General features: G+C 39.8%; 11 protein-coding genes and 1 non-coding gene across 15 annotated transcripts; 8 read left to right on the top strand and 4 right to left on the bottom strand.

Annotated features, from left to right (window-relative positions):
* Positions 1-20,318: 20,318 nt before the first annotated feature.
* On the bottom strand, positions 20,319-22,022 carry LOC122006592 (U-box domain-containing protein 4-like). The gene is made up of 2 exons (XM_042562148.1): positions 20,701-22,022; positions 20,319-20,546 (listed from the first exon to the last, which is right to left on the bottom strand). The coding sequence occupies exons 1-2, from the start codon at positions 21,709-21,711 to the stop codon at positions 20,487-20,489; spliced, it is 1,071 nt and encodes a 356-aa protein (XP_042418082.1). The 5' UTR covers positions 21,712-22,022; the 3' UTR covers positions 20,319-20,486.
* A 21,484-nt stretch (positions 22,023-43,506) lies between these two features.
* LOC122003997 (probable carboxylesterase 17) lies at positions 43,507-44,922 on the bottom strand. Its single transcript, XM_042558946.1, has 2 exons — positions 44,298-44,922; positions 43,507-44,224 (listed from the first exon to the last, which is right to left on the bottom strand). The coding sequence occupies exons 1-2, from the start codon at positions 44,864-44,866 to the stop codon at positions 43,768-43,770; spliced, it is 1,026 nt and encodes a 341-aa protein (XP_042414880.1). The 5' UTR covers positions 44,867-44,922; the 3' UTR covers positions 43,507-43,767.
* Positions 44,923-56,909: 11,987 nt separating this feature from the next.
* Positions 56,910-57,570, top strand: LOC122003996 (glutaredoxin-C5-like). Its single transcript, XM_042558944.1, has one exon. It carries the CDS (start codon positions 56,943-56,945, stop codon positions 57,315-57,317), a length of 375 nt encoding a protein of 124 aa, XP_042414878.1. The 5' UTR covers positions 56,910-56,942; the 3' UTR covers positions 57,318-57,570.
* Positions 57,571-58,575: 1,005 nt separating this feature from the next.
* Positions 58,576-70,617, top strand: LOC122006589 (ethylene-responsive transcription factor ERF113-like). 4 transcript variants are annotated; one of them, XM_042562146.1, is made up of 5 exons: positions 58,577-58,879; positions 60,570-60,677; positions 60,759-60,809; positions 68,913-69,215; positions 69,644-70,615. In XM_042562146.1, the coding sequence occupies exons 4-5, from the start codon at positions 69,065-69,067 to the stop codon at positions 70,375-70,377; spliced, it is 885 nt and encodes a 294-aa protein (XP_042418080.1). In that variant the 5' UTR covers positions 58,577-58,879; positions 60,570-60,677; positions 60,759-60,809; positions 68,913-69,064; the 3' UTR covers positions 70,378-70,615. The 4 variants fall into 4 exon arrangements, with proteins under 4 accessions (XP_042418077.1, XP_042418080.1, XP_042418079.1 ...); XM_042562143.1 differs by lacking the exons at positions 60,570-60,677; positions 60,759-60,809 and having other exon boundaries at positions 58,576-58,879; positions 68,927-69,215; positions 69,644-70,617; XM_042562145.1 differs by lacking the exons at positions 60,570-60,677; positions 60,759-60,809.
* A 4,452-nt stretch (positions 70,618-75,069) lies between these two features.
* On the top strand, positions 75,070-75,150 carry TRNAL-AAG. The gene has a single exon. It is a non-coding gene; the product is annotated as a tRNA-Leu (tRNA).
* Positions 75,151-75,687: 537 nt separating this feature from the next.
* LOC122006591 (OVARIAN TUMOR DOMAIN-containing deubiquitinating enzyme 12-like) lies at positions 75,688-84,902 on the top strand. The gene is made up of 10 exons (XM_042562147.1): positions 75,688-75,867; positions 78,601-78,771; positions 78,963-79,036; positions 81,695-81,749; positions 81,835-81,909; positions 82,256-82,329; positions 82,569-82,617; positions 83,476-83,560; positions 84,524-84,580; positions 84,665-84,902. Exons 2-10 carry the CDS (start codon positions 78,607-78,609, stop codon positions 84,709-84,711), a joined length of 681 nt encoding a protein of 226 aa, XP_042418081.1. The 5' UTR covers positions 75,688-75,867; positions 78,601-78,606; the 3' UTR covers positions 84,712-84,902.
* Positions 84,903-85,504: 602 nt separating this feature from the next.
* LOC122006588 (nascent polypeptide-associated complex subunit beta-like) lies at positions 85,505-89,000 on the top strand. Its single transcript, XM_042562142.1, has 6 exons — positions 85,505-85,615; positions 86,633-86,700; positions 86,870-87,018; positions 87,093-87,149; positions 87,288-87,326; positions 88,606-89,000. Exons 2-6 carry the CDS (start codon positions 86,633-86,635, stop codon positions 88,758-88,760), a joined length of 468 nt encoding a protein of 155 aa, XP_042418076.1. The 5' UTR covers positions 85,505-85,615; the 3' UTR covers positions 88,761-89,000.
* Positions 89,001-89,344: 344 nt separating this feature from the next.
* Positions 89,345-92,639, bottom strand: LOC122006587 (RNA-binding protein Y14A-like). Its single transcript, XM_042562141.1, has 4 exons — positions 92,306-92,639; positions 90,836-90,972; positions 89,880-90,025; positions 89,345-89,635 (listed from the first exon to the last, which is right to left on the bottom strand). Exons 1-4 carry the CDS (start codon positions 92,574-92,576, stop codon positions 89,587-89,589), a joined length of 603 nt encoding a protein of 200 aa, XP_042418075.1. The 5' UTR covers positions 92,577-92,639; the 3' UTR covers positions 89,345-89,586.
* Positions 92,640-93,119: 480 nt separating this feature from the next.
* On the top strand, positions 93,120-108,796 carry LOC122006584 (DUF21 domain-containing protein At4g14240-like). Its single transcript, XM_042562139.1, has 13 exons — positions 93,120-93,508; positions 94,534-94,610; positions 100,541-100,624; positions 100,702-100,815; positions 105,050-105,136; positions 105,211-105,282; positions 105,955-106,022; positions 106,781-106,868; positions 106,970-107,043; positions 107,110-107,488; positions 107,777-107,823; positions 107,905-107,986; positions 108,441-108,796. The coding sequence occupies exons 1-13, from the start codon at positions 93,247-93,249 to the stop codon at positions 108,561-108,563; spliced, it is 1,557 nt and encodes a 518-aa protein (XP_042418073.1). The 5' UTR covers positions 93,120-93,246; the 3' UTR covers positions 108,564-108,796.
* Positions 108,797-108,887: 91 nt separating this feature from the next.
* On the bottom strand, positions 108,888-113,855 carry LOC122006586 (diphosphomevalonate decarboxylase MVD2, peroxisomal-like). Its single transcript, XM_042562140.1, has 10 exons — positions 113,563-113,855; positions 113,264-113,462; positions 113,127-113,190; positions 112,855-112,918; positions 112,687-112,767; positions 111,996-112,082; positions 111,577-111,734; positions 111,378-111,426; positions 109,461-109,585; positions 108,888-109,396 (listed from the first exon to the last, which is right to left on the bottom strand). Exons 1-10 carry the CDS (start codon positions 113,776-113,778, stop codon positions 109,177-109,179), a joined length of 1,263 nt encoding a protein of 420 aa, XP_042418074.1. The 5' UTR covers positions 113,779-113,855; the 3' UTR covers positions 108,888-109,176.
* Positions 113,856-116,891: 3,036 nt separating this feature from the next.
* On the top strand, positions 116,892-123,150 carry LOC122006583 (BTB/POZ and MATH domain-containing protein 1-like). The gene is made up of 4 exons (XM_042562138.1): positions 116,892-117,463; positions 118,177-118,525; positions 122,381-122,657; positions 122,753-123,150. The coding sequence occupies exons 1-4, from the start codon at positions 117,018-117,020 to the stop codon at positions 122,917-122,919; spliced, it is 1,239 nt and encodes a 412-aa protein (XP_042418072.1). The 5' UTR covers positions 116,892-117,017; the 3' UTR covers positions 122,920-123,150.
* A 610-nt stretch (positions 123,151-123,760) lies between these two features.
* LOC122006582 (probable protein phosphatase 2C 35) lies at positions 123,761-129,429 on the top strand. The gene is made up of 4 exons (XM_042562137.1): positions 123,761-124,933; positions 128,262-128,393; positions 128,479-128,704; positions 128,790-129,429. Exons 1-4 carry the CDS (start codon positions 123,944-123,946, stop codon positions 128,804-128,806), a joined length of 1,365 nt encoding a protein of 454 aa, XP_042418071.1. The 5' UTR covers positions 123,761-123,943; the 3' UTR covers positions 128,807-129,429.
* The last annotated feature ends 12,600 nt before the right edge of the window (positions 129,430-142,029 follow it).

Here is a 142,029-nt window from a genome sequence, read left to right as displayed (position 1 = left end):
GGCTAGGTCATACTCCTAGTCTGACAACGGGGTGTCCGGTTGTCCCATTGAAGGCGCAATGGGACTGTTGCAGTATGGCGTCAGGTAAGCTCTCTGACAGGTGCATACCGGGGTATGGGCCGCAGACACGTATGCACCTCGGTGGACGTGCATTAGTTCTTTCACCGCTCTATATAAGGAACCTCTTACTTCGCCGGAGGTACGCACGCTAGGAGTTTTGGAGCCCCTTTCTCTCTATTGAGTTTTGCCTGACTTGAGCGTCGGAGGGTCGCTGCCGGGAACCCCTTCCCGGCCCGACTTCTGTGCAGGATCGCCGGAGCTTCGGAGGCCTGCGCCATCGACTAGGAAAGCACCACGTGCCCAGCGTCCTTTGGTTCGGCGATTCGGACAGGATCAATTTGGCGCCGTCTGTGGGAAAGCTCCTGCATCCGATCGGAAACAATGGACGAGGCTGGACGACAACACACGGTGACGCTTTCGAACGAGGAACTCGACGCTCTGATCGAGATAAGGGCCGCCAAGCTCGTGGAGCAAAAACAGAAAGCCACAGCTGAGCGGCCGGAGCAGCAAGCAACATCAATGTTTGGTGGTCGAGCGGAAGCGCCACCAGCCATCGTTGCATTTCATCGAGCCCTTTTCCGCACCCCTGAAGCCATACCAGCTCACAGAGATAGGGGATCTTCTTCGGATGAAATGCCTAGACGAGATGACAGAAAGGGGAAAGCCCCCCGAGCGGACGCATCTCCCGAGCGGATCAATCGCCAATTATCAGAGGCTATTCTACGAGACCCCCTGCCCAAGCATTACGTGCCTCCGACGATCGGCGAGTATAATGGGACAACCGACCCAGATGATCATTTGGGTAAATTTGACAACACGGCAACCCTACATCAATACACAGATGGGGTGAAGTGTCGGGTTTTCCTCACCACCCTCTCCGGGTCGGCTCAACGGTGGTTTCGGAGGCTGCCGGACGGATCCATCACGAGCTTCAAGGATTTCCGAATGGCCTTCCTCCACCATTTTACGAGCAGCCGACGCTACCAGAAAACGAGCGTGAGTCTGTTCACCATTAAGCAAGAAGCCCGTGAATCGCTTCGAGGTTACATCCAGCGGTTCAACTAAGTGGCGATGGAAATTCCAACGACCACCTCGGAAACTATGATGAATGCCTTCACACAAGGCCTAATAGATGGAGATTTCTTCCGATCGCTCATCCGAAAGCCGCCCCGGGATTATGATCACATGCTACACCGGGCTAACGAGTACATCAACGTGGAAGAAGTGCAAGCGGCCAGGAAAAAAGAAATTCCAGCCGAGCGGCCACCTCCGGCCGAGCGGAAACAACATGCCGCTCATCAGCCGCCCAGAGGACCGAGGGCCGAAGCAATCAGAGCCCCCCACGTCCGATCCCACGTGCAAGAGGTAGCTGCCGCTCGGCCAAAGCCAAAGAAGAAATGAACCCCGATGTTCTGCTCCTTCCACCGGACGGATACGCACAATACAAGGGATTGTCGAAGTTTTCCCTTCGTGGCTCATCCCGTGCCCCGGAATGCCGGACGACGGTCTCCCTCAGTCGACAGGCGGCAGAGAACTCATAACGCCGAACGGACACGAACCGATAGGCCACAGCAACAGGCTCCCGATCGGCATCGTTCTCCAAGGCAGGAGAATCGCCGAGCGTCCAGAGAACGGTCCCGACCATCCGCTCGGGAAGAGGAAAATAGAAGCAATACTTCCCGAGGTGAGATCAACGTTATTGCTGGCGGGCCGACCGAAGGGACTCCGATCGAGCTAGAAAGGCAAGCGTCCGGCAGCTCTAAATTCATGCAGTCGCCTGCAGCCAAGAACGGGCGAATGGACCGAAAATCAGTTTCGGGCCAGGGGACTTGGAAGGAGTTGAAGTACCCCACGACGATGCCCTGCTCATCAAAGCGGTAATAGCCAATTACACAATTCATCGCGTATTTGTTGACACAGGAAGCTCAGTCAACATCTTATTCAAGAAGGCCTTCGATCAGTTGCAAATTGATCGAGCCGAGCTGTTACCCATGACAACTCCGCTCTACGGGTTTACGGGTAACGAAGTTCAGCCGGTCGGACAGATCCGGCTGGCTACCTCGTTGGGAGAAGAGCCGCTCAGGAGGAATAGGACAACAAACTTTGTGGTGGTCGACTCTCCCTCATCCTACAACGTCATTCTGGGACGACCGGCGCTCAGCGAATTCCGAGCGGTCATCTCAACCTTCCATCAGAAGATCAAGTTCCCCGTGGAAGACAAAGTGGGAGAAGTATGGGGAGATCAGCTAGCAGCTCGGCGATGTTACATCGAGATGGTCCAAGCAGAAGCCAATTCCGCTCGGAAGACGCCCCGGATCGAGATAAACGCCATCACTGAAAAGCCATCCTCTTTAATTTATGAAGAGAAAGAGGAAGTGCAGATTCACCCAACCCGATCGGAGGCCACGACTTTTATTGCATCCGATCTGGAGGAGAAGCAGAAAGAGGAGCTGACCCAATGCCTCCGAAGAAATCATGATGTCTTCGTATGGGCGACGCATGAGCTGCCTGGAATTTCGCCTAGCATAGCGCAGCATGAGCTACATGTCCGATCGGACGCACGGCCGGTGAAGCAAAGAAAAAGGGACTTCAGCGCCGAGCAGAATTCCATCATCCGAGCGGAGGTGGAAAAACTTCTGGAGGCCGGCCATATACGTGAGGTGCAGTTCCCGAACTGGTTGGCCAACGTAGTATTGGTCTCCAAGCCAGGCAACAAGTGGAGAGTATGCATAGATTTTCGGGATCTCAACAAAGCTTGCTCGAAAGATTTTTATCCTCTGCCCCGGATAGATCAGCTGGTGGACTCTACGGCCGGCTGCGAATTAATCTGTATGCTTGACGCCTACCAGGGCTATCACCAAGTGTCGCTCGCCCGTGAAGATCAAGAAAAAGTCAGCTTCGTGACGGCCGACGGCACTTATTGCTACAATGTGATGCAGTTCGGACTGAAGAATGCGGGGGCCACATATCAGCGTTTGATGAATAAAGTATTCAGTGAGCAGATCGGGCGGAATCTAGAAGTTTATGTGGACGACATTCTCATTAAGTCCGTCCGAGCGGCTAATCTCTTCAACGACCTGGAAGAAACCTTTCGAACGCTACGCAAATATGGAGTCAAGTTTAATCCCCAGAAGTGCCTGTTCGGAGCAAAAGGAGGGCGTTTCTTGGGGTACATAGTGACCGAACGAGGCATCGAAGCAAATTCCAGCAAGGTGAAAGCTCTGCAAGATATGCCGCCTCCAAGAAATACAAGGGAAGTGCAGCGTTTGACCGGTCGGATAACCGCTCTGTCCCGATTCATCTCCAAAACCGCCGACCGAAGCTTGCCTTTTTTCAAGATCTTACGCAAGGCTACAAAGTTTCACTGGGATGAAGAATGCGATCGGGCGTTCGAAGACTTGAAGGACTATCTGAACTCTCTCCTAGTATTAGCCAAGCCGACTGCTGGTGAGCCACTTTATATGTACTTATCTTCAACCGAGCATGCAATCGGCTCGGCTTTAGTGAGGACGAGCGGAGAGGAGCCCGTGTATTTCCTTAGTCATATTTTAAAAGATGCTGAATCTCGCTACACTGGGCTCGAGAAGCTGGCTTTTGCTCTGATCCTCGCCGCTCGACGCCTCCGTCCATACTTCCTGGCACATAGTATCATCGTCAAGACCAATAGCCCGCTCGGACGTGTGTTACTGAATCCAGAAGCATCCGGGCGGCTCATCAAATGGACGACCGAGTTAAGTGAATTTGACATCCAATACCAGCCCCGCTCGGCGATCAAAGCGCAATCCTTAGCCGATTTTGTGACTGAGGTGCAAAGGCCGGAGCCGGAAGCTATGTGGAGAATATATGTGGATGGGTCGTCCACTCGGCTCAGAAGCGGGATTGGAATATTGTTGCTCTCCCCTCAAGAAGAAAAGATGCACTTATCCGTCCGGCTGGATTATAAGGCTACCAACAATGAAGCAGAGTATGAGGCCCTCATAGCTAGCTTGCAGGCTGCCCGGCATGTGGGAGGCCACGGTAACTTCATTCGATTCAGCTTGGCCAGCTCGTGACCTAGCGGTACATTCGAAATCAATAGTGTTCGGCTCAAGCTTTTACGCTGAAGCCTTGAGAAGCTCAAAGCGATTTTAGAAGTTATTGTCGGAAGATACCCGAGGTGAAATCAAGCGGTGATGAGTTAGCCAAACTCGCGAGCTCAATAACGCCCGGTCGTCATTCAGACCAATTGAAAAAGTACTGTTGGTGGCGCACGTCGACCGGATGGAAGGCCTCACATTTCCAAGCGACTGGCGGATGCCCATCATAGAGTTCCTCCGCTCGGGCGCCACACCATCCAATGAGTATGAAGCCCAGCTGCTAAGGAGGAGAGTCGGTCGGTTCACACTCATCGGCGATCAGCTTTATAAAAAGGCTTTCTCACGCCCGTTGTTGAAATGCGTGAGCTCGGAGGACTCGGCTTACATCCTCGAAGAAGAACATCAAGGATCGTGCGGAGGACATCGGGCGGACGAGCACTAGCTAAGAAGATCCTGCTAGCTGGATACTTTTGGCCGACTTTACAAGCAGATGCCGCTCGGACAGTGTCGACGTGCCTTTCATGCCAAAAGTACCATAACTTCAACCACCGACCGACAGAAGAAATGAAGGCATCAACAGTTTCCTGTCCGTTCGATCAATGGGGAATGGATATTGTTGGTCCATTCCCGATGGCGACCGGGCAGCGGAAATTTTTGCTAGTGGCAGTTAATTATTTCTCCAAGTGGGTGGAGGCCGAGCCGCTAGCCAAGATCACCGAACAAATGGTCAAAAAATTTATCTGGCAACACATCATCTGCCGGTTCGGCATCCCTCGCCGATTGGTCTCAGACAATGGGCGGCAATTCACAGGGAAGATGCTAGAGGATTGGTGCAAAAGCTACGGCATCGAGCAACACTTCACGTCCGTGGCTTATCCCCAAAGCAACGGTCAAGTCGAAGTGGCCAATCGGGAAATTCTTCGTATTTTGCGCGCTCGGCTCGACCATTTGGGAGGAAGTTGGCCAGATGAAGTGCCGGGCGTCTTATGGGCCATCCGAACGGCTCCAAAGGAAGGGACGGGCGTCACACCTTTCCACTTGGTGTATGGCGGCGAAGCAGTCATTCCTGTTGAAGTCTGAGTCGAATCCGCTAGGATCCAAAGCTATGATGAGGGCAACGCCGAGCGGAGGAACACAGAGCTGGATCTGGTCGAAGAGGAAAGAGCCAAGGCGTCTGTCCGGCTGATGGGGTACCGGCAACGGATGAAGCAAAATTACAATCGCCGTGTAATCCCTAGATCATTCCAGGTCGGCGATCTTGTCTGGAAGAAAGTCAAGCCGGTCGGCGACGTCGGCAAATTGGAGGCACCGTGGGCGGGCCCGTTCAAAGTTATTGAAAAGCTCCGCTCGGGCGCATATTATTGGAGGATGAAGTCGGGCGGCAGCTGGATCGACCGTAGAGTGCAAATCATCTCCAGCCTTATCGAGCTGGATGAAAGGTGCATGAATGTAATTCATTTTTGTGTATATACTAGTCGCCTGCGTCCTCGTAATGCAGGAAGCAAAAAGATGAAAACGCATTGAGCATTATCCGCCGAACGGCTTACTGCGTGAGGACCCCGTGCCGTTCGGCCGGGGCGTATAAATATATAAGCCAAATGCTCGAAGGAGAAGACCCCGCGCCGTTCGGCAGGGGGAATTGTACTCGAACCAAAGGCTCAATATCGAAGGCCCCGGGCCGTTAGGCCGGAGGTATATTGTACGAGTCGCACGCTCGATAGCGAAGACCCCTCGCCCCTCGGCAGGGCGTATATAATAAGTTAAAAGTTAGCCGTAAAGACCGTCGAGCTCCGACGTTAAATATCGAGAGACGAGTCGGCGTCTATAAACATCCGAGCGAAGACACGTCGGCACAAGCTCCGCAAATGTCGGGAATGATGCAGGTTAGGTCGTGGAAACTCGTCAGACGCGTTAAATCTCCGTGGGACCTTCCCGGCATCTATAAGCGTCGAGCGAAGACCGTCTAGCTCGGCGTTAAATATCGAGAGACGAGCCGGCGTCTATAAACGTCCGAGTGGACCGCCGAGCTCCGACGTTAAATATCGAGAGACGAGCCGGCGTCTATAAGCCCGAGGAAGACCGCCGAGCTCCGGCGTAAATATCGAGGCGAGCCGGCGTCTATAAACGCCCGAAGCGAAGACCGCCGAGCTCGGCGTTAAATATCGAGAGGCGAGCCGACGTTTATAAACGTCCGAGCGGAAGACCGCCGAGCTCAGACGTTAAATATCGAGAGACGAGCCGCGTCTATAAACGCCCGGCGGAAGACCGTCGAGCTCCGACGTTAAATATCGAGAGACGTGCCGGCGTCTATAAACGTCGGCGAAGACCGTCGAGCTCCGGCGTTAAAGAGACGAGCCGGCGTCTATAAACGTCCGAGCGGCTCGCATTGCAAGAATCTAGTGCAAACCCCTTTGAGATAAGGCGCAAAGCTAGAGATGGTTAATTAGAATTAAAAATGTGAGCAAGTGAACGAATGACGTTCGAGCGCCGAGCGGCTACCTAGTTGCATGGCGAAAGATGTTATTGAAGGCAAGCGGCTTGAGTCCACGTTAGAGTGTAAAGCCGAGCGGAGGAGTTATAAAGAACACTTAAAATGTGACGAAAGAAAAATTTCTTGCCAAAGCAGAAGTTGAAGGAACAGAAAAGATTATCTATTATGCACTGGGAGAACCAAAAAAGTTACTACAAAAATAAGTTGGGCCGAACGGCTGGAATACAAAAAAGTTCAAAAAACGCATATCACGCGTCAAAATCAAAAAGAGTGTCTGGGATGGCGCCCATCACTGTCGCGAGGTCCTCGGGGGGGATGGCCAGCTCGGCCGGTAGGTGGCCCTTGGTCTTCAGATAATCCACCGCCGCCTTGATTGCTTCTTCGAAAGTGAGGGATATCTTGTCGGTAAACTTCTCTCCGAAATCTTCCGAGCGGAGATACGCCTTCCTCACTTCGTCAGAACGGGCCGACTCCCCCTCTTTATATTCTTTGAGCGCGGCGTGGGCAGCGTCGCTGACGGCTTGGAGATCCTTCAAGTCTCCATCAAATCTTTGGAGATCGGCCGAGCGGCTCTCCTTCTCGGTAGCCAGCAGAGCATCCAGATCCTTGATGCGTTGCTCCAGCCCTCGGATCTCCACCTTCATTCGGTCCATATCATCGATGGCCTGGAGCTTCCGGGTGGTCGCCGTCTTGATCTCCTTATCTCGTTGCTTGATCATCACCTCAAGCCGAATGACCTTGCTCGCCAGATCGGAAGCCCTTTTCCGTTCGGCATCCAGTAGTTTTTTGGCCTTCTCCAGAGCGGACGTCGACTGCCCGGTACCCCCCGCAGCTTTTTGTTTTTTCAACTCGTCCTCCAGTTCGGCCAATCGATCGCTAATGGCGATCTGCTCCACCCAGTTCTGCTAGCAAATGTGGACAGGTTAAAAACACAATTCAAATACACAAACTAAGAAACAGAGCATACCCCGGTGGCCTGTTGTAGGTTGCTGTCGCCGAGCTGCCCGGGAGTCATCTTGGCTGTTCGACGCCGAGCGTCCACCCAAGCTTGGGCAAGAGGGCCCGTCAAGGTGATCTGCTGCTCAGGGACCATTGGCCGATCAGCAGCAGCCATGTACGCCTCCGAAGGAAGGCGCAGAACGGTTTTAATTAAATTCTGGCCGCTCGGCTCGCTCTGAGAAGTGTCGGCCTTACCGGACGACCCACCGGTGGACGAGGAGGGAAGCTCGCCCAAGCGCCTGATACGTCGCAGAGTTCTTGTAGGACTGGACGGCGGCACCTCGGAGCTTGCCCTCGGAGAGCCATGTGGAGTCGGGGTACTCTCCAGGGAAACTGTCCCGGACAACACCGGAGCATCCGCGCCCCGCTCGGGCTGTGGTTCATCAAATGGAGTTGAGGCAAATGCGGATTCCGGTCGTCGGCGTTTCCGCGTGCGTAACGGCACATCCTCGGCCGAACGGCCCTCCACCTCGGCTTCGGTAGAAGGTTCTATGTCGCCCATGGCCTCATCGTGAGAGGCAGGGGCGTCTAAGGCTTCGGGGACAGTTGGAGTCCCCTCACCTTCTTCGCCGGCCGGATCAGCTGGAGCCGCCAAGCCCCGCTCGGCGACCTCTTTGTTCTTCACCGTCTCGATCTAAGCGGCTTTCAATTTGAGCTTCTCGGTCGCCTTAGCACGCCACATGACTTCAGCTGCAGAAGCAAGAAATAAATCAGTTAGAACAAAATAAACGGGAGGATAAGGGAACTTACTCATGCTGCAGGGCAGATCGGCTGGGGTAGAAGACAAGCCGAATATGTGCATTACTCCCGGAAGGAGCAGCTTGTCAATATGATAGCGCTGACCAACTAGCCGTTCGGCTGCATGAAGGTAGGCCGCGTCGCCTCTAAATTTGTCGAGCTCCGGTTGCGCCGACAGCGCCGTCTGCCACTTGGTACGAAAAGTTGGCCGCTCGGGAAGTATATAGAAAAAATGCTCCTTCCAGTGTTTGTTGGAGCTCGGCATGTTATCGAAGAGGACGAAACCTATCCTAGACTGGAAAACAAATGTGCCCCACTCGGCTTGCTTGGGATAAAAAAAGTAGTGGAAAATTTTTGGATCTAAGGGGATGCCGTTCAGTTTGAACAAAACTATCACTCCGCTCAGCAGCCTAATAGAGTTGGGAACTACCTGGCCGAGCGGAATGCGGAAGTAATTGCAGACTCGTAAGAAAAATTTGTGGGGTGGAAAACGCAGTCCGGCCAGAAATTGGTCTCGGAAGAAAAGAACTGTGCCGGACGGCGGTTCATGAGGCCGATCGGCCGGTGTGGCTAACACTATTTGGTGGTCGGTCGGCAGGTCATAGGTTCGAGTAAGGCGCAAGGCGTCCTCCTCGTCAAACCGACTTTCCATGGCCGAGTACCAAAGACCCGGAGCACCGCCGGTCGACTGCGAAGTACTGGTCATGATCGAAAGACAAGAATGCGGGATAAAAGGGGAAGGTTCAAGCGAGGAATGGATGGAAACCGACTGAAGGAGACGATTAACAGAAAGAAGAAAACGTTGGGAGCGAGAAAAAAGGTCTTACGAGCAAGGAAGACGATCTGAAGACGCTGTAGGGTCGCCGAAAAGCCGAAACGCAAAGTCGCCGGAGAAGAAAATGAGCAGAGGGGCGCCGGAGGAGAAGGAAGCAACAATACGGCGATATCGGAGTCGCGGGCTTTATATCGCCGCCCGGGAGCAACCTCCGCCGTCCGATCCAGGTCGCCGATATCGAGGGTGTCATCCAGCCGTTCATTTCAAACGGCGGCTGTCCCATCGGAAGTGACGCCACCGCCATACGCTGACAAACGCACGATCGCCACGTGTCAGCGGGATACTGGCCGCATTTAATGAGCTCCCCTTACCGTGCGCAGCGCACGTGATGGATAGTAGGGGAAAGCATTGGACATGGATTCCAAGAAAACACAAGGCACGGACAAGATGCCGCCGAACGGACGAGCATCCTTATGCCTGACCGAGCGGCCCAATGCAGCGATCATTGCTCAGTCAAATCGGCAGTCCAGTCAGTCGGACTTCGCCTCCTTCGACTAGACTCGAGGGGAAGGCAAGTGATCCGGTGGTAAGAGCCCGGGACCCCCTAACGAGGAGTCAACGCCACGTGGAGGTCAAATGGCCAAGTAGCCCGCCGGAGAAGGGTGAGCCGACCGGACTTGGAAGAAATGGATAAGACCGATCGGCCGACCAAGGGACATTCGGTAGTAAAAGGTGCCCCGACCGGGTCGGGGTTCCGACGCTCTGTCGAAACAGTAGTTAAGAGCCGAGCGGAAGAACCAGGAGAAAATGACACTGCTAACAGTCTCTACATAGCGCCTACTGGAAATTTCCCCAGCACACCAATGTCAACGGCAGGCCGGACGCAAGGTAAGTGCCGTCCGGCCAGCGCGTAAAAGGAGGAGGGGCCGGCCGGACGGACTCCCTGTCCAGCCGTTCGGACGCCACGGATTATGAGCAGTAAAGAAGGGGGAACATCTTCTGACAGCCGTCAAGTCATATGGCTAGGCCATACTCCTAGTCTGACAACGGGGTGTCCGGTTGTCCCATCGAAGGCGCAATGGGACTGTTGCAGTATGGCGTCAGGTAAGCTCTCTGACAAGTGCATACCGGGGTATGGGCCGCAGACACGTATGCACCTCGATGGACGTGCATTAGTTCTTTCACCGCTCTATATAAGGAACCTCTTACTTCGCCGGAGGTACGCACGCTAGGAGTCTTGGAGCCCCTTTCTCTCTATTGAGCTTAGCCTGACTTGAGCGTCGGAGGGTCGCTGCCGGGAACCCCTTCCCGGCCCGACTTCTGTGCAGGATCGCCGGAGCTTCGGAGGCCTGCGTCATCGACTAGGAAAGCACCACGTGCCCAGCGTCCTTTGGTTCGGCGATTCGGACAGGATCATTTATTTTTTCCATCATGACACTGTTAGGATGTTTGGAGTTTATATTAGGGGGAGATAGATTCAAGCTTTATGAAATGATACGATACCAGGCCCACGTTGGGTCTGATATGCACTCATATCAGGCCCACGTTGGGCCTGATATTGAAGCATATCAGGCCCAACGGAGGCTGATTATATTTTATTTTTTTTTACTGCACCTATGGAGCTATAAATAATGATTTGGTAGCAGATTTGGAGTTCTCGCAACTCCAGAATACTACTCGAACTGAAATGGGTCGAATCAGAGGTGTCTAGGTCCATCAGTGAGTTTTGATCAAAACCCACTGATGGCCCTCCCCTACTTGGATTTACCTGAAATCACATTCCTTGTGAAGCTATGAATAGGGAGAAGGTATATCTGGTGTCAAAACGTATTTATACCCCATTTATAAGAAGGTATATCTCTGTGCCAGTTGGCACGGAACAGTGCACAACTTTTATGAAGGGGACTTTTAAAATTGATGTTATTTATTTTTTCCATCAAGACACTGTTAGAATATTTGGAGTTTATATTAGGGGAGATAGATTAAAGCTTTAAGAAACGATACGATAACAGGCCCACGTTGGGCCTGATAAGCACTCATATCAAGCCCACGTTGGGCCTGATATTGAAGCATATCAGGCCCAACGGAGGCAGATTATATTTTATTTTTTTCTCTGCACCTATGGAGCTTTAAATAACGATTTGGCAGCAGATTTGTAGTCCTCGCAACTCCAGATTACCACTACAACTGAAATGGGTCGAATCAGAGGTGTCTAGGTCCATCAGTGGGTTTTGCCCAAAACCCACTGATGGCCCTCCCCTACTTGGATTACCTGAAATCACGTTCCCTATGAAGTTATGAATGGGGAGAAGGTATATCTGGTGTCAAAACTTATTTATACCCCATTTATAAGAAGGTATTGCTCCGTGCCAGTTGGCACGGAACAGTGCACAGCTTTTATGAAGGGGACTTTTAAAATTGATGTTATTTATTTTTTCCATCAGGACACTGTTAGAATGTTTGGAGTTTATATTAGGGGGAGATAGATTCAAGCTTTATGAAACGATACAATACTAGGCCCACGTTGAGCCTGATATTGAAGCATATCAGGCCCAACGGAGGCTGATTATATTTTATTTTTTTCCCTGTGCCTATGGAGCTTTAAATAACGATATAGCAGCAGATTTGGAGTCCTCGCAACTCCATAATACCACACGAACTGGAATGGGTCGAATAAGAGGTGTCTAGGTCCATCAGTGGGTTTTGACCAAAACCAATTGATGGCCCTCCCCTACTTGGATTTACCTGAAATCACGTTTCCTGTGAAGCTATGAATGGGGAGAAGGTATATCTGGTGTCAAAACATATTTATACCACATTTATAAGAAGGTATTGCTCCGTTCCAGCTTGCACGGAACATGTAACGACCCAAAATTCCTCATTATGAGTCCTAATGGTACTTAAAAATATTTAGAAATGCTTTAGAAATATTCTAGAGATTTTTAGAAACTTTTAGAGTATTTTTATGTAATTTTTGGAGTTCGTTTGGTATTTTTACTAAACGAAAGAAGTTTCAAAAAAAAAATGTCCGAGCCGAGATTCGAACCCACGAACTCCAGCCCGACCCAAACCTTAAGTGAATCCGGCTAGCTAAGTGCCCAAGCGGGCATTGCTGGTTAAAAGGAGAATAAAATTTATTTAAGCAGTAGTTAGGAAATAGAAAATAAATGGGAATAAAAGGTTTGGATGAGGAATCGAACCCGCGACCTCTGACCCGGTCAGAGGTTTCAGCGAAACGCGGCTAGCCAAGTGTTCAGGCGGGCATTGCTGATTAAAGGAGGAGTGAAAATTATTTAAGTGATAGTTAATAAACAGAAAATAAATTGGAATAAAAGGGTTGCGGCCGAGATTCGAACCCGCGACCTCCGACCCAAACCCAACCTTAAGCGAATATGGCTGACCAAGTGCCCAAGCATGCGGTTTTGTTTAGAAAAGGTAGCAAAATTTATTTAAGAAGTTAACAGAATATTGGAGATTATAAAAGGGATAAGTTAGGAGAGGGTTTTATTTCCCGTGACCTAGAAACCTTTCTCCTCTCCTTTCTTCTACGCGCGGTGACGGCGATTTCTCGGGCGGAAACAAGCCAGAGCTAGGCTTCTCTCCGGCGGCCGGCGAAGGGCAAATCCCGAGAGTTCTTCACCTCCTTAAGATCCTCTCGTCGAAGAGAAGCCGTGGACACGAAGAAGAGCCAAAATCTCAAGCTCTCCGAAAACCCTAGAAGCCTAATTCGGATTGTAAGACCAAGAAACCAAGGTAAGTGCTACTCATCTGCGGTAAGGGTAGTTTCGAGCTTTGATTTAGTGTTTCTTTTAGTTTTCGGAATATGCTGTAAAGGATTGTGGTTGCTTGGGAATTTAGAGTAGATCCAAGATTTATTTTCCCCTTGTAATTAGAAATTCGGATTTTTATGTGAGCTTATAGTGCAAATTTTTAATTAAGCCTATAGTGCAGATTTTAATTAAGCTTATAGTGCAGATTTTTATGTAGACTTATAGTGCAGATTTTAATTAAGCTTATAGTGCAGATTTTAATTAAGTTTATAGTGCAGATTTTAATTAAGCTTATAGTGCAGACTTTTAATTAAGCTTATAGTGCAGATTTTAATTAAGCTTATAATGCAGATTTTTATGTAAGCTTATAGTGCAGATTTTAATTAAGCTTGTAGTGCAGATTTTAATTAAGCTTATAGTGCAGATTTTTATGTAAGTTTATAGTGCAGATTTTAATTAAGCTTATAGTGCAGATTTTGATTAAGTTTATAGTGCAGATTTTTTGTGGAACTTGTAGTGCAGATTTTTGATGGAATTTATAGTGCAGATTTTAATTAAGCCTATAGTGCAGATTTTAATTAAGCTTATAGTGCAGATTTTTATGAAGCTTATAGTGCATATTTTAATTAAGCTTATAGTGTAGATTTTAATTAAGTTTATAGTGCAGATTTTTGGTGAACTTTATAGTGCAGATTTTTTATGGAACTTGTAGTGCAGATTTTTGGTGGAACTTATAGTGCAGTTTTTTAAAAAAAGATTATTGTGCAGTTTGGTTAAGTATTATAATGCAGAATTTATGTTTGCATAGTATGCAGAAATAGTGTAGCATAGAATGCAGAATCTTGATTAGTATAGTATGCAAAATTTTGATTAGCATAGTATGTAGATTTTTGTTTATGCATTTCAAAGTTAGAATTTGTTTAAACATTTCAGTTTTTAAAGGAGCATTCTTTTATTAGAGGTATTAACAAGTATAAGAAAGATAAAGAAAAGAAAGAAAAAGGTCAAGGCCTTAAGTAGATCCCAAAGTCAAGACTTTAGGGATTTTGGCACATAAAGTGCTTATTAAAATGTCAAGACATTTAAAGAAGAAGTAATTAAGATATTTTACTTTGAAGAGGCTAGTACCCGACTTCCGAGATTGTCGTTAAACAAATCTAGGTGTCCAATTCCGAGGTCTTGGCCCTGGTAGACCAAGGTCTGCTCTTTTAGGATTGGTGGCTCGCTACCCCAACCTATTAGGGAATGTGCATAAGATGGTACTACGCCTGGGCCCAAGAGAAGTTGATTATTATTTTGAAGTATTAAAGTATAAGTTTTTTTTAAACAAAAGAAACAAGCTTCACATAAGTTTAAAATTCAACAAGTTTAGTTTTCCTATATGCTGACATGTTATTTAGATTTGCTTACATGTTTAGTATTTCAGTATACTATGTTTCTTTTGCTATTAGATGAGCATGAGTGGTATTTCTTTCTGAGCATTCAGTTTTAGATTTCTTCCAGCAACATGCATATTCGAGTTTTTTGAGTTAGATAGCGCTTACTAAGCAATTTTGCTTATAGTTGCATTTCCTCTTACTGCAGATAAAGGAAAGGAAAAGTTATAGTAAAGGAAGGCGACAAGGAGGTGCGGATGGATGTGTGATGCCTGGACTATAGAAGCCTTAGGATTTAGCATAAGAATTTATTAAGATTATGTTGTATTTAGACTATTGGAATTGTTCATTCATGTTGATGATATTATTCATAGAATGATTTTATGTGTTTAGATGAGTCATTTTAGTCTTCCGCTGCTAGTTAATTGTATGTTTTGAGTTCTCCGAGAGTTTTAGGAATTACTATCAACATGTGAACAAGGTTAGTTAAGATAAGTTAGTAGTCCAGTAGCGCTCCACCCTCACAGTCCAGTAGTGAGGAGGGTGGGGTGTTACAGAACAGTGCACAACTTTTATAAAGGGGACTTTTAAAATTGATGTTATTTATTTTTTCCATTAGGACACTGTTAGAATGTTTGGAATTTATATTAGGGGGAGATAGATTCAAGCTTTAAGAAACGATACGATACCAGGCCCACGTTGGGCCTAATATGCACTCATATCAAGCCCACATTGGGCCTGATATTGAAGCATATCAGGCCCAACGGAGGCAGATTATATTTTATTTTTTTACCTGCACCTATGGAGCTTTAAATAACGATTTGGCAGTAGATTTGGAGTCCTCGCAACTCCAGATTACCACTAGAACTGAAATTGGTCGAATCAGAGGTGTCTAGATCCATCAGTGGGTTTTGACCAAAACCCACTGATGGCCCTCCCCTACTTGGATTTACCTGAAATCACGTTCCCTGTGAAGCTATGAATGGCGAGAAGGTATATCTGGTGTCAAAACGTATTTATACCCCATTATAAGAAGGTATTGCTCCGTGCCAGTTGGCACGGAACAGTGCACAGCTTTTATGAAGGGGACTTTTAAAATTGATGTTATTTATTTTTTCCATCAGGGCACTGTTAGAATGTTTGGAGTTTATATTAGGGGGAGATAGATTCAAACTTTATGAAACGATACGATACCAGGGCCACGTTGGGCCTGATATGCACTCGTATCAGGTCCACGTTGGGCCTGATATTGAAGCATATCAGACCCAACGGAGGCTGATTATATTTTATTTTTTTCCCTGCACCTATGAATCTTTAAATAACGATTTGGCAGCAGATTTGGAGTCCTCGCAACTCCAGAATACCACTTGAACTGGAATGAGTCAAATCAGAGGTGTCTAGGTCCATCAGTGGGTTTTGACCAAAACCCACTGATGACCCTCCCCTACTTGGATTTACCTGAAATCACGTTCTCTGTGAAGCTATGAATGGGGAGAAGGTATATCTGGTGTCAAAACGTATTTATACCTCATTTATAAGAAGGTATTGCTCCGTGCCAGTTGACACGGAACCTAGTGACATTGTGCTCTTGAAACCGACTGTTGGTCTGAGCCTATTTGATATTTTAAACAATCACAACCGTTACCATGTTTTTAGTTTTGAGAAGATAGAAATGGTGTGTAGTATAACTTATATACATTATGTCTCTTTCCACTGATAAGCACCAACATCACAATTTGTATATTGTGACTTATATTTGACTAATCACTATACAATATTATTAATATTCCAGTGACAGTTTATAATCTTCTCATATACTACATACCACTGTATTATACAACAAAGACTACATACAAAGATATTAAACTACCTACACAACGTAATAAGTTCATTTACATTCTATACAAGTTTTTGCCTTACAAGACTGGATATTTAATCCACTGTTTTAAAATACTTATCCCTCAAAATTGATACCATTACATCAATTCTAATCTTTTTCATGTCTCCTTGTTTGAAGTCCATCTTCATATCATATAGGAGACATCGAATGTATTGCATCACAAAGAAGCCACAGTCAACGCTGTAAACAACAACATTTTTATGGTCAATATTTTTTTATCAATAATTTATATTCACACTCTGTGCTCGATTTACCTTGCTTGTTGTTGTGGACATTCTATTGTGCGAGAGACCCATTTATCGAACGGATAATGTCTTTCCAAGTTTGGATGAATAGCAACAACGTGCTCACGACTATATAATTTAAAATATGATACCTGAAGATTGAAGAGGAAATTTCCATTTTCCATCAACTAACATTTATATTAAAATACAACCGTACACATTATTGTTAGATGCTCACCGCTGCTTCAAATTCATATTTGTATTTACTTCCACTTGCTAGAGAATTGTACTGATTGAACGTCATTTATTTGGTATCCACCAGCAGCAAGTGGAAGTGTGCATTATCACTGCACAAAGGTATAAATATATACCTTACCTCTTCATCTCCTCTATCCGTCTTTATCAGGTGTTGGAAGGCAAACTTACTTGACGATTTCATTAATGACTACAAATATGCAAAGCCATACATACATACCAAATAATAAAAAGAATTCTAAATTTTACTATACTCAAATCAGTTCCTTACTGTGAAGAATGTTGAACAATATATTGACTTGTTGTATGTGGTTCCAGACAGGAATGCCCCCCTAAATAGAATTTTACAATACGTGTTGATTACATCCCCTCTTGTAAACATCTCTCCATTCACAACAGATAAAAGGGAATACAAATTTAAACAAAAGGGTGGTTCCTCCCAAATTATATCATTTGTAAACCTACAAAGTAAACAAAACAGAGATTATTTTTACAAAGTTAATTTTGATAACCTTAGCTCAAACGATACGAGAAGCATATAATAGTCTTGACTAATGTAATTTACATATTTTATTTCCTCCAAGGTTTTTAACAAGTATGCCACCTCTTTGTCTTGTTTTTTTTTCTTGGAAGACTTAAATTGCTTCTTCACATACTATGCACACAAACAAAAAAGTCAATTAGATAATCCATTAAATCTAACAAATTACAATGAAATTTGCAGATATCGTCTTACAGCAATTACTTGTTTCATCATTTTGTCATATTTGGCAAACATATCTACATCCTTCTCTGCCTCTTCATTAGATTTGTCTTCCATCAATTGTACAATATTAATTTCTTCTTCCATTTCATCCAAATCAATTTTTCCTTTCCCCTTGCCCACAACAACATATTCTTTGACAACTTTTTTTCCTTCTCCTAGACTTGTATCTTTCTCCGCATGCTCACTTATTTGTATATTTCTACGCTGCCTCTTAGGTAAAGTTTTGAGCCACAATGGACTATCAATTGGAGTGCCCCTGTAATCATAGCGACTTCTGTCACGTCCTCTCCTACTTCTTGTAGTAACACCTACAGGTTCAATTTGAGGATCGTCTACAGGCTCGCTATATTGAGATTCCATGCCTTTATTTTCAACTATTTTAAATAATTCTTTCACCCTCTCCTTCAATTGCATGTTCTCCATTGTTAGCTCTTTAATTCTGTTTGCTTGAATAATGCAATTACAACACTCCTTATTAATCTGCCTTCCTACTTCAGTGACTTCAATTTGTGATGCCTCAATTGCAGGTGGACTATAAGCAACGCTAGCAAGGTTCTCAACCAATGATTTTTCATCTTGGTTAGGGATTAGGTCAATCACAACCTGTAAGAATATTAAACCACATGTTAAAACAAGAATTTTTAACCAAACTATAGTCAAAGTATTCAAAATTTACCTCTTCAGATGAGACTTTGTCAATCAATTCTCTCACCTTATTAATATGTGAAGGAATATTCCTCCACTTATTTATTTTTTCTCCTTTAATTTTGTATGGTTTTTGGATTGGAACATGCTCCAAAAACCATGCCTGATTCACCATCACAAGGGTTAACTATTTTAAAAATGTCCGCAAAATATTAAAAAATTTCACATAAATTATACACTTACTACCAAAAGACCAGCAAATCCCTTTAGGTAAGGGAGGTTTGTGTTAGACTGTTTTGTCTCAGTTGATGAAAATATGTCCCCAATCTTAGGTAATTATGGAGCCATAAATTCATGGATTGCTTCAACCCAATTGAATCTATCAAGATTCTCAAAATCATCTACTATATCTATAAGACTTAATGGGACCTTATATGTACTAGAAGAAAATAAGACACAAACAAATATATACAAAATATAGAATTTGTAAAATAATAAAACATCATCTTCGCCTTCAACGCGATTGCCATAAAATTTAAGCAACTCCTCAATTCTTGATCTAGTAAATTCTTTTTTGTTTGAGAAGTAAGTTAGAAAGAGGTCATTGGATGCTTTAGCTGAATTGATCGGAATTGAAGCTCCAAGGTCTGCAATACCAAACAGCAATGAAACGTCTCCTCTTGTGAAGCCAACCGGAACACCTGACCAAGTTAAATTATTATTAGACTTCTACCAACACATACAAAAGTATTAGGAACACCGTCGACATGATACGATGCCATATCAGGCCCAGGTTTAACAAAACATTAAATTTTACCATACAACTACTTTGTGATTAAAATACAAAATTATAAATTGTACCTGAGAATCTAAAGGTTTGACTACTTGAATCCCAATTTTGAAATATATTTACCAAAATCCCACGGATGTATTGCATATCTTCTATGTCCAAAAAAATACGAAAGGGTGTCTGTTTGATCAGCACTATGTGTCGGTCATGTAAAATAACAGACCCTTCATGCGTTCCTTTCTTCGTGGATGGTTGAAAAAAACTTTTAATGTGACCGAGGATACTGTTCCAATGCAGTTTCTGTCCAACATCAACTGAACCCTATACTTTATAAAAATAAAAAAAAATTAAAATCATACTATTTCAGCTTCTCAAGATCACAGAGTTTGTAAAATAATAACCTTTACAGCTAATTGATGTGGAAAGGATGATGATGCACCCGATCGATGTCTTTGCGCCATTATGATACTAGCTGATTGGTGTAAACCTTAGAATCCTTCATTGTTGACGTGCGAACAGTCCTGGTTTTTAATTGAACTGAAATGCTTGATGCCGCTTGAGAAACACTCGAGCTCACTAAACTAGGGTTTCACAAGAGGGAGTTGCACTCGCATGTCACGAAGAGAGAGGTACACTAATGATCGAATTTATTTTTTTTAAATCAAAGTAATTCAAAAATGTGGTTCGGATGCCTGGGAAATGATGACAGATTAGAGGAGATTGGCGGGAGGGTTATATTCGGTATTACACATCATTTACCTGTGCCTTTTGGTAAATACCAAACGGTGATGCGTCTTTTGATAAATACATTAAACCTAATACGTCTTTTGATAAATTGTCTAATTATTAGATTTAGAGTGGCCTTCTAGTTCTACAGTTAGTTGGGCTCGGTAATTATGGGCTTTGCTTGGTTGAGCTATGCTAAGCTAGTCTAGGGCCTCTAAGTTTTTTTTAAAGAATATATATATATATATATAACCATATTTATAATATATATTTATATATTATATTTTTATAAAAAAAAATTATTATTATTTATATATTTAAGTATTGAGGTTAAGTAAATCTATTAATTGCTAGATGCTATACACGAGCTAGCGAATTCGTTAATTTCATAAACTATATTTTAGATTAATTAAATATATCGATTATCGGGATGAATAATTTGAAGGTCGTCGGGCCCACTCCACGACCCAACCTCGACAGCATGGTACCTCGCTCAGCGCCTCGGCAGATCTTGTCCCCTCCCAGATTCCGTTTTCCATTCTAAACGAAAAAATTATCTGTAATCCTCCAAACACCAAGAAATTAAAATTCTCATTAATGGTTAATGGCGAGAACTTTTTACAGCTTACACACAACCAGCCAGTTGGGAAAAAAAACAACATTTTTTTTTGTAGTTTATCTTCCTCCATGCCGTCATTCTCCATCAAACAACCCAAGCCGTGAATCAGAAAACCAACAATCCCACATTTTCTCGAGTTATTTTTTTAATTTTTTTTAACCATATCGAAATGAAAAGGAAAAGAAAAAAAGAAAAAAATAGCAAAAAGTTTCTTCGATGTACACGATATTTACAAACCCTTCACAGTCCCATGTGTCTGATTCCGCCACGTGTCGACTAACGGTGTGAGTCGCTAGCCGCCCTGGGTTGCCTCAGTAACTCAATCAACTCCTCCGCCTGTGTTTTTTTTTTTAATTAGGAAAATAATTTGAATTAATTGGCTACACGAGAGTAAAAAAAATTAAAAAAAATACGTGAATTTTAATGACGCCGGCAACGTCGCCGTGAGATGAGGGGGGAGCACCGCCTCACCCAGGTGAGGTGAGATTACCTTCTCTTTCGCCTTCTTGGTGCCGAATTGGGAGAGGGCGACGAGGGGCGGGATGGCGCCCTCGTTGACGGCCATCTTCCGGTGGATGGCGCTGCCCTTGCAGATCTCGAGGAGGGATCGGGCGGCGATCTCCTTCTGCCGCGGGGTGCCGGTCTCCACCATCTCTACCAGCACTGGCACGCCGTACTCCTCCACAGCCGCCGCCCGGCCCTCCGGTATCTCGACCACAGCGTGCAGCACGTAGGCTGCCTTGTCCACCATGCCGGAGTCCGGGTCGGCCATCAGGTCCAGCAGCGGCCTCACGATTCCGGCCTCGACGGCACGGATCTTGTTATCGCGGGAGGAGAGCAGAGCGAAGAGGGCGGTGGCGGCGTCCTTCTTCGCGCGGGGGCCGCCGGACTCCAGCAGGGAGACGAGGGGCGGGATCGCGCCGGAGCGGCCGATGGCGACGCGGAGCTCGTCGAGCTGCGCGAGGCGGAGGAGGGCGCACGCGGCGTTCTCCCGGGCGGTGGCCGTGCCGGTGCAGAGGGCGCGGACGAGGGGGCGGATAGCGCCAGCCGCCGCGATCGGGGCCTTGTTCTCATCGCAAAGCGATAGGTTGAGGATCGCGGTCACGCCGTGCTCCTGCAACAGGGGATCCGGGTGGGACAGCAGCGCGACGAGCGGTCCGACGGCGCCGGCGGCGGCGATGCGCAACCGGTTCTCCGGGCTGTGCTTGGCGAGGAGGCGAAGCTCCATGGCGGAGCGGCGCTGCGACTCGACAGGGGCGGAGGGGGACTCGAGATCGGAGATGAGTCCGCGGACCATCTCCTCGGAGTAATCGGCGGCGCCGGCGAGGAGAATCCTCTGAAGTCCGCCGGAGGAAGCGGAAGAAGAGGAGGTAGGCGATCCAGAGTAAAGGATCTCGCCGGAGCAGTCGCTGTTGCACTCACTGAAAGCACCGGAGGACTCTCCTCCGTCGCTGTAGCTCCGCCCCATGTACCGAAAGGCCGACGGGCTCTCCATCTGCATCTCGAACACCTTCGATTCAATTCAATTCAATTCGATCCGTTCTCGTCTCCTCGCAGCTCTGATTTGCAGGGGAAAGGCGACGGATGCGCTGCTTTCGAAAGGGCACAGACGCGAGCCAGTGGAGCCATTAATGAAAAGGCAGCGCACGTGCCATGCACGTGGATAACGTGGGCATGACCGTACGCCGGAGAGAAGGGCAGTGGTGCCTGGGCCACCTGGGAAGACGGCCAACGCGTGCGTGTGGAGTTGGTCTGCGGTTGCCGATGGAGTGAGGAGACATCAACCGTGCAGCCGGCAATCCTTTGGTATGCCATCATCATCAACCTCCTATTTTACTCCTCCCTGTTCCTTACTGTAAATTTACACTATTTTTTTTTTAAAAAAAAAAGATTTTGAATTTTCAGTTATTTTGAATTCTTTTGCATGTTTCTTTCTGATCCATTACTTCTTCTTTCATAACTCAAGAGTTGTTGTTTTTTCCTCCAATTTTTGGATCACAAAGATCTAATTCTCTGTCTGTAGCCCCTTTGTGTTCTCTTTATGTTGCAACAAAGTTATCAAAAAGCAAAGAGCCGACTACTACCAAAGTTTTCTCGTCGTCCAGGCCTTTAATAATGGTCGTAGCCTTTTCCCTACGAATAATTTTAATATGTCCCCTGTACCTCATGCAGGGGGAAGCAGAGGGCCAGCATTATAGTTTGCAGCATGTCATATGCACTTCACATGCCCATCTGATTAGCTTGTGTACTATAGTTGTACCTCCTCACTAGTCACTGCAGTATTTCTTAGCTCAATCCCACCTCCATGCAACTTATTGATACATACATAAACTTTGGAAGTGATGGTTGTCAGCTTTGGCCTTTTGTTCTATAGTAGACATTAGTTATCTGGCTCGGCAAGTATTTTGCTGTTTCATTGCACAAATCAATGCCTTGCTCCTAAGGCCTTCGAGGATAGAGATTGATGTAGATGAAGTGCATCTGAGACGAAAAGTAGATGAGAGCACTTTCTTGTTTCCATTCTGGAGCTGAAAGTTCAATAACTACTACTGCGTTTACACAAATAATATTCTGTTGGAGTCCATTTGGAATCTCACTAAGCAATATAAAACTAAATTTTGCCGGGCAGTCCATAATTTAAAGAGATTCTTCCAATTTAAAACTTGTAGCTAAGAGATGATGTTTCTAAATTGGCTTAAATTATTGTTGAGCTTTCAGTTTGATTATTAAAGAAGAGTGATTTAGATCATGATCCTGGTGGTTCAATTTCTCCTTATTTCTATGGGTTATTGGGGTTATTGGATTGTTGTTGTGCAGTAAAGATAACTTTGGCATATGGTGTAGGAGAAGGAATATGATCCCGTCCGGAGGCTGAGTCGGACGGAGGCTGGTCGAGGTGGCCCGGTTGTTGACGGAAAGTCGTAGGTGATTCAGCTCCCGCGGAAAGCTGACGCTGCTGCAGGCTCCTGCACACACTCAGACAATCTCCCCCTTCACGTTTTTTCCCCAGAAAGAACAGAGAGAAGAAGAAGAAAAAAAACAGTTCTGGAAAAAAGTGACGAGGGAGTGTGTGCGCGTACCTGCGTCCGAGGGATCTCTCCCCTTTTATGCCTCCTCCTCTTAGAACCTGCCATCCTGTCAGAAAACGTTAGACGCTGGGCTTTGTCGCCTAGTTCCGGACACCTGTCGTGCTGCTATTTGTCGTGAAAGCATCTTTCTGTTTAGGAACCTCCGCCTTCGCACATGGGTTTTGTCTTGTAGTGAGGGACAGCTGGCAGGCTACTACTCTTTCGCCTTCGCTCGCATTGTTGATATGTAATGATTCTCCTCGACGGACCGTTGAGATTCCCGCATTACTTAGCTCCTCCGATCCATCAGGACTGCACCGCACTGGTTTGCATTTCCTCAAATCGCACTGCACTCAAGTCGTTTATACACTGCACTGATCCCGACTTGCATCCCGCTTTGTATTTCCGCCTCCACCGCAGCTCAGAGCTCGAGTTGCCTCGCTAGCTCGCCGATCCTGACCCGCCTCTGCGCTTTGTATTTCCTGGCCCTCCACCGCAGGCCTGTAGCTCGAGTTGCCTCTGCTTAGCTCTGCCGATCCCGACCCGCCTCTGCGCTTTGTATTTCCTGGCCCTCCACCGCAGGCTTGTCGTCTCTCTTCGTTCTCCTACTGCTTCGCCCCTTCGATCAACAAGCCTTTCAGGCCTCTAGCTCTCCCCTATGCTCAACTCTGACTGCCTCGTCAGCTTGACTATTTGACCGCCAAGTCGCTTTGACTATTGACTGCCACATCCTCCTGACTTTTGACCGCCATATGGCCTTGACTTTTCTAACCCTTTCCTCATGGGCCCCTCCATTACCAACTGTATCACAAGCCTCCCCCATAAGTCTAGTCGAAGGAGGACGACAGTCTGACTGACTAGACCTCCGCACATCTCTATGACCTCAGCATATCTCTGGGACCTCAGCATATCTCTGTGCTTCTACCTCAGCACATCTCTGTGCTTCTACCTCAGCACATCTCTGCGTCGCCTAGGCTTTCACATCAACCTTTGTGTCGCGTCGCCTGGGATACCATGCCTCCTTAATTGCATCGCCAATCGCTTGGGGCGCCGTCCCCATGCAATTGCTTTGACTCGGGCACCCACCTCCTTTATAAAAAGCCTCATGGTCACTCCTTTACTCTATCCTTCTCCATTCCTGCTCTCCTACTTGCTTTCTTTCTCCCCCCAAGATGCATTCTCCTTCCTCTGACGAAGTTAATCAACCACCCTCCCAAATGCAGATAAATCAGCTCACCTTGCTACTTGTCGCGAGAGAACGCGAACTGGAGCGCGTGTCCCAGGATCGGGATCGCCAGAATCGTCTGGCGAAGCACTGCGTGCATGCGGAAAAGGCGAGGAAAGAGGAATGCCAGGCTAGACTGCAGCGCCAACTTAGCCTCCAAGAACGCTTGACTCAAGAGCATGAGGCGGAGTTATCCCTTATTCGCACGTGCCTTGACGTCAAGCAAGACACGATCACCCAGCAACAGGCGGTCATCGACTCCTTACGTGTAGAGATGGAACGGGCTCAGAACGCCCCTGAGTCTCCCGACGAGTCTTCACGTGGAAGTGCTCATTCTCCATGGCCAATCCCTTCCACGAGTTAAAGCTGGTCTGGGGGATAGTTGTCTCAGTGGCTCCTTTGCCATACGGCGTTCCTGCTTGTGGCCTTGGTTGTATCACCTTCTTATTGGACTGTGCTGCGGTGCTTGTACATCTGTCTCCTTTCGACATGGTCTTTCCTGCTCAATTTTCATCTAGCAAGTATTTTTTAGAAACTGGCCCGTATGTAAGAGTCAAGAATCGCTTCATGATTCCTTTTCATGTATGAATTTTGGATAATAAAACCGACATAGTGCTTAAGACTTAAAACTGTAATGAACGCGCAAAACCTGATTTCGTAGTTGATACTGACGCTCTAGGAGTAGGGTAGATGGCGTCCCGCATCCTTTGCCCTGCGTATTTGCTGCATATTTGCAATTTGCGTAAAGTAAAGCCAGATGTAGCTGAGCGGATTATTGAAAACGCTCCGCTCAAGGTGAGGCACATCCCTCAGAAAGGTAGTCAGGTGTAGGCACCGAGCTCGCTTATGATTTTCGCAGAGGAGTTGATTTTTGATCCCCGCGTGGGGGCCGACCTGAAAGGTCGTTGGGCATGAGGACAGAGCTCACTTTCGATTCTCGCATGGGAGCCGACCTGAAAGGTCGTTGGACGTGAGAGCAGAGCTCACTTATAACTCGCACTGCGGCGAGAGTCTGGCACTACCGACCTGTAAGAGCGCTAGCATGGAGCACTTATATCATATTGGTTTCCTCAGTCCCTGGGAGGGTTTCCTCACTTAATGTCAAGAGAAAGTTTACTCGTAGCTTTGCCGCTCGGCCTTACACTTTAAGACTTGGTCACAGACCCAGCCCTTTAATGAGTCTGTCGATCGGCTCACTTATAACTTAGTCGAATGATGCGAGGGTCCAAGACACTTGGTGTGAGAGCTAAGCTCACTTATAACTCGACCAATGAGCTCGAGAGGTTGGATGCATGAGATCGAGCTCACTTATAACTCGACCGATTGGTTTAAGAGTCTGAAAGCGTGGAGCATGGGCTCACTTATAACTCAACCAATTAGCTCGAGAGTTAGGAAGCATGAGATCGAGCTCACTTATAACTCGGTCGATTGGTTTAAGAGTCTGAAAGCGTGAGAGCATGCTCACTTTTAACTTGGCTGATTGGCTTGAGAGTCTAGATACTTAACGCAACAACAAGATCGCTTATAATTTGGCTGATCTACTCGAGAGTCTGGAAGTGTAAGAACACGCTCACTTATAATTCATCTAATCAGCTCAAAAGTCTAGATACTTAGCGCGAGAACAAGTTTGCTTATAACTCGGCCGCACAACATGAGAGTTTGGAACACTTGGCGCGAGATCTAAGCTCTCTTATAACTCAGCTAGTTAGCTCAAGAGTTTGGAAGTGTGAGAGTAAACTTACTTATAACTTGGTCGATCGGCTTAAGAGTCTGAAAGCTGAGAGGAACCTCACTTATAACTTGACCGATTGGCTCGAGAGTCTGGATACTTAGTGCAAGAGCAAGCTCACTTATAACTCAGTTGAACTGTGCAAGAGTCTAGAAGCGTGAGAGCAAGCTCACTTATAACTCGGCCAATTAGCTCGAGAGTCTGGAAGCGTGAGAGCAAACTCACTTATAACTCGGTCGATGGACTCGAGAGTCTAGATACTTAGCGTGAGAACAAGCTTACTTATAACTCGATCGGACAATGCGAGAGTCTGGGACACTTGGCATGAGAGCTAAGCTCGCTTATAACTCAGCCGAATGGCATAAGAGTCCGGGGCACTTTGCATGTGAGCAGTGCTCACTTATAACTCGATGGGCTATCCCAAACGTAGGTCATGAGATCGAGCTCACTTATAACTCGTGACCGAGGCGAGAGTCCGGGACCACCGACCAAAGGCCGTGGCGTGAGCAGTGGCTCACTTATAATTCTCGCATGGGAGCCGACCTGAAAGATCGTTGGGCGTGAGATCAGAGTTCACTTATAACTCGCACTAAGGCGAGAGTCTGGGACTACCGACCTAAAAGGCCGTTGGGTGTGAGCACAGGGCTCACTTATAATTCTCGCATGGGAGCCGACCTGAAAGGTCGTTGGGCGTGAGAGCAGAGCTGACTTATAGCTCGCACTGAGGCGAGAGTCTGGAACTACCGACCTAATAGGTCGTTAGGTTTGAGCACAGGGCTCACTTATAATTCTCGGATGGGAGCCGACCTGAAAGGTCGTTGGGCGTGAGAGCAGAGCTCACTTATAACTCGCACTGAGGCGAGAGTCTGGGACTACCGAACTAAAAGGTCGTTGGGAGTGAGCACAGAGCTCACTTATAACTCGCACTGAGGCGAGAGTCTGGGACTACTGACCTAAACGGCCGTTGGGCGTGAGTACAGAGCTCACTTATAATTCTCGCATGGGAGCCGACCTGAAAGGTCGTTGGGCGTGAGAGCAGAGCTCACTTATAACTCGCACTGAGGCGAGAGTCTGGGCTACTCCGGTCCGAGACCGGTGGCGATGGCGCTGGTCCGAGACCAGTAATGATACTCCGGTCCGAGACCGGTGGCGATAACTCAACCCCGAACATGGGAGATAAGAAATCCGATAAGCTGGTTTGAGACCAGTGACTATCGCTCAACCCCGAGCGGGGGAAATATGAAATCCAATAAGCTGGTCTGAGACCAGTGAAAACCACTCAACCCCGAACGGGGAAGGATAAGCTTTGAAGCTAGTAAAAGCGGCGCATGTAGCAGCATGAGGAAATAAAGCTTATGTCATACCTGACAGCGGTGTGGTGCCAACCGACTGCGGATCTGTCTCGATCCCTCAGCTCCCGAATACCCGTGGAGCGAGGGGAGAAGATAAAGGGCACGAAACCGATATAAGAGAGCAGAGCCCATAGCCCTAGAAGGAAGCAGAGCACCGTGGATGAAGAGAGCAACACCTGTAGATGCAAGAGGCTGCACAACAACTGAAGGATGCAGAGCATATAATAATAATAGCGTGAAGTGCATATAGCAATAAGAGAATGTTGAGCCTCATGTCGAAGGGTGCAGAGCCTGTAGCAATAAGAGGATGCAGAGCCTCATGGTGAAGGGTGCAGAGCCTGTAGCAATAAGAGGATGCAGAGCCTCATGGTGAAGGGTGCAGAGCCTGTAGCACACATGATCGAGGAACTGGGCCCCTGGCCCCTGATCGGAGAGTAAGGTCCCTAGCCTGTTATCAAAGAGCGAGGCCCCTAGATCCTGATCGAGAAGTGGTACTGCAAGTCTATGATCGGGGAGCTGTGTCCCAAGTGTATGAGTGGGGAGCTGTGCCCCTAGAGTATGAGCGCGGAGCTGGGCCCCTAGTGTTCGATCAGAAATTGAAGGCTCTAGTCTTTGATCAAGGAACTAGGCTCTTACTCTTTTATCAGGGAAATATAGCAGTTCCTATAATCGTAAAAAGAGAGCAGAACTTGTAATCGTACCTGATCGGGAAGCCATGCCAACCGGCTAAGGGTTGGTCTCGGTCCCTTAACTCCCGAATACCCGTGGAGTCAGGGAAAAAAACATAACGGAAAAACTAACCTGTCTGCCAGCTGAAGCTCCACTCGATCCCTCGACTCCCGAATACCGGTGGAGTGAGGATGGAAAATAATATGTGCATCGAGATCCTCTGGGATTATGATAATAGCAGAGAACCTCCCGACGTCGTCCATCTTCACGTTCCAGAACAGGCTGTTGTGTTCCCACAGACGGTGCCAAATTTGATCCCGTCCGGAGGCTGAGTCGGACGGAGGCTGGTCGAGGTGGCCCGGTTGTTGACGGAAAGTCGTAGGTGATTCAGCTCCCGCGGAAGGCTGACGTTGCTGCAGGCTCCTGCACACACTCAGACAATCTCCCCCTTCACATTAGAGACCGAAACCCAGGGAAAATGTCCCCGGATCAGGCCCTCCGACGCTCAAGTCAAGTCCTTTTCCCCAGAAAGAACAGAGAGAAGAAGAAGAAAAAAACAGTTCTGGAAAAAAGTGACGAGGGAGTGTGTGTGCGCGTACCTGCGTCCGAGGGATCTCTCCCCTTTTATGCCTCCTCCTCTTAGAACCTGCCATCCTGTCAGAAAACGTTAGACGCTGGGCTTTGTCGCCTAGTTCCGGACACCTGTCGTGCTGCTATTTGTCGTGAAAGCATCTTTCTGTTTAGGAACCTCCGCCTTCGCACATGGGTTTTGTCTTGTAGTGAGGGACAGCTGACAGACTACTACTGGTTATGAGAGCATCTTTTCGTTTTAGGAACCTCCGCCTTCGCCCGCATTGTTGATATGTAATGATTCTCCTTGACGGACCGTTGAGATTCCCCGCACCCGTACTACTTAGCTCCTCCGATCCATTGCGTCCTGCACCGGCTTGCACCCGTGGTTTGCATTTCCGGGCCTCCAAATCGCAGACCTGCAGCCCTAGCTGTCTAGACATAGCTACGCTAATCTCGACCTGCATCCTGCGCTTTGTATTTCCTGGCCCTCCACCGCAGGCCTGTAGCTCGAGTTGCCTCTGCTTAGCTCTGCCGATCCCGACCCGCCTCTGCGCTTTGTATTTCTTGGCCCTCCACCGCAGACCTATAGCTCGAGTTGCCTCTGCTTAGCTCTGCCGATCCCGACCCGCCTCTGCGTTTTGTATTTCCTAGCCCTCCACCGCAGACCTGTCGTCTCTATTCGTTCTCCTACTGCTTCGCCCCTTCGATCAACAAGCTTGTCAGGTCTCTGGCTCTCCCCTATGCTCAACTATAACTGCCTCGTCAGCTTGACTATTTGACCGCCAAGTCGCTTTGACTATTGACTGCCACATCCTCCTGACTTTTGACCGTCATATGACCTTGACTTTTCTAACCCTTTCCTCATAGGTCCCTCCATTACCAACCGTATCAGAATATATAAAAAATATCTATTCTTATGAACTAAATACATCATTCGCATGCAATGAAAATGATTGAAATGATGGTTGATGCCGTTTAGATTGGGGATCAGATATCCTCCACAGACCTTGAACTTTCAAGATTGTTTACTCTTCTATTGCCTTCCGACTAATTCATTTACCCTCACTGTCAATGTCAAAGTCGTGGGTCTTGCTTACTCTTTCTTCTGTCTTCCTCTTCCTCCTACTCCTATTCCCTGTCCTTATAAAAGGCATACTGTTTCTTCCACCTGCTGAAACATAGATGACATGGATTTGAAATCTGCAGATATTTAATTATCACATATCAATTCCCATCAAAGTCAGACTCATCACTCTGTTCATGGTAAATCTCAGTGAAGCCGAGTAACTGTCATGATGGTCATGGATTATTGTCTTCTTCCTTGGGAGATAATAAAAATAGTTTGTGTTTACCAAATTAATCCAGGGTTAAGTTGATGGACCATCAATGGATCCTGTCACTGTCCTCTAATTCATGCTCAAGTACTTATTATTGTTGTTCCTGATGACTTCGATGTGCTTTTACATTTATATATACATAGTAGTTTGAGGAGCTGATCTTTCTTACCTGCCGTCTCAACTTATTGTTGCTAAATTCGTGTACCTAAATGGAGCTATCAAGCAATAAATAGATAGCTCAGTTCTTCAATCAGTCTTATTATGTCTGATTCAGCCCCGTGTTATCGGCTCCAATAAACTAGATCAACCAAACAGATCATATATTTATTGAAGAAGATATTGACACTTATTCGGTCATTTTCAATAATGTCTTCTGAATTAGAGAATGAATGAGAAAGGAAAAGGAAATATTCAAGTTCGTCTACAATTCTTTTTCTGAAGTTTATGCAAAGTAAGCACTAATTTAACAACCAACAGGAAGCTTATTTAAATGATTTAGATAAATAAATGAATGAATTAACTTCTTGACATATGAACTTCTTTTGGTTCTAATTATCTTCAATTTATCTTTTATCTTCCACACCAAGTTGGATCTTGAATTTGTTGAAAAGATTAACTCTAAGTGGTTTAGCAATATATCAATGACTTGTTCATAAGTCATCACATATACTAGCTCCGTGTTTTTGTATTTTGTACGCTTCAAATTTGAATGAAAGTGTACATTAATAAACTTGCTTCTCTGATAGAGAAGAAGGGGTCGGGGTCTACTTTCCTTTGCTGCTCAGCCACCATCCTTTAATTGTGGTGAGATTTTGTTCATCTTGAGATTTCTCATAAACATGTTGACATCTAAGTAAAGCTTTTAGTTGAATGCTTCTGATCCTGTCCGAACGCTGAGTCGATGGACGTTGGGCACGTGGCGCTCTTCCAACTAATGACGTGGATCTCTGACCGACCGTATGGATCTCCGACGAATCTGCAAAGAAGTCGGGTCGGGAAGGGGTTCCCGGCGACGACCCTCCGACGCTCAAGTCAAGCAAGAGGAAGACGAGGAAGTGACTTCGAAGATGTGAGATCGCGTACCTCCGTCGAAATCTAAGGGCTCTTATATAGAGATGTGGGGAGGCGTATGCACACCTACCGAGGCGTACACGTGTCTTTTACCATACCTTAGTATGAGCTTGTCATAGAAGCATGCCTGACACCATACTACTACAGTCCGAGCACCTCTCTGATGGGACGGTAGAACCTTCTGTCGTAAGATTCTGCGCATGGCTTGGTCGTTGAACATGCCTGTTGTCAGAAGATGTCTCCCAATGCCCCCTTGTCCTTGTCTCCTTTTTCCCCGAGCCGAGCGTCCGTCCGCTAGGCAGGCATCGGTCCGACCGGGCGTAGGTAGCGGTCCGACCGGGTGCTCGGCTGAGACTGTTCCTTCACAGCATTGATGCTTTACGCCTTGGCCGAGCGGGCTACCCGCTTGGCCCAGCGACCTTGTTCACCATGAGCGTCGGAAACCCGACTCCCTGTCGGGTTGTCTTTGATTCCGCTCGGACCCGTTCGGCCGGTCGATCCACCCCTTCTCCGATCGGCTGGCCTTCATGCTGACCCTTTTGACTTTTGACCTCCACGTGGCGTTGACTCCCCTCCAGAGGGGGTCCCCCGACCTTACTATCGGATCACTTGTCTCCCCTTCAAGTCTAGTCGAAGGAGGCGATTTGTCCGACTGACTGGACCGCCAGTCACGCCGAGCGGCGTCTGTGAAACTATCCCCCGCTCGGCCCCCATGGGGATAGCTATGACCTCAGTCAACGTCGACATTCCTCGGATCATTTCGAAATTTGCGCCAATCTTTGACATTAAGACCGGGCATGCGCTCTGCGCCTCGTGAAGGCGCTCATTAAATGCTCTCCCGTGGTCGAATGCCACGTGGCGCTGCTGCCGTCATCATACGGCGGCGGCGTCGCGGGCGACGAGACCGAGGCAGTTTGAAATGGACGGCCCGATGCGTGCTTCGGTTCCCTTAACCTGCATCGGACGGTGGAGGCCGCTTGGGCTCAACCCTATAAAGCCTTCGCCTTCTCCCCCTCCTCACCGCATTTGTGTTTTCGCGTGTCCCGTAACCTCCTTTGGTGCTTCAGTGCTTCGGCAGCTTCGGTTCTCCTCTTTCCGACGATTCCGTGTTCCTCGTCGATCTTCATTCTTCTCTGTAAGGTTCTTTTTCTTTTCTATCTTTGGTTCTTGTGTTTTCTTTGCGTTTCTTTCTCGAGTTTTGGTCCTCTGGGCACAGTTTCGTTTGTCATCCTCTTCCTTCTATCATCTGCATTTCTTCTCGCCTTTTGTGATTTCGCCCGTTCGGACAATGGCCAGTTCCTCTCAGCCTCAAGACCAAGCCCTCGACCCGTGGTATACCACCATGGAGTCGCGCTTCGATCGGCGCGACGTCGATATTCTGATGGACAATTTTGACATCCCCTCTGATTTTGAACTTATCTTACCCTCCCCCTCCGCTCGGCCACACAAACCGCCGCGCGGAGCTTTCTGTGTTTTCCGCGACCAGTTCATAGTCGGTCTGCGCTTTCCAATCCATCCCTTCATCGTAGAAGTTTGTAATTTTTTCGGCATTCCGCTCGGAAGCTTAGTCCCTAACACCTTCCGTCTTCTATGCAGCGTTGTTGTCTTGTTCAAAATCCACAACATTCCCCTCCGACCGGAGGTCTTTTATTATTTTTATTACCCTAAACAGTCCGAGCTGGGTACTTACATGTTCCAGGCTCGGCCCGGTTTAGTCTTCTTTAATAAACTACGCTCTTCCAATAAACATTGGAAAGAATATTACTTCTATCTGCGTCTTCCCGAACGGGCCGCTTTCCGAACCCAGTGGCAGGTCAAACCGCCAATCTCCCTTGAGCTTAAGAGGTTCAAGACCCGATCGGATTATCTTCACACTGCCAACATGCTAGCCGGTCTGAAGTTTGACATCAACAAGTTCTTACCTGAAGGGGTGATGTACATATTTGGCCTGAGTTCGATCAGGACCCCCCTCCCGAGCGGTTTCGGTAAGAATTTTACTTGTGCATTCGCTTTGATTGCTAACTGATTTTCTCCTTTTTCCTTTGCAGCGGACATCGTCATGGAGTCCGTGGTGGCCGGCATTTCGAAGAGGAAAGCGGCGGCGCTCGAGGCCGCAACTGCCAAAGAGATGGAGCAACTGGGCATCACCCCGGTCGGCTCTAACGAAGGAGAGAGCGAAATGAATGTGGGGGAGTCGGCCGCTCAGGCTTCTCTCCCGGAGCCGGCGGTTGGCATAACTTCTAGCCGAGGGCCTTCCGCCCGGGAGGAAGGCTCCGCTCAGGAGGAAGAGCGCCCTCTTCGACAAAAGAGGCGCTGAGCGGAGACACCCCTTCGATCGGCCACTTCCTCGGTCCAGCCGCCCGAGCGGACCACCGCCGATTCTCGCGGCAAAGCCCCAGCGGTTGAGGCGATCTCGTCCGATCGGACCCCATCTAAACTGGATGCGTCTGCGGACTCTCTCGAGGCCATTCCTGTCAGTGCCCTTCCGTCCGCTCCCCGTCAAGTCCAACGTTCGGCCATTTTGTCCCAGTTCTCTGCGGCGGCCTCCGATCCTTCCCCAGCTTCCGCCCAGACGACTCCCGGTCGGCACCGTACCATCAGGGTTTCCCTGCATCTCCCCACCGAAGAGTTGATGCCCAAGTCCGATCGGCCAACCGCGCCCGAGCACATGATCACCATGAAGGGGCCCCTAGCCGAAATGTGGGCCGACGCTCGGGCACGCGTCGCAATGATTCCACTTAGCAATCTGGCCAACAGCCACATGCAACAGGCCACTGGGGTAAGTGTGTTTTCTCAAGTCCTTTACGCATTCTTTCCGATCGGCCATTAACAATCTTGCTTATGCCAGAGATGGGTGGAGGAGATCGCTGTCTCCAATCGCCTGACCATGGTGGATGAGGAGCTAAAGAGGCTAAGGAGTTCGGGCGGCGCGCCTTCTCAGGGTCCTTCCTACGCCGAGCTGCAGAAAGAGCTCAAGAAGACCTAAGCTCTGTTGGCGACTGAGCAAAAGAAGATGGCCGACCAGGCCCATACTTTGTCCGAACTCGAACGACAGGTCAAATCACTGGACCGCAAAATAAGCCTGGCCACCGAGCGGAAGAAAACGGCTATCTCCGATCTGGAGAAGAAAAATGTCGAGGCTCGGGGCCTGGAGCAACGAGTTAAGGAGCTGATGGATCAGCTGGTCGGCGAGAAGGCGGCCTGATCGGACGAGGTGATGAAGCTGGAAGCTGCCTTGCAAGAACACCAGGCCGCCGTCGACGCCTCCCGAGCGGCCCTCAAAGAATACCAGGAGGCTGAGCCGGGCCGGGTCACCGCCCTGAGGCTAAATTGCATCCGTTCGGTCGAATTCTCAGAAAAAGTATGCGAGCGGATGTATAATGCTTTTTAGCTTGCCATCACAGCCACAACGGACTACCTGAAGTCCAAGGCTCAGCTTCCCGACTCCACAACTATCCCGGCGAAGACTATGTGGCGCTTCTCTCCTCCATCCCGAAGGCCGTTTATGATTTTCTCGAGTAGTGCTCCTTGTAACCCTTTCGATCAGCCATAAGGGCCTAAATTGTAATGAAGATATGTCGTATTTTCAGCAACTTAATCTTTTTCTTGTGTCTTCTGATCGACTTGCAAATTACTGCTGTTCACGTCTCCCTCTTCTTTCTTCTTCGTTAATCGTTTCACGAAGTATTCTACATAACCGGGCCGCTCGTCTGAACGCCCCCCACTTCTTTAAATGGGATTCCCGATAAATGTTCACGAAGTACCTTTGGTTACTTGGCCGATCGGCCAAACGACTTACAAGCCGACCACTTTATTATTTTCGTCCGGCCGGAGAGTTTATAGTTGTCGGTACGACTCTAGCGTTTAACGTCGCCGCTCGACGGTCTTCAGGCCGTGGGGTTTATAGTCGCCGGTACGACTCTCGATATTTAACGTCGGAGCTCGACGGTTCTTCCGACCGGAGGGTTTATAGTCGCCGGTGCGACTCTCGATATTTAACGTCGGAGCTTGACGGTTCTTCCAACCGGAGGGTTTATAGTCGCCGGTGCGACTTTCGATATTTAACGTCGGAGCTCGACGGTCTTCCGACCGGAGGGTTTATAGTCGCCGGTTCGACTCTCGATATTTAACGTCGGAGCTCGACGGTCTTCCGGCCGGAGGGTTTATAGTCGCCGGTCCGACTCTCGATATTTAACGTCGGAGTTCGACGGTCTTCCGACCGGAGGGTTTATAGTCGCCAACGCGACTCTCGATATTTAACGTCGGAGCTCGACGGTCTTCCGGCCGGAGGGTTTATAGTCGCCCGCGCGACTCTCGATATTTAACATCGGAGCTCGACGGTTCTTCCGACCGGAGGGTTTATAGTCGCCGGCGCGACTCTCGATATTTAACGTCGGAGCTCGACGGTCTTCCGACCGGAAGGTTTATAGTCGTCAGTTCGACTCTCGATATTTAACGTCGGAGCTCGACGGTTCTTCCGACCGGAGGGTTTATAGTCGCCGGCGCGACTCTCGATATTTAAGGTCGGAGCTCAATGGTCTCCCGACTGGAGGATTTATAGTCGCCGGCGCGACTCTCGATATTTAACGTCGGAGCTCGACAGTCTTCCGGCCGGAGAGTTTATAGTCGCCAGTTCGACTCTCGATATTTAACGTCGGAGCTTGACGGTCTTCCGGCCGGAGGGTTTATAGTCGCCGGTTCGACTCTCGATATTTAACGTCGGAGCTCGACGGTCTTCCGACCGGAGGGTTTATAGTCGCCGGTTCGACTCTCGATATTTAACGTCGGAGCTCGACGGTCTTCCGGCCGGAGGGTTTATAGTCGCCGGTTCGACTCTCGATATTTAACGTCGGAGCTCGACGGTCTTCCGGCCGGAGGGTTTATAGTCGCCGGTTCGACTCTTGATATTTAACGTCGGAGCTCGACGGTCTTCCGACCGGAGGGTTTATAGTCGCCAGTTCAACTCTCGATATTTAACGTCAGAGCTCGACGGTCTTCCGGCCGGAGGGTTTATAGTCGCCGGCGCGACTCTCGATATTTAACGTCGGAGCTCGACGGTCTTCCAGCCGGAGGGTTTATAGTCGCCAATTCGACTCTCGATATTTAACGTCAGAGCTCGACGGTCTTCCGACCGGAGGGTTTATAGTCGCCGATTCGACTCTCGATATTTAACGTCGGAGCTCGACGGTCTTCCGGCGGGAGGGTTTATAGTCGCCGGTTCGACTCTCGATATTTAACGTCGGAGCTCGATGGTCTTCCGGCCGGAGGGTTTATAGTCGCCGGTGCGACTCTCGATATTTAACGTCGGAGCTCGACGGTTTTCCGATTCGGCTGACGATGCCCTATACTTGCGCTAATTTTTCGATTTTTTACTCCTTCATTTCAAGTATACAGCCGAACGGAAAAGATACAACATACATTACATTGGCGCACCTTTCACCCCGCCCGGTAAGGCTGGAGGTAGTTCGCGCTCCATGGTCGATCCAGTTGCCGTCCGTCTTCATCCTCCAGATAATAGGCACCCGAGCGGAGCTTTTCGATGACTTTGAAGGGGCCCGCCCAAGGAGCCTCCAGCTTGCCAACGTCCCCGACCGGCTTTACTTTCTTCCACACTAGGTCGCCGACCTGGAATGCTCTAGGGATCACGCGCCGGTTGTAGTTTTGCTTCATTCTCTGCCGGTACGCCATCAGCCGGACGGACGGCTTGGCTCGCTCTTCGTCGATCAAGTCCAACTCCATCTCCCTCCGCTCGGGATTGTCATCATCATAGTTCTGGATCCGGACTGACTCTACGCCAACTTCAACTGGGATAACTGCTTCGCCGCCGTACACTAAATGGAACGGCGTGACGCTCGTTCCCTGCTTTGGAGTCGTGCGGATAGCCCATAGGACGCTCGGCAGCTCGTCCACCCAGCTTCCTCCCATATGGTCGAGCCGAGCCCGAAGAATGCGAAGAATCTCCCGATTGGCTACTTCGGCTTGACCATTGCTCTGGGGATACGCCACGGAATTAAAGTGTTGTTCGATGCCATAACTTTTGCACCATTCTTCGAGCTGCTTCCCGACGAACTGTCGTCCGTTATCAGATATGAGCCGGCGAGGAATGTCGAACCGACAGATTATATGCTGCCAGATAAACCTTTTGACCATCTGCTCGGTGATCTTGGCCAGTGGCTCAACCTCCACCCATTTGGAAAAGTAGTTGACCGCCACTAGAAGAAACTTCCGCTGACCGGTAGCCATAGGGAACAGACCCACGATATCCATTCCCCACTGATCGAACGGACAGGACACAGTAGATGCTTTCATCTCCTCCGCCGGTCGGTGGGAGACGTTGTGGTACTTCTGGCATGAGAGGCACGTCGCGACGGTCCGAGCGGCGTCTGCTTGCAAGGTTGGCCAGAAGTACTCGGCCAGCAGGATCTTCCTAGCCAGCGATCGTCCGCCCGGATGTCCTCCGCACGATCCTTGGTGCACTTCGTGGAGGATGTACTCTGCGTCCTCCGAGCTCACACATTTCAAAAGTGGGCGGGAGAAAGCCTTCTTGTAGAGTTGGTCTTCAACGAGTGTGAACCGCCCGGCTCTCCTCCTCAATAGCTGGGCTTCCTCCCGATCGGACGATGTAGCACTTGAGCGCAGAAACTCTATGATGGCTGTCCTCCAATCGCTCGGCTTGCGCCTTCTATTTCTGTTGCTCCACGAGCTTAGCTGCTCTTGCCTCGATTAGAGCGTCGAGCTCCTCCTGGGAGAGCATCACGGTGTGCTGTCGTCCAGCTTCGTCCATCTCTTCCGCTCGGATGCAGGTGCGTTCCCACAGACGGCACCAATTTGATCATGTCTGAACGCTGAGTCGATGGACGCTGGGCACGTGGCGCTCTTCCAACTGATGATGTGGATCTCTGACCGGCCGTATGGATCTCCGGCGAACCTGCAAAGAAGTCGGGCCGGGAAGGGGTTCCCGGCGATGACCCTCCGACGCTCAAGTCAGGCAAGAGGAAGACGAGGAAGTGGCTTCGAAGATGTGAGATCGCGTACCTCCGTCGAAGTCTGAGGGCTCTTATATAGAGCTGTGGGGAGGCGTATGCACACCTACCGAGGCGTACACGTGTCCTTTACCATAACTTAGTATGAGCTTGTCAGAGAAGCATGTCTGACACCATACTGCTACAGTTCGAGCACCTCTCTGATGGGACGGTAGAACCTTCTGTCGTAAGATTCTGCGCATGACTTGGTCGTTGAACATGCCTGTTGTCAGAAGATGTCTCCCAATGTCCCCTTGTCCTTGTCTCCTTTTTCCCCGAGCCGAGCGTCCGTCCGCTCGGCAGGCATCGGTCCGACCGGGCGTAGGTAGCGGTTCGACCGGGTGCTCGGCTGAGACTGTTCCTTCACAGCATTGATGCTTTACGCCTTGGCCGAGCGGGCTACCCGCTCGGCCCGGCGACCCTGTTCACCATGAGCGTCGGAAGCCTGACTCCCTGTTGGGTTGTCTTTGATCCCGTTCGGACCCGACTCCCCTCCAGAGGGGGTCCCCGACCTTACTGCCGGATCAGCTTCAATTCTCATAGTTGTTGGCGAGCCGATGGTTAGAAAATACAGTTGTGACCATTCGGGCTCTTAAACTATACTAGAAATGATAGAGAATGGAAGAGTAGTGGATACTCACAATTAGATTAGTAAAACATTACTATTACTCAAATATTTCTTCGAACACATTCTGCCACTCTCTGCTCTAATACCTGTGCATTAAGTTGTGTGTTTATTCCCTTAGAGCATTAATTTTCTATTTGAATATGCTACTCATCTCTTTAAAATTAATCAGCATTGAAAATCTGATAGTAGGTTTTGTAGAGATTTATAAACACCAATCCATTAGAAACTAAATTATTGTTACTTAATGTTGTAAAACATTAATTCAAAGACAACAGAGCTATCATCTCCACCTTTTTTTTAAAACCAACATTTATGTGTGCGTGTTTTTTATTTTAGTTTCATGTTTCTGGCTCTAGGAAGGAAGAAAGACGTGAAACATGATGTGATCTAAATGATATTGCTGGCAATTGGGCCATCAGATAGGAATATGACCGGTGTGTTTCTACAGGAAGTTTAATTAGTTAGAGGGTAACAGTTTGATTACAATAGGATAAAAGGTCAATTTCTGATGTGTATATATCCTCGGGGAAAAAAATTCTTCTCGCCCTTTCATCACTTGGTAATCTGTTATAAGTTGATTCCATGATTTACTTTTCGAAACATAACTTAGGGACGAACTGTGAATAATTTACTATAAAAGAAATATGACAGTGCAATATAAAAGTATAAGATATCTTATTGTGATGTTTGTCATATTGTGGAAGAGCAAAATATATGACTTTGATTTCTTGTCGGCGATATTTCAGATTCTTTCTACTGGAATATGTAATGCATATGCATGCCAATGTTTTGATTTCTTTCTGATCAGGTCAATATTCACATTTGCTCTTCAGCTTTTATGCCTGCAGAACGATATTGAGAATCGAACTCCTGCAATGGCGGATGGCCTTTTGTCTTCTAAGAGTTACATTCTCAAAGGCTAATGACTTGAAGATCTCCATATTGTGACTATTCTCGACCGAGAAAGATATTGACACACGTCTGACGATGATGGGAGGAAGAAGACCTCATTACTCTCGTGTGGCAATAGCTCGAGGAAGAGGTGGAGTTGGTGTAATTTTAAGTTTCCTTTTAGACGTGCATCATGTGTTAAGGGGTCGACATCCGAGCTAAGTATTATGTTCCCCAACCAATAATTATCCATCGTTTTTATTTTGTTTTTTCAACTTTTTACCTAACAATATAGGAAAGCTTCTGAAATATCTAAATCATATACTTTAGTTTTAAAATGATCAAATTATGGATTCAATTTCATTTTTCCCATGTAACTGTTCTTGTTCTCGACTGTTACAATTATAACAGCCAAATCAATTAATTTTATAGCTTTAAAAAAATTGACCGATTAAAAAATTACTGCTTTTCATATAGTGGCTCATATTAATGTGTGAGGGTATTTATATAATCAAGGAAATTAAATGAATACATTAGAATTGATCACATATCATTCCGAGCTGTCTAAATTTATCTAGCTGATGGATATAGTATTGGATATATGTGAATGGAGAAAGATGGAAGAGACATGAAGGTCCATTGTGAATGAAACTTTTAGTCCTATATTAGCAGTTTGAAGGTATATTGGTTGGTTTATATTAATTCACATGCATTGATGATATGAACTTACACGTAGGTGCGCAGGGGGTGTAAATCTAGGGCCCAGAGTACATTGAACCATGTTGCCTCGAGTGCGACATGCACGTGCCGAATATCGAACCGATCAGGGTAAAATTTGCTCAACTGGAACCATCAACATTTTACCATATAAAACAATCATTAACATTGCGTCTGAGCTCCTATATATTTAAGGAGGTTACATACTCAAAAAGTTGAAGCTCTCTACCTACACTCCCTTTTTTTTCATCTCTTGCTAGGCGGTGTGCCCGTGATAATAGTCGGGTACCTCTCAGTTCATCATGACGATCATTGTTTGGTGGAGATCACGATTCATCGTTGTATCCTGGGAAATAGACAACCTGAGAAAATTTTCGCTCGACCACTAACTTGGTCGGCCTTTGCATTCGCTCGGCCGCTAACTCAGTCGGCTACATACTCGTTTGGCCGCTCGGTTACTTGGTTTGCGATTCGCCCGTCCGACTGCTCAGTTCGCTCGGCCGCTCACCCACTTGGCCACTTCGCTCGACCATTCGCTCGCTTGCCCGGCTACTCGCTCGGTCAATCCGCCCAATCGATCACTTGCCCAGCCGCTCACTCGGTCAGTTTGCTCAGCTATTCGTTCACTCGCTCAGCCGCTCGATCAGTTCGTACGGTTGGCCACTTTTCCCGACCACTTGCTCGACCTCTGCTCGGCTGCACACCCATCCAACCATTCGCTCGTTCAATCGCTTTGCCTGATCTACTACACAGTGCAGTGGCTATACTGCCCGCTCGGTCGATCTACCCGCTCAGCCTCTCTGTCTGCTAAAAATATGTATTCGTCGTTGAGTTCTGACATGAAATCAATTTTGATAAACCTAGAGAGCTCGGAATGTCATGAAATCAATTCTTATTTATTCGTCTAATTTTTTTAATTATATAAATACCTTCAAATATCAATTTGAGATAAGCTAATGGGTTTTTAAACATAAATCAATTATTTTTTTTAAAAAAAATTGTAAACTTAATCAATTCAACTGTTACAAATATAGTAATGGGAATTGTAATGGGGGAAAATAAAATTAGATATGTGATTTAATAATTTTAAAACTAGCTACATTTTAACATTCCATAAGTTTTCCTATATAGTTAGGTAAAAACGGTTGTTTTCTCAATCTTTTGATCTCGCTTGAACCAAGCCCGTGTCGTCCGACCATGTTGCTCAGTGTGTGGGCCTGTAGTTGGTGTGATAGATAAGAAGGGTGCTTGGTGGCGAGAGAGTAGCCTTTCAAGTGGCAAAAGGCGAAATCGCTCGTCCTGAGCGCCCCCGTCGTACCCGACCCAAGGTCATCACGAGGGAGGTAAATCACAGCATCCTGAGCGAGTATGTGGCAGGTGGGGTGAGTTGCACAGGGACCGGAGATTTACGCCCCGATTACCCTGAGTTTCGACCCCGCGACCTCATGTGGTAAACATCCCACCACATACCAACTCGAATGACCTGTGGGATCGAGAGAGTAGCCTTTCAAGCATATTGGAATGGAAGTCGACCGACAACTATTTCGATAGAGAAGGTAAATTTGGCATGGGAAAATGACCAATGAGTGTCTTTGACAAAGAACAAGGATACCTTGTGGAGGCCTACTGATGGGATGTGGTTCCTGAGCAATTGAAGAAGAGAATATTTTATACGTAATCAGAGACACTATTCAATCCTATTTAAAGGAATGACATTTGAAGGGATCCAAAAGCCCCGCCGAGTAATGTGGCTAAGTCCGCTAAGTAATATGGCTAAGTTCAGTCGGGTAATACGGCTATGTCCCACTAAGAAATATGGCTAAGATTGCATATGGTTAAGCTTAACCGAGCAATACGGCTAAGTCCTACCGAGCAACATAGCTGCCAAGTAACATGGCTAAGTCTAGCCAAGCAATACGGCTAAGTCCCACTGAAGAATATGGCTAAATTCCGCCTAGTAATACAAATAAATTCATTGAGCTAAGTTCGCCTAGCAATATAATCAAGTTTCACTAAATAATATAGCTAAAAAATATAACTAAGTCCCACCGACCATCGGAGATATTCTCTATCGAATATAAAAGTTCCAAAATTTTTAATTAAGAATATATGATGATTAATGAATGTAAAAGTGAGTAGTGAGTGTCAGTTTCCTTGATTCCTTCTTCTCCATACATGACAATCAATAAATGGAAAAGTGAGTAGTAAGTATAAGATATGATTCCCTTGATTCCTTTCTCCCTATACATGATGATCAATGAATGGAGAAGTGAGTAGTGAGTGTATTCCCTTGATTTCTTCCTCCTTATATGTGGCGATTAATAAATGAAGCAATAACAGATTGTTAGAAGCCTAGTCTTCACTAACTCACACTAGAAGAAGTGAAAGAGCATGAAACATTAGAAATACTTTTCTAACTATGTAAAAAGAAAAGTATGTAAAATCAGATGAAATAAGTGTGCATTGGTTCTCTAATTCCTATAAACGGAGGCAACTTTTCTCCGCCGCCTTCTCTTTGATCGGTAACGACTTGAACATCAAAGCAACTGTGCCTGGGAGCGATTTCAAGCCTTAACTTGTGTTATATCTCATGGTGTTGATTTTTTCCAGTTGAGAAGCCGATCCAAAGCCCGAGAAGACAGGGAAAAAAAAAAGACCATCACCTACCTTTCTAGTGAGATCATGAAAATCCAGTATAGATTGGGACATTCGTTTGATTGCCGAAGGATTGGGTCGCCCGAGTATGGGTAATAAACAGAAGATTTGCAGAGGAATGATACACACTCCTGATTAAAATCTGCAACATGCTCCAATGGAGTTTTTATGGTCAGTGGACAAGGAACTTGAGGTGTGTTGAGTGATTGCTTCCCTGCAACTGCAACCCTTTCCTGTTCTTGTTCTGTTGCGATGTTTTGGTAAATAATCCTCTTTCTTTCACATCCAAACTTGTGCATCACGAGAAACATCAATTATTTTTATAAGGAAAAGAAAAAAAAAACTTATTTGTCGAAATCACAAGCCAATTCAATCCCTCAAGTTAAATCAAGACAGTGGCCTTGTTCTTCAGAAATGCAAATGCCCTGTTTCTCCCACCACATGAACCCAGCCGATTGCGTGAGGCTCAAGAATTGTGACTGCGACGCCAAAAACATACCACAGAATCGAAATGAAGCCAAACGTATCGATCTACACAAACAATTAGAAAAGAAAAAGATAGAGATAAAAAAAAAAAAAAGAGTTATCAATCAAGAAGCCATTTTGATGTCTTCTGTTCTTCAGTTTGATCTGCCGTTGATGAAATCCTTGATGTGTGCCAACATCTCGGTGGTCCGCGCTTGTGACGAAGGGTAATTATGGAGGATTTGGAAGGCATGCCCGACTCCGGCCATCGTTACTTGCTCAACTCTGACGCCGGCGCTGCTCATCGCCTCGCAGAACTCCCGGCTCCGGTCCTTCAGAATGTCCAACTCCGAGTCGCACACCAGCAGAGCGGGAAGCCTCGAGGCCTCCGCCGCCGGAAGCTTCGCCGCGAGGGGGTTGCACCACCGGTGGTCCCGGTCCGCCCCCGCCGGCAGGGCCATCCGCCAGTAGCAATCCGACGTCGCCAGGCTCAGCGCCGACTTCGAGGATTGCGGCTGGTTCGTCTCCGACCATGTCCGCGCCGCGCCGCGGAAGAACGGCTGGATTAGAATCGCTCCCCGGAGAGGCGCTGCCGCCTCGGACCTGGCATCGCTGGATCAAAAATGTTGTAAAAATCGCATCTTGAGAGAATTTACTTCCGAAAATTTTGATTTAGTTTGCTTACTATTTTAGTGCCGCGTGGTAGGCGATGGCGGCGCCGGCGCTGTCGCCGGCGAGGAACACGCGGCTGAAATCGCAGAGGCGGCGCCACCGCGCGAGCTCGCCCGAAGCGCGATGGGTCGCCCACTGCAATACGCCGAGGCCGTCCTCGTACGCCGCGGGGAGCGGATGCTCCGGCGCGAGGCGGTAGTCGACGGACAGCACAGCGCAGTTGGCGCGCGCGGCCAAGCGGGCGGCGAACTCGTGGTAGCATCTCCAGGCGACGGAGCCGACGCAGAAGCCGCCGCCGTGGAAGTAGACAAGCAGGGGCAGGGCTTGGAGCTTGGGGAGGAGGTAGAGGCGGGCGGTGAGACCTCCGGCGACGATCAATTCCTCACAGACGACTTCGGGGTCGGGAGTGGAGGCGGGAGGGACGCTGGCGACGGCGGGGAGGCGCTCCACGTGGCCGTCCCTGTAGAGCCTGATGAGTCCGCGGACCTCTTCCGTGGCAGGGCCATGGCCGTCGCCGGTGACTGGTTGGTGTTGTGGGTTGATGTCGTCGTCACGCAGCTGTGCACAAGGAGAAGCCCCCATCGACTGTCTGATTCCGGCACTCGGCGGCGGCGGCGTCGCGGATTGACGGAATGGCAATGAACGATTTTTGTGTCAAATTTTATGTCTCATTTTCTGGACGAGAAAATGAGATATAAAATACAATCAAATTGCTTTTAGATTCAATTTTTTTTTTTTAAAAAAAAATACCTTTAAAATATAATTTTAAAATCATACCATTTTAATTTAATGGAGTATTGACTCAACAAATATATAGCATGAGTTTTATTAAAGTCTGCTCGGCCAGTTGAATAAATTATTTGACTGTTCTAGAGTTGCAAATTAAGAACAGAAATTTAATTTATTGAGGTATTTTAACAATTTTTAAAATTGACAATCAATCAATCATAAAACGCATGGACAAAATAATATTGTCTTAAATATAATGATTAATCTAAAAAAAATGTGTGACTAATTTTAAAAAATATATCATTAATTAGTAACTACTAGTTAAAGAGTCAACAAGAAAGACAAATGAAAAAATATCTTAAACGTTCATTTTTTTTCAAAAACAGTTTAAACTATAATTTCTATGTACTATAATTATTTGAATATTAAAAATTACTACAATAGTTTTAAAATTAGATTCCAAAAGCTTAAGTAATTAAACAATTAGATTTATTTAAATATTTTGATTAACTAATTTATGGTTCAAATATATATTAAAAATATATATATAAAATCAGATAACACCAAATCTAGGATGATGGTTCCATATAAATTTATATTCGTAGATAAATTAGGAAACACTCTCAATATTTCATAATTACACGTCCTATTGAATTCGATATGCATACAAAATTTAATAGGAAGGAGAAAATCGGAATAAATAATGTACAATTTAAAGTTAAAGTATAGTGTGTGATTTATTAAATATATGTATCATAATTGATTTTAAAAATAGATAGTTCATAATTGTAAATATTTCTTATGTAATTTAAATTATACTTATCATAAATAGTGGATGGACCGGAATTAATTATATTAATAAAAAGTAGACAAAAAATAAGGATAAAATAATATATCAAATGAAAATAAACTTTTAGATAAAATACATTAAATATTTTAAATTTGGCAATATTAAATTAACTAATTTCCCAATGTTGTATGAATTCTGAATAGATTAATAATTCAATAAAAACACTTAAATGACAATTAAATGGTAATGAGTTATATCTCGGGAGATGATATTGTCAAATTAATAGCTATTTACTACAACTGTAAAAATGCTTATAATCGATCGTTTAGCTTGAAAAATAAATAATTTAATCATAAACATTAGTAAAGAAATATTAATTTAGTATTTATTTAATCATAAATATTATAGATGAATAACTTTTAACAAATAAGAAAAATAAAAAATAAAGACATTAAGGATAAGGATAGAGTTAATTGGTGAATAATTTTAAACTAAAATTTTGTTAAAATTAATGTCGAGTCAAAATATCATCATAATTATAGGATAACTAAGAGAAGACGAGAAGTCGGCAATATTTTTAAATTATAAATAAGTTAAAATTATTATAGAATAAAAATACATATTTTTATTGATATGACAACAACGTTTTCCTATTTTAGGATTTCATATATACTATGCTGTCTGACTTCTATGTCTGATATTTTCCTATTTTAGGGTTTCACGTATACTATGCTTTCCATACCCGATTGGGGCGAAAAATATTATACTACAGGGTAAAGAAAGTAAAAAAAACAAAGTAATTTTACTATTTTATTAGAAATCTGGACCCTTTAATAATATGTTTATAAAGCTCAAAATTAAATTACTTGATGTAATTTTTTTTATACTAAAAATAAATTTAAAATTTATTAATAATTTTCGTTGTACTGTCATAATTTTTTAATCTCACATCTTAGGATTGACAATATCATAAATGAAAAGATTTTATAAATACCTTGGACTGATAATAATAATAATAATACTTGCTAAAGGTTCTAAATCTTAATCTTGAAAAAAAATTAATTTAATTTATAAATTAAGTAACTAAAATAAACATAGATATAAATAAAAAAAATGTTGATATTTCAATCTATTCTAATCTATTCCTTTTTGTTTATTATGTTTAATTTTTATTGATTAAATTTTCATTAAATGAACAATGGATACCACTATTAAAGAAAGGTAAGGAGTAAATAAAAAAGAGTTGTTTTTTCTTATAGCCATGTGGCTTGTTTTTGGATAGATATTAGTCGAATAATAAATAATCGTGGGACATATGGTCCTATCATTAAGGGTCAAATCCTTCAACTAGGATTTAACTTAATTTTCATTGACTCAAGTTAAACCCATGTTCAACCACCTAGATGAGTTGGATTGAACTAAATTTTATCTATAGTCAAATGGAGATGGAGTTAAATCTTTAAAAAGGTAGTTTTAATTTAATAAGGGCCATATATATGTTTAAGAAAATAAATGAAACCAGCCCAAACTAGATAATCAATTACATGCACAGATTGAAAATGATAACACAATAAAGTTGTCGGAAATCATTCACCGGTCAGCTTACAAGACCCTTAAAATGTTGCGAATGATCTTTTCAGCTCCCCATATACTAGGAATCCATGCCAAAAAAGGGCTTTGGGGGGAAGTTGCAGTGGAACACGTTCGGAGGGGAAAGACGAAAGATAACTTCTTTCATGTGTTTGGTAAAGCTCATTTTAAGACAGGAAAGGAAAAACTATCTTGCACTATGCGCATCCTCAATCAAACGCAAGAAATTTCTCACTTGACGATGATCAACGAACCTTATAGACTAAATCAAACAATAAGATAAAGTTACACATGACAACACTCTTATAGCCAACTCGAAATCGAACAAATCCGAGCAAAGGCGCATATGATCCCTACTAAGAAATCCTATTACCAAAAACTTAGCAGACCGAACAGATAATCTCCAAAGAACCCTAAAACAGGGGCGAAATGGTTAGAGAAAGAGCAATTCATCTTCTGCGGATCGGAAAGTCAAACAACGTAGGCACGGAGGAAATGGAACCACCCAGGCAAGCAACGGATGAGATCGCAAAACCCTAAATACACGGGAAATGTGCCGCGAGGAACTAAGATAATCGTCGATCATTCCCACGGTTGAGATTGGTGAGCTGTCAATAGGCCAAAGGTGGGCCGAATTCTATCTAGGTTGAGGCCCAAGATATAATTTTATGAATGCAATCTTTATATATATATATATATATATATATATATATATATATATATATATATATATATATATATAATTCACATAATTCATTTTGAGTGACACAATTTTCTAAATACAAATTAAACAATTTGAAGCATACTTTTATTTTTTTTTTAAAAAAAAATGTATTTTTATGATTATACAATTTATTGTTGACCAACACCTCTCCTTCTTCTTGAATATAGTAAACCTAATGAAATATTTGAATCTATTCATGCACCCCACTACATCAAATCACCTACATTTTAATATTAGCAAAAAAATGAATTGTACACAATTTTATTTTGACATAATAAATAAGTTGTACATACAATTTCCTTGTCCATTGACCTTTTTTTTTTAATTTCCTTCTTGAGTTCTTTCATCTCCTTCCTTCTTTCCTCTCTCATGCATGAGCCAGCTCTCTTCATCTTTTCTTAAAAGTTGTAGCAATTAGATGGAAGTCAATCAAACAAGATTATCAACAATAAAGGTAGAGTTTCTTTCTTGATCAAATTATTTTTTTTAAAAAAATATTTCTTGAGTTGATTTATATTTCACATATTGAGTGAGCTTGTTTGTTTGTTCTTGGATATTTTTCTCATGATCAAATCATGGTGCGTATGGCAATATATCAATAATAGAATAATTAGCAATTTTTTTGATTTATTATGATGATTGTCTAGAAAAATTAGAAATTATTTCTAAGTATATTTTTTTGATTTATCCTTATTTTGATATTTCCTATTAATTAATTCCTTTGAAAAATGTCATTTTAAAATTTGGCATTAAAGTGTTACTCCAATGTGCACTCTTTTACTTGGCGATCACACAAAACCAAAAAACCTTTTTGTTGAATCTCTTTCGGATGGATGAACTCGCCATTCGCCCGCGAGCATCGTGCGATCGTAATGCTACCGAGGCAAATCTGTAGCTCTCATCAGACAGATCTTCGCTACTTCTCTCTGCGGCAGGCAGATCTTTCGTAATGAAACAGTCGCGTTGAGAGCGATATTGGTTGGGTAACGTTCGAAGAAGATTTGGGTTGCATCGACTGCCGTCTTCTTTTGTTTTGTGTTACGAGTGTTTGCTTTGGTTGGTAGCACGATCTCCATGGAATCTTCTCCGTCGATGGGAGGCAGGATGGAGTCCTCCTTCTTCGCCTTCTGGTGAGGATTTCACCTAACGGTACGGCGTTTTGTGGGTCGTGATTTACTTTCAGCATGAAGTTGCCTCTTTTCTTGCGATTCGGATCGGCTTGATGATTGTTCAACACTGTTTGGGCCGAATGCCGGATCTGTTTGTGGTAGACTTCACTATGGTTGTTTTTTTTTTCTTTTTCTTTCATTTGAAAATCTGATCTTGCTGCGTTTCTGCAGATTAGGGCACTTTCTCATTCTGTCGAATCAAGATTGTTGAATGTTTTTTCATGTTAAAACTTGCCTAGAACTGCGATCTTCATTTCCTGAGGTTTCCTTAGGTTACTTTCCCTGTCTCTTCAAAGTTAATTATTTTTATGTGGAATATGATGTGTTGTGCTTATTCCAATTATCCAGCTATTGATTTGCACTGAGGACTTGTGTTTAGTAGATAACTAAAATCAGCCACTGAGGGATCTCTTGTCAATCAATCAGTTTAAGATGAAAAGAAGAACTATCCTTGAAACTAACATAATTCAGCTATTGATTATTATTTATTTTTTCTGATTGCCATTGAAAGCAATGGCTTCATGGGTCTCAAGAGATTAGAAACAAGTTCTTGTTAGAGTTGCACCATCCTTCTTGTGAGGCCAGATCCTCTGGTCCAGGATCTTCTAGACCAAGGGAGGCCCTGCAAGTTCATTGGTGGGGTGAGTTGGACCCCACTTGTTTAGTAGGGTTCAGTCCATCCCACTAATGAATGGACAGGGTCCATTGGACCAGGAATTCGGGACCAGAGGATCCCTGCCCCCTTTTTGTTCCGTTTCTTTCTACAAAGAAGGTCATTTTTTTTTCCTTATTGTTTTTTTACTATATCTAGAGTTTATCTTTTGCATCAACAATGTAGATGGAACACTCAAACTGTGCGATTGTTCAATGTAATGACATATTGAATGCTGTCATTAACCAAATGCATTGATACAGTTTGTATTGATCTGGTAATATATAATAAGTTAATAATGTTTAAATCCTGTGTAAGCCAACAAATTATACTGCTCATATGGTTGTGAGGTAATAAAGGTCATATGATTATGCTTATCTAAATTTCACCTTTAGTCTCATTGCAGGATTATCTCACTTTGCCTCTTATGTAAACTTTCTTGTGCAGGTCCTGATTGTAACCCCCTCATGATCAATGGCACAAAAGGAAGTCCATATTAATGAAATAGCAGTGAAGGGTGGCACAGAAAGATGTACCAGGAAATGCTCAACTGGCATAACAATTACTAATGATTCTTCAGTTTCTTCCATCAGAAGTGAAAAGCCTCTACCTCATTATCTAAGAGATTCTACAGGTTCTTGCCATGATATCTGTAAGTACGGGAGGAAACATGATTCTGTAACCAAGTCTAAGCGTCCCCAAAAACCTCTATCTCGTTATCAAAGAGCTTCTACTGGCTCATGCCATGATATGTGCAAGTATGGACAGAAGCATGAATCTGAGATTGTGTCTAAACAACGTCCCTTTCTCTCCAAATCAGGTGGCAAGTTGAGATTGAGAGATGAGTCACTTCTAGCAAGCAATCTACATGTGGAAGATGGTAAGAATACGGTTACAATCAAGAACAAATGCTCATCCCAGAAAGATGAGCTTTCTCAGAAATCTGCTGATAGTAATCTGAAGTCTGGATTAAAGCTCAAGGATGATGGAACTTCAGAGGAATATATAGATATCAAGCTTGAAACTGTGTCATTGTGCCCCAAAAGCAGTGTTACTAGTGATCAGGATGTTCTTCGTACATCAGAATGTAAAGAGGCTGAATCAAAGCTCAAGGAAGATGGTACTCCTGAGGATTATATAGATATGAAGTTTCAATCTGTGTTGTCGTTCCAGGGAAGCAGTGTTTTTGCTGATCAGGAAATTCTCCGAACATCAGAAACTCAGGTTGAAAAAATTAATTTAAAGGATGAAACTAAGTGACAAGTTATCAAACTGAAGACTCACAAGTCAGATTCATTCTGTTACAAGAGTAAATTTGGCAAGCAGAAGAATTCACCTCCTGCAAAAGGAATTGGCTCATTTCAAAGGTCAGGTGCTATCACAAATAAAAACCCAACTTTCCTGGAACCCACTGCATCTTCTAAAGCTAAGCTTGTTAGGCAGATATCTTTAACTATGCATGACAATCATTCGGATCTGAATCATAATTCATCAGTGTCTCAGGTAAATGAAAAGTATGCCACATCTAAGAAAATTGGGATAACCAAGGAGAAGGAAAAAACTGGTCATACTAGTAGAGAAATAACAAAAACATCAGAAAATAAAATTCTGAGACCATCTACAGCCTCTCCATCTGTCAAGTGTGTTAGTGATGGCATTTTGAGTTTGAGGCAAAGAACAGACATGATTGTGAAAGAAGCAACTCTAATAAAGAATCAAGTTTCAAAAGCTGACCATGATACTGAATTTAGTGTTGAGAAAACATTGTTGGTCGTTGATAACTCATTTGAAAAGGTCAGTTTGGATTCTTCGGAGCAGAAAGTCTTGGAAGCGGAGAATGTTCTATCTGAACTGCAAAAACAAACGCTAATGAAGCATGAAAGTAGTGAAGAGAAGACATTTCAAGTTGTTGATGAGATACCCAAGAAGGTCAATTTGCATTCATCGGAGGAGAAATTAATAGAAGAGAATGTTGACACACATTTCCTCGTTGAAGAATTGTTGGGACTGGAGAACGTTAACTTGAATACAGATCTGGAATCATCTGAAGCAAACCATGTCAATGCAAATCTTGCAGAGCAGGAAGTACCTGACCCAGAGAATATTAAAAGTGGTAAAGTAGCATTGAACTCTGATGACTCGAGATTGATTGAACTAGAAAATAATGGCATCAAATTCCCAGAGAAAAATTTCTTGAAGCCAGAGGAAATTGATTCTGAATCCTTAGAAATGGAACCTACCCAGTTGAAATTGCTCAAGGCAGAGAATGGGTTAACAATGCAAAAGATTCTGAAACCAGATGATATGGTTCTTATTTCCCTAGCTCTTAAACATCATGACAACAAATTGTATGAACAAGTCAATACTGATAATTCCACGGAGCAAAATTTAGTGGGCCAAGATACCATGGATATTAATTCTCCAGTATTGAAATCTGATGATGACCAATTGGCAACAGATGATGAAGAAAAGGATGAGGTATCTGAGTACTCGTATTCCGAGCAATCTGAAGTGGAGCCTGAGCATGAAGTGGAAAAGGACAAAGGCAATTGTGAACCGTCAAAAAGAAAAGAGAGGAGGTCGAAAAGAAACACAGTCATCCATCCAGAAGATACAAATCCTACAGCACACAAATTAAAATTCAGGAGAGGCAAGACAATTGAGCTCCAACCTGAAAGCTGTGGTCCAAGAAGGCTGAGGTTTAGGAGAAGAACAGCGGATGTGGGTGCTGAAGACATTCAAACAGAAAGGAAGAACTTCAGAAAGAGTGAGATAACTGAGCCGGCAAATGCATCTGGTGCAGAAGCTAAAGGCATTATGTTGAAGCATCAAGATATGCAGGAGAAAAATGATGAACGAGTATTGTTCAACAATGTGATTGAAGAAACTGCAAGCAAGCTTGTGGAGACCAGGAAGAGCAAGGTGAAAGCATTGGTTGGCGCCTTTGAAACTGTGATCTCTCTTCAGGATAAAAAACTAGAATCTACAACTTAAACCATTAGCTTGTTCATTTGTTTTGTTGTGATAATTAATTGAATCTTTGTGAAAGAATTTCCAATAAATCTATTTGTGTGAGAGAATAGTGAAAAAGGAAATCTGTAAATAACATTGTGTGCAGGCATAGAGGTATATGAAGTTTGTTTTTCTTATACTGAAAAAGAAGGTATGTATTAAGTTTGTTACAGGAAGAGTTATCTTATTAGTCTCAAACAAGTGTATGTTAGATTATAAGTAGTTGCTTGCTAGGAGAATGTTAATTTGATGGTTATAGATTTGATGCCTTGTCTGGTAGATTCTTTTGATGGTGATACTGTGAGAAATATGTCATATATTACTCATTATGTTTTTCTTTTCAGATTTGTGCACATTTTGGTTTTGAGATAATAATGAATGTGATATAATCTTTTTACATCATTTTTTTCAAAATAATATATTCACTGAACCAATCATGACTAATCCCAAACCTGGATAAAGAAGGGTTGTGTTAGATTGCTAGTCAACGTTAAAACTATGACAAATATTAAATGAATGGATAGCCGACCTCATCTAGTAGGATAAAGTTTGATTGTTGTTGTAGTATCTTGGCTAGAAATTTGGCCTCATAAGTTTGGTGGGTTTGGCATTATTTTGAAATGCAAACTTCTTCAGCTCACTGTTCATGTTAGCTTGGTTCTAGTTCAATGATAGATTGTTCATGTGAGCTATAGCATTTGCCCACAGATTTTCAATTGCAGATGTAGGAATCTGTTGTTTTCTTAGAACTTGAATGAGTTTTTTTAATATCTTTTTTTGATACTGAACAAGTATGGTGGAGCAACAAACCCTTGTTCTTCCTCTACCAAGGACAAGGCCTACAAAGACAAGATCAAGAAAAAATTTGCATCAATTGTTACCTCAAAGAAGCCAAAAACATCCCAAACTAAAACCATGCCCATGGTCTCTCATCTTCCGGCAACAACTCTTAAAGAAAGCACAAAAAACCACTTCTCTACAACAAAACGGCCATTTGTTTCATCAACCATAGAAACAAAAACATAATCAAACAATTCCCCTTCCACGGTTGGCTGATGCTGACCTTCTTCCAACTGAAGTCTAATGCCACTTCTCCGTCTTGTACTCTTGTAAATGGAGGAAGAATCTCACACTGTTCTTGCCTAGGACCCATTCATATTCCTTCCAAGTTTCCTTAGTCCTTAAGGTTCAGGAACTTTTGCCTTCCAGGAAGAATCAAAGTCTCACTTGTGTTATTCCCCCACTTCTCCTGCTTCATCTTTTAAGCTTTGGTAGGTCAGTTGATATTCCTTTGTTGCTGGTTTAAAATGGAGAGCTACTTTGAAGAAAGCAAATTGGATAGGAACGAACAAGCTTTTGGAATAAACTATGCTCAAGGCCTAATAATTATGGGAATGAAGCAACACCAACAGAGAAAAGACAATTAATTTTCCAGTTGGAGCTCTAGATGATGCACCTTTTGAACACATCAATTCGCTAATAATTTGCCTTGACACACTTTTGTTCAACTAGATTAAGGAACACAAAACCAAAACCAAGCAAAGGAGGGCCATAGAAGACACCGATTTCATGGCTTTCTTAAAGAACTATTCCATCTGCCAAGGCATCTCAATAATATGAAGAAAGAGCTCCAATGTGAGAATCTCATCACCTCTGAAATCTTCCTTTTCCTTCTATTTAAGCCTGCTCTACCACTGCTAAATGTTCAGTCGGATCCATAGCTTTCTATGCTTCTCCCGGTTCCTCCAAGCTCAAGCCCTCACCTCCCCTGTTCCTTGTATCCTAATTTTGAGGCATGGATTCGGTTAAGAAGGAGAAGCTCGAAGCCATGGAGAGGTACAGGAAAGGCTCCCAGTTCCTGCGAGTGCTCATGCAATTCGTGCTGCGCGTGGTGCTGCTCGGTCTCTTCATGTCGAGCCCCAACTGGCTCCCCTGCTTCTTCTCCTCCGTTAAGTTCTTCTTTCTTGTTAGCGTGCCAAAAATTTGCACCATGGCCGCTGGGCCAAGGTTCATATTCATGATCTCCAATGTTATAATCGTCATTCTCGTTGGCGGCTCGAGGCTTCCGAAGAATCCCGCAGAGAGAGTGGGGCTCTACGAGGAGTATGTCATGAAGAGCCCAACCGTGCAGAGCTTGGCCATGGCGGAGGTGAAGGAGAATGAAGCTTTTGCCGATCAAATAGTTAAAGCAGAGGCTTTAACAGAAGAGAAAGATGAGGAAAGTGAGGTGGACGATGTGATGGAAGAAGAAGAAGAAGAAGAAGAAGAATGGTTGCCTGCAGAAGAACTTAACAAAAGAGTTGAAGACTTCATTGCCATGGTCAATAAGCAGAGGAAGCTCGAAGCCAAAATGCTCATTTGTTGCGAGTGAAAGGAGAAACATGTGCCTTGGAGATTTTACTAATCTCAAATAATCTTTAACAAGTAATACAATAATTAATGAAAGAAAAACGAACACAGCAGCATGCATGCGCACATGTTCATCTTCATGATCGTGCCACGGAAAGCACCAAACCAGTTCTTGCAAAAAACATTTAATTTGCTGATATATCTTATTGATCTCATGCACAGAGACAATGTCTCTTAGCACAATTATGTTGTCGTCTTCCCGGAGATCATGAAGATCATTCACAAAATGCAAGTTTTGCTTGATCATCCATGAGCAAATTCATATAAAAGGTCTTTAAACATACTTTTTATTCATTATCAGAATTGTTAAGGATGACCACACTTAATTAGCTTGCTCCATCCTCATCACGAGTGATTATTTGCCTTTGGCTCTGTGCACGCCATTCCCTCACCCCTCATCAGCAGACCGGGGAACAAGCAATTCTGACACGAGGGTCAATCCTTCATCTTCTCCCAAACACCATGATTGTTCCATGTCAACACAAGTCCTAATTTACGCTGACGCCTTCTAATAATAATTATATGTGCCTCCTCTTGCTCATGAGAAACTGTAAATACAATATAAGTTAATTAACCTCGTTTGGTTTAATCGAGTTGGATCCTCGTTAAATTGGTTAGTCAAATTGGTTAGCTAAGGTAGTTGTATTAGACTCAAATGAACTTGATTAATAAAAAAGATTGAACGTGCTAAGGTAGATATGGTAGTTTTGGCCCTTTACAAGAGTAGCTATATATCCAAGAGACACAAAGCACGCCATCCATATCCCTCCTTTACAAAGAAGAAAAAGAGAAGCGAAGACAAAGTTGAGGCATTGGGAAACACCGCGAGCGACCTAGTACAGTTTTGTTCTCTTCTTTTGGCTTCTTCTCCCCCCGAATGAAATTAATTTATAAAATAATAAACAGAGAGAAAGGGACGAGAGATCAGGGGACGAGACAAGAGCTAGCATGAAGACGCCTGCATGCGTCGAGAAGCGTGCGCATGCAAAGGAAGTCGCTTTAAAATTCGGGCCGCGGCGAGCGGGCAGCCCTGCTCCCGCCCACGTGCCGCGTTCGTCGCCGACACCATCATCCCACCTGCTTCCCACGTGCTCGCGCACTGATACGACCCTGTCTCCGCCGTTGACCTTCTTGACCCCGGGCCAGTCCCCCAGTTGACCGCCGAACCGACCTCGGCCGGCCCCGTTTCGCCTTGGGCAAACCATTAATAACTAAAAAAATTTCCAAATTAAGTGTTTCTTAAAATTGTCTGCTGCATCAATCTGACGACAGGAGAGTGAGAACAATGACAAAACAGAAACTTAACGGCTATGTCTATGACGTACGTAGTGTCGTAGTGGCCCACCCGACAAGAAGGACACCAAGAGCCGCATTTGCCCGACATGTCCATTTCCTTCTGCTAAAGCCTCCACTCCTCCCCCTACGCACTCTATTCTATTCTATGATACACTTTAAATTCTTTATATTTATGAATTATTTCATTGCTGCTTGTTTATCTGATAATTCTCCTATAAATACTCCGCTCCATGCACACACAAAGCTTCAGTCTTCAGCAGTGAGATATACCTAGCTAATCGGTCAGGATGCAGTACCAGGCGGCGGTGGCGTGGGGGTACATGGCGGCGGCGATGGAAGGGCTGAACCGGGTGGAGCGGCTGGCGTCGGAGAGCGCGGTGGTGGTGTTCAGCGTCAGCACCTGCTGCATGTGCCACGCGGTGAAGCGGCTCTTCTGCGGCATGGGCGTCAGCCCCGCCGTGGTGGAGCTCGACCACGAGCCCCACGGCGATGACATGGCCCGCGCCCTCGCGCGCCTCTTGGGCTGCCACGGCCCTTCCGCCGTCGTCCCCGTCGTCTTCATCGGCGGCAAGCTCGTCGGGGCCATGGACCGCGTCATGGCCGCCCACATCAACGGATCCCTCGTCCCCCTCCTCAAGCAAGCCGGCGCTCTCTGGCTCTAGCTAGTAATTAATATATCGTATACATCAACGATTAATTTGTTAATTATGATTAATGCTGTTAATTAGCTAGCGAGTGTGTGAGCTCTACTACATAGTCATTTGACAGAGAGATTGAGAGGAAGAGGACGGAGTGGGTTTTAAATCGGGTCCTCCATTTTGGGTACGTGTGCATGCAAGCAAGCAAGCTTTTCTTTATCTTGTGACAGTGTAACGCTTTGGTTGCCGATATATATCATCCTCATTTTTATACAAAGATCTTCCCATCAACAATTAAATTCTTGCTAAAATTAAAAGAAATTGTAAAAACAAAGGAGAGAGAGGCCTCCACGCGTCCCGATGCTGCCAGTTCATCGCACGCGTGATCCCATGGCGCGTGTCTCGGCGACGATGCGTGAGAAGTCGAACCATGCAAGGTTATGGATGCAAATCATGTTTTCGCAGCAAACAAACAAACAAACTCTCTCTGTTTCAAAAACGAATGAACTTTTTGAACTACACATTATCACACAGGACAGGAGACGTATATATATATACATGTGCAAATGCAATTATGATGGTAAAGTTCGTTTACAAGGGTACCCACCTGATTTCCTCGCAAGAAGCTAAGAATGGATCTGATACTGTAAACAAAGATCAAGCATTAGCAGTATCAGCTTGGGCTGCAGCAGCTTTTTGCCTGCCGTTGCACAAGCAAACCTACACATGAGGCTATTGATTCTCTACATGATCATAGCAAATTAAACTATCGCGCGGCGCCTTGCACGCCGGCCTGATCGCGTGAAGGGCCTCTACTCCTTTCGCGCATGAACATTAGCGATAGCTGGTTGTGCGAGAGGCCTCTCTGCTAGCTCCTTTCACACACGAATTTACCTGTCAAATACCTCCTTGAGCATTTAAGGGGTATTTTAAAACGGTAGTTATTTATTCCAGAGCATTTTTTTTTAAAAAAAAAATCTCTCTGATGCTTATAACTTTGACCGCTTAGATCACTTTATGATTCGTGTAGATGGACACGACGGCGGATAGTTTTGGTCCGGAAAGATTTGCATTTGGACCACGGCACGGCTCGGCCCGCTTCCAATCAGAACGGTCCAGCAAACCACGGGCAGTGGCAGCTGTCGGTAAATAAGTTGTGCTAATAGGTTGGTTTAATATCTGCAATCCGTAACAGTCCGTCACAGTTAGTCTTAACCAATGATTAGTCACGAAACTGCAGGGACAGTGGGGACCAGTCTTATGAAACTAAGCAGTGGACATGGTGTATTTGGTACTATTTGTAACAGGCAATCTTCACCCAATAGAGCCTTCTTCATCGTCTCTTCCGAATGCTTCCGCCGCCTTCGCACAACTTTCCTCCGCTCCTCCCTCTTTTTCTTCTTCCTCCTCCTCCTACCGTTCTGAGCGGGTGAAATTCTTCCTATGGGAATGGCTTCTCGGAAAACGGACACGGGACCGGTCATGGCACCGCCTTTGGCGCCGGGATGAATAGCTCCGCCTCAGCCGGTACCTCAGACAGATTTTCCAAGACTCTAGGCTCCCGTATTCCTTTCACCCAGATCGAGGTTGGTTCTCCTGCCTAGATCTCTCAGCTTACAACCCTAGATATTTACCTCTGTCTTTTTTTTCCCCCTTTTTTATGTTGTTTCGCATCTCTGTGGATTTCGGATCGTTTAGATTTGATAGGGAGGCGAAATAAATGTCTCAGATAAGTAGTTTGCCCCATTTTGGTTCCTAAAGTAGTAGTGTATCTATCCTATAGAGTTTAGATGCTTTTCTTGTTAAGTTTTGTCGGTAGATCTCGAGTCTCAAGTCGGCAGTGCATTCTCGATAGGATGTCAACTGTTTTTCAGTTGAGACTATAGTGAAATGAAATATTTGTATATAGTTATGTCAATATCATCTATAATCGGGGTGGGAAATAGGAAACCAACTGTGGATGAAAGTGAGTTGCAACAAGTTGGAATATGAAATCAGATAGCAAGCTGATTTACATGATAAGAAACTATTCTTCGTCAAGACAAGGAAAGAAAAAACTTGTTAATTATGAAGTTGGAATTCGAATTCAAACCATATTTCACTGATTGCCTAACTGAGAACCAGTAATTGATTAATAATTTAATACAATCATCACCAAATAGTGTTAATCCTAACTTTGGGGTTTGACTATTATGGATGTTATTCTCCTTCCATTAAACTCTATGCAAGTTGAAAAACAGAAAACGACAGAGATGCAATTTAGCATGGAACCTGAAATCCAATAGGAAAATGGTTAAATGCATATATAGAACATACCACCAAAATATTGCAAAATGAGAGTTAAAAGTGACTTTTTAAAAGAAATATTGCGTTCCAATGGTACAAAGAGTTTAACAGCCTATTGAGATCTGACAACGAACCTGTGCTGTTTGTGTACTTCCAAATGCAACACGAAAGTGATCTTATTCTCTGTGCAAGAAGCCTCAAAGCAAGTGAAGGAAAAACTAGGATCTTCTTTTTATTTCTTGATGTCAAAAAGAAAATGAACTAGGAAACCCTTTTAGTGTAAGAAAATCTGGTTCAAAGGTTGTAGCAAGGAATTTAACTCTTAAAAAAATGGTTCAAGAAAGGTTGTGACCCTTTTAAAATATTGGTTAATTTAGAAAATTAAATTTAGGCAAAAAAAATCCCTTCTCTCCGCTCCACCAATGCTGGACTAAAAAAATTCAAGAAACACTAGGAATTAGTTAAAATCTCTTTTAAATATTAACACACTAAGTTCTAGTTATTGATTAGTATGGAAGAATCGATTTACAAAGCACCTGCATAATGACTATCTCTCAAGCTAAACACTTCTCTGTAGTGGTGGAGCAATTACCTCGCATTTAAATCAGTCTCGTGCTCTTCACTTCTGAAGTCCCCCCTACTTGCTTAACAGTTTTGCTTCTACATTCACACCCTTCCTTCTACCTTGGTCTCATTTCTTTCTTACATTCTTAAGTCTACTTATTCTCTTGCTCTCACCAATGTATACTATTTGTTCTCTTCTTCACCATGCTTCAATCTAGTATTCGCCTTGTATGGTGGGTATTATATTTTGAGGTCAGCTCTCCTTAATTTTTTACTCTCTAATGTTCAAATAGAAATAAATCAACCGATCACAACAGAAATAAGAAAAGCTTTTCCATAATCAAAAGTTAGTAAGTTCATATTTTATAGAAATTTATATTCTTGTTATAAATAGTTTAAGTATGATGATGCTTTTTATCTACACAGACATTATCATTACCCTTTTGATTTGACAAATCACATGAGTAAGGCTCCATCCAATGTGAAGATGTTTTATGAATGTTATACCTGGGCGAAATAATGACAAGCATTAAGGTGAAAGTGCAAATAAAATAGACTAAATTTTCGTTTAATCATCTATGAACTTTGAATTAAATATGATTTTATTTTTTATAGGAAAAAATAGCTCAAGTACATACAAATCTACCTGAAGGAGTTTCAGATGAGGTGAATATCAATGAAACCTTCTCAAAAGTCATGCAAAAATATTATTAGTTAATCATTGACCAAGAGCCTTGTTATTGAAGTTTGCTTTGTTGCAACTTCACCAAATCAGATGAAATTTTTTAATCAAATTTGGTGTGTAGTATTATATTTTCTCTAAATACTTAAGCACATCTAATATTATCAATGGATGATGAATTGATGTATTTTTTTTTTAATGTACGTTGATCAATTTTGAATCCTTTATCAAACTTTTACTTAAACGAGTGGTAAATTAAATTATAATATTTTGTGTAAATTTTATTAGGAAATTTATAATCGATATGAACATTAATTGAAATGATTTTAATATTAAATTAAGTTCAATGTTTGAGGTAGGATTATAGAAAATAGATATGTCTAGGCAAGTGAGGATGGTCTAAGACAATAAGATTTATTTTTAGGATAATATTTTGAGACAAGAATGTTTTGTCTCTAAAAGCAAGGTTTAAAATCTCGACCCGTGTCGAGGTTTCAATTCTAGACCAGACGATACGGTTTCGATATCATGTCGTGCCGATGTAGTTTTGATATTTCTTTAAATTTTAAATATAAATGTATATTAATTTTATTAATATTTAGCTATTAAATATGATATTTTGAGGTATTGAATTTATATTTCAAATTATCTCATAACATAATTAACATAATGCCTATTAATTTTTTTTAAAAAAATAAAAAATAAAAAATTCTCAAAATTCAAAACAAAATTTAAAATTATAAAATCATTTGAAAAACTAAAAACAATTATAAAATTACTTGAAAATTTTAAATTATTTTTTTAACGTATTTGTAGATTTTTAATTTAAAAAAAATATTTGAAATGTTTAAGAATTATATATTTTTTAATTTTAGGTTAATTTAAATTTATATTTAATTTTAAAATTATTTAAAAAATTTATATTATTTTATAAAGTATTTATTAATTTTAAAAATTATTTAAAAATTTTGAAATAATTTTTAATATTTAATAAATATTATTAATAATAGTTTATTTATAAAAATACATATTTAAAAAAATAATTAAACCAAATAACTAAAAAAATTATAGCGGAGGGTTTTAGGAATATTTAAAATTTTATTAGAATTTTAAATACATTTTTATATATTTTAATAGGATAATTCAAATTTTAAGAAATATATTTGATTATCTATTTAAGTTAGGGGTTGATCCATTAAAAAAAATAATAACATAACTAAAAGATCAATAAATAAATAAATAGAATTTATTATATATTTTTAAATTTAAAATAAATAAAAAATATATAATTTTATTAGAGTTTAATGAAGCCTTTTTGGATTATATCTATCATAAGTATGAGTTGCTTGAGATAATAGACTTAAGTTCAGTTTTAGTTTCAATTTTAATTAAAAAAAATCAACGCATCGAGACATTGCGACCTCCGACATGGCCGTTGGAATCGTGCGACCCCTCCAGGGCGACAAGCGCCCCCGTGGGGGTCGCGTGCCCTTCTAGCGCAACCGTTGGAGTCGCGCGAGTCTTCTGCGGCTACCGCAATGCTTATGTGACGTCTCCACAACTGTCGTTGGGACTGGTGCCAAGTTGTGCCGGTCGACGAGCGAAACGAATGTTTCGTTCGTTCGACCATCTCGGCACGATATTTCAATCCTTGTCTAAAAGTGAAGCTTTTATCGATAATATGTCTTATGGATACAAGGATACATGCCTCTAGAAAAAGAATTCTAGTCAATTACATAATTTACGAAGACAATAATATTTACGTAAGTAATATTGCTACATGATATGAAAAACTTTGCCTGATGAAAATAATAATTGCATTTAATCCCATCTCTGAAAATAATCTTGTCTCAAAGAACAGTTTTAGGAGACCCTAGAAATTATTTTTATTGTTCTGATAACTGAATTGTTAACATCAGCGAAAATAAAAAATAAAAAATGATTGAATTAATCCTCAAAATTTTCCCTAGCCAACGATTTCAAATCCCATACTAAATGGTGTTTCGCCTAACATCAACTATTTAGTGATCAACCATTATATACTCCTATACAAGTAGAACTAAACTGTACATTAGAAACAAAAGTTTGATAAAATTTCTTATAGTTGTTGGCCCTAGACAGAGAGAGTTGCAAGATGACCATAATACAAGGACAAATACACAAAAGTTTATCTATATTGAAGGGAGGAAGTTGAAAAAGGACACATGTTGGGTCAAAAACTCACTATTATACTTGCAAAAAACAAAAAAGAGATTGACCTATGCATTTTTTGTTGCTAATGTTGGTAAAAAAAAAAATGAGAGGAGCAAAAATAGACAAAAAAACGCAATGGAGGGCTTGTGAAAAAGAATTAAGGGTTTGGGGACCAGAGAGGAAGAAGACAAAGGGATAGGATTGATTTTATCTGTTAGAAGAGTTCGCATGACTTTTTCTCTTATGCGGTGGGTGATCAGGATGAGAGGTTATGGATTCCTCTCCCTTCCCATGACATACTTTCTCTAAAATAATCGAACCAAACTGATTTTCCAATGAACCCAACCAAATCCTTCATCAAATTAAATGTGTCCTGTTCAAACTTAAATTAAATTCAAATAAACCTTAATCAACCTAGGCTTAAAATCCACATCATGGAGAGTCACTAACTCTGAATTAATACTCTAATAATGCTCAAAAGAGCATGATAACATGCATTCATCTACAAGGCAAGTTATTATATTGATTTATGAAAATAGAAATAAATTAGTAATTAAGAAACATTTAGACTCTACATGGATAACACAACTCAATATTTTTCTTCATTACTAGCTAGTGAATGACAGGTAAGAAAAAAGATAAGATCAAGGAAATTGAGTAGAAGCAAAAAAAAAAAAATGTATAAGTGGCAAATTTAGATATTAGATCTAAGGAAAGATAAAGCTAAGAGGACCAGAGATTTGTGTATTGGATACCATGAGAACAAGACAAATAAAATAAAAACAAACAACAAAGCGATCTGGATAAGCTATCACAAGGAGAAGTCATATGAGATCTATATGAACTGATATGGTGGTATTAACAATTTTTATCTTAGGAAGAGTTGTGAATCTTTGCAGGAACAAATGTAACTTGAGGCCAGTGAAAATTCATATTGGGACATTGAATTTCTCGATTATGATGAGATTTAGCCATGGTGTTTTGAAATTTTGGTGATGTGATTAAGTCAGACATTTATATTTGATTTTTTGGCATCAAGTGTGCATGACTTATCTAGACAATTGGAGTTTGATGTAATCAAGCTTATATGATAGAATTCATAGATTGAGTATAGATCTTTTAGAAGCTTCAAACTAATGAATAATCAACAAGCTTGATGATGTTGTAACATTAAATTTGCTTTGGGATGTAGTTTGAGATTATATTAATATTGTGATAGCCTAGGTACCTAGAGCTTGGAAGCGTTCTGGGATGTTCTCAAGTCGTGTTTGTGGATGGTTCATCCCAAAACATAGGGTGGGTAATTTACAGGGAGACTAAAAACACTGGTAGTCAACTAGAGGCTATTTTCTAGTCGACAGCAGTTGCTATTTGAGCTCCAGTTGGTTGGAATGATTATTAATCAATTGAAATACTTTTTGTTTGACTGAAGATGTTATCATTAGAACCGCCATTTACATTTATCTAATCAATTGAACAAGGTTAGCAGTGGAGCTGACAATTTTCAACTTTTTGGAAGTGAATGTTGAACCATAGTATATAAGGCCTTTTGGAAATGCTTTGAGCATCTACTCTATTTTCCAGAGGTTTTACTGTGATTCGTTGCTATTAAGTGTTTAAAGCATATCTAAGATTTTGAACAAGTTTCAAGGCTACAACTTATCCATTCAAGCACTTTGATAATCGTCTCTTTTCCTTGTATTTTTATTTTCTCTCTTGGGAGAATTCATGAAAAAGTTTTTAATAAGATCTTTGTCTTGTTGCAAGTTCATTGTTGTGTTCAAACTTGCTTGCTTATAGAAATTCTTTTGATTTGTGTCAAGGTTTCAGATTTATTTCTTTCTTCTTTCCCTGTGCTAAAGCAAATATATCCTTAGAAATTAAGGTAGAAAGGGACTCTATTAAAGAGATGGTTTTGATTCCAAGTTAATTCTTTATTTCTTTCTTCTTTCCCTACTCACAAGTAAATATGCTTTTTAAAATTAAAGCGGAAAGGAACTCTAGAATAGGGATTAGTCTAATACCAAGTTAAATTGGGCAAATGTCAAAATAGTGTCTTTTTTTTTTCTAAATTACTAGCCATCGCATATATGCATTACATGTGTAATATAATACATGAATACGCTTAAATTAATTCCCTAGGTCTGCAAGGGTGACGTTGACTCTCCCTCATAAAAAAATTAATTTAGTTTTTTTATATTAGATATTACATTGATAAGAACAAATATTATATTTGATTTTAGCTAAAAGACTGAGATAGACATGATTTCTAACGTCACAGGCTTAAGGTATTTATAAAAGTTTCTCCGCTCGTAATGTTATCAATCTTAAGATGTGAGATTAAAAAGAACCATGTAGTACATATTTTTTTATATAAAAAATAACTAGAGAAAATTACTAACAAGTCTTAAAATTATTTTCAATGTGAAAAGAAAAAAAAATATTAACGTAATTTAATTTTAAGCTTCATCAAAATTAGTTATTAAAGGATTGAGATTCCTAATTAAATAATAAGATTAAGATGGTTTCCCACTTTATTTTTTTATCAAAAGAGCATCTTACCCCATGTATAATTACCCAACTTCCCTTCGATACATATTTGCATCTGACATGCACCTCCCTCTTAAAATCCCACCTAAATTTTGAAACGGGGTTGTATTATAGTAATTATGAAACCATAGCTGCTATGTAGTTGTATCTGTTACAGTTTCGTAGCTGCTACAACTACAATTAAGAGTGGTGAGTTAAGGCGTCGATGAAGGATTTTTCAAATCTATTCTCGTCATGTCTTGTATTAATTAGATCGACATATTGTTAATCACACATTTCTAATATGTAAATATTTTTTCATCAAACCTTGTTAGTTACTAATGCAAGGAGTTTTTTTTAGCAAAGTCATAATTTTCATTTGAAGAATTAGGCAAAAATCTAATCAGCTTTTTGAGAGAATTTAAAAAGACGAAAAACTCACATCGGATTAGTTTATAGTAATAGACTCAAAGATGCACATGTTGGATTAGTTTCTCGACCAAAACCCAGATTAGTTTATTATAAATGAACTCAAAGATGCACACATTAGATTAGTTTCTAGACCTGACTCAGATTAATTTATCAGAAACGAACTTAAAGATGCACATATCAGATTAATTTCTCGACTTGGACTCGAATTAGTTTATCATAAACGAACTCAAAAATGCACACATTGAATTAGTTTCTTGACCCATAATGATCCATTCTTAGATTCAAAAAATGTCGTTTAAAGTAGAGGGTTCCAAAGAACTTTAGTCTTTTTTATTAAAGTTATAGCTGCTACAATTGAGTAGCAGCTACGATGACGTAATTGTTACAATGCGAAGATTTAGGTGGAAATATAGGTAGGAGATGTGTGTGTTAGAAGCATGCGTGTCAAAAGTAAGTAGTATATCATAGTTTATTTGTGTCATTTTAAGAGGATGAATGCCCATTTGATAAAAAATTCAACATAGGGCGTCTTTTTGACGATTCGATAAAAAAACATAAAGTGTCATTATAGAACTAAACGCATTGAATCAACAATCTTAATTAGCCTAATATATATCTCCTAACACATGGCATATCATTGTCCCCACCTTTCTTGCTTGTTTGGTTCTTGCCCCGGGATAGGGTTAAGTTGTTAGTGTGGGGCAGAGTTGTTATCTTAGAATCTCCGCAAAGCTGAGGAAGGAAAAAAAATCTTCCCCTGCACTGGCCAACTACAATTTCTCAATTTACCTCCTCACAATTTATCATAGAGCCGGCCGTGTGGAGCTGTTGGGATGACGGATTGTTTGCTACCATTGCTTGTTTGGTTCTTGAATTCTTCTTTTTTGACCTCACAGCCAACTTAAAAACTTTCCTTCTCAACCACTATATTGAAATCTTCTTGTTGACATAAAATCTAATAATTAAATCTCTACGGCTCAATTCATACCATGGAACACATCAAATTCCGTTGTTTTTGTTTGATTATGACAATTAGTGCGTGAACAGACCACAAAAGTCACCGACCAAACCCTCTAAGTCTGCCTTAATGACAGCCATAAACATGTTCTTTGATCGTGGTCTCAATTATAACACGTGCATGCTTCACTTTGAACTTTTCAATGATGCATAGAGAACTTTGACTTGCAACAAGTTTATTCATTTGAAACTCTTAAAAATTTCTTTGGATCTTGTGCTAACTTTAGGTTTAATGAGATGGAAGGCAAAATAGGCTCATTTCTAATCTGTTGACCGGGACAGGTTGATTAGATTTCTGTGGCTGCCTTCTTCTTGCTTCCTTACAACCTACTTATTTGCTTTGTTAGGTGTGTGGTGCAAAGACCACCGCTAATTTTGGCATTTTAGTCGATTATAGGTCGCACCTAGTGACCCATGATTTTTCGGCTCAGTAGGCCTTAACTTACCACAAATTGTATTCTTGTTTCGGTAGCGATTGCTTTATCCAGAGTTGGCTAACAATTGTAAGTGTGATGAAAATTGAATTAGGTGAGTCAAGCCGACCGGTTGATCAATCTATGATGGTATCTCTCTGTGTGGTATCAGTGTATCACTTACATCTCAAGACGAGATAGATACTATAGTACAAACCTCTAGATTTGCGGCACAAAAAGATATGTACCTGAGATAGATATGAAACAAGATGCTTCCTTTCTCAAGGAGCAAAGCCGCATATTTAGTTATTGCATTTGATTGATACCTAGAAGGAGGAAAAGAACATTAAGAAGCTAAAAATATTCCACCCAAGTGTCCAGCGAGTGAATTGCATGAGCAAGTAAAATAAATCAATATATATATATATATATATATATATATATAGTCGATCCAATACTAAAGTTATGATACATCAAGATCTACTCCAACACATAGTACAGTTATCATTGAATATAATCCCAGTAGATAGTTCCAAGGTCTGAGATTTTAGTTTGGCAAAAGTCCAAGTACACACATTTTTTCCTAAGGTTGAGTAAAGATGAACTCTAGTTTAGAAACCGACTTACAAGAAAAACCTAGTCCTAGGCATACTTGTCATAGAGTCGTTAACTTATACGTATCAACTAGCAAATAAATAATATCCCAATGTAGTAATGGAACTCCTAAGGATGTGATCTTGGATAATCTTGCTCTATTTGTGTTTGAACCTTGTTACTTTTGTTTCAAATAATGAAATATAATCTGTGGAATATCTCATGCTAAAATATAAAAATGTAATAGCTTGACATTATTATCCATTATAATTGCTCTCAGAAAATCCAACGGATATATAAGGTCCAAAATGATCCAAAGTCCGAACTAAGACGGTCAAATAGAGCATATTGTGACCCGAAAGCGGAAGCCATAGGGACGTATTTGCATGGACCAGGAAGGACCGCGCCAAGGAAACCATGCAAGGGCAAGTGTACGTTAGGACATACGTGTCACGCTAGAAGCCAGGCATGGAACTTGCAGCAGATTTCATTTGATTTTAATTTTTCTAAATAGTATAAAATAAATTGTTTGTATATATATATTAAAGATGTGAAATAGAAGGCAATGCATACACGGCACGAGTCTACTTAATGATCCACCGTTTGGATGGCATTTAAAGAACAGCAGTTGCGAGGGTTAAAATGGCGGAAAGGTTAATAATCTTTGAATTCGAATAAGTTAAGTCTTGAGGGTTAAAATGAAAATATTTCCTATTTAAATAATGAGAACAGGAGACGAAAATTGTATATGAAATGGGATTAAATTAAAAGCCCTTTTCCTTCTTCTCGAACTACCTAAGATTATACACGACCGTCCCTGTGCTTAATCTTATATATCGCGATCCATTTCGTCCTTCGCTTTCGCTGCTTCTGTTGATATTCATATTATTTCAACTTCGACATTGAAAGGAGAGCTGTTGAAGGTGGATCGACGGCATGGAAAGAGGCCTCTTCCTCCCGATGACCAGCCAGAGGAGGAAGAGGCGAAGGCGGAGGAGGAAGGAGGGAGCGAGCGGCGCGTCGCCTTCTCGTCGGTGCGCGCCGAGGAGGACGCCTTCGCCATGGTCTCGGCCCTCTCACGCGTGATCAGCTCCGACGCCGGCGAGGAAGGAGGCGAACCGTCGGCGGCGGGCGGGTCGGCGCCGCGGGTGGCGGAGAGTTCCTCCTCTGCGGTGGAAGCTGGGCCCCACCCAGCCCCAGAAGAAGATCAAGGTATGCTTATTTATTAGTTTCTGAATTTATTTTTTTTGAGCTAATTAATCTAATTAAGCATCTAAAGTGCGCCCTGATCGAATTAATTCAGGACAAATATATCTCTGATAGTTAAAGGTTTAGTTAATAAATTTAACATTCATTAAATTTTCATCTGTGGTTAAAATTTAATCGGTTTATTTTTTGATGCACATAAGTATTATATTAGCATTTTAATAAATATAATAATTTTATTAACAGATCATATTATTTTAGTGTAATGGTAAGTATATATAATATAAATAATTTTAAATGTTACTAAATTTAAATAAATTTGTTTATTTTTATTAAAAAGCCTTTAAAAAAATCAAATAATAATAATAATAATAAAATTAAAAATTATGGTCGACATTAAACCACCCAATGTTAACACTGCTCGATGTTAACAGGGAGCCGGAGGCGGCACTACAGGGGAGTGCGGCAGCGGCCGTGGGGGAAGTGGGCGGCGGAGATACGCGACCCGAAGAAGGCGGCGCGGGTGTGGCTCGGCACCTTCGACACTGCCGAGGACGCCGCCGTCGCCTACGACGAGGCCGCGCTGCGCTTCAAGGGCACCAAGGCCAAGCTCAACTTCCCCGAGCGCGTCCAGGGCCGCATCTCCCACCTCCTCGCCGCCCAGCGCCCTCCTCCGGCGCCTCCTTCAATCCCTCCTCCTCCTGCGCCGGTCTCCTACCCGGACCTGCTGCAGTACGCCCAGCTGCTGCAGAGCAGCACAGAGGAAGAGCAAGCGGCGGCTGCCGCGGCAGCTGCGGCGGGGCTAACGTATGCCGTCGGCAGCTCGTTCTCCTCGAGCGGGCCTTCGTTCGAGCCTTACATGCAAGAACAGTTCTTGGGCTTCTCCTCTCAGCCTCATTCTCAATTCATCAGTTTTTACTCATCACCATCACCATCAACTTCATCATCCACGTCCTCCTCCTCCTCTTCTTCTTCTCAGTATAGTAGTTACAGGAGTTCTTTCTCTTCGTCGTCCTCCTCCTCCTCTTCCTCTTCTTCTCAGTATAGTAGTTACAGGAGTTCTTTCTCTTCCTCCTCCTCCTCCTCCTCCTCCTCCTCCTCTCCCAGTACGAGTTCATGGGCACATGGCGAGCCAAAGGACAAAGATAGCAGCAGACAGAGTCGATGAATAATTCTAACAAGTGATCGATCGAAGCTACGATTTAATTGAGTTGCGTCAATGTGTTTATTTTATTGGTTCAGTGAATTGTGCTAGTTTGTTTGATGAATTCGCAAGTACAGATGAGATAATAAATTTTGTGATCGATAGAATGCTGCCAGTTTTTTTTTCCCTTCTTCCATTGTTATTTGCTTACATGTAATATCTGAGTAATAAACTTTTGTTGTAGAAATTCTTAGCAATTTTGCTGATGAAATGTGATCGATCACGATGAAAATAATGAAAATTTATCCAAGCTTTTCGGTATGATTTAGGCCCTCAATAGCGATGAATCCAACAAATACGATTTGGCCACTTGATAATGATGAATCCCGATAGTGCAAATGAGTACTTGATTTGGAAATTAGTTAAAATGGTTAGATGTAGGAAGAAATTCTTAAATATATAAACTTCTTCCCTAAAACTTAAAATTAAAGATGTCAATTCAGATGTGTATTTTATTTAAAAAAAAAAATCAATCCGAATCTGATCCAATTCAAAATCAACCTTAAATCATAACCGATCAATCCATCCGACCCAAAAAGAATTATTGTATTTTTATTGTTTTCCTATAAATTTTTACTTTAATTATTTATGTATATAAAAGCCGATATGTATATAAAAAGCCGAAGCCGAACTCGATTAGAAATTTAGGTGACGTTTGATTTTTTCTTAAGAATCGGAATAGAAATAAGTATGAGCTTCGGTATCATTCTTAAAAATAATGTCTGGTTAGTTGAATATTTTCAATCGGAATGGACCTAAATTTCCTTTTTTACCCTTAAAGGAAAATAAGAGAAAAAATTAGATGGAAGAGAAAGTTGAATGTGAGAGAAACATATGATAAGAGAGAAAGTGTGATGAGATAAAATGAGGAGAGAGAGCGTGATATAAGAGATAGAACGTGTGAAAAGAGAAAATGTGGAAAGAGTATGGTAAGAGATATTGAGGAGAGAGAAAGAATGATAAGAGAGAAAGTTTGATGAAAATGGAGAGAGAAAATGATGTGAAAGAGAGTGTGTGATGAAAGAGAATAAAAAAAATGGTAGAGAGCGTGTGGTGAGAGAGAATGAGAAGAGAGTGTGTAATGGAAGAGAATGAAGAGAGAGAAAGTGTGATGAGATAAAATATGGAGAGAGAGAGTATGATAAGAGTGATTGAGGAGAGAGCAAATATGATGAGAGAGAAAGTATGAGAGAATATAGAGAGAAAATGGTAGAGAATGTGTCATGAGAGAGAATGAGGAGAGAGAAAATATCCTGAGAGAGATGATGTAATGATGGAATAAGGAGAAAAAAAATATGATGATAGAGTATAAGGAGAGAGAGTGAAATGAAAAAAAAAATTGAACAAATATACTAAGGATATTTTCGTCCAAAACTTAATTTTTATTCTCATTCCATCAAAACTCAAGAGAGAGAGTGAGATTCATCCATACCCAAATTTTTGGGTTTCATTCCAAAATCTTGATTCTATTCTCATCAACCAAATACAAGATTTGAGAATGAATCAATTTCCCATTCCCAAACCTCTAACCCAAACACCACCTAAATTAATCCAAAATCCTTAATCCGAATTTAACTCGAACCTAAAAATTTTCAGTCTAAACTTGATTTTTTTTAGATGGATTCAGATCGAATTATTATATTATATTTATTTTTAACACCCCTACTTAAAATGATCCTGAGTTAAAGACTAACACATGTATCCGCCCTTTTCTTATAAATCATAATTCGATATTGACATACAAAAGCTAAAAAAAAACAACTACAATGGTACATAAAAACATAGTATTTTATAAAACATAATGTTCTATTTGTAAAAGCAACAGCATTTCTTAACTCCTTTTATTTCTTTTATTTTTACTTAAATGCGTATATTTTTGTAAATGTTTTATTTATTTAAATTAATATTTTAAATAAATTATAAGTTAAAAAGTGTCTTTTAATTAGACTCGATACAAAATTCAAAAGCAACAACAGTACATTCAAGGCATTCGATTCATGATCTTTTGTTATTCGTAATTAGTCATTCTATGACCTTTGCTTATTTTAAAATTTTAATTGTTGTGTGTAGGTCAAGTCTTTTTTTAAAAAATGATTTTATTATTCAAAAGTGTCTGGAAAATCAAAAAATAATGATTAGTATTTTTATTTCAAATTGTTAAATCAAGTCAACATTTCATTATTTTCCCCCTTAGGTTAGTGACTATAATGAGCTGTGGAAGGTAAGCCATAATATTTTTAAAAAAAACTTAGGTAAATTTAAAATTTATAAAAGATTGGTAAGGGTAAGACTAAGGGCAAGGGGTAAGGGCAGGGTGTAAATAAATTGAATCGAGCCGAATATCTAAAAAAATATAAGACTCGAATTTGACTTGAAATAAGTATATTCAAGGTCGAACTCGATTTGAAGCTCGAAAATTTTAAAATTTTTTATTTGAGTTTGGTTCGAATTAGGGCTCCGGTTCAAGTTCGGTTCGAAAGATTTGAACATGTGCGCAAGTTATTCGAATTATTACTCGAAAATAGGTATTCGAAAGGTTCGAAATTTATTTATTTAATATATATTTAATTTATATTAATAAAATATTAAGATTCACGAGCGGCTCGTGAATTATCGAACAACATAATTTAGGCTGAACTCTCGAAAAAAAATTTGAACATGCTCGAATTTGGCTCGAATTTGATAAATTCAAATATGAATCAAATCATTTTCGAGACAACTCAAAAAGTTAACGAGTCGGCTCAATTCTTTCGAGAATATTTAAAAAAAAAAAACAAAAAAAATTATAGTAAAAAATGATTATAACACATCTAGATATGTGAAGCAGGGTGAAAAGTGTTTTTTTTAAAAAAAAACATATATTAAAATTTAATCTCTATTCTATTACAATAAATTTATCTCTTTTAATCAACTTAACATCTCATTTTTCGTGTCGAGGCTAATAAATGATATGTTTGAATTGAATACATACTCGCAATTCAAATATAATAAAGTTGAATGGACCACGATTGCTAAGCCCAAAAATTTGACAAAGTTAATTAAATTACAAATTATCGTGGACCATTTTTTTTAATTACAAATAAATTAAGTCGAAGATTAGGCCAGCTAATTATTCGTGGACCAACGAAACCAGAGTCTAGTAAAATAACCTTTTGCCCCCGGGTGTATGATGAAGAGAATGACGTTACATTGTAATTAAGAGATTTATATTTAATTTTCAGTTACGACGTATTTATAAGATTTTTTATCATTATCTTAGATTAAGTGTTATCTATATTTTTTAGTCAGACTGTCCTTAATTTATTTATGGTCATAATTTCTAACCGAACAACTAATCACAAAATTAATTATTAATTAAAATCCCATTTGCACGCATACAAGGTATTTTAATTAGTCACGTAGACACATTTCACTGGTTCATTAATTTAGTATTAATTCCGTTTCTGGAAAGTTCCCCGAGTAATATAATTAATTTTCCGGGGGTTTGTACCATAATTAAACCACACAATTGGAATCTTTGACCCACCGATTTGACCCAAACACTAATTAATAAAATGATTGGACTATATTTAAATTAGGTCTAACTCGAGTTAGACCGAATAGCATTGGATGATATAATTTGATTTGGATAATAGTATTGCATAATTCCAAAGAAAACAACAGTCATTAGTAGTCAAACTTCAAATAATTGGGACTAACATAATTGATAATTGATAACGACAAACATTATGAAATAGTCCATATTATATAATCTTATGTAGATACAATAATCATCTGGGGGCGGGATTGAGTTAGTGGTTTTTTTTTTTTTTTTTTTTGCCCAAATAAAAAGGGCATTCTTTTGATTATTGCCCAAATAATAAGAGAATCCAGATTTAAATTCTAAACGAGATGAATATTTACCGTGCATAAGTTTTTCTTCGAATTTATTCAATATGATTATAAAAGAAAAAAGAAAATAGAACAGTTCTTTGAGGATGAATCAGCTGCCTCGACATAAATACATAATGTTTTAAGTTCCAGTCCACATCAAGGACTTCATTAGCCAGGGAAAAGTCTCTTCCCCAAACACTGATACTACACGCCAAGTAATGCGCAAATCCCTGTCATCGAGTGTTTGGTGGCCTGCCACCCAAAAAACTTGACTCTGGGGAGGATGGTGGCCATGCTAAAGAATGCTGACTGTAGTTTGGTGGCGAGAAACACGTTTGTGTTTATTTTATCATTGATATTCAAAGAAAACAACTGCATGGAGATGATGAAGAAGAAGAAGAAGAAGAATGGATGCATAATTTGTTTTTAAGAGGAGAGAAAGGAGACCACAGAACTCTGCATTCTGTTCAGTGCCAGAATGAGTGCTGTGAATGAATTATTGCCCTCGCTTTCTTGATTGTTTTTGTTTTCTTGTTCAGAGAATGATGCCTGGTCTATGATGATAACCCTGCAGTAAAGTTGGAATTCAGAAAAAAGAGAGGAAGATTACAAAGCAGAAGTCAGCAGGAATCATCCACTACTGAGTTGTGTATATCGAGGCATACGGACATTCAACTTTTGGTGCTAAATTTACAGAGTAACCAGTTACGGATGAGACTTTGGTTGATACTCTAGCTCACGAAAAGTAGCCATATTATAAGATCTCCATCATTGAATTCAACTGTTGAGATGGCCGAGTTGGTCTAAGGCGCCAGATTAAGGTTCTGGTCCGAAAGGGCGTGAGTTCAAATCCCACTCTCAACAAACTATGTCTACTTTTTTTACGTGGGCTCTTTTTGTAAAAGGATTTCGGCCTAATTAAAGTTACATGGGCCCATTTTGTAAAGGGCGAAGTTAGTTGTGATCCACTCATGAACTGGAGTTCGGCCCAACCAAGGCAGGCGGGCGCAAAAAAGCAAGATAAATTGAAATAAAATAATTTTTAACATTCATCTTATTATTATTTTTTTCTTTCTCAAAGGCTATTCATTTTTATTAAATAATTTCATTTCGAAAAAAAAAATCTCTTGCGCGAGAGTATAATTAATTTTAAATGCAACGTGATAAATTTATTGAAAGTCATAAAGTGGGTAATGGATTTAATAACCATAAATGTTAAACTCGTTCTAATTTTTATTTTTAATTTTTTTTCTACTTTTTCTTTATCATTATTTTCTCATTAAACTTGCATTTTGCTTTTCAGTGTTTGAATTTAGTGAAAATTACAAATATGGACTCGGGGGGACCTGCCCGTCTGCACGATCCAAAAGCGCGTTAAATTTCCCAAGAAACTCGTCAAATTTCTTGGAGAAATTCGAAAATAACACAAATATCGAGGAGGATCATTCATTTGTGGCACGGAACAAACGCCGGAAGGAGGAGGAGGAGGAGAGACGGAGAAGAGGGCGATCGGAGCAGCACTTGTTCTTTGCTTGCTGATGTTGTCGCCATATCGATCGGGGTTCCTCCTTCAAGTTTGTGGTTCGTCTTCCTCATCCTCATGGTTCCTTCGTTTCTGTAACTCTCAATTTCGGTCGATTGTGGTTAGCCTCTTTGTTTGTTCTTGGGAGGATCTCGTAGTTTCCAGTTTGAGCATCCATGTTGGCTCCCTTCTCCTGTTCGTGGTTTTTGGGATCCTGGATGATGCTTATTTGTAATACCCATGGGTCATGTAGCTAAAGAAGATTGGAGGTATGAGGTTTCGTGTAGATGATTTCAAATAGTTGGGACAGAGAAGGGTTGTTGTTGATTATGATCTTATTAGTATTATTATTTACGTTGATGGATAAGCAAGATGAGCAAGCTTTCAATCCGTCCTCTTCTTTGTTTGATTGGGAGGGTAGCAGGGTTGATGGATCTTGATTATCATAACGACATACTAAAGCGATGTATCCGACTCTAGCCTCCCAATTGCACAAGCAATATCTGTGTTCTTATATTTCTATTAAATATTTCCATATGCCCGCCCATACAATACGTGAGACATCATGATTCTTATTCCACTTGCTCAAGGTTTTGGATTTTTATTTTGACTTGATGCTGCTGCAGCACGGCATTGGTGCTTATAAGCTAGGAAGTAATAGTTTTGAATGTGTCTTTTCCCTGCTTTTGGACTAGATTGCTTTGCTCCATTGATTTGGATATATTTACACATATAACAAAGTTCTAAATAGTAACACAAATTTACTTGAGCACAAGAATGAGAACTTGAAGATGATAAATATGCACACACATTAAAGGGAAGATGAATAATGCATTACAGCATTTTTCCAACACTTTCTGATGACTACAGAAGGAAAGAGGAAATTGGTGTTAGCAACCAAGAGGAGAAGGAGATGATAGCAGAACCCACGCGGAGAAGTGTGAGGAACTTCTGGGCTTAATAAATTGGATCATCCATCTTTCCTCGGCCAAGACATATTTGGCCAGATCAACATGATGGATCAAATGCCATTATGTTCAACTCGTTTTTCTATCCATCTAGTCCCTTCATCAATAAACAAAGAATCTGATCAAATTTTAAGTCATCCATCCTCCCATTAATCCATTTGCTGATATTCGGCCAGATCAAACGCCATTAAGTTCAACTCGATTTTGTATCCATCTAGCCCATTCATCCATAAACAAAGAACCTGATCAAAATTTTAAGTCATCCACCTGCCCTACCAATCCATTCACCGAATTATCTACCCAAATAAGTTGACCTTAGAGCTACAAGTCCCTTTGAAGCAGCACAAGAAGATGGTGTAATTATTAAAAGATATGCGGGGTAGGAATATGAAACTTAGTTTAAAACGTATTAGAGGACGGTAGTAACTTAGACATCATACCTGAAGAATCCTAAGGGCTAAGCATGACATTGTAGGCAGATTGTATCACACAATTTTGAAAGTAGTTTGTTGATATATAAGTATATAAGTCGGCTTAAAGAGTGGACACATAATGATCTTGGTTCAATAGATCTTTTGTGCCCTTACCAACAAAAGAGAAGTGTATTAACTCTTTGTAAATGTTAAACAAGCAATGAGATGCATTTTCAGTAGTTGGCAACTTATAAATTAGGTCTAAAAGGATATTTAGAAAATTAAACTGGTGTTGTCTAATATGATTCTTTAATTCTAGTTTTCCAATCAACAATAAAAGATTGCTAGCACTTTGTAAAAGTTATTTGGTTATATGATATCTGCTTGCTGAAAATTCTAGGGACTTGATCATGTTAAGAACAGATCCACAACTAGCTTGTTTGTGCACTTACCAACAAAGGAGAGGTTTGTTAGCCCTTAGTAAAGGTTAGACAAGCAATGAGATGTATTTTTTGTAGTTCGGTGACTTATAAATTAGGTCTAAAATGATATTTAGAAAATTAAACTGGTATTGACTAATCTGCTTTAGTAATTCTTCTTTTATAATTAACAATAATAAAAGGTTGCTAGTACTTTGTAAAGTTATTTGGAAGTTACAATAAAATGTTGCTAGTGCTTTGTAAAGTTATTTGGAAGTTCCATCATAATGTTTTCTAAAATTCTAGGGACTTGATCATTTTTATAACATGTCAACAACGAAGCTTGTTTGTGCACTTACCAACAAAAGAGAAGTTTGTTGGCCCTTGGTGATATTAAAAAAGTAATTGATCATTTTTATAACATGTCAACAACGAAGCTTGTTTGTGCACTTGCCAACAAAAGAGAAGTTTGTTGGACCTTGGTGAAATTAAAAAAGTAATGATATGCATTTTCTGTAGTTTGGCAATTTATAAATTAGGGCTAAAAGAATATTTAGAGAATTAAACTGATGTTGACTAATCTGATATAGTAATCCTTGTTTTCTAATCAACAATAAAAGATTGCTACCACTTTGTAAAAGTCATTTGGAAGTTATATCATATCTGTTTTTTCTCAAAATCTGGTTGCTTGATCATTTTTACATGTCAACAACAAGGCTTCAGCCCCAGCCAGCTACCTGGCAATTAAATTTCCGAAGAAACTATGTACCATATAACTCTTTTTTGTAAGCACCCATTTTAACAAACATGAACATATTGTTCCATTTTATATTTTTACTTCATTTCATTTTTCATCGTTATGGTGAGTTCTCACCTTTTCATAGGAAAAAAGAAAAAAAAATGAACAGATTGTATTTCCATTTTCCATCATATTGTCTCATGGTCTATGTTGTAAGGTGCTTTTTTCATACTGAAACCATTTTATTCTCCAGGTGCATATGGCACGTATATATCAGAATGAGGCTGGCCCTTCAACAAATATATTAAGCAGTTACGAGAATGACACTAAGGATGATAGGACGATTGCACTCATTCTCTCAGAAGAATACGCCAACTTAGACAATGCCATTGCTAGACGCCTTTCCAATTTGTCTTCAGTGCCTGTATGATGTTGTTTCTTGCTTTTTGGGTGCTTTGTGAATTAGTCAATGTTTGATTGCGGTTGTGAGTCCTTTTATGTATAGAAACATTATGGAAGCAGATGAAATTGCATGTATGTTTGATATTTATCTTTTTTGTTTCAACTAGTTTTTCCTAAGTAACTTTAAACTTCTAACATTTGATATTCTGGCAGCACGTACCACGAGTAAACTCATTCTTCCCAAGCTTTAGTGATGCCAGTCTAGATCACCAACGACTTTTTCAGAGGTTCGTTTCCTTTCTTGGAAATTTTTAATTGGCTACACACATATGCTTATAGTTGTGATGCTTGTATCGCATGCTTTTCTAATTTCCTCCAGTTAAAACCTCTTATAAGCTCTACTATAATGTTGTTTTCTTTTCCATGATATTTTCTACCCACTTTAAATGATAAGGAGGGGAGACAACCTATAGAGTAAGAGAGAAAAGGAAATAGAAAGAAAGGAAAAGGGGCAACATCACTAAGGGAGATGAGAAAAAGAGAGAGGGTTCTAGAGAAGCGAGGGAGAGAGAAACAAGGACAATGGCCATTGCTTCGTAGGAAGAAAATGACAAGAGATGGATGGAGGAAGATATGAGGGAAAGAAAGAAACTTTGGGTGAAGAGGGAGAGTTAAAGAGAGAAGAAAGGGAGAGAGAGGTAGATAGAGGGAAAGAAAGAAACTTTGCCCTCTTAAAGTAATAATATATATTTAAATTAAAAATGTTTGATTGGATGACAAAGTCAGCTTTATGTTTGCGTTTATTAGGTTATTTTGATAGACAAGCCCAATTGAAAATTTATATAAGTTTATATATGTGATTAGCACCAAAAAAATGTGTAATTATGTTGGTTAGTCCTAGGAAGATCGTACCGGTTCCACTGTACAAAAATTTTGTACAAGTGTCGAATCTTTCCTAAATAACCTATTGTGTTCTTTAGAAGTTAAATTAGGAATCGCAAACGGAACTTAATATTATTGATTCCAAATTTAACTTATCTGTTCTTAATGGTTTAGACTTGGATCGCAGGCGGAACTTAACACTATTGATCCAAATCCACCTATGTTATAAATTCAATTAAATATTAATTTCCAAAATTGGCTTCCAGGTTAAACATGGCGAGACACTAGACCTTCTTGGATATGGAAGCAACCACCACTTCCTAGACAAAGCCTTTTAAGGAAAGCTAATATTTAATTTCCTTATATAACTCTAGGTTTAACCAAAAGTAACAATCGAATCACAAATTCGAAAAACAAAAAACACAAACTCGAATAACAAATTCGAGAAACTAGAATCTAATGCCTTTTGTGTTTGGAATTCATACAAAGAAAAATAACTAGCATGATGCGGAAGAAAATGACTAGTTATATCTTCTCTTTGTATGCTAATGACCTCGAGATCTTCTGCCGTATTTCTCGCCTCGCCTTGGACGTCGTGTGGGCGACGAACCTCCAAGATGAACATATCTCATGAGGCCTCCTCTCCCCTTCTTTTATATTACTTGCCCAAGACAAATAGGGAAAGACTTTTTACAAAAATTAAAATCTTCCTCTTGTTTTTTCTTTTCCCTTTTTATTTTTCTTTTTCTTTCCTCTTGATTGATTCAATCATCAAACATGGATTGATTTATCTTGATTGTCCGACCCCTTGCTTGGGCACCAAGCAAGGGTGGCCGACCACAATAACAAGGAAAGAAATAACCTTTGTAAAAATTTTATAAGCAAAGAAAAAACTCTTATAAAATTTTACAAGCTCTCTTTCAACTTCCTAAAGTGAATGTTAAAAAAGGAAAGTTTTAAAAATTAAAACCATGTTTTAAAATTTAAAAATTCTCTTCTAAAATTTCCTTTTTTAACATGGTTAGAAAATTTCAAATTTAAAACTTCTTTTCCTTTTTTCTTAAAACCATGAGGATGGTTAAAAAAGGAAAGTTTTAAAACTTTTAAATTTTCTTTTAAACCATGTGACCTAATTCAAATAAGGAAAGTTTTATATTTTAAAAACTCTCTTTTAAAACTTGTAGTTTTCTACAAAGAGAAGATTTTAAAAATTCAAAACACCCCTCCTATTTGAATTTATTATGACTGGCCCCTCTTTGCTTGGACACCAAGCAAAGGGCCGGCCCCTTTGTGAAGGAGATTGGTCGGCCCCTTTGGCTTGGTCACCAAGCCATGGGCCGACCTCTTCTTGGACACCAAGAAGGGCTTTATATGGGTGGACTTAGTCTCCTTGTGTTTAAGATAACAAATGTTCATTAATTAAGTCTCGACAACTCACTTAATTAATATCTAGCTCAAGAGTAGTACCACTTAACTTCATTGTCATGTTGGACTAAGTCCATTTGCAGGAATCCTTATGACTCCTCTTGGGGACATTCTTAACCTAGATTACTAGTTCTATAATCGACAACACACACTATAAGTAATATCATTTCCCAACTTATCGGGCCTATTAATTTATCGAGCTAAATCTCACCCATTGATAAGTTAAAGAAATAAATACTAAATATATGTGCTTGTTATTATATTAGGATTAAGAGCACACACTTCCATAATAAATAATTTATTAGTCAAGATAAATTAATACCTAATTACACTACGACTATTCCAATGGTTTGTTTCTTTCTATCTTAGTCGTGAGCAACTGTATATAATTTATAAATAACTGATAACATGATTTTCTGTGTGTGACACCACACACCATGTTATCTACAATATAAGTCAATTGAACAACTACACTTAACAAATAAAATGTAGACATTTGACCAATGTGATTCTTTTATTTCAAAAATAAATGTTTACAAAAGCTAGGCTTTTAGTATACACTCTAACAAATTATACAATAAATTGTAGTTCTTTCTTGTTTTATTAGATTTAACACTGACAATTATATTCTATGCTAGATTAAATGCTTATGGCCTATATGAAGTTAAGGTCTCCGGGGATGGCAATTGTCAGGTAGATACTTGGTACTTCATTTTTTCAGTGATTACATATGATCTTGGAAGACTCAATGCCTACTGATGTCCTCTCCATATGGAAGTTTCGTGCACTCTCAGATCAGCTATACAGGTCTGCAGAATATCACAAGCATGTTCGTAAAGAGATAGTGAAGCAGGTTTGACTAAGTTTATTCTGTTTATATATTATTTGGTTTATTGTTTTATTATCATTATGGATTATTGTGGCATATCTATAAGTTTGAGTAGCTTATGCCATTCTAATATTCAGCTTCATTGAATAGTTCCTATTTTTCTACTTTAAAGCCTTTTTTATTATAAAATATTATATTTGATAAAAAATTCTGATTGATATCTAATTATCCGGATTGTTTATGTTACCCTTGCTCTGGTCTTGTTTTGTTAGTTTATTAGAAGGTTATCTTAATTTTTGTTGTATTTCAAAGGAACAATAAAGGTATTTATCATTTCTTACATTCTTTTTTTAATCATTTTATAATGCAGCTTAAGGAGTTCCGCTCATACTATGAAGGATATGTACCCATGAAGTACAAGCGTTATTATAAGAAAATGGCCAAGTAAGTCATTTACACTATTTTACATTTTTGATTTAGTGTTTTATTGATTTAGAGGTTAGGAAGTGCTGGCTTAACCATGTCAAAAATGAATCAGGCTAAAGCTTGCCCACATCTTGTTCTCGCTATGCCTTGTGATGTCTGCCTAGTGGCTAGCTGCTTTTAAAAAATGAAAAATTCTCTCTGTATTTCATTATGGATGAGCTACTAGTATAGGTCATTGATGTAATATTATTATACAGATTCGGTGAATGGGGAGATCATGTTACCTTACAAGCTGCAGCTGATAAGGTATATAGATTTTGGTTCATGTGAATGATACTGATCTGCACCAAGGTTTACTATGATCTGATACATTCTTGTTTTTGCTGATCTTGTTATTTTTGAAGCATTAGCACCTGCCAAATTCTGACACGATGTTTACTGATTGAAACATGAATTGACACATTCTTCTATGAGGAACTTTAATTTTGAGTCAGCAATGCAATAGATATTTAAATCTTATCCTCTTTCTTGGAACAATCAGGGAATTTAGCTGCTCAAATGACTCTTTTGGAGTTTTAACTACTCTGAACTTATCAGAGCCTGCTCTATATTATGATGTACTGGCAAATTTTCATTTTTAATCCTTATATGGATGACCTATCTTTGATATGGATGGCTTCTCATTAAGTGAAATTTTTGCCCCTTTGACATGTGTAACTTGATAGTGCTGCCAACAGAAACAACAATAACTATTAGGAGTTCATGGATGGCTATTTAAATTTCACATGTGGTAATCTGATTGTTGCTATTTCATCCATCCCTATTTGCACTCTCTAGTTTTATTCCAAACAATTATGACCACACTACCCTTCCTTTGGTTCCCTGAGTGACAAGAATGAGTGGGCTGATTTTGTCAATGTGGAATTATGTTTATGCACACTTAAGATTGACACTCTTTATCATAGTTCTGGCAATAGGACTACCTAAATAATGTTTCTTTTATAGTGGGCTGATTTTGTATTCTAATTGATTTGAGAATCTGTTTTTGACCAAAATATTTCTTAGAAGCTCTAGTTGTAATATGAGCAATTTCTGTTAGTTATTCTAGATTCTTTGTGCATTAATCAATATTGATAAAAAGTAATTTTGTTTATTTATGTGCAGTTTCAAGCAAAAATATGCCTTCTAACTTCATTTAGAGATACATCTTTTATTGAGATCATGCCACAAAATCAGGCACCTCAAAGAGGTAATTCTGCATACTTCTATTAGCAGTGTTGCTTCTTTTTTGCACTATTCTTTCCAGTACTTTAACTATGATAAAATAAGTAGAAAAATGTGAAGTTTGTTTTCTGTTTCTAAGCCCTGCAAAAGTGTGGTTTTTATCACATTATTTTGCGCTACTAAACGAGCTGTGTTAGTAAAATAATAGTTCCCGAATTAATAGGCTATCTAATGACCCCATCAGCCTGAGTAGTGAGCTTCACAAACTTATGTGACAGTATCTACCGTGCTCATCCACCCATGCGTGTAATCACTTGAAATCTCATGTTAATTACTGTATTGTGTCAATTGACTTTGATTCTTCAGCGCTAAAGTAAATTGATAGTCATGTTTTGCTGATCGAAAAGTAATCATGACAACCAATCATACAAAGTTGTTCGACAAGTATCCATGTTTTATTTAAGACGGGTGTAATCTTACACTCAACCATCTGATCTGCCTTAAACTTTTAACATTAGAACTCCTACCATAAGGGAACAGGTACAGAACTCCGTTCTTGGCGTTCTCTTCTTCCCCAGTTGTAGGCATTCATTGCGAAGGTGTCTCAGGAACCTGCACAGACAACACAGCTCAGGCATCAACTCTTATACCATATTGCCATCAGTTGGTGTTGATGCAGGAAGGTCTTCTTGGGGATTGAGACATGGACCTTTACAGGGTTAAGATAGTGGTAGGAACTAGGCAGTAGGTGAATTGGAAAACTCATTTTCGTAAGTTTGTTTCGGATTTTTTTGTGCATCATATATTATTTATTCATTCGATACAACCTTTATAGGGTACATATAGTGGTAGGATCTAAGAAGTAGGTGAATTAGAAAGCTCATTTCAGAAGTTTGTTTCAGTTTTCTTTTTTCCTGAGAATGCCACAATTATTGCCTTAATTTCTTTGTGCATAATGTTTTATTTATTTGCTTATTTTATATTCCAGAGCTATGGCTGAGTTTCTGGTCCGAGGTGCACTATAATTCCATCTACGAACTACGAGGTTCTCGATCAATCAACCATTTTGAGATGGTGTTTTACATTACCGCTGTCTACTAATAACATTTGCATTCAATTGTTTCTACAGATCTTCGTATGCAACCCAAGCCTAGAAAGAAGTATTGGCTATTCTAATGTCTTCTTATATGTTGGGAATGACAGAGAACCATTTGGATGGCTATGTACATTAAAAAAAAACATCACTGATTTTGATTTTTCATATAATTTGCTTCTCGTTTTATTATTTATGCACAGATTGCATTTTTTACTTGTACTATGACACTGGTACTGTTAATGCCATTCTTTGTATTCTTTATAACTATCGACATTTATTTTGTATCTGTTAGCAAAACTAGCCCCACAATTTCCGAGCTTCCATAATTTTGTTCAAGACTCTTTCACTAAGGTCAACCATTTTCGACTATCTGTTGTAATGATCTCGTGAATCACACACTGGATTACGAGCTATAAATGCTTTATTCTTTTATCTAATTTTTTAAACTGATTAATTTTGCAGACGACCAATTTAATTTTATGAAAATTTTTTTACCGATGAATCTAACATTCTAGATTTATCATCCCAGCATCATAATTAAAATGAAATCATGAATATTTAGGAGACCGCGTGAATAGATGAGGGCACTAGGAACGCTTAAATGAAGATTATGCTGTATGCTTATGTTCACAAACAGTGTGATAGCACAGCTTACACCTCGATTAATAAAAATATATATAAAAAAGTTTTCGCAGTAAAAAAAATATATATTTCTATATAAACAATGTGGTGTATCAGCAAATGCGGATCCAAGATGCATCAGCCAACACGGATCGGTTTATTCCTACCGGGTTTCGGGCATTTTAGCCCGATGATCGTGTTGCCACTTTCGTCATTTTCATTGGCGTTCAGGGCTAATTTAGTAATTAGGTTGTCGTCGTAGTCAGCCATTTATATGCGCTCCTTCGCCCTATCTCTTCCCTTCGAATCAAGTTGCGGCGTCAGCGGCCTCCTCTCTGCTCAATCACAGGCTGCATCGCAAAGGTAACGAATTTTCTTCTTTTCCGTTGCTAAATCCATTACTTTTGATGTATGTTTTTTTTTACCTGTGCGCTTATGGGTTTCTGGCTTATTAAGGCTTCTGTTTTTTTTTGTTTTAATCGATTTTACGTATGTTTAAGAGCAAGATCTGGTTTCTGTCTGCTGTGCTTCTTGCCTATTGGTTTGTCCTTTTGTTGGGAGATCCATCCTGATCTTTGTCTACTCATTTTTTCCGCTAGCCGCGTCTTTGGTAATAGGCTCTACTTTTGCCTGTGAATCGAGTACTTTTTTTTTTTTTTTGGCTTTTTTGATAACCATTTTATGGATTTTGAGTTTATTTTCCTATTCCGAAGTCGCTCCTGCCTTTCTCTTCTTTATGGTTTCCACGCTTGGACGAGTGTCACCTGTGTAACTCTTCCCTGCGGTCAATTTATGGACAGTGGAGATGTGCTTTTATTGTCTTCTCCTGCAAACTTATTTCTAATTAATTGTATTAGGCAGTAATTGTTTATGAGGGGATTATTGATTTTACGTAGGTGATTAGGGGACTTTGATGGGCTTCCAAAACTTGTGCTACTAGCTATGTATGTTCATATCTTGATCATCTATAGCTTTGCCAATGGATTTAATTGTTTATGGTCAACATATCGGTTGCTAAGTTTTTTTTGTTATAATCTTCCGTTGGAGAGCTTTAATCCATCGCCATTTGGTGGATGGGTGACTTAGGCTTATTTTTTCACCTAGTACTTACTAATATTTAGAGTGAAAAATAAAACATAGTGGCTTCTTGGTCTATACCAAAATATGTGTAATGAGGATTATTGTTTTTGTTTGAATTTTAAAATTTTTGATCAAAGAGGAGTGAGTAATCAGGACATTTCTTGAAAAAACCTTATGATCTTGCCACTAAGTTGGTGTTTGCCAGCTGTAAAAATTGAAAGCTTTTGCTCAAGGACAATTTTCTAGCTTGATAAGGCACCATGTAATTCTGAAGTCACAAAATGTTTAAATTCTGTGCAGATGGATGTGGAGAAGCTTAGGAGGATGGCTGGTGTTGTTCGCACCGGCGGAAAAGGAAGTGTACGGAGGTAAATTTTGTTTTATTGCCACATTTGGGACAAATTTACACAAATTTAACTGTCTATTTGCTTATCATTGATTATAGCCCGATTCTAGAATTCTTGCTCATGTGCAATTTTGTTAATAGCTTATGGTGGTTGGTTGAACATATTTATTTTTCCTTGTCCCTTTTATCAGAAAGAAGAAGGTGGTTCACAAGGCTACAACAACAGATGACAAGAGGCTTCAAAGCACTTTGAAAAGAATAGGCGTAAATTCCATCCCTGCTATAGAAGAAGTCAATATTTTTAAGGATGATCATGTCATTCAATTTATTAATCCTAAAGGTAAGCACATCATAAGCATAAAAAAGCATTGATTAATTGCTGATTTACGCTCTGGTTTCCCTTTGTTTACTCAGTACAAGCTTCAATTGCTGCAAACACATGGGTTGTCAGTGGGGCTTCTCAGACAAAGAGTAAGTTATCTGATTAATATCAAGCGGAAGAGTTATTAGTCTAATATAAGAATCTGATATACATTAACTATAGTTTGTATATCTTCTTTCAAACTTCATCATTCTTTGAGAATCACTAATTCAAAATTTTCTTGACAGAACTTCAAGATCTGCTGCCCGGGATCATTAACCAACTTGGTACTTTTATCTCTACCCCTCTGTGGTTGTTCAGCACTATCTTTAGTGACCGTTCTTGACTTTCATTTGTTAATCTTCAATACTATTTTCACTGATTTATAGTTGTCCGACCCATGACATAATGTTCATAGCCCAACAGAAAAATCTTCACTTGAAACAGGTTTTTAAGCCATACCCTTAGGTTGTTCACTTTTTGTTGTTGATTGTTAGATAGATATTTATGGAATCGTATTTTCCCTCTGCTAGCTCAATTGTATTTAGTATGCTATACCCTTAGGTGGTCATTTCTTCTCTGTTTGCATTTGTTTATATGGGATGGTGACTTAATAACTCAATTCGTTTATATTGGAATGGTGAAATGTTATTATGACTCGAGTTGTTACTTTGTCCTTCAAGGTATGGTTGTTTAAAGTCGAACTGAACTAGCCTACCTGACCATAAAAGGGGACCTGATTCCCTCACTGGTTTAGTTGTTTATGAGATCGAAAATGTTCAAAAATTGGGAAAGCTCAAATGAATTGGCTTGTTTTAGTAACTAGTGAAAATCAGCCAGTCCAACCAAAATCAGAGCAGCATTGTCAAAGACTTTGAATGGTTGAAAACACACTTGTTTTAACCAAATCTAATTATATAACAAATCTAGTTTCCCTCAAAACTGCAGTTGACACATACTCCTACTCTCTTAACCTTGCTGACAGCTGCAAACAGACACCTGCTGGCCCCCTCTTTGCCCTGTGCTCAATAACCAATCCTAGATTTCCTCATGTCCTTGCCTGCATCTGCTGCCCCACCGAACAAATCTCCCTGTTGATGGTTGACGACTAATGTAGGCACACCAAGCATTTCACACCTTCACTCTGTTGGTTGTTTCCTTAGCCTGTCTTCTGCTATTCCATTCCTACACCAGCAAGTCCAGCCATCCAATGCCTCTAGGTTATGAACCAACACTGGTCAACCTAACCGATAGGTCCTCTTCTTAATCTTTCATATTTAATGTAGGACTTTAGTTTTAAAACCTGTATTAGATTAGTTGTTAAGGACCAGTTTCTAATTGATACTTCTTAGGTTTTAGTAAATAGGATTTTCTATTGCTTTATATACAATTATGATTTATCATAACTAACTTTTCGGATGGTTGTATTAAATATAAACTGGACTGATTAATCTAATTGTTTAATCAGTTTGATCAGGGAATCAGTACCTTCGAGCTTGGTTCAAATTTTGGTTTTGTTTTCGCAATTATGCTCCTAAGTATGCACTATTGTGTTCCTTCTTCCAGGCCCTGACAACTTAGAGAACCTGAAGAGGCTTGCTGAGCACCTACAGAAGCATGCGCCTCCTGCTAAGACCGAGCAGGATGATGATGACGACGTCCCTGAGCTGGTGTCCGGAGAGACATTTGAAGCTACTGCAGACGGAAATCAAGCTTCGTAGAGAAATTATACTTTCAGATAATTTATTTTAGACATTTCAGGTGCTTGTTAAGTCTTAGCATTCAAGATGCAAATCTTTTTTGTTCTTTCCTTTTCTTTAGAATGGTTTAGAGTAACTCGCACTGTATTTGGTGGCGGAGTTCCACCTGAAGCTCAAGATCATGGAATTCCCAAATGGCAATGTACCTCGTTTAACTCTTTTTAACAAATTATTTTCTCAAACAACCAAAATTACGGTTCATCGTCTTTCACCCGTCTTGAATGAGATTTTACTGTCATTATTAAAGATCCTTAGCACGCTGATTGCTCATGTAAATTGTAATTCTGATTTAAGCCGTTGGAATCAGTGCAATAAGAAAGTCACTGTTGGAAAACGTTTAGGCTCATAAGTGTCTTAGAATCTACGAGTAGATCCAAGTTGCTGTATAATCACTAGCAAGAATATCTCTAGCAGCAACAAAATTACTCGGTCAAGTTATTTGTGATCCAGTAATTAAAGATACACTACAGGTCATTAAACATCAGCAAATCCCAAAGACTGAAAATATTGCATCTTGAATTGGTATACGATAACTGACAAACCAATTGTCAAAACCAACCTCGGATATATCATGACTTAGCAAAATATGAAATAACCAAGGTGCCATTAAAATCACTAAGCAATACCACAAACATCAACTAAAGCAGACAATGGTAAGCATTAATATGAAATACAAGCACAATCACTCTTCAACTTCTCAAGATTCCATTGCAGTCCTGTGTTTTCCCATTGAATTAGATCTAATAGAGATCCAAAGGTAAGAGGATAACATCCAAGCAACGTAGCTTCAGTATCTTCTCCTAGGGGGGCTCCTTGAACGATGAGCTCGTGGGGATCTGTAATGAGAAACACAATCAAATAGATGAAAAGGCAATTTCAGACTTCTCACATACTATCAAAAAGATTGAATAAAATAGGAAAAAATATCAAATAATATTTGCAATATAGATGAGACGAATAAACCACCAAGTTTGAGAATGCAGAAATGGAAATTTATTCATAGCTCAATTCTTGAAAAATCAAATAATTAGATGCCTAGATATGAGGTCGCAAAAAAATCACATCTTATTAAGAAATTACCTTCTCCTAGTGATTTTCCGCTTAACTGGACCTTTGCTGAAGGCCCAATCAACAAAAATTGTCTGTGTAAGGAGCTCAGTTCCATTAAGTGTTGTAATTGCAGCCTGTGCTTCCTCATAGTTCTCATATTCAATTAGAGCATAACCCTAAACAAGCAAAAAGTACACGTCAAAACTTTAATGCAAAAAAAGAGGAAATGTTAGAAAAAGAAGATAGATAAGTTTAATTTTGCCATGTTGAAGTTTTGACCCAAGTTTTAATAGATCTAGCATCAAGAATGTGATTAATTTTGTTTGCTTTCCTCTGGATGTCATTCTCAAGAAGTATTTAAAAACAACTATTTTGTAAGATATATTTGTAACAAACAAGAGACACCCATTCTTGAACCCAAGACCCCTTATTGCTGCCCCTAAACTACACTCACCCATATTTAATCATTAGCTTGATTGGCATTCAATCCTAGTTGACAGATTCAGGATGGTGACATTGTGATCTAAACATATGGTATAGTTAATATGAACCACGGCTTCATGTTTATATTTAATATTTACAAAACACAAATGCAGTTGTAGATAAATGGAACAGAAAGACAAAAGTGATGCACAAAGCAAGCAACATAAACCAGGCTACATTGACTACCCAGTTACAAGACTAATTTGCTATGACATGGTAGATATGAGAGAATTCTCAAGGTACCACCTAAAAATATTGATTTGAATGCTTTCATCTGTTAGTGTTTCAAATTATTCATCTAGAATAGCTATGACATGGTAGAATGGGACCACTAAGTCATTCTAAAGAAATTAGCCAACTAAAGCCTTTCTGTTCAGTGCAAATGAATACTATAATGCATAATACTTTGTACAACAAAATGGGCAATTATTCAGTAATATCTTCTTTTCCAGTACTTCAAACATGGATAATTTTACCAAGTTTAAAAATATTATTATAACTACCTTCACAAAACCAGTGCGGCGGTCAAGATTTAAATGCAAATTTTTTACTTGACCAAATTCACGAAAGGCATTATGAAGATCATCTTCCTGTGCTTCTTCATGAACTCCAGATACTAACACAATCCATCCCTCAATAGCTGCAAGAGGAAATTTGTATTAGTCATAAGCAATTCCATAAATGGCATGACTAAGCAAAAATTTGGGACTTCTTCACCACAAAAAATGAAACAAAAGGTAAAACAAAACAATAACCTTTTAAAACAAAAAAAAAACCAAGTACAAACATAGAATCTTAAACAACATGAAAGAAACAAATATCTTATAATAAAGGTCTGTTTCATATACAATAAGAGAATCCTAAACACAATGAAAGAGATAAACATCCTGCAATGAAGATTTATTTCATCGTTCATGCTCCAAATCATCAATTTTCATTATAAATTGAAATATGAGAAGACTTAGAAACAACTTGTACCATATATCCCATTGCCAATACATCACCAACACACAAAAATTTAAAATCTTGATCACGTTATTGCTAAATTTAAATTCCCTAATATTAAAAAAAACCGTAGAATATGCTAGACCAAAAATCAGCATCTCAATCGTTTAACTTGATTTGAAACTTGCACTTAAAAGATATAAATCTCTATAAGAAAAATGAATATCCCATTTTGTACAAAGTTTTAAAAAACTACAAAGACAAGAATCACCATCATTTTTCACAAATCATAAGACTTAAACACTACAACCGAGTTTGAAGCCTAGGTAAATCAAGCTGGTGTTGGATATGCTAACTTTTAGAGGGTTTCCTCATTCATTTCAGATATATTCTTCTCATTTGCTGCAAAGGTAAGTAGATAAACATCCGTGCATACAATGATACACCATAACTCAAGGGATACACATAGCATGATGAGGAAAACGAACTGAAAGAATCCATTCTTTTTACCATACAATTGAGCAAGCAGGGTATGGATTGCCTTTGTTGGGATTAGACTATACCAGATACAAGAATCCACGCTTTTGACGTATATCATGTTTCTCATGTCGACAATCACGGCAACCATAAATTCTGCTCGGATAACTTGAATCAGGCATTACAAAACTACGTCAATGAATTCAAAGGATACAATGTTCAGATGTTTATTAAAAAAAAAAAATAGTTGCAGGGCATCCTATCTCAAAACAACAGGTGGAATCACACCGATCAGTTAAAAGGATTGGACTGAATCTCATAGACGATCACAAATGACAACATCCTACATTGTTGCACATTTTTTTCCCGTTATCCTTTCACTTGTTTTTTACAAAAAAAAATGTTTTTTTCTTAAAGAAAATTAAGAGATCTATGAACGTTGCCATGATATGGTAAATAAGATGAACATACAAAATGGAGTACTATGCTAAAAAAACAACGAAAAGGCATAAAAAGGAAGCATCGCTCAGCATTAGGGTTTCCCGACTTACATCGCTGTGGCCCCGGACCTCCATCTGAATCGAGGGAATCGAAATCCCTGGCAGACAGATGGCTGCCGCGATCCGGACCCGCCTCGTCGCGGAAGCCCCGGCCTTTGGTCTTCCTGGGTATTAATCCGGAGGAGCCGACGCCAGCGATGGTGGATCGGAGCTTAAGGGCAGGCGAGGGATCCGCCTCGGCGATGCCAACCTCCTCGTCCATGAGATCGTCCTCGTCAGGCTCAAAATCCACCACCTCAACGTCACCTACAGCAGCCGCCATGGTCTTCCCCTGCCCCCTCTCTCTCTGTCCTCCCGCTCTGTATGGCTTAGGAAATGTTAAGCTATCACTATTTAAAGATAAGCAATATTGTTTAATAAATATATAAAAATGATTATAATAAACATTTAAAAACTTTATTTTAGTTTTAGAATTAAAATTTATTTAGTAAAGAATAATCAATAGTTTGAAATAAGTGAATCGGGTCGATATTTCTTTTCTACTAATTTATATAACCAATTCCTAATTTTTCCCATCCGTCCAAATAACCCAGCCGCATCTCATCTAGCCGTTCAAATTTCCGGAAACCGTGCTCAATTCTCACGACAGTTACGGGTGAGACCAGTTAAACGCTTCACTGTTCCGCAAGTACGCTGTACCGCACTCCGTTAATCGCTGTCGTGGGGGAGACACACACGTTTCAAAAGTCGCCATAGAGGATTGGGTTTCGATGGGATGAATCTGTCCTTTATTTGTAAACGTGGGTTTATTCTGTGGATCCTGATTGGTGTCTTGTTGTGTTGCATCTTCATAAATAAAAATCTCCGGCTTCCTTCCCGATCCGTGTAGTCGTACGCCTCTTGTTGTCCCGTCGCCGAGCCTCTTCGCGGTCGGTCGGATCGGTGAGCTAAAGGAGGGGGGGATCCGAGTGGGATCACGAGGTAAGGCGACGATGCACGCGATTAATGCGATGGTGGCGGCGAGGATGCTGACGACGGTGGCGTCGTCGGCGGTGAATGACGGGGCGGTGATGCTGAAGGGAGAGGACATCCCCTTCGGGTCGTTTATGTGGTACGCGTACGCAGGTATCTCGTGCTTTCTCGTTCTATTTGCGGGGATCATGTCGGGTCTTACCCTGGGGTTGATGTCGCTCGGCCTCGTCGAGCTCGAGATCCTGCAGCGCAGTGGGACTCCCATCGAGAAGAAGCAGGCAGGTAGGCTCTTCGATGCTTTTAGACTACTCTTCTAATTCCTTTTGCTGGGATGGATGGTTTCTTTTCCTCTTTTTTTAGTGAAGAGTGACGATGTTTTCTTTTCTAGGATAAAAAGATGTCTTTTTTGTTATTTAGTTGATTTTTCCACTCGGCCAATTTATTTTCATTCCGACAGTTTGAATGTTTGGATTTTTTTTTTAATTTTTTTTTTAACGCAATGGGAGGCGGATTGCCTGCTAGATAATATATTCTCCATAAATGTTTTGCTGAAATGTCATGTATGTAGATCAGTCAGTGGATGTAGTTAAAAAAGTATGGAATCTTACAGTATGTCACTTTAAAGGATTAGATTGCACTTAATGATGCTACATTCCACAATATGGGCCATCTTAGCTGAGTTGGTAAGTGACAGGTTGATTGTCACATAAGGTCTTGGGATTAAATCTCGGGATTGGTAGGGCGTAAATCCCTGCAATCCATGTAAACTCACCAGGCACTTGTCTTCTCAGTCATTGTGATTTATCTCCTCCGTGTTGGTCCTGAGATAAATTGACGGGGGCATGGGGTGAGCGTATTCGCCTTTTTGGCACAATATGGGTCATCTTAGATTGCAGTATGTCACTTGATCTATGAATAAGATTGTTGACTGCTATTGGACTTGCTTTGTGCACATGGGTGTCTTTGTATATTTTGGAGTTACTCTAGCTAATCCACTGTACCTGATCACATTCGTAAGATAAGAGGATTAAAAATTACTTCCACTGCCAATTACGTTGTTCTAAGCTTCTTAAGGAAAAAATAGCAATCTGTCGAGTTACTTTTACTGTTAAAGAATGAGAGATAGATGATTAGTTTTTTGGCATGCTCACTATGTTGACCTGAACATTATAGCCGATTATATGTTGTTAGGAATTATATTTCACCCTCACACATTTCCAAAGTTTTGTGTTATGTACTGATTTTTTTGCATATTATCTGTATCTTCTTGTATTTTTTCTGTTGATTGCATTGCACTTCCATTGCAGCTACAATTCTACCTGTTGTTCAAAAGCAACACCAGCTTCTTGTAACTTTGCTTTTGTGTAATGCTGCTGCCATGGAGGTGTGCGTTTAATTGTTTCTGTCTGAATAATTGATTTGTTCTAAATTCTTCTAGTTTCTTAAGTGCCTTAGCTGCAGTATTATGGTATGAAAGTCAGAAACTCTTAATGCATTAAGTACTACAAATAAATGTCTATCGCGCTTTGTTGGATCTTGACAAAAAAAAACTACATTACAATTTTCAGTAACTAGTATTTTATTTTCATAAGTTTTAAGATCATGCCACCACTTATTTCCTGATTCAAAGATTAGCTAGTAAGATGATTAATGACTTTTGATCTCTTGCCTTCCATTATACTTTTAACACTACAAGACTCCTGCAATATACTTGAACCATATTCCTTGTTTCGGTTAGTTTAGGGATTGATAGTTGCATGCCATCTATTGTCAACTGATACTGTTATATAAGAAACACGTGAACGCCAAATCACTTTGCAAACTATGGAAGTAAAAATGACCTACAAACATGTGATTTTATGGTAGATGCCGGAGTGAATTCATTGTCAATGAACAAACAGCGTATGCCATCAGTTTCTATTTGATAACTTTCTATCTTTGCCTCTTTCTAAAGCAACATGTTGAAAAATAGTGACCCAACCTCAAGCAGTTTCCAAGCAGATATAAATAGGTTACATTTTCTGTTTAGGTTCGGCTTGAATGGTCAACTTTTGAAGTGATGTGCAAAAATCTAACACTCATTCTCGGAAATAATTCGGAGGTGGAGAAACCTCGTACACACTCATAACACGAAATACACCTAGAAAATCAAGAACAAATACAATGAAATGTTACACGAGATTACAACAATGAAATCTTAGCTTGCTTGCTTCTTGTTGCTTGAATCTGCTCTTGGTAGAAGGAAATGCAAGAACACTTAGCTCCAAGAACTCCCAAGAATTGGCGTTGAGTGTTGTTTCAAGAGTTGTCCAAAAAAAAACCCTTTTCTAGGGTTACCTCAAGCGCCTTAATCGCTTAAGCTTCCCCTTAAGCGATTACCACGCCAACAACATGCTCAGAACCTGCATAACGATGTTTTTTCGAACTCTAATCGTTTGGTGAGCCATCCCAATCGATTCAGGGAGTCTTAATCGATTACCCAATCGATTTCGCAACTCTCTGTTCACTCGCAAAAAGGCCTTAATCGATTATTCAATCAATTCCGCAACTCTCTATCACTCACAAAAAAAGCCTTAATCAATTAGCTCAATCGATTAAGCCTTCTTAATTGATTGCCTCAATCAATTATCTCTTCTCGCGACAAAGCACTTCCTAATCGATTGACCCAATCGATTAAAAGTGGCTGAATCGATTGAGCCAATCGATTCAACCTTGTTTTTCGTGAATTCCTCTTCACGAATCTCCTAGCCCTAATTGATTGGTCTGATCGATTAGGCTCGCCCAATCGATTCGGGCCCTTTCTGTGTTCTCGCAAGAACCTCCTAATAGATTACCTAATCGATTAGCATAGAGTCAATCGATCCCTAATTTGCTGAACCCAAGTCTAGGGTTCTCTTGTCTAATCTCCGGTCAACCGTGACCTACTAGGACTTCTCTACCAAGTGTCCGGTTAATCCTTTGACCCACTTGGATTTTTCTCCTTATGCCAAGTGTTTGGTCTTCGATGACCCACTTGGACTTCCAAACACCAAGTGTTTAGTTAACCTTTGATCCACCTGGACTTTTCTTCTCTTGCCAAGTGTCCGGACCTCCATGACCCACTTTGACTTCCAAACAACACCAGGTGCCCGGTTAACCTTTGGCCCACCTGGACTTTCCAATGTCTAGCTTTACTTACTAGGACTTTTCTCCACCTAGCTTCACTCACTAGGATTTTCTCACCTAGTTTCATTCATCAGGGTTTCTCACTGCCTAGCTTCACTCATTAGGACTTTCTAATTGCCTAGCTTCACTCACCAGAATTTTCCAATTGTCTAACTTCACTTATCAGGATTTTCCAATTGTCTGATTTCACTCACCAGGACTTTCTATTTGCCTAGCTTCATTCACCATGTCATTCTCACTCACCAGGACTTCTCACTAGGGGTGTAAATGAACCAAGCCGCTCATGAGCTATTCGAAGGTCGATTCGATAAATACTCGTTTGAGCTTGTTTAATAAGGCTCGTTAAGATAAACAAACCAAGCTCAAGCTTTATAATACTCAGCTCGTTAGCTTGTGAACATGTTGGCTAGTAAGCTCATGAATCAACTTTTAAATGAAAAATTAATAGTTTTGATATTGAATTTATAGATTTTACACTCTACTTGTAAAAAATATAGGCAAATATATTAAATTTATTTATTAGAATAAAATTATAAATATTATAATTTTCTAAATATATAATTTAATTTTTAATGAATATTTAAATTTATAATTTATATTTATTAATCTCGTTTAGGCTTGATAAAAGCTTGAATAAGCTCGTGAGCCATGAATATATTCGTTAAATAAAGTTCGAGCTCGGCTCGATTATAAACGAGTCAAACTCAAACATTCAAGAATTCGGCTCGGCTCAATTACACCCCTACTTCTCACACCAAGTGTCCGATCCTCCATGATCCACTTGATTTTTCTTCTTCTGCCAACCATCCCGTTGGTCTTGCCCTTGCCTAACCTCCGATTAGGACTTTCTCAGTCAAGTATCCCATCAACCTTGACATACTTGACTATTCTCTTATATCAAACTAGTCAACCTTATGCCAACAATATCCCAAATGGACAATTGCACCTGCAGTCTCCATATATTGTCAAACATCAAAACTCAAACTTGAATCAAATTGGTTAAATTTGACCCAGGGAAAATTGCACCAATAATCTCCCCCTTTTTAATATTTGACAATATGTTTAAGTTAGGCTAACTCATATTAGCCCAACTTCCAATTTCATCCCATGCTCGACGCATGAATGTGAGTTTCTAACTTAAACCTCACTTTTTCTCCTCCTTTGACAAACATCAAAAACTCTTCCCCTTGGGAGTCAATTTTGTAAAGTAACTCAATGACAGTCTCATACCCTTCATTTTATCTTATGTTCACCTTTAAGTATATATTGTATGCTCATCCTAGAACATTCAGTCGTTTCAATGAAGATTCTCAATCTTCCATTAAAAAAACATCTAAATCATGCTTTTAAGGAAAAACTCCTCCGTAAAATATGCTCCAAACTTCTATCATTATACCAATAAAGATTCAGAATTCCTAAACCTTTAGGAAATCCAAACTTGAAGTTTTGAGATTCAAAATTTAACTTTGAAACTAAACCTCCTTCTAAACTCCAAGTTGATCTTCCTTAACCATTCCATTCTTATTTTTATTAAGAATAGGATAATTTTGGGATATTGGAAGTTGGGATAATTGAAAGATGGGTGGTCAACCAAGAGAGTCGGAAGCCCTTCAGTCCCGTGAGCGGAAGAGGAGGGGCACATAAGCGAAGGCCGGAGAAGGGCCGATCTGCCGACCACCGGAGCGGCGCATGAGGCAGAGAGGCCCGGCCGATCGAGGGACGACAGAGGACAGCCCAAATAAGACGGGATACATGCCAACATCCTTTTGGGAGTCGGTCGCCGATTAATGGTGTGTATGGATAGAATATCCTTTTAGTTGACCATCGGTGAGCGAACCAAGGAGGAATTTCCTAGAAACCTTCCTAATTAGTTTCTTAGGCTTTTTTAAAGCCTTAGTCCCACTAGTTTTCTCAAAGTTAACTCTAGAGGTAACTTCCCTTGTAACTTTGACTTGACTCCTAGACCTAGGGTTAGTTTCATAGTTATATGGAACTTTATGGTATGAAGATACATCCTTCTTGGCTTTTGGTTTGTATCCCAAACGCCTCCTACCATTGGATGGTTCTTGTTTATTTTGACCTAGGTTTTTGTTCAAGGACCCCTTTTCTTCATTTGTCATTTTTCTAAGTTTTCTCTATAATTTTCCAAGTCTTGACCTTAAGACTTGATTTTCCTTCTATAAATCCTTAAACTTAGATTTTTCATTTATCTTTTGAGAATTTTTCTTTTTAGGCATATATCTATTTTTCTTAGATTTCATCCCTAAATTAGAGGTATGCGCATACGTCTTTGGGAGTCACTGTTCACTACTTCTTCTTTACTCTGTTTTCCTCGCTTGCCGGTGTGTGATTTGATCGTTGGAGGGCCGTTGGAGGGAACCCCTTCCCGGCCTGGCACTAACGACTTGTGGTTGTAGGAACGGAGTCACATCAGCGAAGACAAAGAGCGAGCCACCTCAGCGTTGCTTCACGGTTGCCATCTACTCAGCTACAGGGCAGGATCATACATGAAACAAAGAGTATTTCTCTTTGTTTTTGTCATTACACTCCATTGAGGATGGATCTAAGCTTTACCAATTTGCTTCATTGCTCTTTGACATCTTGATATTCTCCGAGCTTACTCAAAATGTTGCTAGGCAATAAATTAACCAATAATTTGGTTACTTTGTCATTGGCCTTGCATCTCTTGATTTGTTCCTCGCTCCAATTGTTCTTCTTAAGGATTTTTCCTTTGCCATTCGTTGGAGCTTGAATCCCCTCCATTAGAGCAAACCATTGCTCTATCTCTATCATCAAGAAATTCTCGATCCTTGATTTTCAAAGGCCGAAGCTTGTTAATGTGAATGGTGGAGGTGCTCGAGTATCAAATCTAAGTCCATCTCGGAAATCTATCTTGAAGTTGAGCTCTCTAGATGAAATCTTTGACTTGTTGACTTTAGGGCTTCAACTTCTTCCTCTAGCTCCTTTCCCTTTTCGGCGATGAGTTCGGTGAAGAGTGGCATCGCTCTAATATCACTTGTTGAGACTAAGAGGAGCTTGAGGGGGGGGGGGGGGGGATAACTTCTCTCGCTTCTACGAAGATGAGTTGCAGCGGAATGCTTGAAGCGAAGAATTCTCCAATGCCAACACGAGGATTTACTTGGTATCCACCTCCTTGAGGTGACTAATCTAAGGATCCACACAATGCGCACATCTACACTATGAAAACACTCCTTGGAAACAATCTGGAGATAGAGAAGCATCGTACACGCTCACAACACGAAATATACCAAGAAGAGCAAGAACAAATATAATGAAATCTTACATGAGATTACAACAATAAAATCTCAGCTTACTCTCTTCTTGTTGCTCGAATCTCCCTCTTGGTAGAAGGAAATGCAATAACACTTAGCTCCAAGAACTCCCAATAACCTTTTCTAGGGTTATCTCGGGTGCCTTAATCGCTGAAGCTTCCCCTTAAGCAATTACCATGTCAGCCACTTGCTCAGAACCTGCATAATGACTTCCCCTTGTGCATATGGCTTCTCACACCAATTGTCCGGTCCTCCATGATCCACTTGATTTTTCTTCTTCTGCCAATCATCCCATTGGTCTTGCCCTTATCTAACCTCCAGTTAAGAATTTTCCAATCAACCTTGACTTGCTTGACTACTCTCTCATATCAAACTAATCAACCTTTGACCAGTGGAGAATTGCACCAGGACAATTGCACCTCCAATCTCCATATATTGTCAAACATTAAAATTCAAGCTTGAGTCAAATTGATCAACTTCGACCAAGGGACAATTGCACCAACAACTTATAGAGTTGTCACCCCAAGGATTACTTTTCAAAATTTGGGCACTTTCAGTAAGTTCACTACTAAACTTACTACGTTCGGGACATTCTTCTATATGCTCATGAAAGTTGACAATCAGAATTCGGTGCATTTATATAATCATCCCAATTAAGATAATTTCATGATGATTAACTGTAATTATGTTTTAAGAAAAAGGGAAAGGGTCTACCAACACTACATGTCCGTAAATGATCTTTTTAATGCATTGTATAACTTTGTAGTTTAGCTCACTTGTTAAATTTTATCTTTTGATACTTGATTCTTTGAAATGGAACTACAATTAATGAGGCTAAAATATTTGTTTATTGCAGGCTCTTCCTCTCTATCTTGATAGAATATTCAATCCATTTGTTGCTATTGTGTTGTCTGTGACCTTCGTCCTGGCTTTTGGGGAGGTAATTGTGCTTCACTATTGATAGATTATAGCTCCATTGTTCTCTCTTTAAAACTTATTATGTTGTATTTTGTCCAGGTTATTCCTCAAGCCATATGCACAAGATATGGGTTAGCAGTGGGGGCTAACTTAGTCTGGCTAGTGCGAATATTAATGATCATGTGCTACCCAATAGCTTATCCTGTTGGCAAGGTAATTTTTTTGTTTGTGCGATTGTAACTAATGTTGACAATTAATTTATAGCCATCACAACAAGAAACAACATAATTTGATGATGCAAGTAATACTCTCCAATTCTGCAAACTTGGAGGCTTCATTCCTTTTTTTTCTTCTTAGAAATTCCTTTGACTGTTGAGTCATAAATGATTGAATAAGAGCTCATGTTAAGCATCTTCTTGTTAGCCTACTTTCTTCCCGTGCCTATTTCAAAATTATTCTTGAAAAAATCTCACACCAGTATGAGGCTTGCAATGCAGCTTTTTGTCTTGAACACTGGCCATGCACATTACAAAGGAGCAATGCTACTATGATGCCAATTCTGACCATCAAATAATTGCTGATGTTTATAAATCTGTGTGTTTAGTCTGTAGAGATTTCAGAATGTCCTTCCTAATGCCTTCTAAGATCTTTTACTTGTGTTTAGAATAAGCCACTTTAATTTAGTAGGTGGTATTGATTGCGTTTATAGATAAACTAAAAAAGGATCAAATCATGCATTGAAATGTAATTAACTTTAGAGCTATGCTACTTGGATTTGGGTATGAGTATTCACATGTCTGTGGATATAGGTGTCCAACATAGCTGCTTTGAAATTTTTTTACATATGAACAATAAGGGTATCAAGTGTCCATTCAAAGTGTCACTATCCAAGTGTCAATGTGTGACATTCATACAAAGGAGTAGACGAAGAGTTCAAGTGTCAAAGCATTAGAATTAAACTAGTCCAGAGAGTTTCCACTTTTTTAATTGTAAAATTCATATTCATGTTTTTATTCAATTTAAGGTTTAAAATCTCGAATCTTGCCAAAGTTTCAAATTTTGACTGGAATGATCAATATGATTTTGATACCGCGTTGACATTCTCCGTTATGGTGTAGTGGCAAATTGGAAGTATGAGGAAGGACATAATGAAAGGGAAAAAAAAAAAGAGAAAACACCAACATACCTAAGTTCATAATTTGTGTTCAATCTGAAACGGTACAATTTTGATATTATATTGTACGAACACAAGCTACAAAATTTCAATTCATTTTGGCATGTCTTGTTGCATGTCAAACGATGGTAAAAAAAAAATGTACAGCGGAAGGGCGCCAAGTTGTCATCCAGGCATGCACCCGCGGTTCGATCCCAGCTACGGTGCATTTGCAGGGTTTTTTTTCCTCCAAATGGGGCGTGTAACCACGGGATGTTGACCTTATGGGCCGCCCGAGCACTTCCCGTTTTACTCTGCGTGGCCAGTGGAAAACTTCCGTTGGACCAGGTCGGGCTGGTCGTCCCAAGTTCGGTGTTACTCATCTATATAATTGACATAACGACACATGAGATGTTCCCTGGTCGAGTAGTATCAAGTTTTATAAATTTATTTGAATCATATATTTCTATCTGCTTGGCTTGGCCTGGCCTGAGATTTCAAACTATGGTTCGATTGTCTTCGTCACTTTATAAATGAAACTAACTCGATGATTTTTTGGTGTTTTTTCATTAACACAATGTGATTGCCCCACTTTAATATGTGTAGTCTAGGGTGTAAGGAACTATTGCGCTAAACACGCAGAAAGCACAGTGGAAAAATTAGTTCCTTTCTAGAAGATCCATGCGAAGGAAAACTATATACTAAGTATTTGTTGCGTAAACATGAACTCTCGACGGCTTGGATCTCAGCACGATCAAGTGTTCAAGCCTCTTTCAGTATCCACATGAACAAGTCTTCCGTTCGTCAGTAAGGAACTATTGCGCTAAACACGTAAAAAGCGCAACAGAAAAATTAGTTCCTTTCCAGAAGATCCATGCGAAGGAAAACCATATACTAAGTATTTATTAAAGAGAGTTACCTTTGTTGCGTAAACACGAACTCCCGATAGCTTGGATCTCAGCACGATCAAGTGTTCGCGCCTCTTTCGGTATCCACATGAACGAGCCTTCCGTTCGTCTCACGAACTGACGAAGTGGAGAAGAAAAACAACCAAAGGTTGTGCTAGCAACCTTTTTGGAAGTTTCGGCCAAGAGTTGAAGAAGGAAGAAAAGGAGCAAGAACACAAAAGTCTCTTCATGAAAATGAATCAAAACCTCTTGTGTTCTCATTCATGAAATTACCTTAATGTCAATTGCCTTAATTAACATTAATATTTGACTACATCCAATGCATCGAATACATGAGCAATTCAAAATTGATCACTTTTCATCCAATTCATGATCAATTCTAAATCGAACACTCCTCTTCCTTGATGAATTTAAATTCATCAAATCACTCAATGAGTCTAACATTAATCATCAATCCAAATTGATTCAATGAGTCTAATTCGAATCGGACTCAATCCAATAGTGAGTATGACTCAATGAGTCCAATTTAAATTAGACTTAATCCAATGATCCATCATATAAACCTATCTCTAAATAAACTTGTTCTGTGTGTGACCCAATAGATTCTCGTAACGTCGAGTCTCTAAAACTATTTTAGATACATAAACAATGAATGACATCTAGCAAGACATCATTGCTACCTAAGTGGCGAAAATATCGAGATCTGACTTAACCTTTCCGTGTCCACTATCTTGTATGACTAAATCCTTTTATCCTTGATATCTAGATTGATCAATGAGGCATAGACTGTGTCATCCTCTTATCAATCTTTGTGTTTCTTGATCTCTAAGTAGACACACTCAATCAAATAAGCTCAATATCGTATATTGACTCATTTGAGTATGACCATGCATTCTTGTGTCCTACTAATCAAGGGCCCATAGATATCGCTTCGTCATATGGAAGAGATAGATCTCATCTACATCACTCACATTCCTCCGTATAACTTATTACATACCTAGTGATGGACTTTATATTCCACCTTATTATAGGTGACGTTTGTCGATACCAAAGTACACAACTCTTTATGTAGGGAACCGTAGTGACTTCAGATCTAAAGACTATTCACACTAATAGTCACTATGAGAATGTTTATGAAACTCATATAACGATCCATGAAACATCTCATGACGAGTCAATTCAGTACATATTCTCTAATATATATTCATGTGTCAATCTGATATCACATATCCATGACTTGTGAGATTAAGTCATCTGTTGACCTACATGTTAGTCTCAACGCATTAATATCGTCCTTGTATATTAATGCTTGACTAGGAATGGTTAAGAGTAGCATTCTATATATCCACAATATCCCACTATCAATTCAACCAACTGATACTAGAACCTTCTACTCTAGAACATTATTATACTTATTCATTCGACACTGAACTGAAGTAAATATAATAATCAATATTGTCTTTTATTAATAAGTGAAATATGATACAAAAAGTGCCCTTGTCAATCATCTTATAATTGGCACTAGAGCTAATACTAATATAGGGACAATTTGTAGGCTTCCATTAGTTGATCATTAGTTGATTTTGATTGTCTTATGCAATGTTACCTTTCCAAAATTGGTAATATGTGATATTTTACAGTTTCAACTATAGGTCCAGTTACATTGGCAAAAAATTTCCAATGTTAGTTACTGAATTATTATTGAATTAGCTAGAGGAGCATTCGTTCAGTCTTTTTTGCTTTAATAGGGATCTTGTAGATACATGTTGTCATTTTTATCTTATAAATAAGATAGTTCTACAACAACCTCTAAAATGAATAAAGTTTTCCAGTCTACAATCTAAGTTGCTAAATTTGACGTATTGAATTTGCAATTTGTTTTCTTTATATTTTCTTATAGATCATATGCACTTATATATATATACATAGCAATAGAGGCTTAGATACACATTGCCTCTTATAAACTGGCCTGCTTCCAAAGTAATTTGGGGAAGCAGAACACCAACTTGAAAATGCAGGAACAGATTTATATCTTCTTAAAATTGATATTTTATTGCTTTTGTCCAATTGCTTACCTTGTTGCAGCCATTGGTACTTAAACAATCAGTAGGATCATAGAACTACCATATTTTTCATTGTAACTTCTAATCTCTAGAGAGTTTGGTGATGCCAACCTAGACAATAGAGATTGTGTTGGACTATTTAGTAATTTGTTGTCTTTTCCATTTTATTATTTTAAGCTTGTAGCTCTACGGTTTTCTTAGAGTTGTCCAGGTTATTAGTAGTGTATGGTGTATTCTATCTACAACATAACGTTAGAGTTTCAAACACATTCTTTGCTTACCTAAGATTGATTTTTTTTTTCCAACTGTAATTGTGGATTCAGATTCTAGATTGTGCACTTGGACATAATGAGTCTGCACTTTTTAGACGCGCTCAGTTAAAAGCTCTGGTCTCTATCCACAGCAAAGAGGTATAGTTATTTACATTCTTACTATATCAGCAATTGCAATTTGTGGTGCTTACAATTGCTCTCAACCATTTTAGGCAGGAAAAGGTGGAGAGCTTACACACGATGAAACCACAATAATAAGTGGGGCACTTGATTTGACTGAAAAGGTATATTTTACTAAGTTTGTTCCAGTTGCATGTCACAAATTTAGATTCCTTCCTACATCTGTCTGCTCGCGGAGTAGATGTCGAAATTCTAATCTAATCTCCTGTCCCTGTCTCTTGATTAGTACTAGTAAATATAGACTAATCAGTCTCCTGTGTCATTATCCTCTCTCTTCCATTACCCTCTTATCTTTTATTCTTCTTTCTCTTGGTTGGTACTCGTAAATATAGATTAATAAATCTCTCATTCCATTGTTCTTTCTCTTAATTATGTCAAAACATATTTTCTTTGCCCCTCAAGAATGATACGGGACTTTATGCCATTAACCTCTTTCTTAACTATGTCTAAACATCGTGTCTTTTCCCGTTAATGTACTTCATCTTCCTATTTGATGACAACAATAACAACAACCAAACCTTATCCCATTAGGTGGGGTCGCCTTCGTGTCTACCATTAATTTAATTTGTAATTTTGAATATGTGGATCGTGCATGTCTAATTGTCTAGGTTATAATTAGAATCTTGATTAAGCAAGATAGTTAAGTGTTATGTTGCTTCTTTGATGATATAAATAATAGTACTCTCTGACTTTCTGTAATGGATCCATGTTTTGCCTTGTCTAGAATGTTGTAAATTTAGGTCTTCTAATTTCTAATGATATGATCATATGTACAGACAGCTGAGGCTGCTATGACACCCATTGAGTCTACCTTCTCCTTAGACGTCAATTCAAAATTAGACTGGTGAGACTCTGTACATATAATAAATCTTTCCTTTCCTGTGATACCAGTGATCTATTTTCAAGAGAGACATGACATTCTAAGAATAGTACTTTGTAAATCGTGATCTATTATTCCTTGCTACTTGCAACTGTTTCAAAACTATTCAGGTATATGCAGAACTCCCATTCTTTAAGCAAGAAATCAAACTGATGCAAGATTGGCTTGTTTTTGCGTCAGAATTTGAAATTACAGAGAGACATGGTGGGCCATCTTGGCTTACTGCATTTCAAACTTCTGGTTTCTCTAGATTTACTGCATGGTATAGTTGGAAGGACAATATTCAGACATTAGGGATGCAGGAAATAATACGATGGAGACTGATGCAAGGAGTTTGATTCAATTCTTTGAAATTTGCAGATGTCTTTCGACTCCTTGTCAGGTGGTTTTTTGGTGAACCAGTTCACCAATTTTTATTTGGTTCCTTCTAATACTGGAAATTAACTTGAATAATAATAGTATGTGTGAAAAATTCTTTGAACATATTAAATGGAGTAACACTGGGTTTAAGCCTGCTTATAGTTCAATTGCAGTTTAAATTAAATAACCAGCATAAGCTATCCTTCTCCCATTAGAATTGCTGTATCGCCTTAGTCATGAACCTCTGAGTAATTATTGAATTTGGGAGATGAGGAGGTTTATAGTAGCCTATTTAGACTAGTTGTGTTACGTTTTTGTACTTTTGTAACTTATGCCTGTGATTAATAAAGTTATTGTGATAGGGAGGCTATTGGCAAGATTCTTGCTCGGGGCCACAGTCGTGTCCCTGTTTATTCAGGGAACCCAAAGAATATTATAGGCCTTTTGTTGGTAGGTATTATTATCATTTCCTTTTTTTTCCTTGCCCTATCACAAACTCCTGGTAATTTTGTACTGGTCTGGTCTCATATAATACTTTGCAACAATATCAGGTGAAAAGTCTTCTTACAGTTCGACCTGAGACTGAAACACCTGTCAGTGCTATATCAATTAGAAGAATCCCCAGGTATTTGCCTTGTTGTATACACTTACTGCATTCATTGAACGATGCCCTCATATTTGGAATGTTCAGGGTGCCTGCCGATATGCCTCTGTATGACATACTAAATGAATTTCAGAAAGGAAGCAGTCATATGGCTGCTGTTGTCAAGTCGAAAGGGAAACCTAAGAGTATGTCACTGACTGATGGTGAAAAATCTGGAGAAAATAAAGAACTAAATATTGAATCCAATGCTACAACCCCTTTATTGTCTAAGACAAAGGAAAATTTGGACAGTGTTGTCGTCGACGTTGATAGGTATGAAAATAAACTTATTAGTGAAGATAAACCCACGACTTTGCAACAGAATGATGCAGAAGCGAAGGTAGTTTCTCGATTATCAGAAGATACCGAAGAAGGAGAAGTTATTGGGATCATCACACTTGAGGATGTTTTTGAAGAACTCTTACAGGTAAAGTTCAAAAATCATCACACTTGTCCCAACATCATTGGTTTTGGTCATTCAATGCTGCTAAATTGCTTTTTCTTGGGGTGGGTACTGCTATACGTTCAATGTATCAAGGTGTTGGATGTTAAACTAGGCACACATTATTGAATTTTGAAACAAGATTTTGAATGTTTTACTTCCTAACAACGTGCAAACCTAACAGTTGAAGTTATGTTAAACTACTTACGAGTAAAATATAGTAGATCTCATTATTGTAAGACGCTGACCATGTACAAAATGATCCACATGCAGGAGGAGATAGTTGACGAGACCGACGAATATGTTGATGTTCATAAAAGGTGTTGAGCAATTCCATTTTTTTGGCATATGATGTTTCCTACCTTTAAAACCTTTCGTTTACATAAGTATCTTTTTTTCAGGATACGTGTGGCCGCTGCCGCCGCTGCTTCTTCAGTCGCACGAGCTCCATCTTACAGGAGGTTGACTAAACAAAAATCCGCGGTTAGTATCTTTATAACTCCAATGGTTTCTCTGTTTTCATCTTTGAGCTTACAGTTTATCAAATTCTTGCCATCATCATTAAACAATGATATGTATTTGGAAGAGTCTAGGTTTAGGAGTGATCATTGTTTGATTCATATAACAAATCGAAATATCTAGCTATATATATTAGTTCAGTTCAATTTTCACACGCACAAACCTGTTTTTTTTTTTATTCCAAATTTTCTATATCAAATTTCAGTTTAGTTCAGGTGTCACATAGTATTTCTAAAACTGAGCCAAGCTAATATTTGAAGCATTCCAAATTTGTTCGACTCAATTTCTAAAGAAAATGTTCAATTCAGTTTAGTTTGTAAAATAATTATAACTAAAATTCAGCTGTGTTCACCATATTTGTATCCCGCAATGTAGTTTCCAAATTTAGCAGTGAATCATTCCATTTTTACTCATCCAGGGAGCTCTAAGTCGGCAAGGACAACAGCCCGCCGGCATCCTAAAGAAACCCACTGAAGGAGACTTGCACACGCCACGGCATCAAGTGAACCTGGTGGAACCGCTATTGGGAACCAAAAGATAACAACCCTAAAATTTTGCCCCAGAAGGAATCTCCTCGTGTAGAAGCTTTGTGATGCATGTGTAAGAGCTATTTATCGCTGGTAATGGATGTAATTAGCGATTGCAAGTAAAATAAGGACGGACGATATGGTTAGAGGATGTGTAACCTATCTGGACTCGGACATTTGTATGGTTAAGTTGGATCCCCATGGCTGGGATATAATTTTGCTGAATAAAGATGAGTTATTTGGTTTAGGTTTGATGTCCACGATCTAGTTAGTTAGTTAGTCAAATGTATGTAGGAAATTATTGTTTAAAAGTAAAAAACCATTTCAAGGCTCTTAAATGTGTGAATCAAACTTATGAACTACTAGCATCTCAAAGACGGGAAATTGTGAAGCACATGCAACAGATTACAGGAAGCCAAGTTTGGACTCAGACACCAGAAAGTATCACTTTAAATAGATAGCAATTTAACCCAAAAATAAATTTCAGCCTCTTATGGGTTAGCTATTCCTAGGATGACGACCGAACAACAATCCCGAAGGACAAAAAGAAAGGCAGGTGAGGGCAGCAATTAAGCATGACATGATGAGTGTGGATTTATTTGGGAACAGGAGTTATAGTGAGCTAGCTCACTTTGGAAGCCCGCTTGATGGACTTATCAGAGACTGGTTCTGGTCGAGTAGCTTTGGTCCACTTCCAAGATTGGTACAGATAAAATAGCTAATTTCGCCTGCAATTTTTTGACATGGAGATCCATCCTTATTTAGAAAAGGTGGTGGAAGGGCTTTGATATCATTCATAGACTGCACACCAGCTTCACCAAGAATTGATTTGTCTCCTATTACATAACTGAAAGAGTAGATGTGTGACTATATTGATTTTAGAGTTTTGCTAACATGTGAAATTCAGTTACCTAGATAGTTCACTGTCTGGTGGTGGAGGGAAGCAGAACAGTAGTTGCCGAAGCAGAAGCCCTGCAGTGTTTCTGTTTTGTGAAATCAAGACAGCATTTGGCCCCGCATCGAAGGTATAGGCTACCTGAAAAAAATTCAAATCATTGAATGATAAAAAATATTTCACGATATCAAAATCCTCCTGTCAAACTAAAAGATAGCTGTTAATCTCTAACCAAATTAAAAGATACCAAGCTTTCTACACCTAAAAGAGGACAAGTACCAAAATCAATTGTAATTTCAAAATTTAAATCAATGTCTCTTCCTGGTTTACATCAATTTGATCTGTTCAAACCACTATATAGTTGAACTGAACTGAGTGTAATTAAGTTTTCGGAATATTAGCAATAGGGTCATTGTTGAGGGCGCAATTCTCGGCGCATATTTGGCTTAAGTCTGAGATTTCCATTTTTTTTGTCTGACCTTGATTTCTCTTTGAATTTGTAAGCTCCACATAATGATAATTTGCTTTCATCATGATCTTGAAAAAACAGTACATCTTAAATGATATTTGCTTCCATTGGGACAACAATCTCTAGACAATCTTGTTATGTTTATTCTATGAGACTAAATGTTCTAAAGAATATTGGGTCAATAATATCTGAATTCCTGATGATTTCTGGATAAATTACATACAAACAAATTTTGCAAACCAGAGATTTGACAATTTTACTGATGCATTAGTTGAAGCATTCATAACTAAAATCAGAACCCAGAGAACTATGAAGGAATTGATTAGATTGAATGTTCACAACCATGCAGTGATCTAGTTATAAGCATCTATATTACCTATGTGACTCATGTTGACTAACAACATTCATCCAATCAAGATGCATCTTTTTCTAACTAGGAAAAAAATAGGTCTTTTTGGTCAATCCAGTTAAGCACTTTGAGTTGGATGATCTGTGATATCACAAGACCTGTGAATTCCTATAAACATCATGAAATAGTATAAATAACTGAGTTATAATTTTTTTCCCCAGAAAATATCCAACTTAATGATTGAGAATCTAAACATAAAAAGTTTACTCATAAACCTAAGGCACCTTTCAGTCAAGTTCAATATACATGTTTTTCCACCTGACAATGGATACTGGTTATTTCCTTTTTGTCATTCGAAGCTTGAGCAAAGTTGTTCTTCCTTAAGTTTCACCTTCTATAGTTTTATACTTGTGCATATGCTTTACTCTAAAAATTGGCTTACATGTTCCATTGAGTAGTTTTTGTACATATGTCCATATTAGACTAATGTTTAACTTGGGGATGCAACTTGCACTGCCCACGCTTATGAATGTGCATGAAAAAAATCCTGGAAAATAATGGATTTAGATATCTTGAATTTATAGCACATCAAGGGGATACTATGAAGAAGTTTGGGTAGAGCTTCTAAAATAGTGTGATAAATCAGGATACTATGGATATGTTTGAAAATGAGCAATAGAATCTGTACTTGGCTGAGTTGAAACAATAGGTGTCAAAGTTTTAAGAAGTCAAGGAAGATCTGCTTCCTATAATTAAAAGTGGAATTATCATTTTGCCCTTTCTCTAACATTTTCTTTGATCTCCAGTATCAATTTATTGTCAGCTTATGTGTAGCATGACCTTCCTAACACCAGTGCTGTTGGAACTAGTAAACTTTCAGGAATTGCTACATGAATAATAATGGTTCTATGGCATTCAATTTGAAAAAAAAAAACAGAAATTTTCAAGATCTTATATAAAGCATACATGTAGAGGAGTTGAGCAACTTGAGAGCAGTCAATCAAGCAAAAATAAGAAACCGGATCTTATATGGATAACCGAAACAGAACAAAGACCATCGATCCCTTCAAATAAAATTCAGAAAATAAGCTCTCCATATATCTGCGCATACAAACCTGTGGAATTCCTTCAGCTTTGTTCCATCTCTCAACAAGACTGATTATCCTGAAATATTTGACATGATAGTCATTGACATTAGATACCAAGAAAAACATGACCTATTATATTGCATACAGTAAAAAATCAATCATTTCTGATTATGAGAAAATCAATCAAGTAAAAAATGATTCATATGTAAAGTATATGATATCGTGCCTGTGTGATGTATCATTCATGTAGAATATAGGAGGGCTAGTATCCAAGCAAACAGCATGAAATTGATTGCTGTCTGAGCAAGTCAACATAGCAAAAGATGCAAAATCACGACTTCTAATGGCTTCTTCCATTTTCTGAACTCGATGAGGGACAACAGTCTGGGGTTGAGAACAAGAGAACAAAAGAATTACACAAAAGAGAAGAAAAAACGAAGAAAGTAAGTTGGTGTCACTTCTTGAAGATAATTGAATGTAATAAGATTCAAAGGTATTTCAAAGTAAAAAGTATCTAAGCATAAAAACAATATTTCCTAAAAATCACAGAATACAAGCTGCAAATTTTAAGAACTTTGAACAGAAAATAATGAATTTTCAAAGCTTGGAAAAGAAAAAGATGCAAAGAGTTTGAGCATAACAAACCTGTGCCCTATACTGCAAAAGGGGACTTGTCTCAACACTATCACGCATCCCACTAGTGCTACTAGTTTCCTTTTGCTTTGCGCTAACCTGGATTTTTTTTGGTTAATTAAAATCGGGAAACCACTTAAATGCCCAAATTTGAGAAAAATGCCATGCAAGATGAGAAGTGAGCTAGCAAACAATTCATCTCTAAAAAGGTTAGAAAATTTCACACATGTAACTCCTGTCATTCAATATAGCTGTCAAAGAAATGTTGGATTTCATAAGTAACAAATGATGTAGAGCAAGAAAGTAACAACAACCTATCAAACTCAGAAAAAACTTGAGAATATAGGGAAGTTGTATTTTACTATGGTACTTATATTAGATTTCTGATCATTTAGACTTGCAAAATTTAATTTGATGGCAGGATATAACTACTTTTCAAATGATTCTGTATAGTTTATCAGGAAAATTGATATATCTGTGTGTGTGTGTGTGTGTATCACAAAATGCGTGTAACATTTGGCTACATAATGTGAATTTGGCCCAAGTGCTTAAACTAAAAAAGTTAGCAAATTCTAATCAGATGACTTGTACATCTTATAAGCAAGATTGCATCGTTGGGAAATCCTAAAAATCCCAAATCATAGACTAAATCTCCATGAACTCTAATACAAACACCAAGTCTGGATATTTAATGACAACATACCACAGCAATGATAATAACAAGATCATTCCAATGAGATTCTGGGGCAAGGGGAACTGCAATGCTATCACTTCCGCTAGCATCCTGAAAAATAGCACTATCAAGTCATCAACTGATAAAATTTGATCATACCATCAACTGAAACATCCTGACTTATCATTTTTAACTTACATCACCCATCGCCCATTTAACAAAACCACCATAGAGACTACGGCATGCACTACCTGATCCCTGCCTACACAACAATGCCACACAAATTTGCACCATGTATTACATGTCTACTGTAATTGGCATTTCACCATATTACTAAGCCCTGGATTCTTTTACACAAGATAGCAGTAGAATAAATCTACAGTGGAGGCCAATGAACAAACATTTACACTATGAGCACCACAGGTAAATGAGATCATTGACAACTGTAAATTCATAGTAGGAACACAAACCTCGCTATAGATGAAAGCTTTCCGTGATCCTGGTCTACGTTCATTAGCTTTGCCAGGGTGAAAACTATCAGAAATACATTTCATTAGAGCCATTTTCGAAGCAATAATCATACACTGCAGGGAAGACAAGTTCTAACCAAGGCAAGCAAAGCCAGCAGCTGAAGAAGCCAACCCTGCAGCAGTGGGGAAGTTATTATAAGAAGCAATGTGGACATGCAGTTTCTGCCAATCTTCCTTCCTGATCAGGACGCCTTTGTCCACATCCTCCACATCTCTCGCGAGCTTCCTGATTTCCCTCAAACAATTCTGGAACCTGTCCCCGGAAACAGAAATCTCCTACAAAATCAGAAAAAAGTTACTAGATTTAATCCCATCAAAATCATCAGCTCACTCAGACTAAGAGTCGCAGACCAAGATTTAAGTGGGGGTAGTTTACCTGGCCATTAAGCCACATCCGATCGCGATCGAAGGTGGGGCTAACGGCGACGGTGGTAGTGGCAGAGAGGTGGTCGGGATCGAGGGTGACGCTGATGCTATCGTTCACGGGGAGGATGAGGCCCTCGTCGCGCTTCCCCCAGTACTTGATCACTGCGATGTTGGTCGGAGCTCGTCCCGTCGCCGTCAGGATCCAACCCTCCGCTTCGGACGCCATCGGCTCAAACTTCGATCTGGAAAAATCGACGAAATTTGGTGGAAGGCGGCCGAATGTTGAGGAATAATTGCCGTCTTATATAGAACTAAATCATGCGAGGTTAATTGCATTTTACCTCTTAAGCAAATTTTTTTTTGCAAAACACCGTCAATATTTTAATAATTCCTAAAACATTCAAAGGTTAACAACATTCCAATTTGTTTATTATTATCAAATGAGTAATGCAATGCTACTAGAAAGCATAAAATATATATTTTGATTTTTAAAAGGAACATTTGAAAAAAAAATTAAAACTTAATAAAAAATTGAAGGATAAAAAAAGAGTTTTCAGATAAGAGTTTTGTATATTTTACAATAAAATATTAAATCAAGAGATTGGATAGACAAGAAATTAATAATATTAAATTATAATATATAATTACCATATCTTTTACATGATATTGGATATTTCAAATTTAATATTAAATTACAGTTTATTGAAAGTAAAATAAATAATATTTTAAAATTGTTGTAATGAATGTAGTATGATATAATATTTAATTAAAGTATAAACTACTTGCTAACTACATTTTTATTAAATGCCGTAGGTTGTGAAATTGCTTTCTATATAGAAAACTTGAGATTTAAATATTATTTTTTTGGACGTAGAGCATTTATATCAAAGTAGTAGGTGTTATTTTTCTCATCAAACCTTATTATTTCCGTTATTTATTTTATATTCCTAAACTATTAGTAAAAGTATAATTTTTAATCACAAAAATAAATAGCACTCTTTTAGCTAACAAATAATAGCTCTGAATAATAATGTGCATACTGAAAAATCTCTCCAATATGATTAGACTTGATCGTTAAAAGTGGTTAGCCGAACCATGACAAATACATTATTACTGTGACTACTAATGATAAATGAACTTAACAATGCGTTTAGTTATAGGCTCTTTGTCCCCGGGGTCATGGTGTCGCGATAAGGACATTCAAATTGTCTCCCAGGTACCCGCGGTTCGAACTTCAACTACGGCGTATTTACAGGAATTTTTCCTCCAAATGGGGAGCGTAATCAAAGGATGCTGGGCTTCTGGGCTGGCCGCCGTATGCACTTCCCGATTTACCCTGGTGACCGGTGGGAAACTTCTGTGGGACCGGGCCGGTCACCCCCAGAGATCCTCAATGAGGCTAACTGGAATTATCATTTTTTTTTTTTGCACCTTAAATGTTAATTCTCTATCATCTTAAAATGATAAGTCGGTGTACAATGCTCCTATCAATCTAAAGGGACATTTGGTTATTTTCTAGGAATATAAATCAGAATGAGAATCATTGTATTGTGGAATGGGAATGAGTATGAGCATAGATATCACTTTTAAAAGTAATGTTTGGTTAGTTGCATATTTTCTATTAGAATAAATCAAAAATTCCTTTTTTATCCTTAAAGGAAAATAAGAGAAAAAATTAGATGTAAGAGAAAAATATGATGAGAGAGAAAGTATGATGAGAGGGAAAGTGTGATGAGAAAGAATGAAGAGAAAGAAAGTGTGAAGAGAAAAAATGAGAAAAGAGAGTGTGATAGGAGAGAGCACGATGAGAGAGAAAATATGATGTGAGAGAAAGTATGATGGAAGAGGATGAAGAGAGAGAAAATGTAATAAGGGAAAAATGAGGAGAGAGAGTATGATGAGAGAGAGTGAGGGGAGAGAAAACATGGTGAGAGAAAAAATATGATGAGAAAAAAAGATAACAGTGAGTGTGATGAGAGAGATTGAGAAGAGAGAAAGTATAATGAAGGAGAAAGTATAATGAAGGAGAAAGTATGATAAGAGAGAAAGTGTGTTGAGGGGAAAAAAGGAGGGAGTGTGATAAGAGAGATTGAGGAGAGAGAAAGTATGATGAGAGCGAAATTGTGATGAGAAAAAAAGAAAACAAAGAGTGCGATGGAAGAGATTGAGGAGAGAGAAAGTATAATGAGAAAAAGTGTAATGAAAAAAAGAGGAAAGAGAGTGTGATAGGAGAGATTGAGTGAGAAAGTGTGATAAAATGATGAGAGAGAAAATATGATGAGAGAGAACAAGGAGAGAGAAGTGATATGAAATAAATAAATAAATAAATAAATATATTTTGATATTTGATATTAAGGGATAAAATTTTAGTTTTAGATCAAGGGTATTTTTGGAATAAGGGAATATTTTGATTGATTAAAATAGGGTAATGACTCATTGAAGGGGAGGGGAGGTACATGAGAATGAGTTATTACCCAATTTCAAAGATTCATTACCTTATTTGTATTTCTATTTCTATAATCTAAATATTAACAATGACAATCAATGATTCTCATTCTCATTCTCCACTCATGATCCCCTAAACCAAACACCCCTTAAAATTCTAGTAAAATATTTATTGTATATCTTTTTTTCGAAGACTTGAACTTATAACATCTAAATCACACTAGTAATTTTATCATTGGATCGAAACTACCTTTAATTTCTTACAATCTTAACTTTTAAAAAAAGATTAAAATATAAAATATTATCTAATTGGACGACAAAGCTTCAACCTCAATTAACAAAGAGAAGAGGGAATTCTCCTCCTATTATAGGGAAGAAATATTCCGTTAGGATCTATATTAATAAAAAAAAATATTTTCATTTTATAAATTATTTAGGATAGATATATAAAATTTCAAATTACGAGAAATAAAATGAATGATAAATAAATAATATATATTATTCTCGGAAATAATATTAGGCTGATCGATTTGTTGGGAGTAAAAGATGATTATTTTATTTATTTATTTATTTATCATCCGTTCTAGATTAGAGGAAGGAAGATAAATCAGGGATTTTTTTTTGTGAGAGATTATGCGTTCCTTATTATCGTCACTCTAGTCAACTGGACACATGAGAACAGTGAGAAGTAGATTTGTCTTCTCCTCACGTTACTCATCTACCCAATTAATACCCGTTCCTTGGCCTCTCTTGTTAGTCGCCGAAGTCCACCGCGGCAGGTGGGGCTTTGGTCCTTGGGCGGGCCCCGCTCACTTCTTCTAATCATTCGGTAGGGTGCAAATCGTGTGGCTGGGTGGCTTGCTTCCCCTCTCCATTAAATACACCTCACCGGCCCTTTCCGTTTTGCTCCTTCCCCAATTCATTGTCTCTTACTCGCGGTCGCAGATTCATTCTTGGTCGCCTCGGAAACCCTAGGTCCGTTCCGCCACGATCGATCGGCTTCGATCTCGCGCTTCTCGGATGGGTGGCGGCAGGGTCTGCAGGGGTGGCCCCTCAGCCCGGACTTCCTTGTCCGCTTCGTCCTCGCCGGCGGTCCCCGCGGCCCCTCCGACTGAGACGGCTTCGACGTCCGTCACTGACACCTTGAACGGGTCGCACCACTTCAAGATCGCCGGATTCTCGTTGCTTAAGGGGATTGGAATCGGCAAATACACGACGTCGGACACGTTCTCCGTGGGGGGTTACGACTGGGCTGTCTACTTCTACCCCGACGGGAAGAGCACGGAGGATGCTGCGGCGTATGTGTCTCTGTTCATTGCTCTGGCCAGCGAGGGGGCCGATGTCAGGGCGCTGTTCGAGCTGACGCTTTTGGATCAGAGCGGGAGAGAGCGGCACAAAGTCCACAGCCACTTCGGAAGGAGGCTTGAGAGCGGACCCTACACCCTCAAGTACCGAGGCAGCATGTGGTGAGTTTGGTTGATCACAGGGATTGAATTGCTTCATTTTTTTTGTTTGTTCGCTTGTAAATGTTATATCCTAAATAATGTTAAATCACATTGGCATCATAGACTTAGTTTTACTTAGCGTCTTCACTTTTCATCGGCTCCAAATTGCTTCTTTCTGCTATTTTGGAGGTCGTGGTAGTTGTAAAAGATGAAGATGTGATGGATGTGTAGATTTACTAAAAAGGATACAAAATTACTAATATCTGAGAGCAATTAGTTATTATACCTCCAACAGAGATAAAATGAGAAAATAGGGTGAAATGAGACATGTTCAAAGGCCATGGGTAGTGGATAGAGGGTGACCAAAGAAAGCATTTATCAATGTATTAAGGAGTGATTCAATTGATTTGAATAATGCAAGGGAATAGAACTCACTGGGGTGAAAAATGTCGCCAACCCCAAACAGTTGAGATAAACACTGGTTGACAATGATGACGATGGTAGTTGTAAAAGTTCAAACTTCCAATCAAACAATGTAGTGATTTGAAGTAATTAGTGAAGTGGGTAATGAAATGGATTCAGTTGATAGTAAAGGTAACATATTGTCTCCTTTGGTACTATATTCATTTTGTTTGCAGGTTGAGTACTTACATTTATTTCAAATAAAGTACTTTGCAGTAATGCACACTATGGATGACTAATTGCATGGCTGTGCTTTTCTTTGAATGACGCAGGGGCTATAAACGTTTTTTCAAAAGAACTGCTTTAGAGGCATCAGATTACCTTAAAGATGACTGTCTCTTAGTTAACTGTACTGTTGGCGTCGTTAGATCACATACTGAGGCACCCAAGATCTACACCATAGCAGTACCACCTTCAAATATAGCCCAGCATTTTGGCCAGTTTCTACAAAGTGGAGAGGGCACTGATGTGTGTTTTGAGGTAGATGGTGAGATGTTCAATGCTCACAAATTGGTACTTGCAGCTCGGTCACCTGTGTTCAGGGCCCAGCTTTTTGGTCCAATGAAAGACAGGAACTTGCATTGCTTAAAGGTCGAAGATATTGAAGCTCCTGTTTTTAAGGTAGTCTCGTCTCATCTACTTTCTACTTGCTACTTTGTTTGATGGCATCTTTAACCGTTTAACTTGCACAACATTGGCTGCTGTTATTCCCTTATGTAGTTTTTTCACTCTTTTTTTGTAAGATTAAGCTGTTTCTAAGACATCGTAGCTCCTAACTTTCTTCCACTGTAATGACTTCATAGCAAACTTATCCTATCTGTGCTATGATTATATATCTAATATTTAATTTAAATAATTTTGATCTGCCAGTGCTATACAATTGCCGCAGTTAACTGAATGTGTATTAGTCATGAAGATCAGCACTCTTATTTTCACTTATGCAATGATGTATGGAAGATGCAATCTGTTACCATAAAAGATTCTTGTGCGATTGCATCAATCAGGAATCTATTTGTTTTATATGACATAGTTGTGTGATTATTGATTTATTACACCTTTCGTTCTTGTACTAAGCCTTTCTTGTGTGTTTTTAAGAATAAAAATGTGCATAATGTGCCTTTATTAAAAGCTGGGGATTTTTTATATTAGTGATTAACCAATTAACTTACCATGGTATAATAGCAAGATGTTCTGCATCCAAATCTTACCAGTGTTTGTGATATACAAAACACATATTGCTCTGGATGAGATAGTCTACATTGCTTCAGCTAGTCTACTCCATTTTTTCACACATGAGGTGGTGTTAATAAGTCAATTCATAGAATGACCCCTTTTCCAACTTCTGGGAAATCATTACTCTGGTAACCTTTATCAGCAGTTGTACCATGTGCTATAGATGCAAAGACCTATTTGTTTTAGATTTTTTTTTTTTAAAATTATTCTTGTTACTTAGAAAATAGATTTTAAAAGTTGAAAAGAAAAATAGAATAAATACTTACATTTGTTTTACATATTTGAATCTATTAGAGGTGAATGATGTGATAAATATTTTTAATGATTTTATTTGTTTTGAAAATTACAAACTAAAAACAGTTTTTTATTCAGTTGTCAAATAAGGCATAATGTTACATCTGCCATTATAAATATTAAATTTGGTGGATGTCATAGTTATGGTTAGTGTGAGCATGCTACTTTTGGTTGTTGGTCCTTTGCATAGATTTGTGTTTAATGATTTTTGTCATATACTCTTATCTTTCTTCTTTTACCACTTGGCTTCTGCTGAAGTTCTAATTGTGATTCATCAAAAAAATAGTACCTAATTTCTTTCATGCATATGAAGTGACCATTTTGTGTGAGCCAATCTATTCCCCTGATCCCATTCGTCCAGTAAGGCATTTGTACGTGTGCTTGTTGGGGGAAGGAGGTACATATAACATATATGTTAACTTAGATTCTGCATTATATATGAAGCTCAGAATTTGGAGATATAAGTTGATAAATTGTGAGCCATATATATATGTGCTTTCCATCTTGTACAAAGTATGTGGAAGTTTGTTTCCCTGACTAGTCTTAAAAGCAGCTGGAGACCAACATTGTGTTTATGAAATGAATGTCTGTTCACTTATATGAGCTAGATGCAGCACTCCATTATTTAGTCAGTTGATTTCATCATTTCTTAAATCTCTAGTTCATAGTCTGGAAGTAGATCAAATACACAAGATATGGGTGAATTGTGTGATATAGGGTAAGCATGAGGAAAACTTTTCATACAGTGTGCTTTCAGTTTTCACAACTTGATGAGTTGTACAACAGGTGCTAGATGAAATTACTCAAATTGTAACATAACCTTAAAAGAATGCTTGGCTTACAGACAATCTATTCAAGAGATAGTTTGCCAATTAGCCAGTGTATTAATGTGAGTGCCAAATAAATGATGTTATTAGAATAATAGTTTATTGAATTCTGACGTTATACAATTAGCAAATTCACTTAGACATGGAAGTACAAAACAAGTCGATTTACAATATTTACAATGAGGTTTTCAGAAGGATTATTCAATTGAGGCAATCCCCATTTATGTTGTTTCTTTTGAGAGAAAATAGGAGGGAAAGAAGGTAAAAGGAAAGAAGAGGAAGACTAAAATCAAATGCTTATTTTGAGGGAAGGAAGATTTAATTGTGAGGAAAAAATTCCATTTTTCTGATGTGTTTCCTCTCAAATTAGGAGGAAAATCTTTTATGCTACAAACTTTCAAGACTGGCCTTCAGCTTCTCTATTTTTCTTGCTAACTCCAAGTCCTGATAGCTGGAGCTCTTGCACATGACTATGGATGAACATGTGGACATGGAAGCAGTAATGCTCTTATATGAGCAACATAACTCTTGTGAGTTGAGATAGCACAGCTCTTGTGCATTATGACATAAATTCCTTGTACAATGTCGAAGATGTAGTGGAACATTAGCAATGGGTGTTTCAATGTAAAAAAGAGAGGGTATTACGGTCTTTTATGTTTGCTTCCTTAATTTCTCTCTCTTTAAGGATCCACAAAAACTCATCTTTTGTTTCAATCTTCTCTTTATTTTCTTTCCCTGCCTTTCATTTCTTGCTCCTATTTTCTCTCTCTAAGGATTCATAACATTAATGATCTTGTTTCTAGAATTTCTAGGGCCAAATCATTTATGATTAATAGTTCTATATTACAATTAAATAAGAATCCTATTCTTATGTTTGCGTAGGGATTCCTTGCTCACACCTTAGATAGTGTATCACTCCTACTGCCAAACTAGTTCTTCCTAAAGGTTTCATTAAAAATAAGAAAATCTAAGGTGTCAATGGTGCTTACTTAAAATACTCACGAACTTAGAACTAAGCATAAACTTTTGAAATTGTTGCCAATCTCAAAGGTGCTTGCAACTAAGCACTCAAATTTAGCAAGAACGCAGAAAGAATCAACAAAGCGAAGAAACATTATGCTTGCTATAATAAAAAAGATCATCTTTATGCCATTTTGAACTTTTGGATGCTTCTTGATGTCTTGGACGTCAGATGGTTCCACTTAGAGATGAGTGGTTTCTTGGTTAAGTCAAAATCCCACTTGAATGCAAATAATGTACTCATTATGCCTCAATATTTCCTTTCTAATATCGTTAAGAAGGGTTTGATGGCTCATATGAGGTATTTATAGAGTTTAAATCCTGTTAGCCAATAAATGTTTTGAGGGTGAATAAGGCCAAACAGAACATTTTACAGCAACTTGTTTTTGTCCATTACTCAATTCATAGAAGAGTTTGTTAGATTACTAATATCAAAGACAGTTTTTTAATATTTTATTGTCATTTTTGACACAATTTTGTCAATATAGACTCTGATGTAGCTTGCTGATGAAAGAATTTCAACAAGATTAGAGATTATATCAAACAATTGTACGTCAAATCTTACCAAACAAGTAGATTGATACTTGCAAGTTCTGTTCTTAATGCTTCTGTGTTGAATTGTTCCATCACATTCCCTTTGAATATTTCTTCATCTTATGTTTGCTTGTATTTGGTTGTTCCATCTTTGGTCATTTGAGATACTTAGATGAGTTAAACCTTATCGACATGCTCAAGATATCAGCATATCATATGTTTTATTATCTGCAAAATTTGTTTTATTATCTTCAAAACTTGTATTGTTTTGGTGACCTAGGTATTGAAACTTTAGACTAACATGTTTTTTCTGCTGTTGTATTATATTGTTTAAGTTCTCTATTAACAGATACCTCATATGAAGCATTTCGAATAGTATGCATCATCTGGAAATGTCGAAGTCTCAAATTCATCTTTTTTGCCATTTACATGTGAAGGAGAATGCCGTACAATCCTGTATAACTTGATTTTATCACTACTTTAGCAAGATTGATCTACTTGCACCTCTTATTATGGTTATCTTTGATTCTTGAATTGAATTTTCATAACTTGGTATTTTTATTGTCAGGCTCTACTCCATTACATTTATTGGGACTGTTTACCTGATATGGAAGACCTTGCCGGTCTAAATACAAAATGTGCTTCCACTCTAATGGCTCAACATATGCTTGCTGCTGCTGATCGCTATGCATTGGATAGGCTTAAACTACTATGTGAAGCAAAGCTGTGTGAAGATGTTGCCATAAATACTGTGGCCACTACTCTAGCACTTGCCGAGCAACACCACTGTTTTCAGCTTAAATCAGTTTGTCTCAAGTTTGTTGCATTACCTGAGAACTTGCGAGGTGCAATTCATATTCGACCTTACTGCCCCATTTTCATATCATGAATACACTAAATCAAAACTCTTTATCATCTTCTCTTCTGGTGAATTTTGCAGCTGTGATGCAAACTGAGGGATTTGAATACTTGAAGCTCAGTTGCCCAACTATTCTATCTGAGCTTCTGGAATACGTTGTCAGGATCGGAGAAAACTCTGTAGTCTACACAAAAGATGCCCTCGATGGCAGCGATGCAAATGGAAGGCGTGTGAAACCGCGAATATAATGTCGTGGCATGTATGGATCAGTACTGTCAAAGCCTCACTATTTGTAAAGATCGTAATTTTTTGTTCTCCTAAATATCCTGGTTAAATGACTCATGGTCCCTGTACTACTACTTTATTAACCCCCACCTCGGGAGAGCCAAACTGAACTTGTCAAAAGCCCAGTTTGGTTTCTAAGTGTAACCTAAGAAAACCGTCGTCGCTATTGAAATTGCTAGTCTGGTTCTAATCAAGTGTCTATTCTTCTATACTTCAATTATTTGTTCAGAACAGTCGACATATTGGCGATATCCTTGGCTGAATCAGCACTTTTTCTAATTGAGGTTGGATTAAATCAGTGAAATTAAGTTGGATATGTATGAGTTTTGTGGCTATTTAATTCGTTTTTTTAAAAAAAAATATAGAAAGCACTGGAGCTTTCGTCAATACTTTTTTATGAAGTCGATATTGAAATTAACACTTCGTAATCACATTCCAAAGTCTTTATCATCGGCTCTAGCTAACGTGTTTAATGAGTATCCACTATCCAGTCAATCTGTCCCTTTGCTAGCGATTCCGTTTCCATTCTAGAGAAAGGCACAAAGGGTTTTATCGTTGCTAGTTCATGATTTTCTTTAATTTTCCAAAACATAATTTAGAAATTTAAAAGTGATTAAAATATATCTTTGCTAATATTTTTTTAACGTTTTTGAACAATAAAATTTACTTTCTTATTAATAAATATTTGATAAAAATTACAATACTTTTTTAGAAAAAGAGTAAAATAAAAGTAAAAATAATAATAACAATAACAAACACATTAACAGAAGACTTGTCGCTTGCCCAGTGCTCACACATGGACTGTTGGTCCACACTGATACCATCGCATTGATCTCCCCACATCTCCTCCCTCATTCATCGAGTCAAGCCGCCATGGTCCCCCCGCTCCGTCACTGTTCCTCTTCTTGATGTGATCGAGCTTTCCACGACCCTCGGTCGCTCGCTTTCCGGCTGCTCCGACCGCCGCCGACAATTTAGTTCCGAGACATGGGCTGCGTGCAGGGCACGAACCGCGGTCGCTGTCGCTGCCTGAGCTGCCGCTACTGCTGCTGGTGCTGCTGCCACTACCATCCCCCCTCCATATCCACCGACGGCGCCGTCGAAGGCGCCGACCCTCTTAGGGTCCATGAGATCGGCTCGCCGCGCTGCCTTCTCCGCGCGTTCTCGAATCGTGCTGGCCCGGGCGGCACCGTGCCCGTCCCCTCCGCTGGCGTCTGCCTCCGTTTCGCCTCCCTCACCCAGAGAGGACACTACCCGGACTCCTTAGACCGTGTGAACCAGGACAGCTTCTGCGTCCGGACCAGCTTCCAGGCCAACCCCGACCTCCACTTCTTCGGCGTCTTTGATGGCCACGGCCAGTTCGGCGCTCAGTGCGCCGAGTTCGTCCGCGATAAGCTCACGGACTTATTGAACTCCGATGCTCGCCTTCCGGATGACCCTGTGATGGCCTTCCTTTCTGCTTTCGTCGCCACCAATTCCGCGCTCCACGATAGCGAGATCGACGATTCGATGAGCGGCACGACTGCGATCACGGTTCTCGTCAGCGGCGACACTCTCTATGTTGCAAATGTGGGGGATTCGAGAGCGGTGGCCGGAGTTTGGAGTGAGGGTAGCGTGGTGGCCCAGGAGTTGTCCATTGACCAGACACCATACCGGAAGGATGAGTATCAGAGGGTGAAGCAGTGCGGTGCAAGAGTGTTGTGTGTTGATCAAGTGGAAGGGATGATGGATCCTGATATCCAGAGCTGGGGCGATGAAGAGGATGGGAATGGGGATCCTCCAAGGCTGTGGGTGCAGAACGGCATGTATCCGGGCACTGCGTTCACCAGGAGCATTGGAGATATGACGGCTGAGAGCATCGGCGTAATCGCCGTTCCAGAGGTCAAGACTGTAAAGATTACGCCAAACCATCTCTTCTTTGTTATAGCAAGTGATGGTATTTTTGAGTTCCTATCAAGTCACATGGTGGTCGATATGGTAATAATCTTGCTTGATTAACTCTTATTTGTTTCATGCTTTAGTTGTCATTAGACTCTTCTCCTTACTGCTATTTACTGATTGACAAATTGCTGTGCAAGTTCCAATTCCCTCTCAAATTGAGAGCTAGTTTATCAGGTGAAGTTGTGAATATGAAGGCTAACAAACCCACATTTAGTCACCATGATTAGTATACTTGAACTTCACATTAGACCTTCATTGCTATTCCTCACAACAATTGTCAACTTTCCAATTCCATAGATCACAAACTATTATATTTTGTTCCCAATTATGTTTTCATTAAATTACTTTGAATAGCTCATTTAAAAATGGAAAGGTGAACAGGGACTTCCTAAAAGCAATAATTGCCTAATGTTTGAGGTATTAAAGGAGTGGTGTTGCTAGATTCTCTTTCATATGTATTTATATCTTGCTAAAGATGTTCGGCTTCCTTCTATTTTAGATTTTTCTACTAGGATAACATAGTAACTATAACTACTAACTTACAAGACTATTTTAATGCTTATGTTCTTTAATATCATCAACATATGCATCTTTTTCTACCTAAAGGTACATGTGCCTGATGTAAGAAATACTAATAGAAAGTTGTTCATCAATTGAAGTAATTTGGGCAAATAGAAAACAACTTTTTACCGAACCATGTAGGAAAGTTTCTAAAATACCTAAATCATGTACCATAGTTTCAAAATTACCAAATACGTATCCAATTCCATTTTTGCCCCTATTACAATTGTAGCAGTCTGAATCGATTAATTTTACAGCTTTAAAAAAAAATACCAATTTGTATTTAAAAAATCACTGCTCTCAATATAGTGGGTCAAATTGATGTTTGAGTGCATTTATATAATCAGGAAAACTATACGAACACATAGAATATGATTTCATGTATTGACGGATCCAGACAAAAAAGGAAGAGGTTGCTCAAAGAAGGGAGCTGGAGCTTGTCTTCCTTCTCGCTGCTCCTCGGACTGCAGCATATTGGTGGAATTTTTTGAGAGCAAGGGGGTGCTCAAGCATACCCCCGCTCCCCCCTAGATCCGCCACTGATTTCATAGCATTTCGAGCTTTCTATGTCCATCAGACAGTTTTGGCTAAAACCTACTGATGGACCTAGAGAGCTTGGAATTCTATGAAACTAGATTCTATGTGTTTGTCTAGTTCTCCTGACTATATAAATACCCTCAAACATCAATTTGACCTACTAAATTGAGTATAGTGATTTTTTTAACACAAAAGTGTGCGAAAAATTAATTCGTGTTAAAAAATATATTAAGTCAAATTGATATTTAGGGGCATAAATATAATCAGAAGAACTATACGACCTCATAAGATATAGTTTCATGTCATTATGAGCTCTATAGGTCTATCAACCGATTTTGGCCGAAACTCTTTAGGTTAGTTCGGCCAAAATCGGTTGATGGACCTAAAAGAGCTCGGAATAACGTGAAACTAACCTATGAGTTCGTTTAGTTTTTATGATTATATCTATGCCTTCAAATATCAATTTGATCTAATATATTGAGAGCAATGATTTTTTTTAATACAAATTAGATTTTTTTGAACACATTCATGTTAAAAAAATCACTGCTCTCAATATAGTGTGTTAAATTGATGTTTGAGGGCATTTATATAATCAGGAGAACTAGACGAATACATAGGATCTGGTTTCACGTTATTCCGAGCTCTTTAGGTTCATCATCCGGTTTTGGCCGAAATTCTTTAGGTTCAGTCAGCCAAAATCGGTTGATGAACCTAGAGGGCTTGGAATGATATGAAACTAGATCCTATGAGTTCTTCTAGTTCTTATGATTATATTCATGTCCTCGAACATCAATTTGATCTAATATATTGAGAGCAGTGATTTTTTGAATACGAATTAGATTTTTCAGATACATTCGTGTTCAAAAAATCATTACTCTCAATATAGTGGGTCAAACTATGTTGAGAGCATTTATATAATCAGGAGAACTAGACGAGCATATAGAATCTTATTTCGTGTCATTCTGAGCTCTAGGTCCATTAGTCGATTTTGGCTGAAACCGGCTATGAACCTACCTAGAGAGCTTGGAATGACATGAAACCAGTTTTTATGTATTCATCTAGTTTTCTTGATTATATAAATGCCCTCAAACATCAATTTGACCCACTATATTGAGAGCAGTGATTTTTTGAACACGAATCAATCAATTTTTTTTTAAACTGTAAAATTAATTGATTCGATTGCTACAATTTGTGAATAATAACAGGGATAAAAATAGAATTGGGTACGTAATTTGGTAATTTTGAAGCTAGAGTGTGATTTGGGTATTTCGGAAACTTTCCTACGTGCTTCGGTAAAAATCTAAATAGAAAAAGGTTTAAATTTTAGCGGCATAGTAATTGTCTTCCTCATCATTAGTTTGTTTTCTTGTGGTAATTGTGATGATTTCATCTTCAATGCACTGTATATCATCTGGAATATATAAGTATGTCATATAATTACTCTGTGCTCAACTAGTGATTATTCCATGGAAACCAGTAGCAAAGATAAAAATAGTCACTAAAAAAAATACATGCTAAAACAACATTGACTAATTCTTTAACATACGTCCAACTTCTTTAACTACATCTGTAAGGGACGTAATGATCTTTCCAGAGAAAATCCAATGACCTCTTCTTGCTTGAGCAAATGTAAGGCTATCCTAAATGTTTGTTATTTCCATTCAATCATTTTCTTCCTCCCTCTTCTCATTTCAATTTTGTTCCAGATTATGCCAATATGAGGCTTGGCCTTAATATTAGCTACATTAATGCTCGTTGCAAAAGAAATCCAAACTTTAGGCATTGTTTTCTATGTCTAGAAAAATGTAGAATGTTAAATGTAATTGATGATCGCCTTGAATTGTCAAGTTCACAAATTTTGTGGTATGGAAGAAGTTGAACGTGTATAAAAAAACAGCCGTGTAAGTTTGTATGCCTATGTGGATTTTTCTTTTTCTTATCGAACTTGCTTGAGCACTCAGTTACTACATAGGCCAAGTGTCCATAGACTTGTATGCCTATGCATTCAGCAACTGGTGTCAACCAACTTGTATCTCTCCCTAGGCTATTGAGACACATTGTATTTCTTGCAGTAGAAAACTCAAAATTCTCACATGTCAGAAAAGATACACATCTAGACATTTCAGACTAACTGATTCCAATAGTATAGCTTACGATCTTCTTTTACTGTACATATGGACTTTGCTACAACTTCTCTATTGAAAGATTCAGTTACTTACTATTTACAGTGTCATTTCTTCCATCTTGGATTCATCTTTTCCTTCAGGTGTCTAGATTTCCTGATCCTCGAGATGCCTGTTCAGCAATTACTGCTGAATCTTACAAGTTGTGGTTAGGACATGAAAACCGGACAGATGATATAACAGTTATTATTGTGCATATCAAAGATATGGAAGATGTAAGTTCAACTTTTTTTCATCTGATGCTCCTCAGACTTTATCTATGGTTCCTATGTTAAAAATTTTAATGCAACCTTCCACCAGAGTACGTATCAGTCAGATTCTCAAGCAACCCTGAAAACCATTCAAACCTGCAACAATGCTTCCATAAGTTCTGAGACGGTAAAATTTGAAAGGCAAACGATCAGTGAACCCAGTAACAATGTAAAAAGCAGCTCGGACTCCAATTCATGCTCTCTTGGATCGGCAGTAAATGCATGTCCTGAACGTACTGTAACTTCACCTACCACTCGCTCGGTCGATTTAAATGGTACGGCTTCTACTTCAAACCTGCCTCCATTCTTTCTTTTATGTTCTCTAAATTTTCAGTTTGATCATTTTTCCTACTATCTCAGTGATTAATCCAGACTGACTGAAGCTACAGCATTCATGCCTCTGACCTCTCATTGTTTGTATTAGCACACTGATTATTTGGAAGTCTCTTCATCATACTTTCCCTTTTATCTCGAATGAAATGTGTTTCTCTCTTATCATGCATATGGATCAAGTTTCAATCTGCTAGCTCCTTCCAATCGATATAATTGATATATCAGTCAGGATAAAGATACTGAAAAGATCCTATGCTATCATCACCTTGGCAATGTTGTCGTCATTGTAAACCATTTCTGCACACGAACTTTGTGACGACTTCTACCACACAAGCGAAGGCGGCAGAGACACTAAACGACTGATGTTCCTACTGGCCTGGCCGGCTAATTCTCACAACTCTTCAATGGTCGTAAGCTGAGTCATGTAACAAAATCGAGCGGAACTTGCAGAATGAAATGGGTATGTTATGTATTGCCAAACTCTCTGTAACAGAGTATTTAGGCTGGTTGTACTAAAATTCTATAGTTTTTTTATATTAGCGTGTTGTGTTAACACAAGGGAGTGTTGTTTGCTCATGAAATTAAATGTGTGTAGGTTTATATATAAATGAACTGCTACTAGATTATAATGGGGCAGAAATTAAAAGAGCCATCCAAATTTTATAAATCAAAGGGCGTCTCTTTAGGAGAAAACATGCATCTCATGGTGATTATCTTGAAAATATCCCATATTCCGTAGCAGCTGCGAAGTAGATGTTTCAGCCTCCGGGCAGGAGTGAGTTGGTTAACGTGGGATAAAATTATTATCATATGATAAGGGTTTAAATTTTGATAAAGTCGAGGAAAAATAAGTTTTTTTGGACTAATCAATTATAGTTTCTTGATTTATCTCTTCAAATGGTTGTATGATCGATCGTATGAAATCGTTGGGATGATGAATTTCATCTTTCATTATCATATGAAAGTCCTAGTCCGTGAGGAGATAACTAGGTAAAATGTCCTGGTCTCATCTTTCCTATTGAGGAGGGTCATCTATTGATAGGCCTAGACAAGGTAACTAGGTAAAATGTCCTGATCTCATCTTTCCTAATGAGGAGGGTCATCTATTGATAGACCTAGACAACCGTGTGAGTGAAACTAAGCAGATAGAAAAAGTCCTAGTGAATGAAGCAACGTAAAAAGTCGTGATGAGTAAAATCAAGCAGATGGAAAGTCCTGGTGAATGAAGCCAGACAGTTAGAAAATTTTGGTGAGTGAAGCCAAACAGATGAAAAGTCATGGTGAGTGAAGTCAGATAATTAAAAACTCCTAGTGAGTAAAACTAGGCAGTGAAGAAATCCTAGTGAGTAAAGGTAGGTGGTAGAAACCCTGGTGAGTAAAGTCAGGTGGAAAAATCCTAGTAAGTAAAGTTAGGTGGAGAAAAGTTCTGGTGAGCTAGGCATTGGAAAATCCAGGTGGATCAAAAGTTAACCGGACACCTGATGTTTGGAAGTCTAAGTGGGTCAAGGAGGACCACACGTTAGCAAAGTAAAGTCCTAACTACAATTAGGTAAGAGGAATATCCAAGTGGGTCAAGCAGAACTGTACTTGGTGATCAGAAGTCCAACGGGAGTTTGCAAAGAGAAAAACCAAATGGGTTAAAGGTTGACCAGACACTTGGCAGTCGTAAGTCCAACAGGGAGTTGCCATGAAACGAGGAAGTTCCAACGTAATAAACTTTCGAATGTCATAGCTTTTGACTCGGATATCGGAATGAGGTAATCTCATATGCAAAACGAAGCTCGTTTAAAGATGTACACATTTTACAATTTACCAATCGATTAGGTAATCGATTGGGAGGCTCAATTAATCAGGTAATCAATTGGTTGATGAAGAAAAGTGAAGAAAGTTTCTTGATCGATTGAGTAATCGATCAAGATCTTCCCCAATCAATTGGGCAATAGATTGGGAGAGTTTGTAAGCAAACAGTGAGCTTCTAAATTAATTAGGTGATTGATTGAAGCTTTTAATCGATTAGGTAATCGATTGAGAGTGTTTCTTCTTAACAAACAGTGAGTTTTCCAATCGATTAGGTTGGAGGAGAAACTCACGACAATTAGTGGGATTCTTAATCGATCAGGTGATCGATTGAAGCCACATAATCGATTGAGAGAAGAAGAAAGGAGTTATTGCGAGGTTTGGATGGCTGGATTTGGTCGGATCTGACATGGTAATAGATTAGGGGGTAAAATTAATCGATTGGAAACCCTAAATCACGAGGTATAATGGGTTTCGTTGAGTTCAAATCAGATCCCTTTTTCTCTGACTCTTTCTGCCAATTCTTGAAGCTTCTTGGAGACAAGTGTTGCAGTACTTCCAAGGTTCAAAAGGTGTTTACAAGCTACAAGAGATCATGAAAGAGTATTCTTGTATTTACTTCTTGTTTGTATTGTTTGAGAGCTTCTACGAGATTTCTCCATCTCTGGATTGTTTCCGAGAAAGACTTATTTCATAGTGAATATGTGAGAGATGTCCGGATCTTTGGATTAGTTACCTCATTGAAGTGGATACCAAGTAAATCAAGTGTTTGCTTTGAGTTTTCCATTGCAAATCATCATCGACGAAGCAAACGGAGTTAATCATCCCCTCCCCCTTAGCTCTCGGAGTGTCCCAACAAGTGGTATAAGAGCAAGACCGCTCTTCACCGAACTCATCGTTGGCAAGGGCAACGAGTTAGGGTAAGAAGAAGAAGTTGAAGTCCTAAAGTCAACAAGTTAAAGACTTCATCTAGAGAGCTCAACTTCAAGATGAATTTATGAGATGAACTCAAATATGATACTAAAGTCTCACCACCATTCATATCGGTAAGCTGGTCTTTGGAAATCAAGGATTGAAAATTTTTAATGATAGAGATAGAGCAATGTTTTACTCTAATGGAAAGTTTTCAAGCTCTAACAAATGACAAAGGAAAGATTCTCAAGAAGAGCAAATGGAGCGAGAAACAAATCCAAAGATGTGAAGTCAATGACAAAGTGACCAAATTATTAGTTAATTTATTGCTAAGCAACATCTTGAGCAAATTGGAGAGTATAAAGATGCTAAGGAACTTTGGAGAAAATTAGCAAAGGTTCATGAAGATCCCTTCATTGTACCAAATCAAGATAAATTCAAAGAGGAAGACTCATTGGATTAAGAAGAAGAAGATTCAAAGGTTGAGAGATATTCAACATCCGAAGAAAAAGAAATTGAAGAAGATCCATCCTCAAGAGAGTGCAAAGACAAAGGCAAAGCGGGGATACTCTTTGTTTCATGTGCATGAGGATTCAGAGGTTGAGGAATACTTAACAACTAAGGAAGAAATTGAAGAGGCATCCACCTCAAGGATTGAGGGGAGCATAGATCATCAACACAAGAATAAGAACAAGCTTCAATTTCTAGATCAATTGATGAAGAACCAAGCCCCTCCCTTACCAGCAAAGGTATAAAGATTTTAATTTGTAAAAATAAAAATAATATTATTTGCTTTGAGTGTAGGCAAAATAAATACTACAAGAATAAGTATCTAAAATTGACCAAGAAGAAAGGTAAAGTGACATCCATGTTGGAGTGTATACTGAAAGCCTAAGCTTTTGTAAACATTTATGTTGAATAAAGAATCACATTTGGTCAAATTATCTACATTTGTTTGTAGTTGTTCAATTAATTTATATTGTAGATAACATAGTATGTGGTGTCACATACAGAAGATGATGTTATCAGTACCTTATAAATTATAAACAGTAGCTCACGACCAAAATGGAAAGGAACAAGTCATTGGAAGGTCGTAGTGTAATTAGGTATTAGTTTATCTTAACTATATAATTACACTAATACACTTAGAGTGTATTGAGTAGGACCATTTGAGGTTGTTTCTTTTATACTAACTTTATAAAGGAACAAATATCTCAGTTATTATGGAAGTGTGTGCTCTTAATCCTAATATAATAACAAGCACATATATTTGATATTTATTTCTTTAATTTATCAATGGGTGAGATTTAGTTCGATGAATCAATAAACCCGATAAGTTGGGAAATGATATCACTTATAGTGTGTGTTGTTGATTATAGAAAGAAACTGTGTCCTAGAGATACTAGGTTGATAATGTCCCCAAGAGGAGCTCATAAGAATTGTCATGTTAAACCCTGCAGGTGGACGTAGTCCGACATGACGATAAGGTTGAGTGGTACTACTCTTAGGACTAAGATATTAATTAAATGAGTTGTCAGTAACTCACTTAATTAGTGGACATTCGATATCTTAAACACAGGGAGACTAACACACTCATAATAAGAAGGAGCCCAAAAATGTAATTTGGGATTGGTGCGGTAGTTCAATAATAGTTCTCTAGTGGAATGAATTATTATTGATAAAATTAGGTTGTGTGTTCGGGGCGAACACAGGATGCTTAATTTTATCGGGAGACCAAAACCAATTCCTCCTCTCGGTCCCTATCGTAGCCTCTTATTTATAGAGTACTATACCCACCTATACCCACCTTCATACTCATGAGAAGGGGGCCGGCCAAGCTAGCTTGTGGTTCAAGCTAGGGCCGGCCAAGCCTTGGTTCATGGGTGGCCGACCCTAGCTTGAACCCAAGCTTAGGTGGCCGGCCCCCATTAAATTAAAAAGAATTTTAATTTTAATTTTTATTATGTGGAAGATATAATTTACAGAGAATTAAAATTAAAATATCTCTCTTTAAAAGATCTACAAAAGATTAAAAGAAAGAGATTAGATCTCTTTCCTTATTTGTAGATTGGAAAGATATTTTATTTTTTCTCTCTGAAAAATTATTCACATGTTGAAAATTAAAATTATAGAAATTTCTTTTTATCAACCATGAAGGGATTTTAAAAGGAAATTTTATTTTTTAAAATTTCCAAAGACAAAAAAGGAAGTTTTAATTGTTGATTAAAATTATCCTATTTGCTCTACATGAGGTGGCCGGCCACATACAATTAATTAGGAAAATTTATTTAATTTTTTCTTAATTAATTGTTGTCAAGGAAAGTTAAGGAAATTTTATTATAAATAAATTTCCTTATTTGCCAAAGCCAAGGAATATAAAAGATGGGGTAGGGGTGCCTTCATGGGAACAACTTCTATTATTTCTCTCCCTCTCTTATTCCTTGGTGTGGCCGGCCATCCTCTTTTTTCCTCTTCCTCTTTGTGGTGGCCGAACCTCTCTCTCTTCCTTTGGAGCTTTTGTGGTGGCCGGATACTACTTGGAGAAGGAGAAGAAGAAGGAGAGAAAGCTTGTATCCCTTGAAGCTTGGTTGGTGTTTTTCTTTCATCCTTGGTGAAGCTTTCTTTGTGTTGGCCGAACCTAGCTAGGAGGAGAAGAAGGTTCATTGGTGGTTTCTCATCTCGGAAGATCGTTGCCCACACAACGTCCGAGGTTAGAAGAGGAATACGGTAGAAGATCAAGAGGTTTTTCTAAAAGGTATAACTAGTAATTTTTCTTTCCGCATCATACTAGTTATTTTTGGAAATAATACCAAATACAAGAGGCTTACGATTCTAGTATTTCGAATATGTTTTTCGATGTTGTGTTCTTTTGTTTTATTTTTCCTTGTGATTTGATTGTTCTTTTCGGTTAACCTAAAGTTGTTTTAGGAAATTAAATATTAGCTTTCCATAAAAGGTTTTGTCTAGTCGGTGGTGCTTTCTCCCATATCCAAGAAGGCCGTGTGCCTCGCCACGTCAGTACTGGGAACCAATTATGGAAATTAATATTTAATGGAATTAATAACTTAAGGTGATTTGGGTTGAACGTGTTAAGTTCCACAGGAGACCCAAGTCAAAACCTAAAAGAACGAATAGATTAAGTTTTGGATCAAACGTGTTAAGTTCCGCAGGCGATCCAAAATTTAATTTAAAAGAACACATGGTAGCTAGGAAAAGGTTCAGAACTTTGTATAAAATTTTTGTACAGTGGAACCTCTAGGTTTTCCGAGTAGCAACCAACAATCCAAGGCTAAGAAGAAGTCAAAGAAGATACAAGCCTTGGTGTGTAAAGGCAAGGAACATTTTATATGTTTCCTTTGCAATCAAAAGGGACATTACCAGAATCAATGCTCAAGGAAGAAGATTTCAGTCAAGAATCAAGAAGGAAGCTTAAATCAAGGGGAGCTTTCAAGAACAAAATTAAAGTATCACTAGTTAATGATACTTATGTTAATCATGATAAGAAGCATGTTAGAAATAATTTTTATCATTTTAATGCTATTTATCATGAAAATAGGAAGCATTATAGAATTAAGGAAAAATATTTATCATATTATGCTAGGACCATCTCACATAAGAATAGGAAGGTAGAAAATAATTTAGGCAAAAATTCTAAGGACTTTAGATATAGGCCTAGAAATAAAAGTGTCCAATGCAATCAAGAAAAATCTAAATCTAAGGATTTAAGAATGAAAAATCAAGTCTCGAGGTCAAGACTTGATAAATTAGAAAAGACCCTTAAAAGAATGAAAGATGTCTTTATAAGGTCAAATGAACAAAATCTAGGAAGAGATAAGCAAGAGTCATTCAATGGCCATAGAGGTTTGGGATACAAACCTAAAGCCAAGAAAGATGTGACTTCATATCATAGAATTCTATATAATTATGGAACAAATCCTAGGTCTAGGAGTCAAATCAAGGTGACAAGGGAAGTTATATCTAGAAGTAACCTTGAAAAGACCAATGTGACTAAGGCTTTTAAGAAGCTTAAGAAAGTTACTAAGAAGGTCACAAGGGAAATTATCCCTAGAGTTGGCCTTAGGGAGACTAGTGTGACCAATACTTCTAAGAAGTCTAGGAAGGTCATTAGGAAGGTAACTAGGGAAGTTATACCTAGTGAGTATATAGCACACCAAAGGAGTACCAATAGGCTTTAGGTTCTTAAGAGTGTGTTCTCTGCACCCTAGATGAGTTTAGAGAGTGTTAACTTTAATTGAAAGGGTAGTTAATCCAACCATTGATGAAGTTGACACTTTGAAAACATTTTCAAGGTATTGTTACACTTTAAAAATGAGAAGTTGATGTTTACTCTTTGAAAGAGTAAAATGTGTCAAAAATTAAAGATTTGGATATAATTAAAATTGGCACAAATAGGATAAATCAAAGAAATACCAAGTTGGATTTTTTTTACATTTTCTTGGGAGATGAGGACGACCTAGGATTATTTTTGGCTTAGCAAATAGATTAAGGATAAAGACACTTAAATAAATAATCTAGGTATTTTGTTTCTAATGTTGTCATGCTTTGTATGCCCTATCACATGATGTGTCATCATTATCACACATGCACCTTGCCATGATATTTTAATACATTCATACATGCATCATGTCACTTATGATAGATCTAGAATTTATTCTGAGAAATTTGCATGTGATATATGTCATGATCATCATCATGTACTATTTTAATTCCTTGTAATTAAGGACAATGATATTGATTATCTAGTAACATTCTATGTGGATGATCAAAACTTAAAATGTCTAGCTCGAAATGCATGATCTCTTAAATTAGGGAAAACCAATATTTACATCTCATAAGAACTATAAGTTGACTTGTATGTACTTGGATACACATTAGATACAAGTGAGATGCTAGAAAGATCAACAAAACTCAAGATGTTGATTTAATGCGTCTTTTTAAGCTTCAGTTTCTTCAAAACATATAGATTATGTGTTATCTAATCATTGGGTAAGCTAGTATATAAGTCATATGCATTTAGCTCAAGGAACATAACTGAAAACTATATTTTGAAAATTATTTTAAAAATACTTTGAAAAATCTTGGTGAAGGTTATCTTTTAATAGTAATCACCATTATATAGTTAGACCCAAGTTTGGAAGAAACATTGAAATTTTCAAGGGTTTTAACTTTATGCCAATCTTTAAAAATGTGAAGTATTTTCTTAGAAAATTATTCTTTCATGATAGTATATGACATAAATAATATCTACACAAAATTTTATGATTTTTAGATAAACGTAGAATTATTTAGGAATATTTGAAATTCGGCTGGAAGCTGATTTAATAAAAATTAGAAACCCAATCGATTGGAGATGTTCAATCGATTAGTTATCGATTAAACTTGGTTTTTCGTGAGCACAGGGGCTCACAGAATCGATCAGGTGATCGATTGGCCCGGACATTAATTCATCAGTTGATCGATTAAAGCATTTTTCCATGAACAGAGACTCGCAAAATTGATCAGTTGATCAATTGAGTGGCTTTAATTATTTGAGTCCCAACTACAATCAATTGAAAAAACTAATTTTGACTTAAGTAGTCTAATTTCAATCTATTAAGCTACATTTAGTCGCGTTAACCATCCGTAACCCTAAAAAAATGCATTTATATGTATTTAAGAGTAGTTTTATGATTGAAAATAAGGAAGGACTTGTAACGACCCGCCTTCTACTGGCTAGGCTGTAAGGCCGGACCGTCACAATATGCTGTGCTAAGCTATATCCATGACCCTCATTAAGTCTAGGTGCGGAAAACTGTACCAATTGAAACTTTGCTGAGCTAATACAAGTTTTTGGTCCTACATGTGCTAAGGGATGCAATCTAATGTATACATGGCATATCCTACATCCCCTATGGTCAAGGAGCTGAAATACAAGGTCTCTTGGTCGAAACCCAGCTTCCCAATCGATCCAGATTAAACTCAATCGATTGCAAGCTGTTGGATCGATCCATGGATCGATCCAGATTGCTACTGTGCTCGGGTAATATTCTGGATCGATCGGCTGATCGATCCAGACTGGCCAATCGATCCAACGATCGATTCCAGAGCTCTCTGTTCGCGGGAGCGATTTCCCGATCGATCGAACGATCGATCCCCAAACTCTCTGTTCGCGATTGGTTGCGACTGATCGATCCAGAAGCTTACTGTTCGCGACAAAATGCGACTGGATCGATCGACTGATCGATCCAGGAGCTTACTGTTCGCGGAACCAGGCTCCCAATCGATCCACTGATTGATTGAGGGCTCCCAATCGATCCGCTGATCGATTGGGGTTTCTGATTTCGCAGCAAGGCTCTGATTTCAGCACTGTTTCATGCCAAACTCACCTACACAAGTTCTAAAATAACTGGAGAACATTCTAATATCAAACGACTAGCATTCTAAACATGGTTACTAACAAGCTAAACAGATTTTCTATAATTCCATGCATTTAGATAACTAAATAGGCAAAGAGTAACATAATAAGAAGCACTAAGTTCTTAAATATTCTAGTTCTTCCAAGGTCTTTATTCCAGGTTCCATCCACACACATCTTCCTTGCATCGACCTCCAGCCTCCGCTAATCCATCTTTCCTTTACCTTTATCTGCAGTATAAGGAAAAGAGTATCTGTAAGCTTGAGAGCTTAGTAAGAAACCATCTACCTCACTAAAACATGCATACGATGCAATTTATGTTTTTAAAACATGCTATTTGAAACATATGAAATACCGAACATGTAGAAGCATAGCATGACATGCAAACAAACTAATCATGGCAACAAGTACTAACAAGAGCTATCATGTTGTATCAATAGAAAACTAAACTGATACAAAACTGAGCTGAGCTAATTCTAAACAAATGCTAAAACTATACTGAATTCACATAACTATTTGTGAGAGTTCGAAAACCATATACATATAATAGATAAAAATACTAATCATGCTGCTGATGGGCCCGACATCTGTACGTGCTATGCGCGCATCCCTAACTAGACCCGGGTTTGCAAGTCCCGAATTTAGTAGGGTTACTAGGTTATCTGAACCTAGGGACGACTGAGGGAGCCCAACCCAATGGATATCTAATCCAGTACAGTGTCACTGCTAAAATAAAATACTGGTTATAGCTAAATTCTCTTATCTTGCTATTTCTAGGTTATCTGAACCTAGAGCTAGGTTGTCTGAACCTAGAGGCGACTATGTGAGCCCACCCATTGGACCGTAGTCCCATATAAGCTGTACTAAAGCTAAACATATTGAAGGAATGCTTCTATTGCATTTAGCTAAGCTAGTAAAATGCTTAAGTTGCCTTTTAACCGTGCTAATAATTTAATCGAACACTTGGTATGTGCTAAATTGCATCCTTTGTGCCGAAAATCTATATACTACTAAACTGAAGCATAAAATTCATACGGAAGCTACTTATACTGCAGGTGAGAGGTTTCTTAGCTCTTGCGCTAGTTTTCTTACGAATCTAGTCGCTAGTTTTCCGGTGGAGACGATCTTTTCGACGATTCTCTTGCGTCCACGCGTTCTTCTCGCGGAGAGAAATGTCCTCGTGCCGGAGTCGTCGCCGGAAGGTGCTCTTGAAACCCTTGGGACGGAACCCTAGCCCTTGGGGCTTGGTGCGCCGAGAGAAAGAAGAGGAGAAGGGGACGGCGTGTAAGGGTGAGGAGAAGAGGTAAGTCACGGTAAAATTAAAACTCCTCACTTAATTCCCTATTTATATTAAGGAATTAATTCACCCAACTCTAACTTAAATAAAATTGTTTCCCTTTCCTTTCAGCACAGCCCTGCTGGGTTCACTTGGTTACTAGAGTCCACTATAAGTCGTAGGACCCAATAGGTCCCGGGTTCAATTCCCGCGTAGGCTATTTTACGATTCTTTTTATTTTTGCTACTTCCGCTATTCTAAAAATTTCATAAAAATATTCTAAAATTCCAGAAAAATCATAGAATATTTCTAAAATAATTTTGAGAATTTTCGGGCATTACAATCCCCCATACCTTATAAAAAGTTCGTCCTCGAACTTACAATAACTCTAGGTACTTCTGTCTCATACTAGCTTCTGTCTCCCATGTTGCCTCTCCTGTTGTGTGATTTTGCCAAATGACTTTCACTAATGGTACCTCCTTGTTCCGTAATTTCTTAATTGCTCGGTCTATTATCTGAATAGGCCGACTGTCATAGCTGAGGTCTTCGCGGACTGGTATCGACTGGGGCTCAATCACCTGGGTGACATCTGGGATATGCTTCTTTAACATAGAGACATGAAATACATTATGGATAGCTGACATCTCCTGGGGTAGCTCTAGCTCATATGCTACCTTGCCAACTCTTCTAGTGATAAGGTATGGTCCCACATATCTGGGACTTAATTTGCCTTTCTTCCCAAAATGCATTACTCCCTTCATGGGAGCTACTCGAGGAATCTAATCCCCAACCGAAAACTCTAAGGTGGTGTGTATGTCGGCCTAGAGTAGCTCTCATCTCCTGCGGATCTGCGTGTAGCTTCTGTGGTATGCTACTAGATCTTCTCAAGTTCTAGTTCTTCATTCACCACTCATACCGGATCAGATGGATATCACCTCCGCAGAGAGCCTCGTAAGGGTGCCATGCCGATGGTGGCCACGATAGCTTGTTGTCAAGTCTGCTAAACTCGGATATGCACCAACTACCCTTGAAGTCTAGGGCACATGCTGGAGCATATCTTGAGTGCAGATTTACTCTACTCCGTGCCGATACATGAGGGGATGGAAACTGAATTTTAACTTCGTGCCCAATCGTTGTACACACACCCCAGTGTGATGTGAACCCACTGCCGCAAATAATGGTTCGTGGGACTCCATGCAGTCTGACGATCTCCTTGAGATATAACTGAGCTAGCTGTTCCATGGAGTAGGATATCCTGATAGCTAAGAAGTGGGCTGATTTAGTCAACCTGCCGACTATTACCCAGATGGTATCAAAACCATTCGGGGTTCTAGGTAGTCCCACTATGAAATCCATAGAAATGTCTTCCCACTTCCATTCTAGGATCTGGATAGGCTGCAGAACTCCTCGACCTCACGGTGTTACCATGACCCTCTGCGGAGGTTAGACGGTGTGCTAACATATCTAGCGATGTCTCTTTTCATCCCAGACCACCAAAAACGTTTCTTCAAGTCCTGGTACATCTTGGTGGAACCTGGATGCATCGCATAAGGAGTCCTGTGAGCCTCATCTAAAATCTTTCTCTTTAGTTCCTCCTGATCTGGAACACAGAGTCTATCACCGAAATACACTGCTCCACTGTTAGCCATTCTGAACTCTCCACTTTCTGGTTCTGTTATCCCTTGCTTGATTTTCTGAATTTCAGGATCCTGTTCCTGAGCTGCCTGGATATCACCAAGTAGGGTAGATACTAAGGTCATAGTAGAGAGATGTCCCACTATAAGTTCGAGACCAAAATCATGATCTCCTACGTAGGGCGGTGACATGGGCTAGAGGACGATGGGTATCGGACTTTCTGCTTGTCGTCTGCCACCTTATTGGCTTTTCACGGGTGGTAGAGAATGTCTATCATAATCCTTGACCAGCTCAAGCCATCTAAATCCTTCGAGTGAAGAAGTACTTGATTCTGGTGATCTGTATACACTCTGCATTGAGCTCCATACAAGTAATGTCTCCAAATTTTGAGAGCGAACACTCTGCTGCAAGCTCAAGGTCATGAGTAGAGTTTCACTTTTGTTATGTACAATTGGAGATGACGTTGCAAGAAGGAAGCCGACAACACAAGGTGGTCAAATGAAGACCTTAGAGAAGGTGCTATCCCTAGGTTGACCAGTCAATCTTCTCTTTCGCTAAGAGGCTCGTAGATCCTATCCATGTCACTTTAATTTTTAATATTGATATATTCTTTGTGTGTATGCGATGCATGCTATTGTAGGGTAATTAGTGCCTTGATGCGTATATGATACACATTTACGATTTTATTAGATCTTAATCAAGTCTACTCGAATGATACCATCTTTTGATGACCCATGACTACCTCAATCACATTTTGTGAACTTAGCGTACAACTGGTTCTGCTGGAGGGTCTGCAATACTATTTTCAGATGCTCTGCGTGTTCTTCCTGAGTTCCTGAATAGATAAGGATGTCATCGATAAACACAATAACAAATTTATCTAGGTAGTCCCTGAATACTCTGTTCATGAGGTCCATGAATGTAGCTGGAGCATTTGTCACGCCAAAGGGCATGACTACGAACTCATAATGTCCGTATCTAGTCCTAAATCTTTGTCTTGGGTATATCCTTCCTTAACCTTCACGATGATAACTGAAGGTATCTTGAGAACACCTTCTTGCTCCCTTTGGTTGGTCGAACATGTCATCTATTCGAGGAAGAGGATACTTTACTGTGTTGGTTGAGTTCGATGCTCTGTAATCTATGCATGCTCCCGTCCTTCTTCTTCACGAACAATAGCGCTCCCCATGGTGAGTGACTAGGACGATGAAGCCCTTGTCAAGCGGCTCCTG

Source organism: Zingiber officinale, chromosome 7B, assembly GCF_018446385.1.
Source record: "Zingiber officinale cultivar Zhangliang chromosome 7B, Zo_v1.1, whole genome shotgun sequence".
Classification (NCBI taxonomy): domain Eukaryota; kingdom Viridiplantae; phylum Streptophyta; class Magnoliopsida; order Zingiberales; family Zingiberaceae; genus Zingiber; species Zingiber officinale.
The sequence above is the reverse complement of the archived record's forward strand: the minus strand, read 5'-3'. Positions and strand labels throughout refer to the sequence as shown.

Coding starts and splice junctions, on each gene's coding strand:
- LOC122006591 (XM_042562147.1), top strand. CDS start 78,607: ATGGCACGTATATATCAGAATGAGGCTGGCCCTTCAACAAATATATTA. Junction 79,037..81,694: donor CACCAACGACTTTTTCAGAG/GTTCGTTTCCTT, acceptor ATTCTATGCTAG/ATTAAATGCTTATGGCCTAT. Junction 84,581..84,664: donor TTCCATCTACGAACTACGAG/GTTCTCGATCAA, acceptor TTGTTTCTACAG/ATCTTCGTATGCAACCCAAG.
- LOC122006588 (XM_042562142.1), top strand. CDS start 86,633: ATGGATGTGGAGAAGCTTAGGAGGATGGCTGGTGTTGTTCGCACCGGC. Junction 86,701..86,869: donor GGAAAAGGAAGTGTACGGAG/GTAAATTTTGTT, acceptor CCCTTTTATCAG/AAAGAAGAAGGTGGTTCACA. Junction 87,019..87,092: donor TCAATTTATTAATCCTAAAG/GTAAGCACATCA, acceptor TTGTTTACTCAG/TACAAGCTTCAATTGCTGCA.
- LOC122006584 (XM_042562139.1), top strand. CDS start 93,247: ATGCACGCGATTAATGCGATGGTGGCGGCGAGGATGCTGACGACGGTG. Junction 105,283..105,954: donor CACTTGATTTGACTGAAAAG/GTATATTTTACT, acceptor TCATATGTACAG/ACAGCTGAGGCTGCTATGAC. Junction 107,987..108,440: donor TGACTAAACAAAAATCCGCG/GTTAGTATCTTT, acceptor TTACTCATCCAG/GGAGCTCTAAGTCGGCAAGG.
- LOC122003997 (XM_042558946.1), bottom strand. CDS start 44,866: ATGGGGGCTTCTCCTTGTGCACAGCTGCGTGACGACGACATCAACCCA. Junction 44,225..44,297: donor TACCACGCGGCACTAAAATA/GTAAGCAAACTA, acceptor TTTTTGATCCAG/CGATGCCAGGTCCGAGGCGG.
- LOC122003996 (XM_042558944.1), top strand. CDS start 56,943: ATGCAGTACCAGGCGGCGGTGGCGTGGGGGTACATGGCGGCGGCGATG.
- LOC122006592 (XM_042562148.1), bottom strand. CDS start 21,711: ATGCAGATGGAGAGCCCGTCGGCCTTTCGGTACATGGGGCGGAGCTAC. Junction 20,547..20,700: donor CCAAGAAGGCGAAAGAGAAG/GTAATCTCACCT, acceptor AAAAAAACACAG/GCGGAGGAGTTGATTGAGTT.
- LOC122006586 (XM_042562140.1), bottom strand. CDS start 113,778: ATGGCGTCCGAAGCGGAGGGTTGGATCCTGACGGCGACGGGACGAGCT. Junction 112,083..112,686: donor TTGTTATTATCATTGCTGTG/GTATGTTGTCAT, acceptor AAAAAAATCCAG/GTTAGCGCAAAGCAAAAGGA. Junction 109,586..111,377: donor AAGCTGAAGGAATTCCACAG/GTTTGTATGCGC, acceptor AATTTTTTTCAG/GTAGCCTATACCTTCGATGC.
- LOC122006589 (XM_042562143.1), top strand. CDS start 58,799: ATGAATAGCTCCGCCTCAGCCGGTACCTCAGACAGATTTTCCAAGACT. Junction 58,880..68,926: donor TTCCTTTCACCCAGATCGAG/GTTGGTTCTCCT, acceptor GAGCTGTTGAAG/GTGGATCGACGGCATGGAAA. Junction 69,216..69,643: donor AGCCCCAGAAGAAGATCAAG/GTATGCTTATTT, acceptor CGATGTTAACAG/GGAGCCGGAGGCGGCACTAC.
- LOC122006582 (XM_042562137.1), top strand. CDS start 123,944: ATGGGCTGCGTGCAGGGCACGAACCGCGGTCGCTGTCGCTGCCTGAGC. Junction 124,934..128,261: donor GTCACATGGTGGTCGATATG/GTAATAATCTTG, acceptor CTTTTCCTTCAG/GTGTCTAGATTTCCTGATCC. Junction 128,394..128,478: donor ATATCAAAGATATGGAAGAT/GTAAGTTCAACT, acceptor ACCTTCCACCAG/AGTACGTATCAGTCAGATTC.
- LOC122006583 (XM_042562138.1), top strand. CDS start 117,018: ATGGGTGGCGGCAGGGTCTGCAGGGGTGGCCCCTCAGCCCGGACTTCC. Junction 117,464..118,176: donor AAGTACCGAGGCAGCATGTG/GTGAGTTTGGTT, acceptor TGAATGACGCAG/GGGCTATAAACGTTTTTTCA. Junction 118,526..122,380: donor TTGAAGCTCCTGTTTTTAAG/GTAGTCTCGTCT, acceptor TTTTATTGTCAG/GCTCTACTCCATTACATTTA.
- LOC122006587 (XM_042562141.1), bottom strand. CDS start 92,576: ATGGCGGCTGCTGTAGGTGACGTTGAGGTGGTGGATTTTGAGCCTGAC. Junction 90,973..92,305: donor AGGTCCGGGGCCACAGCGAT/GTAAGTCGGGAA, acceptor TTCCTCTTGCAG/CTATTGAGGGATGGATTGTG. Junction 90,026..90,835: donor GCCGCACTGGTTTTGTGAAG/GTAGTTATAATA, acceptor TTGCTTGTTTAG/GGTTATGCTCTAATTGAATA.